The 144,179-nt window shown below is 41.6% G+C and overlaps 1 protein-coding gene across 1 annotated transcript; it reads left to right on the forward strand.

The window, feature by feature from the left end:
- The first annotated feature begins 17,859 nt into the window (after positions 1-17,859).
- TCAIM (T cell activation inhibitor, mitochondrial) lies at positions 17,860-85,315 on the forward strand. The gene is made up of 11 exons (XM_089690697.1): positions 17,860-17,957; positions 33,112-33,182; positions 47,282-47,417; positions 48,173-48,326; positions 58,662-58,908; positions 63,915-64,037; positions 66,842-66,939; positions 67,392-67,483; positions 76,625-76,857; positions 78,957-79,088; positions 79,469-85,315. The coding sequence occupies exons 2-11, from the start codon at positions 33,154-33,156 to the stop codon at positions 79,698-79,700; spliced, it is 1,476 nt and encodes a 491-aa protein (XP_089546823.1). The 5' UTR covers positions 17,860-17,957; positions 33,112-33,153; the 3' UTR covers positions 79,701-85,315.
- The last annotated feature ends 58,864 nt before the right edge of the window (positions 85,316-144,179 follow it).

Here is a 144,179-nt window from a genome sequence, read left to right on the forward strand (position 1 = left end):
ACCAGGCATCCAAATCACACCTTACACATTCCCAGGGAGAAAGTTCATATCTCTGAGGCAAGGTCCTGTGTGATGAACAGCCTCTCTGAGATCTCACCTGATTGTGGTCAGCTATGGCAGGGCTACGTTCAGCCAGTAGTCCAGTCTCTTTTTCTCACCCCATCTCCTTTAAGACTCTCCTATCTCTTCCTATCAGCAGCCTGAAGACTCTCCTCCCCTTCCTTTGTTGCATCAGCTAATCACTGTCCTCCAGTTGATCCAGACCCAGCCAAGATGGCTGCCCCCTGCATTGGAGACACTCCATAGATGAGCATTGCAAAGTGGTCTGAAAGATGGCTGCTGCACTTTTGAATTAAAGAATATTCAATTTAACCCTGCCTATGCTGCAGAAGGATAATACAACAACAAAGAAGTTACACAGCAATTATCAGCTAAAGTGCAGGTTACGTTCCTAAGACAACATTTCAGTTACATCTTGTTACATTTCCCTACTACAAACTATGATATACTGTAGTTTAAGCAGCTGATACCAATAACTTCAGTAATTGTCACCTTCTAAAATGGCTATAGCTTCATTGCTATTGTATCTTTTTATATATATATATATATATATATATATATATATATATATATATATATATATATATAAAAATAAACAAGGAAGTCAAGGGGATAGAAGGTGGAAAAAACATAACTGGAAATGGGAAAGATGGAATGGGAGGAAAAGGTAGAGGAATAGAATATAAGTGATGACAGAGGGAATTGAGGGCACAGGATAGGGAAAGTTTGGAATGGGAATAGGTAGAGGGAACGGGTAAGGGGGGGGGGGGGAGTAATACCTAGGATAGCAGGGAGATGGGCCCTGCCTTACAATTTTAATACTAGGCTGTGGTTGCAGGGCAGGTAAGCAGACAAGGTTTAGTTTTTCATGCCTGACTTGCACGAAGTAAGGACCTCAGCGTACTCTGCCATGTACTGTATAAGTAGGTAACCAAGTAGAACAACTTTCAATGAAATGTTTCTTTGTTTACCTTGATTGTGGAAGAGAGGTCCTCCACAGCTTTAGCCTGGTTGATTCGTACCAACAAGAGTGGGGTGCACCTGTCTGTGCAAAAATGCTGGAATGCAAGATCTCACTGCAGCGCCGATACAAGACATCATGCACCCGCCTCTCCCCTTTGGGGATGAAAAAAAGATCAGGCCATAGTGAATGAATGTGGCACTTTACCATGTGATCCCTGTGACCAATCATGTAAACAAAGACTGCATGATGCAACCAGCATTTTGTTTCCTCTCAAGCTTATCAACTGTGAGAGGAAACACGGTTTACTACAGTGACTGGCACTTTTTTATGCAGTGTCACCGAAGCAGCCAACCAGTGTATGGCCAGAACACAGTATAGTCACACTGCATTGGGATAGCACTGGCTGGTGGCTGTGGTGACACTGTATGCCAGTGCTGCCAGTCAGTTTCCCGGACCACTGGTCACACTAATACAGTGTTGCCATACTAATGCAGCCAGCTAGTATCCCTGATCGCTGCCAGGCCAGTACAGTGTCACTAGATCAGTGCAGTCAGCAACAGTGTTTTTGATCACCCCCACGCCAATGTAAGCCAGAAATAGTGTTCCTGATTGCCACAACATGAATCCCTATTTCACCAGACTTGTATAAGGCAGTAACATTGTTCCTAATAACCGTCACACCAGTGCCATTGTCACCAGACCAGTGTAAGCCAGCAACAGTGTTCCTAATCACAGCCATACAGGTACCAGTGTCACCAGACCTGTAAGCTAGAAAAAGTGTTGCTGACTGCTGTCACAGCCATTGCTGGCTGCACTGGTCTTGTGCCACTGCAACTTGTGTGACAGTGATCAGGACACTGTTGCTGGCTGCAGTGGTATATTTAGGTTTCGTGCTGCCCTAGGCAACACAAAAATTGGCTCCCCCCCCCCATGGAGAGACCCTGACATCAGCCAACACTCCCCTTTCTCATGAAGAGAGCCTGACATTGACCAACAACACCCCAGTCCACCGCCCACTCCCACCTGAGAGAGACTTCCACTACCACCTTCCCCCATACACTGGAAACCCCGTCCAACAGCCCTGGCAAGAGATAAGACACCCACCTTCACAACTCTGTCAGGCTCTGCATACACCATTAAGCAGACCACAGCCTCTCTCAGATCCCACCTGGTCCCTGTGTTGCGTGTGTCCCTTCTTACATCCCTTCTTTCAGGGGACGGTACTGCCCCCCTGAAAAATGCTGCTGCCCCCCTGAAAAATGCCACCCTAGGCAACTGCCTTGTTTGCCTTGTGGTAAATACACCCCTGGCTGGCTGCACTAGTCTGGATCACTGGCACTGGTGTGGCAATGACCAGGAGCAGTGTTGCTGGCTGCACTGGTCTGGTGACACTGCAACAGTGTTCCTGACCATTGCCACATCAGTGCCAGTGACCCAGACTAGCGCAGTTGGCAACAGTGTTCCTAATCTCTGCCACGCATGTCCCAGTGTCACCAGACCAGTGCAGCCAGCAATAGTGTACCTGATCACTTTCCACATAAGTCCCAGTGTCACAGGACCAGTGAAGCCAGCAACAGTTCCTGATCAGTAGCCACACCAGTTCCAGTTTTGCTACACCAGTGTAAGCCAGCAACAGTGTTCCTGCTCATTGCCACACTAGTCCTAGAGTCACCAGACCAGTGTAAACCAGCAACAGTGTTTCTGATTGCCCCCACACCAGTCCCACTGTCAAAAGACCAGTGAAGACAGCAACAGTGTTGCTGAACACTGCCACACCAGACCAGTGTAAGCCAGCAGCAGTATTCCTGATCACTGCCACACCAGTTCCAGTGTCAACAGACCTGTGCAGCCAGCAACAATATTCCTAGTCCCTAGCCACATTAAAGCCAGTGTCACCAGATCCAGTGCAGACATCAACAATGTCTCTGATCATTGCCATATCAGTAGAGTGTCACCAGACATGTGCAGCCGGTCAGAATGTTCCTGGTTGCTAGTGGTGACAGTGCCATGAGAGCCAGTACAGCCATCAACAGTGTCTCTGATCATTGGCATACCAGTACAGTGTCACCAGACCAGTGCAGACAGCAACAGTGTCCCTGATCATTGGCACACCAGTACAGTGTCACCAGACCAGTTCTGTGAGCAACAGTGTCCCTGATCACTACCCTGCCAGTTGCATCCAGCCACAGTGTCCATGATCACCGCCACACCAGTCAGTGTTGCTATATCAGTGGAGCCAGCGACAGTATCTCTGATAACTGCCACACCAGTGGGAGTGTCACCGCATCTGTTCAGCCAGCAGCAATGTTCTTGATCCCTAGCCACATTAGTGCCAACGTCACCAGATCCAGTGCAGACATCAACAGTGTCTCTGATAATTGCCTTATCAGTGTAGTCAACAACAGTGTTCCTGATCACCACCATGTCACTGTCACCAGACCTGTGCAGCCAGCAAGAATGTTACTTATTGCCAGCCATGCCAGTGTCACCAGAGCCAGTGCAGCCATCGGCAGTGTCTTTGATCATTGCCATATCAGTACATTGTCACCAAAGCTAGTGCAGCCAGCAACATTGGCTGTAATCATTGCCCTATCAGTACAGTGTCATCAGACCAATGTAAGCCAGCAACATTGTTCCTGATCACCGCCATACCAGTGCCTGTGTCACTAGACTTGTGTAGCCACCAACAATGTTCCTGATCGCTAGCCACACCAGTGCCAGTGTCATCAGAGCCATTGCAGTCACCATCAGTGTCTCTGATCACTGCCATATCAGGACATTATCATCAGTGCTAGTGCAGTCCGCAACAGTGTACTTGATCAGAGCCATATCAGTGCCAATGTCTCCTCTGCCTGCCACATGTACTGACCCTGGTGTTTCTATTGTCATTGTGCTCCAGGGCCTCTAAAAAGTGATAAGTGGTCAGCCAATTAGATGCCTAATTTATTCCTTTTCATACCTTGAAGGTGTTGCTTAGATTTTGGCCCCCTTTGTGCAACTAGGCTGCAAAAAAGTCTGACATGTTTTATCCTTGCTTTGTGGGTGGAAGAGAGTGTTTTGGGATGTAATTCCAAATATGCCCATGCTGTGTGTGAGAAATACCTTATTGTCAGGGCCGCATGCATGGCTTCTAACCATGGCGGACGTGTAATGCCGGAGCTCCAGTCCCTCTCGGCTCCCTTCGTCCCCCGCCTTGCTTCTTTCAGCTGAAACCCCAGTGGAGGTAATTGCAACAGGGTAATTTCTCTCAACTCTGCATACTGCTGGGCATCCCATGGGCAAGATCGGGTAGCAGAAAAACTCTTCCCCCTCCCTGCTGCTGCCAGAGCTGTGGATCCCACAGCATGGACCCCTTTCTCTCTAGGCCGCAATCCCCAGCCTCACTCAACCTGAACCATCTACTTCCATGGCCCCCACTCCAGCTTCAGCCTTCTTGCTCCCCAGACAAGCGGTACTTACCCCGGTGGTGCTGAATGAAAAATTGCAGGCCCTACTACATCAACTAACCTGCAACATCTTGCTAGAAGTGGGAAAGATCTCTCAAGAGCTCTGGGGAGAAATTGCTCAAAGAGGCGAGTGCACTGATGTGTTAGAGACAAAGTTCGATGACTTGTGGCAGTAAATACAAGCTTTGGAAGAGGAAAACTCTTAGCTTTAAAATACATTGTCTCCCAACTCTAGTTACAGCAGGAAGACCTTGAGAATCGGTAACAGCATCAAAATCTACGCATACGTGGGATTCCAAAATCTGTTGGCGACAACAGCCTACGTCACTATCTCTTGGGGCTCTTTATGAACTTGCTCATGGTATAGTTGACATTGATTGTCGCCTTGACCATGCCCACAGATTCCTGGGCTCTAAACCACTTGCTGGAGTGAGACCCAGAGATGTCATTGTTCTGTTCCATTGCTACAACAGCAAAGAAGTTCTTGAACTAAAATAAAAACTGTCGTGCTCCAAATGTAAGAAGATATGAATTATAAAAAAATGGTGCTAAATTAGTAATAGAATTAATACCCATATTAATGTGCTTAATCCATCATATACCAAAAACCATTATCAATATTAGAATGTAGAATAAAATGATAAAAATTGAATACTCCAAAAAATATATATATAATGAAATTATATATATAAAAAACAAAGACCAAAAAATATAAATAAAAATAGTGATTGTTCCAGAGTCCAATTTTGTGTAATCCAAAACAGTGTTCACTTCGTTAATTTGCGCAAAAGACCTTGATATTATTATGCACTCACCTTAATGGAAGCCTAACATGCAATTAGGCAAAAATAGCTTCATGTCCTAATAGATAAATAGGATATTTCAACTTCACTGTGTTTGCAATTTGAATGGATTATGTAATACAGTGCTTCTTCCACCGGGGTTTCCTAGATGTTGTGATCCCTTAATATGGATTGAAATATATGGATCTCTCCCTCTGTTCTTCCAAGGGTCTATGGATGTACTTCTCCTTCTCTCCTTATTTCTCCACAGTTCAAACACATGAAAAAAGAGAAATATAGTGCCTTATCCTTAAAACACCTTTTAATTTGTAACCAGTTGTCTATGCACTCACATTAGCCACATAGAAAATACGCTTTATAGTTATAATATGGAGCCTCCTCTATGTGTGCTATGCACACTTCCTATACTCGCCGTCTAGTTCCCGAGTGCGTGGCACCAATAGAGCCCCTCCGCTACACGTTGCGCCGAGTCACGTGGCTTCGTCAGGGGGATACAATAACTGCTGTGAAATCCGCGTAACTCAAGAACCGGACTATAAAAAAGGATTAAGGCTATGGAAAGCCCAAAAGGAAGGTTACCTAGCAGATCATGTGTTTTTGTAAACACAAGGCTTTAATAAATATTACACACACAATACACTAAAGAGCATACATTACTTCCCCACTACCACACCAAATAAAAAAAAAAAGACAACATTGTCTTGTCATTACAGGCAGCTGTACAGCCAGCATTCAATAAATAAATAGGTGCAGCGCTAAAAAACACATTAATAATGTCCGTGAGTATATATGTCAAGAAAGTGACACTCTGTGCAGGTCTAGGTGCAAATAAGCTATAGAATCCACAAATAGTGCTCCAAAACGTGTGGTAAAATTACGCACTCACCAGATGCGTAAAGTATATACGCATTAAATGACACTGTAGAGGTCCCCTTTAGGAATTGGATAAGATCCTAATCTGGGATAGTCCTCCCTCTAGGTAAGGTGGTGCTTGTCAGGCGCTCACGGGCAGGTACAGGATCCAGCTGGCCAGAGATCCCTTTAAGGGATGTACGGGTGTAGAAGCATGCTTTAAGGGACTCCCTTCTCTGGATGTTTAAGGCTGACTGGATCAGGAAGGGCTCTATAAATAAATTGCTCCGTGCAGGAGCCCATAAAGAATGCCCATAGTGTAGTAGGTATTTCATCAGAAATTTATTGTTATAAAAGCAAATTTGCAAATCCAAAAAATAGCAAAGTAAAGTGACATCCTGAATGGAAGGAGGACTATCCCGGATTAGGATCTTATCCAATTCCTAAAGGGGACCTCTACAGTGTCATTTACTGCGTATATACTTTACGCATCTGGTGAGTGCGTAATTTTACCACACGTTTTGGAGCACTATTTGTGGATTCTACAGCTTATTTGCACCTAGACCTGCACAGACTGTCACTTTCTTGGCATATATACTCACGGACATTATTAATGTGTTTTTTAGCGCTGCACCTATTTATTTATTGTGTGTTTCTGAAGGTTTTATACTGGTTACCTTTGGTGCTCTAGCTGCTTATTAGAGAGCGCTCGCTTTTCCATTATATTCTACTAGTACAGCCAGCATTCACACACCATGCACAACCACACACCCTATAGATGTCCTAATTACTGGAACCAAAAGGTTAATGGGGCAATAAGGTGGAGTCTATCTAGAAAAAAACACAGATCGAGTAAGGCCGCTGGACAGGAATGATAGAGATGTGTATTGATGAAGTGTCAATATCCATAATGGTAACCACCATAGCCAGTCCAAGTAATTCGGTATGTGGCCACAGGGTGTAATGCTATTTACAATATTACATGCATATCTGATGTTCTCAGCTTGTATATATATTTACAGACCAATTCAGCCAACACAATTGGGATAGAGAGTCCACTATAGAGTGTTTGGTTTACATCAACACAGGTGTTTATACATTCGTCAATACATTAGGACATCTATAGGGTGTGTTGTTGTGCATGGTGTGTAAATGCTGGCTGTGCAGCTGCCTGTGATGACAAGACAACCTTGTCTTTTTATTTTATTTGGTGAGGTGGTGGGTAAGTCATTTATGCTCTTTAGTGTATTGTACTTTTTGATATTTATTAAAGCTTAGTTTTCTCAAAGCCACATAATTTGCTAGGTAACCTTCCTTTTGGGCTTTCCTTAGCCTTAATCCTTTTTTGAAGTCCCCTTGCCCCCCTACCCTTTCCATGGCTGTGGCCCTGGAACCGTGAGACGTTGCTGCCTCTCAGGCTTTAAAGTTATGCCTCTACATTGTTTTGGACCCTACCTGGGTTTGTATTTGTTCTCAATATTTTTTGTTTTTTTTTATATGTTTTTTTTCTCCTGTTGTTTTTTTCTGTGTTGGAGCCTATATCTACACACTTTACATTATTATCTTATATCTAGATGTGCTACTATTTGCCTATAGCTTATGTTCTCATGGCTTTGAGACTTCTTTCATATAATGTGAAAGGTCTGAACTCCATCAAGAAAAGATGGTTGGCGTTAAGAGTTCAAATCCTCAGAGACAAATATAGTCCTGGTCCAGGAGACACATTTCCGTGCTGGAGGATCATTCAGATTTTCTTGTAAACATTTTCCCACTTCATATGTTGCTTCTGACCCTTCTGGGAAAGCTGGAGCGGCAACTCTTCCTTTATTGATCCTCATGGCCGGTTTATTGTCCCAACCTGTGATTATACTATATGTCCTCCTCTTTTACTTTAGTTAATATTTATGCTTCGAATTTAGGTAAAATTAAATTTGTTACCACAGTTTTTGAAACCATAGACCATTCCTCTCAACCCCTCATGGTTATTGGTGGGCATTTTAATTTGATTATGTCCCCCATAGACAGGCAGACGATGTTTCATGGTACACCTCCACAACGTGCACAGGCTCAGGCTACCTCTTTGAGTAAACTAATTCGGGCCCATAGTTTGTTTGACGCCTGGAGACTTAAACATTCTACTCTTAAATAATTTTACCTATTACGCTGCCCCTCAAAATATACTCCAGGTTACACCACTTTTTCAACACCCCTCTTGCCCAACACAGTAGGTTTAAGAATTACTGCTATAACTTGGCCTGACATTTCCTCTATTACTTTAGATCTCACTTTGTCAGGCACGGCATCTAACACCTGTCACTGGCAGCTTAATGGTTTTCTCCTTCAATTATCAGTCACAAGAGAGAAGCTTTCTAAGGAACTGTCTGAGTTTTTCCAACTTAATGAATAGTCTATGTGTGAGAAATCCACACTATGTGGGAGGCCCATAAGGATTTCTTCTGAGGTCAATGTAATTTTGAAGGCTCTCGATTAATAAGTTCCTGCCTGGCCTATAGTAACATGATGGCCAAGCGGGACCTTCGTTGATTCGGGTGGACGTCATATGACACAGCCGATGACTGATCTTTGTCCCAGCCCATTGCCGGTATCATTTGACCGCTGTGACAAATCACAGCAAGTCACATGACAATTGTAAACAAAGGATGGCTAAATTTCATACCATCCTTTGTATATAAATGTGTTGCTAGCTGTGATTGGTCACAGTGGTACAAACTGAGCCAATCATAGCCCATCTGTGTCATGTGATTAGCTGTGGCCAATAACAGCTAATAACAACAAAACAAACTAAATGAATAAATTTAATTCAGTAAAATGCTTGCTTATAGCAATGAAATTCATTGGTAAAGATTTTTACAAAGATCCTGGCCAGTATATTAACCACTTGCTGACCAGCCACTGTAGAAATACGGCGGCAGGTCGGCACGGTTGGGCAAAAGCACATTTTAAAATGCCACCACCCTACCTGCACCGCCGATCCTGGCCGCAGGTGTCAGTCGCCAGGTCACGGCCGATTAGTGGCAATCACTGACAGAGAGCAGGGCTGCAGTAGCTCTGCTTTCTGTCAGTTCCCTGACAGCTCCTGACATGCTGATCAGGAGAGAAGAGTTTATCTCTCCTGATCAGCATGTCCCCGTGCAGTACACATCCCCGCCCCCTAGTAAAACACTCCCCTCACACAGTTAACCATTTCAGTGAATAAAAAAGTTAACCCCTTCCTCCCCAGTGCCCAATACATGTAAATTAGTTGGTTTACATTAAAGTTATAGCATCTACAAATGGTGGTATATACACTGGAATTATAATTTTGTTTATACTAGTAATAGTGGCGATCAGCGACTTATAGAGGTAGTGCGGCGGGAATTCTGATACTGGGTGGGAACTAACTGCCACTGACATCCCAATGATACTAATACAGTGATCAGTGCTAATAACAAGCACTGACACTGTACCAATGACACTGGGCAGGAAGGGGTTAACATCTGGAGCTATCAAAGGGTTAACTGTGTATTGTGCTGTGTTTTACAACATGTACTGTGTGTGTTTTACTAGTGAAACATTCTGCTGTGTATTTCTCTGCTGTGCAGAGAAATACACAGCAGTATGTTGTTGCTGGCAGGAGATAGACCTGTGTTGTTTACACACAAGTCTCTCTCCTGTCAGTGGTATTCAGTGATCACCGGGTGCCTGCAGAGAATCTCTGGATGTGACCCGGTGATTGACATCCATAGCTGCCAATGGCAGCGCAGGTAGGGTGGCATGTACGCACGTGCGCTCCCTACTTGGAAATGCAAATCACATATATATACATGAGTTTGCACAGCCCTGCCATCCTGTAGCAGTATTTCTGCTATAAGGCGGCAGGCAACTGGTTACATACTATTATGCTACACATCTTCACACCATTGCCTCTTGGTCTAGCCAATATGATTCCAATCAATGGTTGGAGATTTAAACAAACTCCCTCTACCCCGCGCATCCATGCTCTGTGGTTTGGTCTCCCTCACTCCATACTGATGCGCATGTGTCTGGCCCCTATGCTTTCCACTATAGCAATATGACGGAAATGTTATCAGAAGTATTCTCACTCCTCACCATGTCCTCCTTTCTCGAATGTCCTTTTTAATCCTGTTCTCCCAGATAGCATGTCCTATAACCACATATTACCATGGACGCAGGCAACCTATTTGAACTTCGCAATTTTGTTCATCCTGTGACTCCATAGACTGCACACTTTTAAAGACTTACGAAAGAAATACCATATTCCTAAACAATTGTTTTATTTTTATCTGTAAATTAAACACTCTTTTTCTTCTATGTTCCGTCCCTTACATTGGATAGGCCCACTAAATTTGAACGTGTGTGCCCAAGGCTCTTCTCAATTGCATTTGATCTCTTGTTATAAAAATCCTTCATGAGGCTGTCCCCTATACAGAAACATGTCACCTTTGTATGCGCAAATGGGCACACTTCAGTGGACAATTACCTTGCTGATCTGGGATAAAATTTGCTTTTAAAATTTCTCCATGTGTGATGCAGAGAGACTACCCTTAAAATATTGATGTTTTGGTATAAAACTCCGGAAATTTACACCATCAGGATCCTACTTTGTCAGCACAGTGTTGGAGATGTGGTCATGAGCTGGGTTCTCATTATCATATTTTTTGGTCATGCTCCCGGATCAAACCCGTCTGGGATGGGGTAATGTCTTTACTCCAGCATCTTTTTATTATGTCTTTTCCATTGGACCCTATCCACTATTTCCTGGGTCTACCCTTCTCTGGTATAATTTTAACGTCTGATCTCTTAAATTCTTATAGCTGCCAATAGAGCCATCCCTCTATGCTGGCTGTCATCTGAACCACCTACTAAGTTCCAATTGTTGAACATCATGGCTGTGGTCTGGAGAATGGAATTCCTACTACTGCTAGCGATACTGTTTTTTACTGTTACAGGCTGAGCTCATCCTATCTCTTGATGGCAACCTTTTACTTCTGGTGTGTACCACTTTCAGTGCCCCTTGCTCTATTTTCCCATTGTTATATATTGCACTATATTTATAATTTATTTATTTATTTTTAATAAATAAATAAATAAATATTTATAATAAACTAATTAATGCCTCTTGTTTTTTTTTGCTTTCTTAATTTTTTTTAAATTAAATGTTATTTTGCTGCAGCAGCAAAAATATTTAGGGCATAATTGCTGTTCTCCCTTCTGCATCACAGGTGCTCCTCTTTCTGCGTCAGCAGTGGTTCCCTTTTTTTTTTTTTTGCTTTCTGAATTTTTTTTTTCCAGCAGCAGCAAAAAAATTTTCTTCATAATTGTTGTTCCTCCTGAGTTGCAAGTTTTCTTCCTTCTGTGTCAACAGTGCTTTTTTTGTTTTTTTTTGGCTTTCTTAATTTTTTTACATTTTACTTTATTTCACTTTTTTTGCAGCAGCATTAAAAATTCTCCATAATTGCTGTACCCACCCTAATTTCTTTATTAAAAAAACTGTTTATAGTTAACCAAACAAAATTATTGCACCCAAGCACCAAATTCCCATCCTACACTCTAAAATAAAAAGTTCCAAAATCCCTGAAAAAAAATCCCAATCATGTCTGAAAGGCCATCAAGGAGCGGCAGATGGAGCCAAAAGAGGGCAAGCTGCCTCTGTATCCACAGTGAAAAGTGGTGGTTGTGGACATGGTGCATGATGTACAGGCAGAGCATGCTTGTTCTTTTTTTCCGGTGCTGGCCATGTTATTGAGACACAACATGCAGAAGAGGTGGTGGAGTGGACAAGCCATCCTCATCCTCCTCATCTTCTGACACCCAGGCTCATACTAGTTTGCCGTCTACCGCAGCTACCAAAGCAGCCTAGGGTTTTTGTTTTTTTTATTTTGGCAAGTCGGTGTCGTCGAGACAACGCTGGATGTCGTGATTGATTACATTGATGGAACCAATTTTTTGGCTTTTTTTTTTTTTTCAAAAAAGTTAAAGGACTTTTTGTTGTTCAAGTAAAGGAATTTTTACGATGGGAACAAGGGAAGGGGCCTTTGTCCCCATTAGAATGGGGACACCGTTCCGTGGCCTGGTAAGCTGCAGGGGGGAGAGGCGCTCGATTTCCTCCCTTTTCCTGCTGTGCCTGTGCTCAGATCAAGGGTCTGGTAGGAATTTAGGGGGGACCCCATGCTTCCCCCCCCCCATTTTTTGGAGGTGGAGTCTCTCTTAAAAGTCCTACCAGGCCTAAAAGAACTGGTATGGCTTTTAGGGGGAACCCATGCATTTTTTAAAAACAAACTTTTACTATGCAGTCCCTCCTAACTTTTCAAGATTAGGGGGGAACCCCATGCGGTTTTTAATTTTTTTTTCATGAAAATATTTTTTTTAAATGTCAGGCATGATATTTAAAGGAATTTTTTTTTTTTTTACTTTAAGCAATGAAAAATGACTGCCACTTTAAAAATGGTACTTTTTGAAAAAAAAAAAAATGTTTTCACTGATTCATGTCCCTCGGGGCAATACCCAAGTCCCCATACCCCTTTTATGGCCAATAACATGCATATAAGACTTGAAAATGGGCAAGTTCGAGTCCCATAGACTTGCTTTGAGTTCGAAGTTTGCAGTGGAATGTTCATTAGGGTTGAACATTTGACCGCGAACCGAACTGAACACTGGGGTGTTCGGCCCATCACTACTAGCATTTGTCTGAGAATGTCCCTAATGAATATCAGGTGAAAGTAGAAATATTTTTATTGCCTGTTCTTTTAACCCCTTGCCACGGAGGGGAGAGAGGATGGGCTGTAATGCCCTCACACACCACACACACACAGCCATAACATTATGACCACAGACAGGTAAATTATACAGGATTTATATAGCGCCAACAATTTGCTCAGCACTTTACAATATAAGGGAGACAATACAGCAACAATACAGTTCAATACAAGAGGGTTAGGAGGACCCTGCTCCTTGGAGCTTACAATCTAAGAGTTAAGTGAATAACGCTGATTATCTCTTTACAATGGCATCTGTAAGTGGGTGGAATATATTAGGCAGCAAGTGAACATGTTGTCCCTGAAGTTGATGTGTTGAAAGCAGAAAACATTGGCAACTGTAAGGATTTGAGCAAATTTGACAAGCGCCAAATTGTAATGGCTAGACAACTGGGTCAGAGCAAGTCCAAAACCGGGATGTTCCCGGTCTGCAGTTATAGTATAGTCCGATCCAATAGACGAGCTACTGTAGCTTAAGTAGCTGAAAAAATTTATGCTGGTTCTGATAGAATGGTGTCACAGTGTATCGCAGTTTGTTGTGTATGGTGCTGCATAGCCACAAACCAGTCAAGGTGCCAATGCTGATCTGTCTTTAGAGCCCAAATCACCTACAATGGGCATGTGAGCATCAGAATTGGACCACGGAGCAATGGAAGAAGGTGGTATGGTCTGATGAATTCAAGAATGGTTTGAGGAGGCCAGAATGTTGGGGGATTGTCCTTCTGTTGGCTGTGTTCCCATGCTAACCTTAATTTCACATACATTTTCTGGGATTGCCAAGCCATCCAATGGCATTGGTTAGACATATTGCACCTACTAATGCCATTTGCACTCCTTGTGCTGTTGCTCTACTACACTAGAAAACTATTAACCTGTCCTGGAAGAGGGCTCTGGTGCCTACACTAGACACTTTTCCTAGTTAGCTTAGTAGTCCATTACTTCAGAAGGAATGCAGTGTCAGGTTTCCACTCGGGAAAAAGTTCTTCCTGTCGAGGTGGTGATGCACAACATTCTGGGTGAGGTTGGGAAGATTCTGGATCTTGAGAAAGACAGGTTGCAGCCAGGGGCCTGGACAAAGGTGTGGAGGAATGTCAGGTCTCCATAGTTGCTGTCTGTCGGTCTCTGGGTGTCTGGCTTTTTTTTTCTGTCCTTTCACATCCCCTAGATTTTTATTAGATCAGATTTTCGGAAAAAGACTGCATACATGGGTTCAGTGTTTAATAGTTTCTTAGCCTGAGGGTGTGTTTAGGTGAACTTAGGGTTTGAGGTGCAGTATAGTGATATTAATAATATTAAAATATGTTATGGTTCGTATATTTAGTTTTGTTTGTTTTTTTCCTGGCAATAACAAAAAGCCATTTCCTGTTTTTGTTTGTTGAAGTAAGCTATTTTCGTTTAATTATATACACTCACCGGCCACTTTATTAGGTACACTTGTTCAACTGATTGGTAACAAAAGTTGTTAATTAGCCAATCACATGACAGCAACGCATTTAGGCATGTAGACGTGGTGAAGAAGTCTGGCTGAAGTTCAAACCGAGCATCAGAATGGGTAACAAAGGGGATTTAAGTGAGTTTGAACGTGGCGTGGTTGTTAGTGCCAGACGGGCTGGTCTGAGTATTTCAAAAACGAATGATCTACTGGGATTTTCATGCACAAGCATCTCTACGGTTTACAGAGAGTGGTCCGAAAAAGAAAAAATATCTGCTGTGCGGCAGTTGTGTGGACAAAAATGCCTTGTTGATGTCAGAGGAGAATGAGTATTCAATTTCAGCTGTGACATTCAGATGGTAGGGTCAGAATGTTTCATAAACAACATGAAAGCATAGATCCATCCTGCCTTGTATCTGCTGGTGGTGGTGTAATGGTGTGGGGGATATTTTCATATGATAAAGTGGCCAGTGAGTGTATATATTTATTCTGTATATATGTTTTTATTATGCTGTTTGTAAGATTTAAAAAAAAACACTTATTTACATTAGCAGCCTTGAAAGCCTTGGTGAATAGAGCTTTCCCCTTCTGCAAAGCCACATATTCTAACAGAGGTGTACCCTTTAAGCTTACCAAGGGTTAGGGTGGGTGGATTAATGCAGGCCACAGAGGGGTCGAAAACCGGCCGTTTAAAAAAAAAAAAAGAAAGAAAAATTGGTCGTTCAATAGGCCGACGTTACCACCAAAAAAAATTTAAAAAAATTGTCCGATTTTCGTCCCGTCTACGGCCGGCATTTAATTCTGTCCCTTGCAGAGAGCTCCGCTATTATAATTGACATGAAAAAGTATAGCGGTTGCAACATTGTATCTATTTGTATCCATTTCGGATACAGATGTTTTTATTCGGATACAAATATTCAGTGTGCTATTGTTGCAACCGCAATACTTTTTCATGTCAAATATAATAGCGGACTGGAATTCTTCTACATTTTTCTTCTTCTTTTTCTTCTTGCAGGTCATGGCTCATGCGTAGATTTTTTATCGGTAAAACGATCGGCCGATTTGCCCATCATTGTCGGCAAAATCGCCCGTTTTGTTTTACCAAATTTGCCAAAACCCTGAAAACCGACCGACCAATTAACCCATTAACGGTGTGAAAATCGGCCGGTTTTTTTTTTGGCCAAAAAATCGGCCTATTTTCGACCCGTCTATGGCCTGCATAACTTCATTCTTACCGCCTCTGACTGATAACTCTGTACTATATTCTGTCCTTGTTGCTGTATTGTTTGACCTGACTGTCTATATGCTATAGCGCACTGCATGTGCCCTTCTACAGAATTTTCTTTGCTTTTCACTCCCTGGAGATGGCATTTGGACTACACTTACGGCCACTTTATTAGGTACACCTGTTCAATTGCTTGGTAACACAAATTGCTAATCAGCCAGTTCAATGCATTTGGGCATCTAGACGTGGTGAAGACGACTTGCTGAAGTTCAAACCAAGCATCAGAATGAGGAAGAAAAGGGATTTAAAGTGGTAGTAAACTGTTTATTTTTTTAATTTTACCTACAGCATATAATAAATCTTACCTGTAGGTAAAATGTATATCTCCTAAACGTGCACCGTTTAGGAGATATTCACTCTTTTTTAAAGCCGACGCATGCGCTCTGAAGGAACGGCATAACCATGCCGCTCCCTCAGCGCTGTGTGTTGTGGCCCAGGACTCCCACGCGCATGTGCAGGCGTGACATCAATGCGGCCCGACCTATCAGATGGCCGGAGCTTGCGAACCCAGAAGGAAGACGGGTGAAGATGGAAACCTCTCCAGCGGTGACCGCCTTCCACTGGAGGGCTTCATTTTAAGGTAAGTTTTACATAATGTGCTAGTGTGCGATGCATACTAGCACATTATAACACTACCTTGCAGGGAACGTTTTTTTTTCTGTGATTTACTATCACCTTAAGTGACTTTGAACATGACATGGTTGTTGGTGCCAGACAGGCTGATCTATCTGATCCTTTGGACAAAGCTGATCACAGACTCGCTGTAAAAGGCCAATCACAGTGGCCCTTTACTATGTGATCAGCTGTGGCCAATCACAGCCGGTCATTTGTAAACAGCCTTTCCAGTTATCGGCAGTGAGGGAAATAATGCCGATAACCAGCAAGGCAGACAGTACATTCTTTACACTGATCATCAGTGCAGTCTCATAAGCGCACATCAGTATAGAAAAAAAAATTACTTATTTGCTAAATTTATAACAAAAAGTGGCTAAATGGTTAGCACTTCCGTCTGGCAGTACTAGGGTTGTTGGTTCGAGTCCCAACCACGGCACCACCTGCCTAAAGTTTGCATGTTCCAACTGTGCCTGCGTGGGTTTCCCCCAGGTACTCTGGTTTCCTCCCACACTCCAAAGACATGCAGGTAGGTTAATTGGTTCCTGTCTAAATTGTCCATAGTATATGTATGTACGAATGTGAGTTAGGGACCTTAGATTGTACACCCCTTGAGGGTTAGGGACTGATATGAATGTACAATATATATGTAAAGTGCTGCGTAAATTGATGGCGCTATATATACCTGTAATAAATAATTGATAAAAGTAAGAAAAACAATTTTTTTATTGTTTGGTCTTTTTTTGTTTAGCAAAAAAATAAAAACCCAGAGCTGATTAAATACCACCAAAAGAAAGCTCTGTATGTCTAAAAAGTTATAAAAATTGAATATGGGCACAGTATTGCATGACCACATATTTGTCGCAAAGTGCGACAGCACTTAAGAGTGGACTGGGCAGGAATAGGGGTGAAAGTGCCTGGTATTAAAGTGGATAAAAGAACTTACAGTATTTTTTTTATTATAAATCACATGGGAGAAGAAAGAGCGGGCTTTGCTCTGTAGTCCTCTGATGCCGGGTAAAGTCCCTGAGGAGGATACCAGCTCATGGACAGCATAGTGGCTAAATGGTTAGCACTTCCACCTGGCAGTACTAGGGTCATTGGTTCAAATCCCAACCATGGCACTACCTGGAGTTTGCATGTACTCCCTGTGCCTGTGTGGGTTTCCTCCAGATACTCTGGTTTCCTCCCACCCTCCAAAGAGGTTAATTGGATCCTGTCTAAATTGGCCCTGATATGTGTATGTATGAATGTAAATTAGGGACCTCAGATTGTACACCCCTTGAGGGTTAGGGACTGATGTGAATGTACAATATATATGTAAAGTGCTGTGTAAATTGACAGCGCTATATAAGTACCTGTAATAAAGTCCCTTTTTTCTTCTATACGATTGCCCTGTGCTTCTAATGACATAAAGGGGTTAATAGCCGGTAGTGGGTTACATAGGATCCTCACAATAACTTGAGTTGGATCGGTGAGGGCAGATTTCCTCGTTCACAGACTGTGTTTCCTATGTAAGCGGATACCTTGATTTGCTTTTATCTAAATAAAGTTTTATAGACACATGTACACAAGGAGGCGTGCTGCGGTGTGCTCCGGGATTGGAGGAGGAGCGGATCACGTGGGCGGGCTGTCAGAGAAGTAGGAAGTCGTGTGTGGGAGATCAGAGAAGAGCAGAGACTGTTATGGATGTGACACAATGGTGTCCGGCTGCAGGAGGACAGAAGGTAATGTGCTACACAGACAAGGGAGGGGGGACTGGCCGCACAGCCGTGCTGGAATACTATAGTCCTGTTTAGCTATGAAATGTGAAGGGGAACACATAACAAGCACGTGGGCTCTCAAATTTGACTCAAATTGTAAACAAAAGTCTATTTTGCATAAGATAATAGAATTTTACTGGTTTTTCTAAAAAAACAAACAAAATCCTCCTCTGTGTTTGCTTTTGAAATGGTCCCCCCATAGGCATCCCCTCCACAGGTACGCTTCCATTCTGGAATACAGCTCTGCCTGCAGAGTTATGAGAGCGCCACACACAGGCAGGGAGAGGGATTATTATTACTACATTAAGAGGACTAATAAGCCTATGTAATAGCTTTGGGCAGGTGACAGGTACTCTTTATGAAGACAGTCTTTTAGACACCCCCCCCCCCTTTTCCTTTTCAAAGCCATTCAAGCACAGATTGTGCTTGATTAGCTGTGTTCTTAGCTGTATAGGCCAGGGAATGACCGTTCTGAAACTGTCATTGCCATGTCTGGCTTCATTAGCCACAGAGGAGATGGAACAGGCCTTACTGTGAAGTAAAGGAAATTGTTTGTTTGGGCCGAATGAACTACTTAAAGGATACATATATCCCAACCATGGCACCACCTGCCTGGAGTTTGCATGTTCTCCCTGTGCCTGCGTGGGTTTTCTCCAGGTACTCCGATTTCCTCCCACACTCCAAAGACATGCTGGTAGGTTAATTGGCTCCTGTCTAAATTGGCCCTAGTATGTGTATGAATGTAAGTTAGGGACCTTAGATTGTACACCCCTTGAGCGTTAGGGACTGATGTAAATGTACAATATATATGGAAAGCGCTGCGTAAATTGACAGCGCTATATAAGTACCTGTAATATGTTACATATTCCACCTGTTCCTAAAGGTACGGGAAGACCATTATCCTGAGAGTCTGCATGAGCCTGAGATTGCACTTGCAATCTGCTGATCATGGGTGCAATGCTCTGCAGGCTTCTTAGAAAAAAATAAATGCACTTTTTTTTACCTGAAAAATGTGAATTTTATTTTTTTTTTTTAAAAGGTTAACTTATCCTTTTAAAGTTTAATCAAACGTAGAGGTAAAGTGTTACCAAACCCAGGGCCCTGCATTCACTATATCATACACAGAGCATGGCAATGCAATTAGTTTAGCAAACTGCTAAATACCTTTTTCTCATCAGCAGTATGAAGCAGTTTTGTGACTTCTATCAGTGGCCGGCCGAGCACTGGTTAAGCTTGTATGAGGAGTTTTCATTCTGCTCTGACTGTCCTATGAGGCTGCATAACCCCTGACCTTCTGTCTGGACTGTGCTGTCGAGCCCTGTGCTGATCACGTGCACCTCCCCCCAAAAAAATTCTAGAAATAAACACTAAACTGAGCATGTGCAGAGTGATTCCTAGAGCTCTGTACTATCAGGAGATGGATTGTAGCTTGTTGGAGGAGTTTTTATTCTCCCCTGATTGTCCTATGAGTTTGCAGGACATCTGACCCTCCTGTCTGGAGCTTGTGCAGAGTGACTCCTAGAGCTCTGTACTATCAGCAAATGGATTGGGGACATTAGAAGGGGAGGATCGGAGAAGACAGTCTTAAACAGCAGAGGATTAACCCCTTAGGTTCCACACGGAGTATAACAAGCATGCTTTACTGCATATACAGACTGATTTTACTGTTGTGGGTTTAATAACACTTTGAGCATTAAAGCGGTATTAAGCCCAAAACCAAAATGTAATACATTGTAGCTTACCAAATATTAGATGTGGTGGCTGCATTTGTTTTATTTTATTTCCCCTCTGTTTTCACCTGGTGATCTGGCAGTAACACACTTCCTGCATTAGAGTGCCCCCAGAAGAAGGAGCACAGGGTCACAACAGACATCAGCATTGTCAGTCTGGCGGAGGGGAGTGTTGGATGCACTAGCAGATTTCAATACAATAATAAATTAAAGCCAAACTCCAGCTCACACATTATACAGTTACATCAGTTTTTTTTTTCTGTTGTGATAAAGGTTTTACATAAATAAAAGCTGATCATTGTAAGTACCCTTGTCCGTGCTAAATGGTTTATCTTATCCCTCTAACTTCTACATCTGCAGAACAGCTTGTTCTGTTAAAAACAGGCAGTAAAACCAGGTAAAAAGAGTCTAAAAAAGAAGACTAATGCAGCCATTACATCTAAGAATTGGTAAGCTGCAATATAATTCTGCAAATGTTTGCTTTTGGGTTTAATACTGCTATAAAGTCTGCTGACACCCAAAGTGTTAAAGAAGTTCTTTGCCCTGTTTGAAAACGTTTAAAAGTCAGCAGCTACAAATACTGAGACAGATACACAATGACAGGAAGGATCAATGAGCTACCAGAGCGCTCTATCACTTTGGTAGTTGATTGAGAACTACAAGCCATTAGCCACAAAGGCTGTTCGTACATGTAGTTCATTCATTCCCCAGCCTCTGTGAATGAAAGGTGCGGTGTGGGTGGAGCCCCACACAGCCGCGTTCTTTTCAAATTGTGACAGTGGGTGCCCATTGTCACAATTAGGGGGATTGGGGAGAGGCTTCATGTTACATGTTCCACCCGAAAAAAAAAAAAAAGTATGGTCAGTTAGGTAGCAGAGGGGGTTGTTAATTTCATTAACAGCAAAGCAGCTGAAATTAACAGGTGCACTAGCTGGGCAACAATGAGACAACCCCCAAAACAGGAATGGTTTTACAGGCGTAGGCCACTGACATTTTTTTCCCATACTCATCTTTTTTGACTGTTTCTCATTAGTTTTGCATTTAACTATGGTCAGTGTCACTACTGTTATCATGATCCTGGACCCTACAATGGTTGCACAGGCAGTCCAACTCCTACAGGATGGCTTATCAGTACACTTCATTGCCAGAAGGTTTGCTATGTCTACTAGCACAGTCTCAAGAGCATGGAGGAGATTCCAGGAGAGCTGGACAGGACCGTAGAAGGTCCTTAACTCCTTGGTGCTGGCGCCTCCCAGCCCTTTAAGGGTTTTAGAAGGCGGTAGGCAGGCGGGGTTTTAGGGTCATGTGACTGCCATGATTTGCTGTCACAGCAGTCGCATGATTGGGAAAGGTCCCGATCACAAGAGGAGACCGGGACCTTTCCGTGAGTACTGGACATGTGTGCTGGGAGCGCGCAGGGCGCGCGCTCTCAGCACATATTTTTTTTTTTTAATTGCACACAAATGTGTGGCCGCTCGGCGTCAAGGCCCAGACTCCGAGAGGCCGCACATTTGTGTGCACTCGGCGTGAAGAGGTTAACCCATCAGCAGGACTGGTATCTGCTCCTTTGTGCAAGGAGGAACAGGATGAGCACTGCCAGAGCCCTACAAAATTACCTCCAATAGGCCACTGGTGTGATTATCTCTGACCAAACAATCAGAAACAGACTTCATGAGGGTGGCCTGAGGGCCCGACATCCTCTAGTGGGCCTTGTGCTTACTGCCTGGCACCATAGAGCTCGATTAGCATTTGCCATTGAACACCAGAATTTTTAAGTCCCCCACTGGTGCCCTGTGCTTTTCACAGATGAGAGCAGGTCACCCTGAGCACATGTGACATACATGACAGGGTCTGGAGAAGCCATGGAGAACGTTATGCTGCCTGTAACATTGTTCAGCATGACCGTGTTAGTGGTGGGTCAGTGATGGTCTGGGGAGGCATATCCATGGAGGGACACACAGACCTCTACAGGCTAGACAATGGCACCCTGACTGCCATTCAGTATCGGGATGAAATCCTAGTACCCATTGTCAGACCATATGCTGGTGCAGTGGGTCCTGGGTTCCTCCTGGTGCACGACAACACCCAGCCTCATGTGGTGGGAGTATGCAGGCAGATCCTGGAGGATGAAGGAATTGGTACCATTGAATGGCCCCCATGCTCGCCTGAACTAAATCTTATAGAACACCTCTGGGATAGCATGTTTCAGTAAATCTGACGCTGCCAGGTTGCACCTCAGACTGTCCAGGAGCTCAGTGATGTCCTGGTCCAGATCTGGGAGGAAATACCCCAGGACACCATCCGTTGTCTCATTAGGAGCATGCCCCAATGTTGTCATGGGGGCCATACAAACTACTGAGTACCATTTTGAGTTGCTGCAATGAAACTTCAGCAAAATGGACTAGCCTGCTGCATCATTTTTTCACTTTGATTTTAAGGTTGTCTTTGAATTCAGTCCTCTGTAGGTTGATAGTTTTCATTTCCATTAAACGATGGGACATCCTTACTTTCCTAACACATTATCCAGTCAATATAGATATCGAGCATGATATTTTTCCCCATTGAGAACTGATGTATTTTGAAAGTGTTCCTTTTAATTTTTTTGAGCAGTGTATACTATGCTCCAACAGTCAACTTATCCTTTTTTAAAAAAATAAACAAGACTTTACAAATGCTTTAGTTTAGAGGTGAGTGTCGTTAGCGATTAAATCTTTTTGTCCTTCATTTCTGAGTAGGAGGTGTTGCTCTGATAAACATTGCAGTGTCCTTGGCCATGGCATATGTTCTGTGTGAGGAAACAAATGTGACAGCAAGGAGCAGAGTTACAGCTGAAGTGTGCATGGCCTTTCTTGAATATAATCTCACATCCCGTGTTATCAGCTGTACTAGAGGGGATTTATTTAGTACATAATGAATGTGTTGAATTGTGACCTGAAAATCAGAATGGGCCAGCTTTGTGTATTTATTTATTGCGTTTCAGGTTAAAGTGTACGTAATGGCAAAATGTTTTTTGTTAGTTTTGAATAGCATGGAGTGGAATTAGAACCCCTGCCAGTTTTTATTGCTGTCTGTGCCCCCATTAGAGAGATTCACTCTCTCTATTAGTCCTGTTTACTATTATTACAGTATCATACTGTATATCAAGTGAAAGAACCCCAAATTTTCCCCAGAACAGTAATAGAGGGGAAATCTTCTAATGGGGATGCAAGTTCTGGTGTCACACCCAGATTTCTTCACTTTAGAGGAGTTAATCTCACTTTCTGTTTTTGGCTATGGGACAGGCAGTGAAGGGAAATCTACCCAGTGGGACACAGATGACCAAAATCAATCTTGCTCTGGTTATAACCCTCCCTTACTCTATCCAAAATGAAAGGGGGAAAAAAAAGTTTTGCCTTTAGCTGACTCCAGACTACACTGTCTAGGGAAGCTGCACTTAGAGAGCAGGAGCCAGCAGCATCGAACACTGTAAACTGCAAATGCTGGGGTAAGAATTAGTTTAGTGGGGAATGCGTATTTTATTGTGCTCAATGTGTTAAGCTAAAAAACACTGAAGGCTCATTACTACATTAAAGATAACTGGTATATACCATACCTTCAAGCTCAAGTCCAGTCTAAAGGAGCAATGTCACAGGATGTCAGGAGGCAACAATGTAAAGCTATATGGTGGTGCAATCTCCTAGTAGATGCATGCACTTTGACCCCAGCGGTTACAAGAATCACCTCAAAACCCCACACTGGAATTTGGGGATTCTTTGAGATCTATCATTAAACAGGCAGCTCTTTGATTAAAATTTCTGGGACAACCAGTCCATGACAAGTTTATCAGTTGTTTGAAATCCAGGCCTTACAATGAATTGATTGATAGGGACATCAGACCCAAGATATGAGGTTTAAATAAGTGGGTCCACCTGCATATTCCCTAAAGAGGTTCTAGTTTGAAACACTGGATTCTAATTTTATGGATGGTACTGTAAATGTAGAAGTGGATTTACTTTTTCCATATGACAAGTCTGCGTTTTTGTTAATATAGAACATGAAAATAAATAAACCATATTAGACTTGTATGTAATTTTGTTCAGGTATATCACGTTTATCTGTAGGTGCTGTTTGATTGAACTAGCATTTGCCTGTTTGAATATTTTAAATAAGTCAACTATTTCATTGGGTGCACTTTTCACATGACTGTATATTCTTTGAGATATCTACTGCCAACATTGCCAAAAATACCCTTTAAGTGCCTGGAATGGTTCAACTGCTTGGTCTCTCATCTTACGCAGTCCTTTGATTCTTATTCTTGCTGTGTGGCTCTTGCACCTAGAAGTCAGTAGTGGAGGCATTGATTTTAAAGGAACTGACCTCTAGCAGTCTCGTGTTAATGTTTCTAGTCTCTGTCCCCTACAGCATGTCTCCAACCACACCTGTGCAGAGATTTCAACCTAGAGCAAAGTTTACCGGATTAATATAGCGTGTAGTGTTCCGTGGCACATAAAATTGGTGTGACTATTTTGACTACAGGGCATGGCTAAATTTAAAATGATATTAAAGGCTTGTTTTTTTTTTTTTGTTTTTTTTTTTAAATAGCAAACATGTCATACTTACCTGCTTTTATGCAATGATTTTACACAGAGCGGCCTCAATCCCCCTCTTCTTGTGTCCCCCGCCGGTGCTCCCGGCTCCTCTCCTTAACAGTGCCCCCAATAGCAAGCAGCATGCTATGGGGGCACTGGTGTGTACTCATTCCCAAGCCCCGTTCTATATGTCCATAAGACACACAGAGCTGTGGCTTGGCCCCTCACTCTCTCCTCATTGGGTGTGATTGACAGCAGCGGGAGCCAATGGCTCCCTCTGATGTGTTTCAATCAGAGAAGCCTGGGACAGCCAAGGCTCCTGTGCACATCACATTGCTGGATCGAGAGGGGGCTCAGGTGAGTATGGGGGAGGGGACATAGAAGGTTTTTCCCTTACGCATGAAGGCAAAAATCCTTCAGCCTTTACAATCACTTTTAGTAAAAGCACTGTCATTTTAAGTTTAAGCATTTTGGATCACATGGCATATAATAACCGAAAGTTATTCGAACAGTGGTGCTTGAAAAGGTGCTTAAAGTTTTCATGTTATTGTATTTATGAGTTGGCGTAACACTGTTATCAGTGCTCCCACACTCAAATCAAATATATACAGTCAGGTCCATAAATATTGGGACATCGACACAATTCTAACATTTTTGGCTCTATACACCACCACAATGGATTTGAAATGAAACGAACAAGATGTGCTTTAACTGCAGACTGTCAGCTTTAATTTGAGGGTATTTATATCCAAATCAGGTGAACGGTGTAGGAATTACAACAGTTTGCATATGTGCCTCCCACTTGTTAAGGGACCAAAAGTAATGGGACAGAATCATAAATCAAACTTTCACTTTTTAATACTTGGTTGCAAATCCTTTGCAATCAATTACAGCCTGAAGTCTAGAACGCATAGACATCACCAGACGCTGGGTTTCATCCCTGGTGATGCTCTGCCAGGCCTCTACTGCAACAGTCTTCAGTTCGTACGGTGGTATCAGAAATATTAAGAGGGGAGGAGGAACCAGAAGAGGATCCTAGGTTCCTTTCTTCCTCACGGGCTGATTCAGGCTCAGACGAGGAGGATGGTGAAGTTTGCTCCTCCAGAGGTTCCAGGTACAAATTGGCCCTTGAGGATGTAGACGACCTCCTTAAGGCGACCTCCTTATCTACAAAAACCTTTGAGATCGAAAAGGAGGACGTATGCCTATCTAAACATGACCTTATGTATCAGGGTCTACATGGTAAAAAGACTAGGGTCTTCCCCGTTCATAGTTCCTGTCAGGGACCTCAGTGTTGGCCACGATCACGCACGAGTCTGCGCATGCGCAGTGTGCCCGGCCGCACTAGCGTGCAAGCATTGGGACCAGGGCACCCGCAATTGCAGCGGTGCATGCGCACTCTCACCAATCAGGGCGCAGGACGCCCTATTTAAAACCGGTCAGGTCTGACTCTCATTGCCGTATGGTCTTCCCTGTGTCCTGAGTTCCTGTATTGAAGATGGTCTTGTTGCCGACCCTGCCTGACCCTGATTTGCTGTCTGTCTCCTGTTCTGATCCCTGGCTTGTCTGACCATTCTCCTGCTTAACCCTGCACGTTCTGATCTCCTGGTACTGACCCCGGCTTGTGACCTGTTTATCCTTCTGCCTACTGATTTTGTACTAAGCTGCCTCCACCATTACTGACCCGGCCTGCCCGACGCTGCTCTTGTTACCTCCTCACATCAGACTCTCACCTGTTCTACACCTCCAGTGGTGCTTCTACCGCAGCTGGGTGAACCCAGTGGCCGTGACCTGGTCTCGGCCTGCTCCAAGTCCATCCCCATCATCAGGGGCCCTGGTGAACAAGCAGGTTGGGACTTAGATTCCACGCCTTGGGGGACTCCAGTCTTTGGAACGCTAGAGGCTACCACCGGTAGGAACCTAACAGTTCCCTGGTTGATACCATTAAGCAGGAGTGGGAGAGCCCTCAAAGGAAACCCTTCTTCCCTTTTTTTTTTTTTTTTTTTTTTTTTTTTTTTTTTTTTTTCTTGGTAATCTTTTAAAAGGAGATTTCCTTTTGAGGATAGCGGATCTCAGCCATAGAACAAGGTTCCAAAGTTAGACGCCCAAGGATCGGGAAAGGGTGCAGGCCCTGCGTGTCCTAATTGGAGACCTGGTAGATCAGCAGGTCCTTACCCGAGTTCCCTGGAACGAGCAGGGCAGGGGATGTCATTCCGATGTGTCTGTAGTGAAAAAGCCCTTGGGCAAGTTTTGCCTTATCCTAAACCTGCGCCCCCTCACTCAGTCTCTAAGTTACAAACACTTCTTCAGGATGGAATCGATCTTCTCTGTAAAACATCCTTTACCCAGGTTGTTTCATGGCTACGCTGGATCTGAGGGATGCGTATTTCCAAATTCAAATGCATCATGCGTGCCAGAAATACCTAAGAATGGGTTCAGAGATCCATCACAGGCAGTGTCGAGCTCTACCTTTTTGATCTGGCCTCAGCGCCAAGACTTTTACGAAGGTGCTTGTGGAGGCCTTCGCTCCCCTAAGAATGAGGTCTGTTACAATCGTTCCCTGTCTGGACGGTCTCCTCTTTGTGGCCAGAGTTATCTATCTGGGGTACAAGATTTCCGCGCTAGAAAGATCTTCCTTCCACGAGAAAAATTTTCTCAGGATAGGTCAGATGCTGGCAAAATTGCAGAGCAATCTATCTGCAACAAAAAGGGATATTATGAGGGCAGTGGGTCTCATGATTTCATGTTTCCCAGCTGTCCCGTGGGCAAGATTCCATCAGCAGCCACTGCAGGCTTTTCTTCTGAAGGTTTGGAATGGGGACAGGTCTACTTTAGATCTGACAGTCCAGCTCCCATCCAGGGTCAAGAGGTCCCTTTTGGTGGTGGTGGAAAGAAATCAATCTGGCCAGGGGTCTGGAGTGGAACTCTCCTTGCCCGGTTATCATTACGACTGATGCCAGCAGTTTTGGTTGGGGAGCCCTTCTAGGCAACAAAGCTGCACAAGGGCCGTGGTCCAGGGAGGAGGCTCAGAGATCCTCAAATTCGAGAGAGCTTTTAGTCCGAGCGTTTGGATGCCTTCCAGACAGATCTGTTAGACTGTCACCTACAGATCCATTCAGACAATATGGCTACAGTGGCATACATCAACAAGTAATGGGGTATGTGAAGCCCCCCTCTTCAAGTAATCGCTGACAGCATTCCATCTTGGGCTGAGAAAAATTTGCTTTTGGTATCTGCCATTCATCTGAAATGGTCATAAAACTCCCTTGCAGACTTCCTAAGTCGGCATCCAGTCAAACACCGATTTAGTCTCTCAGCCACAAAGTATTCTTGGCCATCACTCTCAGGTGGGGCATGCCTTAGGCCGATCTCTTTGCTTCCCAGGTAAACAGGAAAGTCAGCCGGTTCTTCTCCCTAAATCCGCTGAATCAGGTTTTAGGTGTGGATGTTTTGGCAAGCGTGTGTGAGTTTCCTCCGGTGAGGCTGATCCCAGCAGTCCTACAGAAATTTCTGTTAGAAAAAACAAACCTCGTTCTGACTGAAGAGGACATGGTTTTCTCTGCTATGGAGCCTGGCCTCGGCTTCCCTGTTCTCCCTTCCAGAGAGGGAAGATCTGATCTCTCAGGTTCCCATGCTGCACCCTCAAGTCAGAATCTTGAGGTTGGCTGTTTGGCTTCTGAAGAACAACGCCTGAAAGCTCACGGGTTTTCTGACAGAGTTATAAAGACTTTAGTGAACTGCTGCAAACCAGTCACCAGATCTATCTATGCTAAGGTCTGGAGAAAATTCAACTCCTGGTTGCTAGGTAAGGGGCAGGGCCCTCTGAATATCCCAGCAGTGTTAGATTTCTTTCAGGAGGGGGCAGATCAGGGCCTTTCGGTTAGCAACTTTAAAGGTGCAGGCCTCAGCCCTCAGTGTTTTTCTTCAGATCTCCCTCCAGCAGGATCCCTTTTTATAACAAATTTTTTCAAGGCCCTTTCCAAGTCCAGGCCGGCGGCAGTCGGGTCTTGTCCAATTTGGGATCTGTCTTTTGGTACTAAAAGCCTTGGTCTGCAGAAGACTTCAATTTAAATTTTTTTGACTCTAAAAACTTTTTTTTTTTTTCAAAGCAATCGCGTCAGCCCATAGGGTGAGTGAATTACAGGCGCTTGCTATTAGGGAGCCCTTTTTGGCTGTTTTTTGAGGATAGAATTGTGCTCAACAGAGATCTGGGATTTCTCCCCCAGGATTTCCTCCTCCTTTTTTAATAGGTCTCGGGATAAAGTTTTGCCAACCTTCTGTTCTGCTCCTGTAAGCAGGGAGGAGGAAAGTTTAAGTTTATTGGATGTTAGGAGCCTTTGGTCTATCTTAGTAGATCCAGAGAATTTAGGAATTCAGATTGTCTTTCTGTTCTTTTTGCAGGAGCATGGAAGGGTTCCAAGGTGTCAAGTCCACCATAGCTAGATGGATTAGGATGGCTATCACAGAATCGTATAGTTTATTAGAAATTCCCCCCCCCCATTTGTTAATACACACTCAACCAGATCCTTGCCAGTGTCCTGGGCAGAGAGAGCTGGTGCCTTGCCAAAACACATCTGTAAGGCGGCCACCTGGCCCAGCTTTTCCACCTACTTGAAGCCGTATCACCTGGATCTCCTTTCTAGCGAGGATCAGGCATTTGGGCGCAAAGCCCTCCAGGCAGTATCCCCGCTCTAGTGAGTAGGTTCTTGATTATCGTCTCAAGGAAGCTGTCCTGCAAGATTTTTGGAGAAAACTAGAGTTAGACTTACCGGTAACTCCTTTTTCTACGAGTCTTCCAGGACAGCCGAGATTTCCCACCCTCAGATTGTACGGTAATGTATATTTATTCTTAAATGGTATGTCTTTTAGTGTCTTCCTATGGTTCTTGAGTAAAACTGAAGAGGGAGCCTGGAGGTCCACCTTTAAAGTACTGTGCTTGCGTGTTTCCCCTCCCGGAGGGAGGCGCTTTACGTCTTAAGGAGGCTGTCCTGGAAGACTCTTAGAAAAGGAGTTACCGGTAAGTCTAACTCTGGTTTTCTAATACCACTGGCCACAGTCTGTCCCCCCCTAAAGTGTGAAGGACAAAAAACTGGCCCTTTTTGTTTAGAAAGTTTGGAGCCCCCTGGCCTATATTCTTTTCTCAGTCACAATACTTTTGTCCCATAATTGGTTCATTCCAAGCTGACTTCTAAACTACTGACATACACTATAATGGCATCCCAGTCTTTGGCCATAGGGTTCAATATTGAGTTGGCTCATGCTTTGCAGCTATAATAGCTTCAACTCTTCTGGGAAGGCTGTCCACAAGGTTTAGGAGTGTGTCTATGGGAATGTTTGACCATTCTTCCAGAAGCGCATTTGTGAAGCCAGGCACTGATGTCGGACAAGAAGACCTGGCTTGCAGTCTCCGCTCTAATTCATCCCAAAGGTATTCTATCGGGTGGAGGTCCAGACTCTGTGCAGGCCAGTCAAGTTTCCCCCCCACCCCCCTCCATGTCTTTATGGACTGTGCTTTGTGCACTGGTGCGCAGTCATGTTGGAACAGGAAAGGGCCATCCCCAAACTGTTCCCACAAAATTCGGAGCATGAAGTTGTCCAAAATGTCTTGGTATGCTGATGCCTTAAGAATTTCCTTCACTGGAACTAAGGGGCCAAGTCCAACCCCTGAAAAACAACCCCACACCATAATCCCCCTCCACAAAACTTTACACTTGGCACAATGCACTCAGGCAAGTACCATTCTCCTGAGATTGCCAGACAGAGGACCGTGTTTTGTCGCTCCAGAGAACACGTCTCCACTGCTCTAGAGTCCAGTGGTGGCATGCTTTACACTACTGCATCCTACGGTTTGCATTGCACTTTGTGATGTAAGGCTTGGAAGCAGCTTCTTGGCCATGGAAACCCATTCCATGAAGCTCTGTATGCACTGTTGTGCTAATCTTGAAGGCCACACAAAGTTTGGAGGTCTTTAGCTATTGACTGTGCAGACAGTAGGTGACTTCTGCGCTGACCCTGCTCTGTCATGTTACGTGGCCTACCACTGACCGTGGACTGTTTAGTAGCAAGAAGATGTCACCGATGGACACATTGCACAGGTGAAAACCTATCATGGTACCGCGTTTTGAATGCACTTGAGCTCCTGAGAGCAACCCTTTTTTTCACAAATGTTTGTAGAAGCAGTCTGCATGCCTAGGTGCTTGATTTTATACACCTTTTGGCCATGGAGGTGATTGGAACACCTAAATACAATGATTTGGAGGGATGTCCCAATACTTTTATCAATATAGTGTATATAAATGTAGTTTCTAATGGAGCAATCAATTTACCATCAGAGCTTGTATTGTTCATCCCCTAACTCACATGCCCAATCACTTGCTGAAGGACTCAGATTCAGGTGCTGCAGGCTGTCTGGGGCTAAAGCTGTAGGTGTTGCAGTCTGTGGTGCTCTAAAGAGTTTGGAGGCTCAGGCACTGCGTATTGGAGCCTGGACTGCTTGGAGCTGAAGCTGTTGCTTACCCAGCTCACTCAGCAATGAGGCTATTGAGTTCAGCACAGCAAATTGTACTTACTTACAGCAGTGTCACATAATTGCATGGGAGTACCTCAATTTCTATTTCTCACATGCTGAGAGGACCACTTGCACTGTAGTAACCTACCCTGTTAATCAGTTCAAGAATTACACAAATACTTAATTGCCAAGTTGTTGGAAGTTTACTCGCAGTACTTAAGGGGGAACTGCACTGCATCTGAGCACCAGCAAACCAAAAATGCCATATAAATCACTTTTAGTATTCAAAGCAAACACCTCCATCCATCCATGTTTTGTATGCTTTTATTTTGCTGAGAAATCATTTTGAAAAACACCCCCTGGCATTTCTGGCAGTGGCCATATTGAGTAAGGGCAGATGATTCATGTAGAATAGGGACATTGGACAAAGGGAAGGATCAGAGAAGACCGGATCAAACATCTTTTTTACACAATGCAGAGGTTTAACCCCTTAAGTTCCACAGTGAGTATATAACCAGCATGCTTTACTACATGTACAGACTGATTTTACTGTTGTGGGTTTAGTAACACTTTAAACTCTATGCAGGCAGAGTGTTTCCTTATTGATGCATTTAAAAAGAATGGATGCTTTCAATTGGTGTTTATACCCCTAAAGGCTAACTCAAGCTAGCTCCTTTTTTTTTTTTTTTTTTTTTTTTTTTTTTTTTTTTTTTTTTGAGCCTGTGTAGCAAATATGCCTATATAGAAAGGGGCCGTTTATCACTGAGAAAGGAAAGTACATATAGTAATAAATCCCATCCTCACTCTACTGTAAATGTTTTTTTTCCTGTTGCATTGTGTCCCTTTTTGGAGTGTTCTATAGCCATATAGTTCATGTCCAGATGAAAAGATACATACCACCTATAGGGAGACTGGTGGCAATAAAAACTCAACCGTGGCTCTATAGACTTTTTTTTTTTTTTTTTTTAATTTAAATTTCCTAACAGCGATCACATTGTCGTGTATTGTTTTGGTGTGTGTGTATATATGTGTGTATGTGTGTGTATATATATATATATATATATATATATATTATTTTTTTTTTTTTTTTTTTTTTTTTTTGCCAGTGTTCGCTTACTAACTGATAGTGATACTGCATATAAAGTGTTCTGTAATTTTGTCCTGTTTAAAATTACACTAAAATCATGATTCTGATACAAAGTTATTTACAAATAAAAAAAAGTTTACATACTATTGGTTAATAAAATAGAAACAAAAAAATTGGCAGAAAAATTAATAATTGAATGGATAAGGAGAAAAGGGAGTAGCAAAACATGTTATTAAATTGAAAAAAACTTCTTACTTGTCAGGTTGTTTTAACTGACTTCATCTGCAGATCAAAGTTTATCCCTTTTGATCTGCAGATGAAAGAACACAATAGACACAAAAGTAACAATATGGTATGTTGTATCTTTCTAAACTAGTGTTAGTTATAAACACTGTCAGACTGCTCCCTTCCTTCCTTCTTTTTTTTGTTTTTGTTTTTTTCTTGCAGCTAAAGCTACCTACCTTCTTTGTGTAAACAGCAATGCGGCTTGGATTAATCAGAGCTGAATTGCTGTGAACTGGGATGGGGAAGCAGGGCAGAAAGACTGGATGTACTACACAATAATGACCTTCCCTTTTTTTTTTTTTTTTTGCCCATGTATAGCACGCCCAAAGTCTGTAACTAGTTAAAGAGCCTGTCACTAGTGTGTAAAAGAAAAAAAAAAGGGGTGGATACTTGCCCTTATCTTACCCCTATATTTACCTCTTCCTGCCAATCTCCATGGTCTTGGCGGGAGATGCTGGCAATAAAAAAAAAAAAAAAAAAAATCAGCATCCAACACTACCCAGAGGGTCAAATTCCTGGTCCCCTTCTATGTGTTTTGGTTCCATCTGCTGTGGCCTGCCCTCTGCTGGGTTACAGTTGTGACATGGAACTGGCTGCTTTAACCACAATGTGTGACTTGGGACCTGGCATCCAAATTTGAAACAAAAATGCTCATGATCTTTTAAAATCTCACCACACACAATTTTGTAGATTGAGATATTTGGTTTTGTCACATTGCCCTGTTAAAACTCAGCCTGAAAAAGGAGAGATTCTCTGTGTGAGTTTTACAGCTGACGTTCTCCTTTATCCCCAGGAAAGTTATTTTGTACTGGGTTTTCTGCCTTGGTTTCAGCAGTGCTGAAGAATTGTCACCCACTGCAGTGAGTTGTATAGTGCTACTGAGTACAATGAGCTCCTGTGTCTTCAAATGCTTGCTCACATTTTCTGTTTTTCTTTTAAGGTTCTTTGATTTCTGCATGCTGAGTTACACTGTGAAAGTGACATGTTTGGTGGTTGCAAAGCCACAAAGAGGTAAGAACTCAAAGCTGACCTCAATCATTCATATTTCATACAGACCTGTCTTGAAAATCACATAGAGTGACACATTGCTGACCTGAAGGTGACTGCAGAAATAAACCGTGTTAAGAATACAGCGAGTGCATAGTTATCTCTAAATATACGATTACATTATCTTGTTGCTTCATTTTAGAGCGAATTCTCATGGAAAAAATGGAAACTCGTGCACGCAAAAGCAGTTACCCATGTCACTGTTGCTCAAAGCTGAACTTTAGGCAGATAAAATGGAGCTCGTTCATGACGATGTAGGCTAATTAAAATTGACTGTGTTTTTAAAAGCCGCTAGTATAAATACCTCAGCATGGCTTGATATAAGCCCCTTGCAATCCTCTGTATTGTAGAACTCAGACTGGGAAAGGGAAAAGTGGCAAAATGAGCTAATCAGTTGTACTGGAGTACCCATGTGCCAACAGGTTAGCATGCTGATAGGACAGTGACGGTAAACCTTTTTGAGTGCCCAAACTGCAACACAAAACCAACTTTATTTATTTCAAAGTGTCAACACTGCAATTAAACCTGAATACTGATGTTTTAGTTTATAAAAAAACAACTCAGACAGTTGTCCAAACGAATTAACATTTTTTTTGTCTTAAAAGAAAAACAATAACGGAGCTTTCAATGATAGTTTTTTTTTTTTTAATAAAAAAACATCATCTCTACATGTGCATGTATTTTTCCAAATTACTCTGTCCAGGCCTCTTGGAGTGATTTTTCCACTATCTGTTTTCAGTTTTTTTTTTTTTTTTTGCTGTGCAAATTTGTTTGGTGGTCAATATTTTGAAGTCTAGGAAAACACAAAAATAAAAAAATGATTTAATAACCCCACTAATTTAACATGTCTGAAAATGTTCTCAAAATATGGCTATATACAAGTGCGTATGAGAGCAACTTGCATTTTTGTAGACAGATATAGGCATAGCCATAGTCCAGCGTCCTGTGGAACAACACTGCGCTGTGCCTGGGTAAGAAGTTATTATTTTTATACAGGATTTATCTAGTGCTAACAGTTTGCGCAGCGCATTACAAAATGAAATCCTCATGGATACCGCTGTGCCACAGGTGACACTGGTCTGCTGGGTCTGGAAGCTGGCTGTGTGTGTGAAGGATCCAGAAGAGAGGGCTGGAACACTCAGGAGGCAGGTGTCAGGCACGATGACGTCATTGGACGAGTTGCGATGGCTGCCAGGGGGTAACGATCCGCTCGAGTACCCACAGAGAGGGCTCTGCGTGCCAGCTGTGGCACGCGTGCCATAGGTTCGCCATCACTCTGATAGGAGGAGAAAGAGTGACAGAAATGTGAGCTTATCAGTCTGGAGCTTTTCCTTTTACTGCCCAATCACAAGCAGGGGAGGGACAAGACCCGGTGGTATTTCTGAACTGCAGTAGAGAAAATGTCTCCTAGCTGTACTGTCTAGCAAGATGGTGACAATTTCAGGAGGTAATGGACATAAATACAGTTCAACTTGACTAAAGTATATGCAAACCCCACCTTGTAAAACAACCCATTCAGTTTAAAAAAATAAAGGCAAAAAAAATTTTTATAAATACCCTTTTTCCCCTTTTTTATATAAGTGATCACATAGCTTACATTTTCAGCTGTGTAAGGAGCTTAGAGAGCTGAAGGAGGAGAAACAGCAGTACACTTCTCTTCCCAGTGCAGGGAGGGGTGTAATGACAAGTCTGATCATTGGAGGAGAGCACAGTGAGTTCCCAGCATAGCCAGCCACCACTGACCATGCTGTTCTTTCACGCCTAATGTGGTCAGTTTTTAAATAGGAAAACAGGAACACCAGGGATTTCACAGAAGGGAAGCAATACAAAGAGAACAGGATACATTTTTTCATGCAAGTACATGGTACAGCTGGCACATACCAGGAATATGAAATGTTGGGTTTACATATTCTTTAATCCAACCAGTTAAGAGCAGTGATTACTATTGAGAACCATTTTGTTTTATGTTGTTACAATATCATATTTGTCTTGTTGATGCTGCTGCAAATGCATATCTGTAATACAAACTCTGTCATCAGATATCTGAGGAACTCTGGGATGGAGAAAATCCACCTTTCTGCTAATAAATAATGGTCAGAGTAGAACAACAGAGCTGCATGGGTTTCTGAGGCTAGACCTGCCTTTTTTATAGCAAAAAAAGCCAAGAAGTTTAGAAAGCCACCAATCAGCTGATTTTTTAAAGCCATGAGGGATATTAATTTGGGGTTTATTTACTAAAACTGGAGAGTGCAAAATCGGGTGCAGCTGTGCATGGTGGCCAATCAGCTTTTAACTTCAGCTTTGACAAAAAAAACTTGGAAGCTGACTGGTGTCTATGCAGATCTGCATCAAATTTTGCACTCTCCAGTTTTAGTAAATCAACCCAATAATATTTAGTATAACTCTACCAGTGCAAGATGTTTTGACTTCTTTCTAGATGGAAGCAAAAAATATATATTTTAATAACTTAACCCCTGTTGGGGCTCATTTATACCTGTTTGCTGTTGGAAGAGCAATCCACATTCAAATCGCTCTTAAAGGAACAGTTTTTTTAAAACAAGAAAAATGTCATTTACCTGCTCTGTGCAAAACCATCCTCTCTCGGGTCCCCTGCTGATGCTCCTGACCCTTCCCCCTGCTTTGTGCTGTGTCTATAAGACACAAACACACACAGCACTGCTCAGCCTCACCCTCCATTCGCACCTCACTGACTTCTGCTGTTTTCTAAGCCAATGAGGGGAGAGAGACCCAGGAGAGCCTTTGCTCCCGTGCACATCACTGTATTGAGATCAAGCTCAGGTAAGTATTGGGGTGGCTGTGGTGGGAGCAGCACACAGAAGGTGGTTTGGTTTTTTTTTTTTTTTTTTCCCTTCATGCATAGAATGCATGAAGTTAAAAACCTGCAGCCTTTACAGCCACTTTGAGAGAGCAATAGTTAGGTAGTGAGAATGTGTTGGATCGCCTCCTCACCACTTGTTTTAACCCTCCTAAATACAAGACAATCAGTTGCGGCGTGGTCCCATTTGGATGAATGAGTTGTGCTCACCGACTGTGACAGTGGGTATAATTCCTGCTGCTGCCTCTCTAGCAAAATGAGGAGTGGTTGAGGGAAGATGGGGTGTTATGCTCCCCCCCGATAACAAGTGTAAACAAGTCTTTTTAATCATTGGTGAAACAATGTTCACTTCTCCTTGTAGAATGCAACAGGAGGGGCACTGAAGCCTTTTTTGCAGTACTGTACAAATAGCAAATTTTGGGAAATGTTGTGCCTTGTTAGTGGCCAGTCATAATGTCGGTCTTAGTGATGGACCAGTAGCAAGGGGAAGGAGGAAAAATGGGTAAGTCAAGTGTGCTTTTAGTTTCTGAAGTTGCTATTTGCCTATCGGTGTCCCCATGACCTCAGGGACCCTAACGGCTATATAAAACATGTGAGCACAGTGCTCAGCATAAATAAGTACACCCCTCTTTGAAAAGTAAGATTTTAATAAATATCTCAATGAACACAAGAACAATTTCAGAAACTTTGACAAAACTGAGTTTTATAGAACATTTGTTTAGCTCATTACATGACAGTAAGGTTAATACTATAACTTAGATGACAAAATCTTTAGTTTTACTCAAATTAGTTGATGGAAGGATTAATACACCCCCCACAACAAAAACTACATCTAGTATTTGATATGACCTCCTTGGTTTGTAAGGACAGCACCAGGGTGGATAAAAATCGATGATTTAAAGAAAAAAAATCTGATTTTTTTTTTTTTACGTTTTTATCCAATTTCATTTTAATAAAATGCTTTTGGAGTAAAAATCTAAGATACATTAATAATTTAGTTTATTCATCATGACATAGAGCTTGGTTATTTAGCATGAGGCTGTATATTCTGCAATATTTAAATTTTTTGATAAACTCATTCAATGAATCCAAGCTCTGCAAGCTGAGATATCATGCACTGCTTTGATGCATTCACACAATTTCACAGTAACCATGAAATAAAAGAATTTGAGTCGTTCTCTAACTGTATGTGATTAACCTATTAACCTAAAATCGGTTCTGATATAGCTGTTTTACTAACCTGGCAGCTTATTATTCTAAAAAGGAAACCTTCACTTGGTTTGCAAATATTAAAGATTCTAACTACCAGCAAGAATGAGTTGGGATTCCTTACATTTAACCACTTGCCTACCGGGCACTTATACCCCCTTTGTGCCCAGGCCAGTTTGTTGTCAGCGCTGTTGCACTTTGACCGACAATTGCGCAGTCATGCAACGTTGTACCTGTATGACATTTTCATAATTTTTTACACACAAATCGAGCTTTCTTTTGGTGGTATTTACTCTCCACTGGGTGTTATTTTTTTGCGCTATAACCAAAACGAGAACAAAAAATTAGGGGAAAAAAAATTTCCTTTTGTTTACAAAATTTTGCAAACAGGTAATTTTTCTCCTTCACTGATGTGCGTTGATTAGGTGGCACTGCTGGGCAGCACTGATATGCAACAATGATGGGCACTGCTGGGCACAGATCATCAGTGCCAGTCCGTCCTCTGGCAATTGCCGGTTATCGGCAGTACTTTCCTCACACTGTCACACCCGATAACCGGCAACTGCATTTACTGGTGATCTGCTGTGTCATTGCGCAAAGCTGATCGCATGGTAAAAGGCCACTGTGATTGGCCTTTTACCACATCATGTGATCAGCTGTGTCTGTAGGATACAACAATCAAGGAGATTGCTGAGTGCGTGTGTGCATTCTGGGAGGACGTCATGGCGCTCCCTCCCAGGACTGGACAAGTGCGCTGTAGCCATCATTCAGCATTAGCACAGTTGGCAAGTAGTTAAAGAGCACCTGTCATTTTTAGATCCATCACGGCAGCGCTTGTTAGTGGGCATCCACTCACCTGCTGCAGCCACGTCCCTCAACTTGTGTCACTGCCACATCACCAGCCGTCCCATTAAAGTGAATGGGACTGTTGGTCAGTCAACAGTGGGTCAGAGATGATCGTTGCTCTTTAAAGATTATGATTTAAATCAAGACTTTTCACTAGTGATTTAAATCCACTTGATCTAAATCAAATCCACCTTGGACAGCACCAAGTCTTCTAGGCATGGAATGAACAAGTTGGTGACATACTGCAACATCTATTTTTTTCCATTTTTCAAGAACGACCTCTCTTAGAGTCTGGATGCTGGATGGAGAGTGCTGATCAACTTGTTTCTTCAGGATTCCCCATAGATTTTCGATTGGGTTCAGATTGGGAGACATACTTGGCCACTGAATCACTTTCACCCTGTTTTTCTTCAGAAATGCAACAGTGACCTTATGTGTGTTTGTTTTGGATCATTGTCATATTGGAAAAGTGCACGATGACCACGGGTATGGAGTGATGATAGCATCTTGTAAACTGTAGTCACCCTTGAGTAGATCTTCCCCTTTTTTTTTTTTTTTTTGTTTTTTTTCTCTCTTCACACATTGAGAAATGTGACTTTCAACATTTTTTTGCAGGTGATTAATAAAGGACTACTATTGTAATTAGATTTCCAGTGCTGTCCTGGCTACATCACCACTCCATCTCTTCTTGATCACACAGGAAATGCAGGCAGTAGTGGGGTCCGGAGGCTTCTGCTGCTGTCCTTCAAAGTTCTGTGAGGTGGTTTTGTTTGTGTGTGTGTGTGTGTGTGTGTGTGTGTGTGTGTGTGTATGGACGCACACAGCCTGGCTTGAAAGCACACCTGCACGGGTGCCCCCATATCACATGGCTTTCTAAGGGGACACCTGTAAGAAGGAGGCAGAGAGAGAATCAGTAGGGAACTTCAGAGGAGTTAAGGGACCATACTGTGCAATACCATTGCGTAGAGCAGGTAAGTATAGCTCCTTTTTTATGTTAAAAATCCTTTACAATCACTTCAACTGCATTGCTTGGAGGCTGCGAACATTATATTAAATCTATTTACAAAAACAGCTGTGAGCACTATTTCCATGTAAATCAGATACTATAGGTAGGCAGCTAGGATCTGTTGCTGTCGGATATGGACCATACCTCTTTGGCTTTGTTTGTTTATTTCTAATCTTGCTTAATCAGAAAAGTATACTATACTGTTAATAACTGAATAACTTCAGTTCATTACAAATATTTAAAAATAAGACTCTAATGAAGAATGTTGAAATCGTGCAAATCAAACATATTAGTCAGCAGAGGTTCTAAGAACAATAATGGCTAGTATTGTGTACTTTGCAATACTTTGGGGGAGGGTTCAGATTTTGTTCTCCGCAACCCTATTATAGAACGTGTAGCCAAGGGTAATGATTTTACTTTCTTGCTTTGTGGTCATAAAGGCTGCAAGAACAGATCTGAATGAGGGGGAGGTTATAATATGTGGCCCCTGAAGTACCAGTTAAGCAGCACGGTCTTGTACAATTATGTTACAGTAGTAACCTAAAGTGGTTATAAACCTCAGACATGAAACAAAGCGTATACCTCTGTAGTGTGCACTTGTCTCAACTAAGGGCGGCAAGTGTCATTTTTGACAAGTTTTACTGACACCAAGAGAAAAATGGTGACAGGGAAGGACCTCCAGAAGACTGATAGCCTCGGCTCTGTTCCTGTGAGCTGTGTGTAGGAGGGTTTGTCACTCCAATCCACTCTCACTGAGCTCTAAAGAGTATAATTTCAGTTCTCCATCTCCTTCCCTTTTTTTTGTTTTTTTTTTTGTTTTTTTTTTTTTTGTTTTGAACACTCAACAAGCTTAATAAATTCAGCACTTTGAACAGATGTAGAGGAGAGAACTGCAAATAGACACATATATAAACTTATATAGGATGATTTGTTTCATCTCTGTGGATCCCCTGAGGCCAGTCACTTCACTGGGTATAGGTAAGCGTTTACAACCATTTTAATGTACTTGTCTGCTGTAGAACCAGATGGCAATTTGAGGCAGCGCTACTGTAAGTTGCAATACCTTAGACTATTCATGAGACTAATATTTTTATTATTCATTGTAGAATGGACAAAGTAAACATCCCACTATTTTTGTGACTTGGCAGACCGGTACTGCTGCCTTTCAATCTGATGAGCTTGCCCTCCCCACTTTTTCCCATCCTGGGGAAAACCTATTTTCTACACCGCCTTCAGAATAAAATATTTCCATACTCTGGCAAGAGAATAAATGGTGTACAAAATACTTTCTAAGACTTTCATTATGTCCTCTACCCAAATGGCACAGGACCATGGGTTCTCGTCTTTAGGCACTCTGTGAATACTACAAGTTCCCCCTTTCTTAGGATCCTTTCCAGCCCTGGCAAAGTTCTCACGTGCCTTAAATCAATTTGAATCAGAATATTGAATAGCTGAAACAATTCTGCAGACTTTCTCCCTATACCACAAATTTGCTTTTTAAAGTGGTAGTAAAGTTTTTTTTTTTTTTTTTTCCACTTGTACCTGCAGGTAAGGCTTAGGAGACATTTGCTTGCAAAGGAGCACTGTCACATGTGCTCTGAAGGAACGGCATGCCTGTGCTTTTCCTTCAGAGCTGTGTGCCATAAAAATTACTCCCACGTGCATGCGCGGGAGTGACATCACGGCTCAGCCATTCAATTCGCTGGAGCCCACGAACCTGGAAGAAGGACTGGGTGAAGATGGAAGCCCTGTCAGCGGTGATAGTGTGCCACCAGAGGGCTTCCTTTTTAAGGGAAGTTTCACATAATGTTCTAGTATGCATATTGGCACATCATGCCATTGTCTTGTCTTTCAGGTTTTTTTTTTTTTTTATTTTTATTTTAAAGGTGGTGGTTTACTACTGCTTTAAGGAAGCTTCACAAACCAATTTTTACTTTTTCTGGAGCAGTGGGAGAAGTACCTTGGTATAATTTTCTCACCGATTTAAATTAAAGATACTTATGTCATCCAAATCCTCTATAAACAATAAATACCAGGAATCTGGCTATAAGATTGTCTGTCTGTCTGTGTCTGCCATTGGTATTGTGCCCCAACAGTACTCCATGCTATTTACCCTGCCTCTCCAACAACATGCTAGAGATGTGGACAAGAACCAAGAGATTTGCCACACATTTTCTGGTCTCACAGGTCCCTGTAAGACTTTTGAATACAAGTACATGACATAACCCAAACATTCACAGATGGGACAGTCCCAAAAACACCATTTTTTTTTTCTCCTACATTACTACTCAATACCTGTACCTGCCATAAATAAATAAATAAAAAACAAAGTGCTTAGATTCTGGGTAAATGCAGCCAGTCCATTAAATTCGGCACTGTGGAAGCTCTCTTCACCCCAGACAATCCAGCAGTGGAATAAAGGGTTTGAAGATATTTGACTAATGGAAATAATAATAAACAACTTTATTCTATATAGTTACTTTTTAAAGGTAGATTCTCAAAGCACTTTATAAAGAAAACCCAAGAAATGCAAAGATTGTCTAAAGGAAAAACAATGTTTTCAGATTTGATTTAAATTAATTTAAGCAAGATGACTCTCTGATGTTCTTTTGGAAGTGAATTCCAGAGTTTTGGAGCATAGCAGGAGAAGGTTTTGTCTCCTGTCAAGTGTAGGTGATTAGGAGGGGGGACACATAAGACTAGAATTTAAAAGTGCAGACGTTACAAGGGGGGGGACAGATAATGAGGTGCCATGCCATGAAGAACCTTATGGGTGAGCAAGAGCTTCTTTAAAGTCTATGCAAAACCTGACTGGTAGTCATTTCTCTTTCTCTTCCTTGCCCTTCCACTCAACAACCCCCAAGCCTCATGTAATACACCTTCTACCCTTCCTCAACCCTCCCTGTCTATGTCTCCCTTGTTTGCTCTGATGGACATATACCAATATCACCTGGCACTGAAATTCAATATGTCTATACCTCAGCCTACTTAAGCCTTGGACTTTATAGGATTCAACAAGAGTACAAAAGCGAAAATTTAGGAGATCGTTAGATATTATCAGGCATGAAAACAATAGTTTTACATAGGGGTTGATTTTCTAAAACTGAAGAGTGCAAAATCTAGTGCAACTGTGCATGGTAACCAGTCAGTTTCTAACTTCAGCTTGTTCAGTTTAAGCTGTGACAAAAAAACCTGGAAGCTGATTGGTTTCTATGCAGAGCTGAACCAGATTTTGCACACTCCAGTGTAAGTAAACCCCTTAGTCTCACTGGAAGGACAAAGCATAGAATATTATTATTATTATTATTATTATTATTATACAGTATTTATAAAGCGCCAATAGTTCACTCAGCGCTGTACATTACAAAGGGGGACAGAACATGTGACAGAACAATACCAATACAATGCAAAACATGAGGGGATCGAGGGCCCTGCTCTTTCGAGCTTACAATCTAGAAGGGATGGGATAGTGGTACAGGAGGAGATAGCTGTGGGGGATGGAGTAGTAGGAAGAGTGGAGGAGGTCAGCAAGTTAGCAGGGGGTGAGGTAGGCTTCCCTGAAGAGATGGGTTTTCAGGGTGCGCCTAAAGGAGAGGAGAGTAGGTGATAATCTGATGGGTTGGGGCAGGGAGTTCCAGAGGATGGGTGACACCCTGGAAAAGTCCTGGAGGCGGGCATGGAAGGAGGAGACCAGGGAACTAGAGAGAAGGAGGTCTTGTGAGGAGCGGAGTGTGCGTGCTGGGCGGTACTTGGATATTAGGTCAGTGATGTAGTTCGGGGCAGTATGGTGGACAGCTTTGTACGTTAGCGTTAGGATTTTAAATTTGATCCGTTGCGCAATCGGAAGCCAGTGGAGGGATTGGCAGAGGGGGGTGGCGGAAATGGAGCGGTTGGAAAGGTGAATGAGTCTGGCAGCCGTATTCAGGATCGACTGAAGCGGGGATAGCCAGCGGCGAGGCAGGCCAGTGAGGAGGGAGTTGCAGTAGTCGAGTCGTGATATGATGAGGGAGTGGATGAGCTGTTTAGTGGTTTCTGGGGTTAGGAACGTGCGGATTTTGGCGATGTTGCGGAGGTGGAGTCTGCACGAGTTTGTTAAAGATTGGACTTGGGGCTGGAAGGATAGGTTGGAGTCCAGAATGACACCAAATACTCTGGCCTGCAGAGCGGGTTTGATATTGGCGTTGTTGGATGTGATGTAGAAGTCAATGGGGGGTGGGGTTCGGGCTGGGGGGAAGACAAGGAGCTCGGTTTTGGAGAGATTCAGTTTAAGGAAGTGGAGCGACATCCAATCTGATATGTCGCTCAGTAGGTGTGTGATTTGGGCAGAGACCGAGGGGGTGAGGTGGGGGGTTGAGAGATAGATTTGTGTGTTGTCGGCATAGAGGTGGTAGTTGAAGCCGTGAGAGTGTATGAGTTGGCCAAGGGAGGAGGTGTAGATGGAGAAGAGAAGGGGCCCAAGGACAGAGCCTTGAGGGACCCCAACAGAGAGGGGGAGTGAGGGGGAGGTGGTAGCATTATAGGTAATGCTGAAAGAGCGTTGTGACAGGTAGGATGAGAGCCAGGAGAGAGCAGAATCTCTGAGGCCGAGGGAGTGTAGTATTTTGAGGAGGAGGGGGTGGTCAACTGTGTCGAAGGCCGCAGAGAGGTCAAGGAGTAGGAGCACTGAATAGTGGCCATTAGCTTTGGCGGTTAGAAGGTCGTTGGAGAGTTTGAGTAAGGCGGTTTCGGTGGAGTGTAGGGGGCGGAAGCCAGACTGTAGGGGATCAAGGAGGTTGTTGTCATTGAGGTGAGAGCATAGGCGGGTGTAGACGAGGCGCTCGAGGAGTTTAGATGTAAGTGGGAGCAGGGAGATGGGTCTGAGGTTGTTCGGGTCATTGGGGTCCAGGGAGGGCTTTTTAAGTATGGGGGTGATGTGTGCATGCTTCAGTGGGGAGGGGAAAGTGCCGGAGGAGAGGGAGAGATTAAAGATGTGGGTGAGGGAGCGTAGGATGGAGGGGGAGGGAGGTCGTAGGAATTGTGAGGGGATAGGGTCGAGGGGGCAGGTGGTGAGGCGGGCATCAGAGAGGATCTTGGAGACTTCCTCGATGGTAGTAAGGTCAAAGGTGTGGAGTGTTGGGGGAGCTTCAGTATGAGGAATGTAGGGTGGGGTGGGAGTGGAGGTCAGAGCAGTGGTGGGGCCGTGGGAGAGGGGTGATGAGGGGGTAGCTGAGTGAGGGGGAACGGGGTTGGAGGGAGTTTGAGCAGTGACGAAGTCCCTGCGGGTAATGTCGAGGGGGAGGGGGGATGATGGGGTAGCTGTGTGAGAGGGGACGGGTTGAGAGGGCGTGTGAGTTGCGGCAATGTCCTTGCGAATTGTGTCAATCTTGTTTTTGAAGTGATTGGCAATCTCAAGGGCGGTGAGTGAGGTGCTGGGTGGAGGTGGGGGTGGAGAGAGTAGAGAGTTGAAGGTGGAGAAGAGTCGGCGAGGATTGGAGGAGAGGGTCTTGATAAGGGTCAGGAAGTAGGCTTGTTTGGCTGCGTGGAGGGAGGAGGTGTAGGTGCGGAAGGCAGATTTGTAGCAGGTGAAAGCTTGTTGGGATTTTGTTTTGCGCCATAGTCGCTCCAGGGCACGACTGTGTCGTTTGAGGGTTTTGGTGTGATCAGTCTGCCAGGGCTGGAGCGGTCGGAGTCTGATGTTGCGTGTGGTTAAAGGCGCTAGTGAGTCAAGGGCTGCTGACAGCGCGTTGTTGTAGGCAGTCATAGCCAAGTCGGGGCAGGACAGGGGGAGGATGCGGTCGTGGAGTTGATCAGCTGCAGAGTGGAGGGGGGCAGGGTTAAGGTTGCGGAGGTTACGGCTGGTAGTAGTGTGACATTTGGAGGGGTAGGCGTTGGAGGACGAGGAGATGGAGAAGGTGATCAGGTTGTGGTCAGAGAGAGGGAAGGGGGTGTTAGTGAGGTTGTGGGGAGCGCAGCGGTTGGAGAAGACAAGATCAAGGATATTACCGTCAGAGTGGGTGGTGGATTGTATGCACTGTGCAAGTGCAAAGGAGGAGGTTAAGTGGAGGAGACGGGCTGTGTCCGGGTTGTCAAGGTTGACAGGGATGTTGAAATCCCCAAGAATGATGGTGGGTAGCTCAGAGGAGAGGAAGAAGGGTAGCCAGGAGGAGAAGTCTTCCAGGAAGCGGGGTATGGATCCAGGAGGCCGGTATATCACAGCAATCTTCAGGGGGGTTGGGGAGAATAGTCGGACGCAGTGTGCCTCGAAGGAGGAGAAGGATAGGGAGGGGGGGTTTGGGAGGACTCGGAAGGTGCTCTGGTTATATTGGTTGAACTATCATACCCTGACAATTAGAACGATGAATTACAGCTAAGTTATTATTCAGTCCATCCTGCAAACACAATAGCGTAACAGACTATTGTAAAAGAGCTTGTGAAATCTAATTTCAAATTAAATGAGAAACAAATAACATTGGTAAGCATGAGAGGGTGCAAACTGCGGATAAGGGGGGTTTAAGATCCAATTCCCTAGATAGATCCCTAGAAAATAAAGGATAGAAGGTCCTCAAGTGAGGCGGAAGAGGGGAAGAAAAGAAATGTGGGAGGGTAATTTTAACAAGAAGAATAAGAACAATGCTCAAGTTCACACTGCCCTCACTCCACACGGAGCCATCAATGGTTTGCCTTCTTCAGAAAATAAGAACATATGCTAATGCCTCCATGTCTTGTGAAAGGCCTCTTGCGTGTCCTTTTGTGAGTGTCAGTTCTTCTAGTCCCCTAATGAGGACTCTCATTTGAAAAACAAATATTTCTGCTAATATTCTGGCTCTTTTTCGCCCAAATCTTCTGAAGCCATAATTCCACCTCCATCTTATACCAGACCTATTTTGATGTTTGATGTACCAAATGTGCCATATATTGTTTTCTGATATGTTCATATCTACATCATAATGAAAGTTATACATAAAGAAAGCAAAAAAATTAAAGAAGCCATGCTAAAGCTATTTTGGCTGTAATTCTCCTATGGATCACACGGGTGCAGTTAGTTCTGCACTCCTGTGATCTGTTTTCAGCCGACAGCGAGCTAAACCCTGCTGTTGGCTGATGTCACTTAGCCGATCCTGGCTCTGAAAAGATTCCGACTTTACAGTCGGAATCCACCCAGCTACATGGACTGGCAGCTGGCTCAGCCTCTAAGCATGCCGATGGGAGCCTGAGCCAGCCCCTCCCACCCCCTCCACAGCACAGTGCTGGAGGGGAAGAGCAGAGAGCTGGTGACATGAGTCACCAGCTCTCTGCTCAGAGCAGAGGGGGAGAATTGAGTGATCATCTGTGTTTAATCCCTCAGTTCTTGGGGTAGAGCCGGCAGGAAACAGCTGCAGCTGGGATCAGTTCTGCAGCCATCTAGGTGAAATCGAGTGTCTTTGTAATTTTCTGTGCACTGCATTAAGATCTCATCAGTCTAAGCAATGCTGTTCAGTGAATTACAGAACACATTCCACCTATGTAATGCGGAGAAGGAAAGCAGCCTAGGGTGACAGTGCTGCTCACCTATATATGCAGTACAATTAGCATTGTCACCATGGCATAACAAGTGTGCTATTGGCAGAATCAACATCGAAGGACTGGTAAGCTGCAATGGTTGGGTTTAAATCCGCTTTAAATGGCTTCTTAAAGCAGAATGTTACCTATAACAGCTTGATAAAAAAAAATAATGGTCTTTAACATGGAACATACGTTCTGCAATAATTATTCTACCAAAATAAGTGTGTTGTAAATTGCATCTAGCATTGTTCCTGTTTCTTCTTGCTGGAGGCTGCCATTTTGTTGAAGCCTAGAGCCCCCCTGAGCAGCAGTAAATCTTTAGGCTGTGAGCAGATTGGCCTCTAGTGGCTCTAATTTTCGGGACAATGCCAAAAATAGAGCAACTGAGAGTGTGCAGAGCAGGGTGAGACGGTGGACTACTACATTTTAATCAGTGTGTAGGCACCTATTTTTAATGTTTTACATAGCTATACCTGCAAAAAGGGCCAGCCTGAGGTGATCTAGCAAGACTTAATTTTCTGACTAAAGCCCCACTTTAAAGGAGAACCCCCAAAAAATATACTTACCAGGAGGCAAATAGTAGCTAAGCATCTTAATAGTATCCATATACTGTGTGTTTGTTTGATTTCTATTCTTCTCTTTCAGGCTGTGTTGGGGAAAGGTGCTTTACGCATATCTACTCCAGGCCAGGAACCTCTCAGGTGCAGATGCAGTCAATGCCCTAAGACCTTTCTATTTTGCTGTGCATCCTGATTTCTTTGGTCAGCATCCAAGAGAGAGAGTAAGTAAACCGGCATCCACTCTCCCCACACTTTGAATATTGTACACTGATTAGGCATACACTATTGAATGGAACCATGTGGTTCAACTGTTGGCTGCTTGTTACTGCCGCTGTGCTGTCTACCTTTTTTGCTTCATTGGTAAACCTAGCTTGGTATGCACATGGGACATGGACCAAATAGATCACTTGATTATACAGAAGGACATTGTTCTATCTTATCGGATGCTCATGGATATGACCTGTGCCCCATGAGTATGTGACAATCAACAAGATGTTGCATCTGTAGATTTCTTTATCTACTGTATATTCAACATAATATGTAATATCGTATGGACATACATTTCTGATAGAATATCCCTTCTTTTATAAATTATGTTCTTGCATTGAAATTGTAAATAAAAAATGCATGGCTTTTAGACATCTTTTGGATCATTTAGAATGATAACATTGTGATACCTCAAATTCTTTGTATTGATTGCTTTGGTTTAGTGATAATATAGGTTGCAATATGTAGACAGGCAAACTGAGGAATCCATGTCTTTTGAATCTAACTAGTGCAGCTAATCATTCACAATAAAAAAAAAATAAATAAAAAAAAAGCCCTCAAATGAAAAACCTGTAAAACAATGCTCACAAGATATTAAGTATATGGACCCAACAGGATGAGCAAGACAAAATTTCATTGTAGTAATGATGGCTATAAATGTAAATACTGAAGATGGTTTTTCAATCATTATTGTCTTTATTATTTCAAGGAGGTCAATGAAAACTCCCTAAAAAGGTTAAATGGATACCTGGAGAATCTTCAGAAGCCTGGACATCATTCACACAAGCCAGCCCAGCTCACATTTTATGTTCGAGAAACTGAGCAGACTTCTGAGAATGACCAAGAATCCTCCAAAATTCAAGGTTAATGCACCCCATTTTTCTGTCTGTAATTGCTTAATGTACACCAGTGAAAATATATCTCAAATGTTTACACCCAAATATAGAAATATACTTTTCAAACCATATCTTGCCTGAGTCATCTGTTTAGATTTTGGTGTAAAATACATAATAAATTCACATTGCTTCTTTTTGCTGTAATACAGTCACCCTGTGTATTCTCTGCTAGGTGTCATGGTCTGGGGTCAGGCTTGGAGACCATTGGCTGTAGCAGTAAAGAGGTTCAGAGGTAGTCAGCTGGAAATGTACAAGCAGATCCCACTAGCAGATGATGTGGGCTCACCTGAGGTTCAGGATCTAAGCACCAACTGGTATTCGCCAAAGCTCCTGATGGTGGAGATGGGTTTTACTGCATGTTATCACCAGGGCACAGCCCTCAGGAGGTGAGCAAGCTGGGGTCAGGTAGCAGATATAGCAGGTAGGGATCAAGCAGAAGCGTAGTCAGTAAACAAGTTAGGTTAGTAACCGGTAAAAGCTGTATGGGGTGAGACAGAAGTATAGTCCAAGGAATCAGGCAGTGAGCTTTCCAGCATCCCTTTGTTGTACAGCAAAAACAGCCAGACACTGCAGAGGTTGTAGGTCCTGACACCAGGATTCTTAGTGCTATTGCACAGTAGTAGACAGCAGCCATATTTTCATAACAATACATAAAATACTATCCAAACATACTATATATAATATAAATATACTAAAAACTTAAATAGAAGTGATGAATAAAAAATGATAGTAATAATATATGAAATAATAAAATGTACCATACATGTTAAACATGCATAATTAGGCAGTTCATAAAATAAATAACAGGTGATCCACTAGTTGTAGCCATATACCAAGAGAAGCTGTGTCAGGGACAAGTGATAAAAATGCGCACTCACCGGACGTGCTATAATCAAGCGTATGTAATCAATATCCACTCGGATCCCTTAGGAAGGTGGAGAAGGTGAGCATCCATCTAGAGGTAAGTAATCCTGGTATTCTGTCTCGGTGGTATACGGTGAAGGCTTCCAGGTCCAGAGATCCCCTTAAGGCTGAATGGGTGCATGTACTGGATACAGAGCTCCCTCCCTCTGGTGGTGGTGGTTAATGGTGAGATGTCCTGGAAATCAATTAGCTCCAATGGGAGCCAAAAACGGTGCCCATAGTGTATTAAGGTTAAAGACTTTATTTCAAAAAGATGCAGTATAAAACAGGGTAGTAAACACTCCCAGTGTGTCAATGATAGATGCAGAGTAGTACTGACACCTTAGTAAAGATGGCTGCCGGGCCTCCTCGTTGCTCCGGGCGGCTGTGACGTCACGCTCTGTTGGCTCCTCCTAAGGCGTTTCGTGCAATGGACATCATCAGAGGGGGGCCAACCAGGTTGGCACATTGGGAGTGTTTACTACCCTGTTTTATACTGCATCTTTTTGAAATAAAGTCTTTAACCTTACTACACTATGGGCACTGTTTCTGGCTCCCATTGGAGCTAAATGATTTCAAGGACATCTCACCATTAACCACCACCACCAAAGGGAGGGAGCTCTGTATCCAGTACATGCACCCATTCAGCCTTAAGGGGATCTCTGGACCTGGAAGCCTTCACCGTATACCACTGAGACAGAATACCAGGATTACTTACCTCTAGATGGATGCTCACCTTCTCCACCTTCCTAAGGGATCCGAGTGGCTATTACATGCGCTTGAATATAGCGCGTCCGGTGAGTGCGCATTTTTATCACTTGTCCCTGGCACAGCTTCTCCTGGTATACGGCTACACCTAGTGGATCACCTGTTATTTATTTTATGAACTGCTTAATTATGCATGTTTAACATGTATGGGACATTTTATTATTTCATATATTACTATTTTTTATTCATCAACGTTATCTAGCGCTGCACTTCTATTTAAGTTTTCATGTTTTAAGGTTTGCTGAGATTACCTTGAGTGCATTAGTTGCTGGTTTTGGAGTGCTCACTTTCTATTTATTTAATATAAATCTACTGTGTGTGTATGTACAGTGAGGAACAGAAGTATTTGAACACTCTGCGATTTTGGAAGTTCTAGCACTTAGAAATCATGGAGGGGTCTGAAATTCACATTGTAGGTGCATTCCCACTCTGAGAGACAGAATTTAAAAAAAAAAAAAATTCAGGAAATCACATTCTATGATTTTTTTTTTTTTTTTTTTAAAGAATTTATTTGTCTTGCACTGCTGAACATAAGTATTTGAACACCTAAGAAACAGCAAGAATTCTGGCTCTCAAAGACCTGTTACTGTGCCTTTTTAAAAGTCCACCTCTACTCCACTCATTAATCTAACTTAGTAACACCTGTCTGAGCTCTTTAAAGACACCTGTCCACCCCACAGTCAGTCAGACGCCAACTACTACCATGGGCAAGACCAAAGAGCTGTCAAAAGACACCAGAGACAAAATTGTGGACCTCCACAAGGCTGGAAAGGGCTACAGGGCAATTGCGAAGCAGCTTGGTGAAAATAGATCAACTGTTGGAGCAATTGTTAGAAAATGGAAGAGGCTAAAGACGACTGTCAGTCTCCCTCGGACTGGGGCTCCATGCAAGATCTCACCTCGTGGGGTATCACTGATAAGAAAGGTGAGGAATCAGCGCAGAACTAACAAGGGAGGAGCTGGTCAATGACATGAAGAGAGCAGGGACCACAGTTTAAAAGGTCAGTGTCGGTAGAACACTACGCCGTCATGGTTTCAAATCATGCATTGCATGGAAGGTTCCCCTGCTCAAGTCATCACATGTCCAGGCCCGTCTGAAGTTTGCCAATGACCATCTGGATGATCCAGAGGAGGCATGGGAGAACATCATGTGGTCAGATGAGACCAAAGTAGAACTTTTAGGTCTAAACTTCACTCGTCGTGTTTGGAGGAAAAAGGATGGGTTGCATCCCAAGAACACCATCCCTACTGTGAAGCATGGGGGTGGTAACATCATGCTTTGGGGGTGCTTTTCTGCGAAGGGGACAGGACGACTGCACTGTATTAAGGAGAGGATGAATGGGGCCATTTATTGTGAGATTTTGAGCAACAACCTCCTTCCCTCAGTCAGAGCATTGAAGATGGGTCGTGGCTGGGTCTTCCAACATGACAACGACCCGAAGCACACAGCTAGGATACAAGTATAACACAGAGGGGTGCAGCGCTCCTAAAATCTATAACACAGGAAAAGCTTATAAGCAAATGACATAGTAAAGTGACCATGTGCAAATAAAAAAAAATATATATATATATATATATATATATATATATATATATATATATGCCACTAATTCGTGGCTAATAGTGCTGGAAATTGTGAAATCCAATATAAAAGTTCATAAAGAGGGTGATGATGAGATCCCAAATGATCTAAGGATGTCCTATGACAGAGACCGTGGGTCAGGTGATATAAAGTAATATGATTGCGCACTCACGAGATACGCAAATCAAACGTGCATTGATCGTAGAAATCACAGGTCATCCAATATCATCGGATGACCTGTGATTTCTACGATCAATGCGCATTTGATTTGCGTATCTGGTGAGTGCGCAATCATATTACTTTATATCACCTGACTCACGGTCTCAGTCATAGGACATCCTTAGATCATTTGGGATCTCATCATCACCCTCTTTATGAACTTTTATATTGGATTTCACAATTTCCAGCACTATTAGCCACGAATTGGTGACCTATATATATGTATATATTTTTATTTGCACATGGTCACTTTACTATGTCATTTGCTTATAAGCTTTTCCTGTGTTATAGATTTTAGGAGCGTTGCACCCCTCTGTGTTATACTTGTGTCCTTTGAAAGGTCTTTTATATGGGGCCTTTTGGTGTACAGCTGCTGTTAGTGTTGATTCTATTTAGCGCTCACTTATTTCTCCTGTATTCACACAGCCAGGATAACCAAGGAGTGGCTCCGTAAGAAGCATATCAATGTTCTGGAGTGGCCTAGCCAGTCTCCAGACCTAAATCCAATAGAACATCTTTGGAGGGAGCTGAAACTCTGTGTTGCTCAGCGACAGCCCCGAATCCTGACAGATCTAGAGGAGATCTGTGTGGAGAAGTGGGCCAAAATCCCTGTTGCAGTGTGTGCAAACCTGGTCAAGAACTACAGGAAATGTTTGACATCTGTAATTGCAAACAAAGACTTCTGTACCAAATATTAACACTGATTTTCTCAGGTGTTCAAATACTTATGTTCAGCAGTGCAAGACAAATCAATTCTTTAAAAATCATACAATGTGATTTCCTGAATTTTTTTTTTTTTTTTTTTTTTTTATTTCTGTCTCTCAGAGTGGGAATGCACATACAATGTGAATTTCAGACCCCTCCATGATTTCTAAGTGAGAGAACTTGCAAAATTGCAGGGTCTTCAAATACTTCTGTTCCTCGTGTGTGTGTGTGTGTGTGTGTGTGTGTGTATTTAACAAAATGGAAAGTAAATGAATGGAAGAGAAATCCAAATCAAATCAAAATTTGGTGTAACCACCCTTTGCCTTCAACACCGCATCAATTCTTCTAGGTACACTTGCGCACAGTTTTTGATGGAACTGGGCAGGTTGTTCCAGACATCTTGGAGAACTAACCACAGATCGTCTGAGGATGTAGGCTGCCTCAGATCCTTTTCTCTCTTCATGTAATCCCAAACAGACTCAATGATGTTGATCAGGGCTCTGTGGGGGCCAAACCATCACTTCCAGGATTCCTTGTTCTTTACGCTGAAGATAGTTCTTAATGACATTGGCTGTATGTTTGGGGTCATTGTCCTGCTGCAGAATAAATTTGAGGCCAATCACATGCCTACCTGATGGTATGGCATGATGGATAAGTATCTGCCTGTGTCTCTCAGCATTGAGGACGCCATTGATCCTAACCAGACCTCCTACTGGGGCTCAAAGCACCTGTGCTGTGTAAGTGTGTGACTATCATCATGATTATCACATTTGGCTGCTCCCTGCTATGGAACTGTAAATAGGCACAGGTCAGGGCATAGGAAAGTGTGTGTGCTGTCATGTCATGAGACAGTACTTGTCATGTGACTTTTGCCTGAGTCTCAGAGCCAGGGATCCCTCTGTCTGCACTGCTGGGCTGGCTGCTGAGTGGACCTGTAGAATGATGGCTTCATGTTTCAGCCAGCTGCCTTCAGCCTGCCAGTGCTCTTAATCTGCCTGATTCCCTCAGCAATTACATGCTGAAGGAGTCAGGCAGTGTGAAAGGCAAGTCGAATCACTGTGCCAGACCAGCAGCAAGGGACTTACTGCATCCCAGCACAGAATTGTGTGTGTTTGTGTGTGTGATGTCTGCTGCTATCTACAATGCCCTGGCCACCTCTACTCTGTCTCCGGAAGTAAACAGATGGGTCGCTAACGCCCCCCCCCTTACTCAGCCCAGCAGGGAGAATGATTGCCCAAGTCTCTGGCGGGCTGACATGACAGATCCTACATGAAGTCTAAAGCTGACAGCCAGGCCCTCTTGCAAGATGATACCCCCTTATCGGCAGCCCTGGACCTACCTGCCGAGTTCCCTCAAAATCTGTGTGCAAGTGTACCTAGAAGAATTGATGCTGCTTAGGAGCCAAAGCCCTCTTAAAATACACTGCTTAAAAAAATTAAAGTAATGCTTTTTAATCAGAGTATAGCATCAAATCAAACTCCTGGGATATTGATCTGGTCAGTTAAGTAGCAGAGGGGCTGTTAATCAGTTTCAGCTGCTTTTGGTGTTAATGAAATTAACAGGCGTACTAGATGGGCAACAATGAGACAACCCCCAAAACAGGAATGGTTTTACAGGTGGAGGCCACTAACCTATTTTTTTCCCCCTACTCCTCTTTTCTGGCTGTTTTTCACTATTGTTATTTTGGCTAGGGTCAGTGTCACTACTGGTAGCATGAGGCAATACCTGGACCCTACAGAGGTTGCACAGGCAGTCCAACTTCTCCAGGATGGCACATCAATACGTGCCATTGTCAGAAGGTTTGCTGTGTCTCCCAGCGCAGTCTCAAGACCATAGAGGAGATTCCAGGAGACAGGCCAGTTAATCTAGGAGAGATGAACAGGCCATAGAAAGTCCTTAACCCATCAGCAGGACTGGTATCTGCTCCTTTTTGTGCAAGGAGGAACAGGGTGAGCACTGCCAGAGCCCTACAAAATGACCTCCAGCAGGCCACTGGTGTGAATGTCTGACCAAACAATTAGAATCAGACTTCATGAGGGTGGCCTGAGGGCCTTGCGTCTTTTAGTGGGCCCTGTGCTCACTGCCCAGCACCATAGAGCTTGATTGGCATGTGACAGACGTGAAAGGTCTGGAGAAGCCATGGAAAACAATTATGCTGCCTGAACTATCGTTCAGCATGACCATTTTGGTGGTGGGTCAGTGATGGTCTGGGGAGGCATATCTATGGAGGGACGCACAGATCTCTACAGGCTAGACCATGGCACCCTGACTGCCATTGGGTATCGGGCTGAAATCCTTGGAGCCATTGTAAGACCCTACGCTGGTGCAGTGGGTCCTGGGTTCCTCCTGATGCATGACAATGCCCAGCCTCATGTGGAGAGAGTATGCAGGCAGTTCCTGGAGGATGAAAGCATTGATACCATTGAATGGCCCCCATGCTCGCCTGACCTAAATCCAATAAAACACTTCTAGGATATCCTGTTTCGGTCCATCTGACACCGCCAGGTTGCACTTCAGACTGTCCAGGAGCTCAGTAATGCCCTGGCCCAGATCTGGGAGGAAATACCCCAGGACACCATGGGGTTTATTTACTAAACCTGGTTGACTCAGAATCTTGTCCACTTCTGCATAAAAACCAATCAGCTTCCAGGTTTTATTGCTGAAGCTTAACTGAACATGCTAAGGTTAGAAGCTGATTGGCTACCATGCACAGGTGCCCAAGATTCTGAGTCAACCAGGTTTAGTAAATAAACCCCCATCTGTCATCTCATTAGGAGCATGCCCCGACGTTGTGAGGCATGCATGCAAGCACGTGGGGGCCATACAAACTACAGAGTACTATTTTGAGTTGCTGCAATGAAATTTCAGCAAAATGGACTAGCCTGCTGCATAATTTTTTCACTTTGATTTTCGGGGTGTCTTTGAATTCATTTCTCTGTAGGTTGATAATTTTCATTTCCATTAACCGATGGGACATCCTTAACCCCTTCCCGCCGGCGCCTCCTGGCCCTTTAAGAGTTTGACGCCGGAAGACGGGGCGTGGTTTAGGGATCATGTGACCGCCGTGACGTGTCATCACAGCGGTCACATGATCGGGAAAGGTCCCGATCGAAAGAGCAGACCGGGACCTTTCCGTGAGTACCGGACATGTGTGCTGGGAGCGCGCAGGGCGCGCACTCTCAGCACATATGTTTTTTCTTACTTGAACGCAATTGTGCAGCCGTTCGTCGTCTAGGCCCATGCGCTGGGAGGCCGCATATTTGTGTGCGGCCGGCGTAAAGGGGTTAAGTTTCTAATACGTTACCTAGTACATATCAGTATAGATATCCAGCATGATATTTTTCCTCACTGATATCTGATGTGTTTTCAAAGTGTTCCTTTTAATTTTTTTGAGCAGTGTATATTAAAGTGGTTGTAGAGACAGAAGGTTTTTACCTTCATGCATTCTGTGCATGAAGGTAAAAAACCTTCTGTGTGCAGCTTCCCCCAGCCCCCCAATACTCCATCTGATCCCCCTGTTGTCAATTATAGCCAGTGAGGGGGGGACAGGCCCGAACCGTGCTTTGCTGTATTTTATGGATGCAGAGAACGGGCTCGAGAGCAATCACATACGAGTGCCCCCATGCCGTGCTGTGGGGGTACTGCTCAGGGGGGAGGAGCCAGAAGTGCCGGCAGGGGACCCGAAAAGGAGGATTGTGGTTGCTCTCTGCAAAACCACTGCACAGACCAGGTAAGTGTGAAATTAAAAAAAAAAAATCCTTTTAATATCACTTTAACTAGAATCATTTTAATATACCCCCCCCCCCCCTTCCCCCATCCAAAAGTGCATGTGGCACTTCCTGTAAATTGTAATTGTTAGCCTGAAAATGGACATAACTTTGTTAGACAGGCAGGGCCTGATGTAACCATTCACCCAGGTGTGTCTGTCAGTCTGCATCTGTCCATTTCAGTCTACCTTTGTTTGATATCTTCCCATCTGTGTAATTGTTCCTTTTTGAGTGCTGTAAAAAAGTAGTGTTTTCTGCTGCAAGTCATCAATGGAATCCAATAGTGTGTGTGTGTGATATTTTCTGGCACCAAATTAATCATTAGGAGCTATCTGAAACCATGTTGCATATAGTCTAAACAGTTTTTATTTTTGAGTTAACCTTTGATATCATAAATGTATTTATTTTATTTTTTTTTATGTATTTTTGATTACTTTAGTTTGCTACATGATTTCTTTATGTTCTCTTAATTTGTAGTCTTGAAAAAAAAGTATCAGTTACACCAAATGTGAATTTTATCTTATTTCATTTAATTGATTTCAAGATTGATTGTTATGTATTAATATGTTTTGGGGTTTTTTTGGGGGGGGGGGGTTCCTAAAAGTTTATTGTACAATTACTTATCAGACACAAGTTTTCTTAATATATCACTTCTGTTCTGGAGATTTAGAATGCCTTCTCTCTTTTTTTTTTTTTTTTTTTTTTTTTTTTTTTTTTCTTTCAAAAAACTGGCAGGCTTCTAATCTCCCCTGCTCTATCCATAAAGAAGAAAATATTTCTGCAAGTATGGAAAACCTGAAATTCAGAGTGCAGCTAGCTTCCTGTTTAAGCTGAAATCTTTTGACTCTGCTGCAGTAAAATTCCAGGCAGTGTTTGCAGCCCAGTCTGAGCTTTTCCCTGAGGGGACTATAGAATACATCCACTTCTCATCTCCATAATATAAGAAGGCGGTGCTCTTTAGACCAGGGGAGAATGAGGCAGTGTTGTCCGTTGACTACAGAAAGTCATTGGACTTCGGCCGTTGCATATTCATTCTACAGAATGACTAAAGCTGAAGTACAGTGTTGAATGTTGGCGAATTCAACTCCATATTTATATATAACTCCATATTTGCATTCCTCCACTTTAACAGAATGAAACACTGCCATTACTCTATAGTTTCAATTTTATTAAACACAATCAGTGAGAATAATGCTTTGTATATGTTATTTACTGCAAATGTTCTGTACAAAAATATAGATAATAAAGGGAAACATTTGTAGGACAAGAAACACATCAGCATATGGCTCATTAGGTTCGTGTTTTCATCCTAAACAACTGATCATAAATGTCAGAATCAGAAAATGTATTGTCATTTTACAATAACAATCATAAAATGAAACACAGTTGTAGCTGGTGGTACAAGAGCCAGTACGTCTATACTACCAACCAGACGGCAGCAATGTATACAGACCATTACTAGGATGTGAAGTATCTTCCAATATATTAATCACTATCTGAAGACACCTCCCCTCCCCCAGTTCATTAATATTTAGTAGACTAACTCCTGCAATAGTCTTCTGTGCAGTTTTTATCACCCTCTGCAAGGCATTTCTGTCATGGACTGTGCATGATCCTTGCCACAAAGAAATGTGATCCAGCTTTATAGAGGCTAAAAAGGACCCGGTCTGAAAAGACTTCCCTCCATAGTTTCCCGCAAAAGTACTGTCTCTGATGAGCCTTGCCCACCAGATGGGATATATGCCCTGTCCATGACAGGTCCCCCCTAATTATTATACCCAGGATGCGGAACTTCTATAGCCTCTCAACCTCCATTCCATTAATCACCAGCGACTCATAACTAACCTCCGTACTTTCCTAAAATCAGTTCTCATTTGTCTTTGTTACATTTAACTTTAAGTTGTTCTCTCTGCACCATCCAACTACATTTTCAACATCCTGGCAATATGCAGACTCCTTGCCACCTCTTATTTTCCCCATTAACGTGGTGTTGTCTGCAAATTTTAACTCGGAGGCCCCCTCGAAGTGAGAAACGCGATCAGAAGTGTATAAAGTAAACAGAAAAGGGCTTTGCACACATCCCTGTGGCACCCCTGTACTAAGGGACAGCATTGATGAGTAACAATTACCAACTTTTATCCGCTGCTGCCTATCAGCCAGGAAATCCAAAATCCAGTTACAAATCATTGCGCTCAAGCCCAAAAAGGTCAGCTTAGCAACAAGCTTTGCTGACAAAATCATAATTCATGCTGAACTAAAATCAATAAAGAGCATGCGGGCATTGCTATTCTTATTTTCCAAATGAGACAAACGTGCCTATATGACTAAAAAAGCATTTTCTTTTGTTGGTTTTGTCAGGATTCCGAACGGTCAGCTTCACTTTAGATAGCAGAGACCTGCTTAGCACGGTATTGGGTATTCTCAGTTCCTGCAGCTTGTCCACAGACCATGTCCAAAGTTCGGTTAAAGGTACAGCCTCTCCAAAGAAAGGAGCGACCACATTTTACAGACCGATCAAGTGGGACAAGAGCTATTATGCCTTCACTGGATTCAAGGACCCAGAGGAAGAACTGGAACAAGCACAGAGAGCAGAAATAACTATTATGCAAGTAACATCCAAAGCAATATTAGTAATGTTTCTTTGATTCTTGTGGGTGTTGCCCCTTATCAAAGGGACTAAGGGAACAGTTTTTGTATCGTGTGTTAACTACTCAGTTGCCAATATTAAAGCTAACCTTTCAGCTTGTATAAACTACTGACATTTCACAATATACAACAATAAAATATAAAAAAAAGCTGTACCTTATTATCATTAAAAACAGTTTTTGAGCTTCGATGAAGTAACGCTGCCTATACCTAAAGTGTTACTAAACCCAGGACCCTACATTCACTCTATCTGGTCTTCCACAGTGCACAGAACATGGAAAAGCAATTATTGTAGTAAACATAAACTGATAATTACCTTTTCTCATCAGCAGTATATAGCACTCTTGTGACTTCTATCAGTGTATGGCTGAGCAAGGGTGAAAGCTTGTAGGAGGAGTTTTTATTCTCCCCTGATTGTCCTATGAGTTTGCATGACATCTGACCCTCCTGTCTGGAGCTTGTGCAGAGTGACTTCTAGAGCTCTGTACTATCAGCAAATGGATTGGGGACATTAGAAGGGGAGGATCGGAGAAGACAGTCTTAAACAGCCTTTTTACATAATGCGGAGGATTAACCCCTTAGGTTCCACAGTGAATATAACAAGCATGCTTTACTGCATATACAGACTGATTTTACTGTTGCTGGTTTAGTAACACTTTAAAGCAGAACTCTGGGCAAAAACTTTTTTTTACATGTTCTTACTGCTGATTTCCTACCTGAATATGTCATCCATCTTCTGGTTCACTCATTAGTTGCTCTAAAATGGCCTATTCATTTTCAAATCAAACTGTTCATTCTTTTTGGTTTCCTGTCTGTAAGACTGGTGGCTGCTATGCCTCCTTTTCCCCCAGCCACTGGTCTTGAGACATCCCCTCTGTAGTTTTTTCTTCAGGAAGAAGTGATGTAATTCAGCCCCAATTGCAGTGATGGGTGAATACAGACTCTCAGGCACATTCAACATGTACCTGCCCACACTTCCTGTGGTTGATGGGAACTGTAGTTTCCTTTTACTGCAGAGAGAAAGGAGAGGATATGATGTAATCCATGCTGTACCAAACCTAGTATCAGAAAATGAATAGGTTTGATTCAAGACATTTTTCTTTATAAAAATGGATGAAAGAAATCATCTAATCTGCAGTTCTTGTTCTGGGTCATTGAATCACTAAATAGGGAAATTGGAGAACCATAATGCCAGCCAAAGAATTAGCCTTTATAAAAGGAGTCTGGGTTATCAGCACACTTAGGTCCATATATATTTGGACACAGGCACAGTTTTAGTTTTTTTTTAGGTATTTACCAAAGCATATTCAAGCTATATTTATATAATGGATATGGGCTGAAAGTGAAAACTCTCAGGTTTAATTTGGAGGAAGGTTTTAGGAATTACAGCTCTTAAGAGTAGCCACCCCCCCCTTTTTCAAGGAAACAAAAGTAATTGGACAAATAGATCAAAAGCTGTTTCATGGCCAGGTGTGGGCTACTCCTTCGTTATTTCTTCATCAATTAAGCAGCTAAAAGGTCTGGAGTTGATTCTAAGTGTGGTATTTGCATTTTGAATCTATTGCTGTGAACCTACACCAAGTGTTCAAAGGAGAAGTCCATGCAAGTGAAACAGGTCATTGTAAGGCTTCAAAAACAAAGCAAATCCATCAGAGAACAGAAACATTAGGAGTGGCCAGATCAACAGTTTGGTACATGCTGTGGAAAAAGAACGCACTGGTGAGCTCAGCAACATAAAAATGGCATGGACGTCCACGGAAGACAACAGTGGTGGATGATCGCAGGATCCTCCGTGGTAAAGAAAAACCCATTCACAACATCCAGACAAGTGAAGGACACTCTCCAGGAGGTGGGCTTATCATTGTCAAAGTCTACAATCAAGAGAAGACTTAACAAGAGCAAATACAGAGGGTTCACCACAAGGTGCAAACCATTCATAAGCCTGAAGAATAGAAAATCCAGATTAGACTTTGCCAAAAAACAGCCAGACCAGTTCTGGAAAAGCATTCTTTGGACAGATGAAACTAAAATTAATCTGTACCAGTATGAAGGGAAGAAAAGTTGTGGAGAAGGCTTGGAACAGCTCATGATCCAAAGCATGCAACATAATTTGTAAAACATGGTGGAGGCAGTGTGATGGCATGGGCATGCATGGCTTCCAATGGCACTGGGTCATTGGTGTGTATTGATGATGTGACCGAAGACAGAAGCAGCCAGATGAATTCTGCAGTGTTTAGAGAGATACTGTCAGTCCAGATTCAGCCAAATGCAGCAAAGTTGATTAGACGGCACTTCACAGTACAGATGGACAATGATCCAAAACACACTGCAAAAGCAACCCAGAAGCTTTTAAAGGAAAAGAAGTGGAATATTCTGCAGTGGCCAAGTCAATTACAGTTGCAAGAAAAAGTATGTGAACCCCTTGGGATTACGTGGAGTTTTGCATGAATTGGGCATAAAATGTGCTCTGAACGTCATCTAAGTCACAACAATAGAAAAACACAGTCTGCTGAGCATAATACTACACAAACATTAGATGTTGCCATGGTTTAATTGCACATAACATGTAAACATTCACAGTGCAGGGAGGAAAAAGTATGTGAACCTTTGGACTTAATAACTGGTTGACCCTCCTTTGGCAGCAATAACCTCAACCAAACGTTTCCTGTAGTTGCAGATCAGACCTGCACAACGATCTGGAGTAATTTTGGACCACTCCTTTTCACAAAACTGTTTCAGTGTAGCAATATTCTTGGGATGTCTGGTGTGAATCGCTCTCTTAAGGTCATGCCACAGCATTTCAATCGGGTTGAGGTCAGGACTCTGACTGGGCCACTCCAGAAGGCGTATTCTGTGCTGTTGCAGCCATTGTTTTGTTGAATTACTTGTATGCTTTGGGTCATTGTCCTGTTGCATCACCCATCCTCTGCGGAGCTTCAGTTGGCGGACAGATGGTCGTACGTTTTCCTGCAAAATGTCTTGATAAACTCTGGAATTCATTTTCCCATCAATGACAACAATCCGTCCAGGCCCTGAGGCAGCAAAGCAGCCCCAAACCATGATGCTCCCTCCGCCATGTTTTACAGTGGGGATGAGGTTTTGATGTTGGTGTGCTGTGCCTTTTTTTTCTCCACACATAGTGTTGTGTGTTCTTCCCAAACAACTCAATCTTGCTTTCATCTGTCCACAGTATATTTTGCCAGTAGTGCTGTGGAACATCCAGGTGCTCTTTTGCAAACTTCAAACGTACTGCAATATTCTTTTTGGACAGCAATGGCTTCCTCCGTGGTGTCCTCTCTTGTACTCCATTCTTGTTTAATGTTTTCCTTATTGTAAATGTGTCAACAAAAATGTTAGCATGTGCCAGAGATTTCTGTAGGTCTTTAGCTGACACTCTGGGATTCTTCTTTACCTCATGCAGCATTCTGCGCTGTGCTCTTGCAGTCATTTTTACAGGAAGACCATGCCTAGGGAGAGTAGCAACAGTGCTAAACTTTCTCCAATTGTAGACAGTCTGTCTTACCGTGGACACATGAACATCCAGGCTTTTGGAGATACTTTTGTAACCCTTTCCAGCTTCATGCAAGTCAACAATTCTTGATCGTAGGTCTTCTGAGAGCTCTTTTCTGTGAGGCATGGTTCACATCAGACAGTGCTTCTTGAAACCAGTAAACCCAAAACAGGTGTGTGTTTTTTAAGGGCAGGACAGCTGTCAGCAACACATCCAATATCATCACACTGATTGGAGTCAAGGTTGGCTCACTCCTGGCTCCAATTAGCTCTGGGAGAAGTCATTAATCTAGGGCCTCACATACTTTTTCCTCCCTGCACTGTGAATGTTTACATGTTATGTGCAATTAAACCATGGCAACATCTAATGTTTGTGTAGTATTATGTTCAGCAGACTGTGTTCTTCTATTGTAGTGACTTAGATGACGTTCAGAGCACATTTTATGCCCAATTCATGCAAAACTCCACGTAATCCCAAGGGGTTCACATACTTTTTCTTGCAACTGTACCTTATCTCTACCCAATTGAATATGCATTATACTTGCTGAAGGCAAAACTAAAGGAACTAAAGGCAGAAAGACCAACAATCAAAGAACTGAAGACAGCTGCAGTTAGAGCCTGGCAAAGCATCAGAAAGGAGGAAACCCAGTCTTTATTATTATTATTATACAGGATTTATATAGCACCGACAGTTTGCTCAGCGCTTTACATTATGGAGGCAGACAGTACAGTAACAATACGGTTCAATACATGAGGGATTAGAGAGCCCTGCTCCTTGGAGCTTACAATCTAGGAGAATCTTTGGTAATGTCCATGGGTTCCAGACTTCAGGCAGTAATTGCCAGTAAGGGATTCTCAACAAAATATTAAAAATGAACATTTTATTTATGATTATATTCATTTGTCCAATTACATTTGCCCTTGAAAATGGCAGGGCAGGCAAGTTGCAGTTCCTAAAATTTGTACTTGATATCTATGTTCAACCCCTTGAATTAAAGCTTAAAGTCTGCACTTCAGATTCATTTGGATTGTTTCATTTTAATTTATTCTTGTGGCATACAGAGCCAAAAGTATGAAAATCGTTCCTGTGTCCAAATATATATGGACCTAACTGTATACTTCTGTTTATGATTTTTTTCTCTTTAAAAACAGTCATGAATTGCCATTATTCAAATAAATACATTTCACTACGTATTGCTTTGTAAGCAATAATCAAATTACTCTCATCATTCAATGCCATGTAAGATCCTATTGTTAATGCATGTGTAGGTCTTTCTTACAGTATAGTTTGAAACTCGGGTCTATAGTTGTGTCTGCTTAATTTAAGCTAGCACATTTCCCAGTTTATTTTATAGTTTTATTCCTAATGTTCTTCATGAATCTAACTCTGATTTTTTTTTTTTTTTCAGTTTTATCGGCTCTCAAGTTAATTTTTTTTTTTTTTTTTTCTTTTAGTCCATGGTTAGAAAGTAACCAAGGAGTAGCCCTAAAGAAGCTGCAAGACAGTATTCCTCTAAGAGAAGAACTAGAACGTTTAAAGAAAGATTTGTCCGACCAACTTCAGTTGTCTGATGTCCGGTAGGATATTGTGCACCAAGAATTGTTGGCAATATTTATGTAATAAATGATTGTCATAAACTAGGTGATTAGGATGATTGCTTAGTAAGGGGGGAAACACTCTTGCTGTGTTTTATAATTTGGATGCATGATATACGTAATCTAAATATCGCTAGATACACACCAATTATTGAATACAATTGCAAGACTTTATGTCCACTTAAAACATCCATACCCAGAAATACACTCTTGTAAAAACATACTAATTAAAATTATTATTCAAAACCTGTTCTCCACCATAGGGAAATTGACCTGAAAAATCTGGCACTGCGCAGCTGTATGAAAAACACTTGTGTTAATAAAATGTCAAAACTACAGACTTCCAGACTGGTGCCATACATCCATTCCCTTGGTAAAAAGGTTGCATCTGTATTGAAACTTATAGGACCTATCCAAAACATATTACAATGCTTTGAACTCAGGAAGCTTTGATTTGAAAGTTTTAACTCAATGTGCTTTGGTACATTACCATTTGTGCATATGCTGATAGTGTACTCTTCACTGCAAACTGCTGCTTGGCAGCACAAGACCAGAGAAGGGGTACTAATAGAGCTCAAAGGTCAAATCTTGCTACTATTAATTAGATGTGTATATTATGCATATACAGTGCATCCAGAAAGTATTCACAGCGCTTAACTTTTGCCACATTTTGTTATGTTACAGCCTTATTCCAAAATGGATTAAATTAATTTTTTTCCTCAATATTCTACAAACAATACCCCATAATGACAACGTGAAAGAAGTTTGTTTTGAAATCTTTGCAATTTATTAAAAATAAAAAACGAAAAAAAACACATGTACAGAAGTATTCACAGCATTTGCTCATTACTTTGTTGAAGCACCTTTAGCACCAATTACAGCCTCAAGTCATTTTGAGTATGATGTTGCAAGCTTGGCACACCTACTTTTGGGCAATTTCTCCCATTCTTCTTTGCAGTACCTCTCAAGCTCCATCAGGTTGGATGGGGGGCGTCTGTGCACAGCCATTTTCAGATCTCTCCAGAGATGTTCAATCTGGTTCAAGTCTGCGCCCTCCAGGACATTCACAGAGTTGGCCCATAGCCACTCCTTTGTTATGTGGGCTGTGTGCTTAGGGTCATTAGACTGGGGTGACGGTTCATCTTTCAACAGGACAAGGACCAGAGCGCTCTGGAACAGGTTTTCATCAAGGATGTCTCTGTACATTGCTGCATTCATCTTTCCTTTGATCCTGACTAGTCTCCCAATTCCTGCTGCTGAAAAACATCCCCACAGCATGATCTGCCACCACCATGCTTCACTGTAGGGATGATATTGGCCAGGTGGTGAGCGGTGCCTGGTTTCCTCCAGACATGATGCTTGGTATTCAGGCCAAAGAGTTCAATCTTTGTTTCATCAGACCAGAGAGTTTTGTTTCTCATGGTCTGAGAGTCCCTCAGGTGCCTTTTGGCAAACTCCAGGTGGGCTGCCATTTGCCTTTTACTGAGGAGTGGCTTCCGTCTGGCCACTCTACCATACAGGCCTGATTGGTGGAGTGCTGCAGAAATGGTTGTTCTTCTTGAAGGTTCTCCTTTCTCCACAGAGAAAAGCTGTCACTCTTTCAGAGTGACCATCGGGTGCTTGGTTAGCTCCCTGGCTAAGGCCCTTCTCCCTCGATCGCTCATTTTGGCCAGACGGCCCACTCTAGGAAGATTCCTGGTGGTTCCAAACTTACCCTTCCCCAGATCTGTGCCTTGATACAATCCTGTCTCGGAGGTCTACAGAAAATTCCTTGGATTCATGGCTTGCTTGTGCTCTGACATGCACTGTTAACTGTGGGACCTTATATAGACAGGTTTAAACCTTTCCTGATCATGTCCAATCAACTGAATTTCCCACAGGTGGACTCCAATCAAGCTGCGGAAACATTTCAAGGATGATCAGTGGGAACAGGATGCACCATAGCTCAATATTGAGTGTCATGGCAAAGCTTGTGAATACTTATATACATGTGTGTTGTTTTTTTTTTTTTTAATAAATTGCAAATATTTCATAACAAACTTCTTTCACATTGTCATTATGGGGTATTGTTTGTAGAATGTTGAGGGAAAAAATTAATTTAATCCATTTTGGAATAAGGCTGTAACATAGCATAATGTGGCAAAAGTTAAAGCGGAGCTCCACTTAAAATGGGAAGTTCCGCTTTAAGCCTTTGTCCCCTGCTCCCCACTAAGAATTGGCACCTTTGAGGGGGGGGGAGGGGGTACCCGAATTTTACAGGTACCATCTCCCACTTCTCCTGCAATTGCCTAGGCCCCCCTCCACGTAGTCTTGTGGGACATTTGACAGGTCCCAGAAGACTACGGGGCCATTCACAAAGCGCAGCGCTTCTCGCGCAAGTGCAGTGGGCACCCGGCTGTGAAGCTGTGAGCTGTCTCAGCCGGGTGCCCACACTGAAGATGCCGGCACCAGGGAGAAGAGACGACCGATGAAACCAGCAGTGGTGAGGACATCGCAGGATCGTGGGACAGGTAAGTGGCTGAATTTTAAAAGTCAGCAGCTACACTATTTGTAGCTGCTGACTTTTATTTTTTTTTTTTTTTCAGCTTTAAACGCTGTGAATACTTTATGGATGCACTGTAATCCAGAAGAGGTAACTGTACAGAAATGTCTGTTGATTATCAAATTGTATTTTATTAGATTTGATATTTAGTTTTGTATTTATTGGGGGGGGGGTGTTATTTATTTATATGCTAAATTTTATAAGTTGGCTTCATGGATCTAAATTGTGTTTCTACTCTTTACAGATGGCAGAGAAGTTGGGGTATTGCTCACCGTTGTGGGCAACTTCATAGCCTAAGCCGACTAACTCAACAAAGCAGTGAGTCTTTAAAGATGGCCAAGGGTAAATATTCCATCACACCACATCTTGTGGTATTGCTGAAGCTTTACATTCCTTTGCAGTTTTGGTTGACCTATAATCTGGTTATTGTTTTTGAATTGTTTTATATGGGAGAATTTTGGTTTTGGTGATTTTTGTTGAACTGGCAGCAGGGAGTTAATGACGTAATATGCAGGGTTTTTTTTCTCCCGCTCTGCACTCTCTTGTGCTTGCTCTCTTGCTCTCTCTCTCTCTCTCTCTCTCTCTCTCTCTCTTTTGCTTTCTCTCTGTCTCGCTCTCTGTGTGTGTGTGTGTCTCTCTCTCTCTTTTGCACAGGCACCGAGAGTTAGTGGAAACCTTGTGTGTTTTCAGTTATATCTCGTGTATGTGCCTCTTCATCTTGTTAAATTATGTTTTACTTTTTTTTTTTTACTTGTCTTGCTGTAGCTATTGCATGATCATATTTTTCTGCTTAGGACGCGTAGTGATATTTACAGATCGAACAGGCATGAGTGCAGCAGGACATGTACTGCTTGGGACCACAGATGTCCATCACCACTGGACCAAGGTAAACAACAATCATTCTTTATTCAGCACTTGCCCATGGCACAGGTAATAGATTATTCCTTGAGAAACTGTTTTATTAATAATTGTCATATATGCATGCAACATTTATTGGGAGAAACACTGGAAGGTTAAGCCATCCATACATGAACAGACTTTTCAGTGTTGCCAGCAAATGAAAATTAACTCATACAATACTCACATGTACAAATGCTTGGATGTGTTGCATCACTTGTAATATTTGGGTAATGTGTGGCCCACTTGCTAAAAGCCACAAGGCCCTAGTGTAGAATTTGAACTACTTTTCAAACATAAGCCTGCCAGAGACTTAGAGAAGAAAAGGGGGATGTGAAGGAAAGAGAAATGTACATGTATTATATATAGATTTTAATGCTGTTGCACCTCTCAAAGTAGTTTGGGGTACAATGAACTCTGTAGCATCTAGATTCTGTTACTGAATGTCTTGTGATCCTTGGGTACATCTTGTTAAAAGGCATACAATAAGGAGATTCTAAGTCTTAATTCACACAATGTCCATTATTGCTTGCCTGCCCAGCCTTTCCTTTACTAACCTTAATTTGATGCAGCATTCCTTCTGTGTGTTCTGATATGGTCACCAAATCATTCTAATGACCTGGCCTTCCTGAGCAGGATGAAAGAGAAACTGCTTTAAGTAGCTCTCGAGCAAAAGCTAGCATGGTAGATGCCGGATGTTTGCATTGTGCTGCTGAAACATTTTAGTGTTTGATTTATATCCATATTGTAGGCAAAAGTTTAGTTTTATAGCATACAGGAGACTTTAGTAATAATGTTCTGTCTGTGCTTCTCTTCAAAGAATGTTCAATATGTTTTCAATTCCCTAGGGCATGGGAAAAACAGTCTGTTTGTCCATCAGGATATTTATCAATTAAATAAACTGATGTCTTTGTCTTTGCTGGTTTATTCAGATGGTTTTTTTAACATGTAGTAAGGAAATGCATCAACTCTGCCACACAGCAAAGCAATGCAAAACAGGAGGAATGAGACAGACTGTGTGCCAAATATACTTTAAGATTCCAGCTTGATTCATACATTCTCCCTTCTGCTCCTCAAAAATAGCACTGCATGGTCATGTTTTAGAAGCAAAGAACTAAGGCAAGTGCAGTGATAAATAGATCACAGATCTAAGCCGAACTCTTCAGAGACCATAAATATAAACTGCTGCAAATCTTTTGCTAAATCCTGCTGAAAATCCTTTGCATTGCAGGGCCAGATCTAGCCTGTCTGAATGGGGGGGGGCACACATTAATTTTATCCTTGTGGCTAGATGTTTCGCAGTGGTTGGGCTAGGCTTCAGTGCCTTATTATAGGGTCCCCCTTGCTGATGCCACTGGTCCTGGGGGGCAAGGCAAAATTTGGGGGGCCCCCCGCAGAACACACTGCAGCACCCCCACTAGACCTGGCCCTCAATCAAATGGATGACCCACGATACACCAAAATGTCCAAAAAACTGAATTGCACCATATTTTGCAGCAAGATGCACCACAAGGCATGGTAATGTGCTGCTGTGTGTTGCATTGCAATCCACTGTGTAGTGCGTTGGGGTGCTATTGAAAAGGAATGACAACAGTGTGAATGGATCCTGACAGCTGGTAGTTCCAGCTTTTATGCAAACCAGGACCTGTAGCCACTGAGTCCTGATGTTGCTTTAAAACAGCAATGGTACCAATAGCTGCTATCCCCATGCCATTTTAAAATTACCCCTGCATCTCAAGTGGTTAAAGCAAAGGTATGCTTTTGAACATTTCCAGTAAAATCCTTTCCTTGTCATAGACAACTGGGTTTTTTTGCAGCTAAATTCAAGTGATTGGACGCTGGCAAATCAGAGCTGTAAGAACCCCCATAAAACCACTCTCACTCCTAGCAATCAAATTTTTTTAGCAAAAAAGAAAAGGATCCACAGCCAAGGGAGGGTCCATTAATGTACTCACAAGAAAAAGATTTCACAGGTAAGTCAAAAATTGTTTTCTTTCTTATATTGTACAGGACACAGGCAGTCATAGGTGACTGGGAAGTCCAATAGCTATAGAAATCAAAGAGTGGGCAACTAAAAAAAAAAAAAAAAAAAAAAAAAAAAAAAGCAGGTCCACACAACCAAAGTTCAAGAACCCTAACATCTAACCATAATCAGTAGCACCTTCCGACTGAAGCTGACATCAGCATAGGCTTGAACATCCACATAGTAAATATGCAGGTGTGTGAACAAGTGGCAACCTAGCACTTCTATGAAACAGCTGCCTGGTGCTGAAAAGCCAAAGAGGCACCCGCAGATATGGTGCCTTAACAGGAAAGGGAAGAACGCTATTTCTCAATGAATAGGCTTGAACAATGATTTTCTTTATCCACCTGACACAGATGAAATGAGAAACGGGAAAAGCCCCTGCGACAACCTTCAGAAGAAAAGAAGGCAATCTGATTGCTGATAGAAAGCCATAGCCAAGAGGTAAACCCTTACACCACGAACCATATCCAAACAGTGGAGCTCGTTTTGGAGCAGGACAGAAAAAACAAAGGGTGGTGTGCTGGCTTAGATGGAAAGAGACCACCAAGGCAAAAGTGAAGCCTGAGGCCTTGAAACAACCTTATTCCTAAGCCACTACAGGAATGGTTCCTTACATAAAAAGGTTAAAAGGTGCAAAACTAAGTGCAACAAGGAGAAAAACCTTGTGCGTAAAGTCAGCCAAGGGAATTTACTTCATAGATTTGCAAGGTGGCCCTAAAGGGATGATAAAAACCAGGTTAGGATCATATGGAGTCACCAGAGAACAACCTAGGGGCACTAGCATTCACCAAGTAGTGAAAGGCCAGTGGTCACTAGATGATGTCTTTTGAGGTTGCTCAAGGCCAAATGCAGATCCAGACTGGACGAGAGCAAGGCCAGTTTGGTGTAGAACCTAGACGGTAGAAAGTCCACATCCCTACCACACCTTGCGACAGAGGTCTACAAAAAACACCCTGGGTGGAGGGGGCCTCTTCCCCAAGTCCAGCTGTTATCAGCTGAGGAAATCTGCCTGCCAACATTTCATGCCAGGAATATGTTTGGCAGTCAAAGCCAGGGTGTGCTGTTTTGCCCAATCCAGAATCATTTAAGCCTCTTTTGAGCAGCATGGCTACTGGTTCTCCCTTGATAGTTGATGTAGGCCACAGCTATGGCATTGTGTGATTGAACTCTCATTGGGAAACCCAAAACTGAATAGTTAAAAACTGAGGAGACTATGAATGCCCCCAAGTTCCAGAATGTTGAGTGAAAATTTGGAATCCTTCTATATCAAGGTTCCCTCTACCATCAACATCTTGGGTATAGCCTACCTTCAGATAACAAAGGCATGGGGCAGTCCAGAGACTAAATCAGGTTGTCCCACACAACCTGAATGCTTAGTCACAGCAACCTGGAGAGAAACTAGGCACAACCTCAAAAGAGGGTATTATTGGCTCCAGTATCATGTCTTCTTGATTGAAGAGTTCAGACTAGAGAGTGAAGGGGACAGAATTTGTTCTGGAGGAAGAGAGACTGAAACCTAGTTCGTGTCAAAGGCCAACCTGTATAATCTAGGCAGTGAGTTCAATTTGACGCAGATTTTTAAAAGTTGAGGACCTATCCAAAACCCTGCAGAATCTACATTGTCTGTTGCGTGTTGGCATAAAGTGCCTGGTCTGAACAGCCTTGTAACAGCAGGTCATCCAGATAATGTGGCCACCCCATCAGAGCTAGGAGATGGGCTAGCACTTTCATGTATCCATGGGGCCAATGGCAGACCACATGGTAGAGCAAAAACTAAAAATGCCGATCTCCTGCCATAAAACACAAAAAGCGCTGGTGTGAGAGAAGATGGGGGGAAATCTAAATAGGCATCTGGGATGTCCCTGAAAACAATGAGATTCCCTTGTTGAAGGGAGGCAAAATCCAACTTAGCCTATTCATTTTAAAACTTCTGAACCCAATGGAAGATGTTTCAAGATATTCGATTCCGAATGAGGAGGATGCCACCCTTGACCTTAGGAACCATAAACTGGTTGAAGTAGAAACCCTGAAAGCCCTTTTTCTAGGGGAGAGGGACAAAACGAACCCCAATTCAAACAGTTTCTGCTGTGCAGCATAAAGATTCCTCTCTCATTAAAGGTGAAAGGACAGATTAGGAAGGTATCTGAGTGCTAGAGGAAAACAAAACTCCAAACTGTACTCTTTGGAGACAGCATTTTTTGAACCCGCAGGTCCAGAATATCCTGAACCCAGAGGGTCACAAAGACAGACAAACATTACTTAAAGAAGTGAGGGTGCCCTGTCACTGCAAGGGAAGCTTGTGCCAGTCTTAAAGCAGTAATAAACTGCATTTAAAAAAAAAAAAAGGAAAAAAACCCTGCAAGGTAAAGGCATAAAGTGCTAGTATTTATTGCATACTAGCACATTATGAAGGACTTACCTTTGAAAGAAGCCCTCCAGTGGAGCCTTGTCACAGCTCCCTGGGGCTTCACCCAGTCTTCCTTCTGGGTTTGCGAGCCCTGGCCAGCTGGCTGGCCAAGCCGCAATTACGGCACTCAAACGCGTGCCCTGGAGTTACATAGTCTGGCTGAAAAAAGACAAACGTCCATCCAGTTCAACCATAGGAAAAAAAAAAAAGTTATAATCCTATACCCACAGTTGATCCAGAGGAAGGTAAAAAAAAACCAGCAAAGCACGATCCAATTTGCTTCTGCTGGGAAAAAAATTCCTTCCTGATCCCCCGAGAGGCAATCGGATATTCCCTGGATCAATTTACCTATAATTGTTAGTATCCAGTTATATTCTGTGTATCTAAGAAACAATCCAGGCCTTTTTTGAAGAAATCCACTGATCTGGCCAGAACCAACTCTTGAGGGAGTCCATTCCACATTTTCACAGCTCTCACTGTGAAGAAACCTTTCCGTGTTTTGGAGATTAAATTTATTTTCCTCCAGACGTAAAGAGTGCCCCCTTGTCCTCTGTGATGACCTTAGGGTGAATAACTCTACACCGAGTTCACTATATGAACCACTGATGTATTTATACATGTTGATCATATCCCGCCTTAATCTCCTCTTCTTAAGAGCGAATAAATTCAGTTCCTCTAATCTTTCCTCATAGCTGAGCTCCTCCATGCCTCTTATCAGTTTAGTTGCCCTTCTCTGTACTTTCTCCAGTTCCCCAATGTTTTTTTTATGAATTGGTGCCCAATGCTGAATTGCATATTCCAGATGAGTTCTTACTAATGATTTGTACCGGGGTAATATATCTCCCTCTCTCTCTGGAGTCTATACATCTTTTAATACAAGAGAGGATTTTGCTCGCTTTGGAAACCACAGCTTGGCATTGCATGCCATTATTAAGCTTGTGATCTACCAGAACCCCCAGATACTTCTCCACCATTGATTCCCCCAGTTGTACCCCCCCCCCCCCCCCAGTATGTATGATGCATGCATATTCTTAGCCCCCAAGTGCATGACCTTACATTTATCAACATTAAACTTCATTTGCCACATAGTTGCCCAATTAAACAGTACATTGAGGTCAGCTTGTAAGTTGGAGACACCCTGTAAGAACTTTATTCTACTGCACAGCTTGGTGTCATCTGCAAATACTGAAATGGGAATTTTAACTCAGACCCTATATCGTTTATAAATGTATTTAAAAAGTAAGGGTCCCAACACTGAACCGTGGGGTACACCACTGACAACCCTAGACCATTCAGAGTATGAATTGTTAACCACTACTCTTTGAATACGATCTTTTAGCCAGTTTTCTATCCATTTACATACAGATTTTTCCAAGCCAGTAGACTTTACCTTACACATTAGCCGTGTGTGGGGAACTGTGTCAAACGCTTTTGCAAAATCCAAGTATACCACGTCCACCGCCACCCCTCTGTCCAAGGTTTTGCTCGCCCCCTCATGAAAAGAAATCAGATGTGTTTGACAACTTCTGTCTTTCATGAATCCATGCTGTCGCTTAAAATATTTATTTCCAGCAAGAACTCATCTATTTGGTCTTTTATTAAATTCTCCAGTATCTTCCCAACTTTAGAAGTTAAACGAACTGGTCTATAATTATTGGTAAAGATTTTGACCCCTTTTTAAATATTGGCACCACGTTGGCCTTACGCCAATTCAGTGGTACTATGCCAGTCATTAAAGAGCCCCTAAAAATTAGAAACAATGGCTTTGAAATAACAGAGCTTAATTCTTTAAGGACCTGTGGGTGTATGTCATCCGGTCCAGGTGCTTTTATTCACCTTTATACTGTCTAAATATTTTTGGATCATATCAATTATGAGCCAATGTGGATCATCTGGAGCTGTGTCAATACCATGCCCATTATGGACAAGAGCTCCCCCATACTCCTTTGTATACACAGAGCTGAAGAAGGTATTAAATAAATTTGCCTTCTCTTTGTCCCCAGTCACCCACTCTAGATTATTTTGTAAATGGCCTACATGCTCGGACCGAACCTTTTTGCTATTAATTTATTTGAAGAATTTTGGGGGGTTTGTCCTGCTATCTTTTGCAATCTGTCGTTCATTTTCAATTTTTGCGGCCTTTATTTCCTTTTTGCATATTCTGTTATATTCTTTGTAATGTTTAAACAATGATTTTGTTCCTTCATTTTTATATTGAATAAAAGCTCTTTTCTTATTATCTATAGCAATTTTAACTTTGGCCGTAAGCCACATAGGTTTGATTTTTAGCCTTTTAAACTTGTTGCCCATGGGAATATATTTTGCAGTGTGTTCACATACAGTCTTTTTGAAGAACCCCCATTTCTGTGTTGTGTTCATCAATGCCAATATTCCCTTCCAGTCTAAGTTTTGGAGAGCAGCTCTCAGCCTTGGAAAATTAGTTCTCTTGAAATTGAGCATTTTTATTTTTCCCGTATGTGCTTGCTGTTTACAGCTAACAATAAATGAAACCATGTTATGGTCACTTCTACCCAGATGTTCTTTTATATGGACAGTCATAATAAGCTCTGCATGGTTTGAGATTACCAGGTCCAGCAGAGCATCATTCCTAGTAGGGGCCTCTATGAACTGTACCATAAAATTGTCCTGTAGTAGGTTTAAAAACTTTTGCCCTTTAACTGTTCCTGCAGTACCATTACTCCAGTCAATTTCTGGGTAGTTAAAATCCCCCCATTATTATCACTGTCCCAGCCCTTGCAGCCCTTTCTTGGAGCCCTTGGAGTCTCAGGCCATGGCACAGTGCTCTGAAGGAATGGCAAGGGTATGCTGTTCTTTCAGAGCACATGCGCCAAATATCAAAAAGGGCTAATATCTGCTAAACGGTTCACATTTAGTAGATAGTAATTTTACCTACAGGTAAGATTATAATAAAGCTTACCTGTAGGTAAAATGAATAAGAGACTAAGAGTTTACTACCACTTTAGCCTGCTTAGGAGTCCCAGATTAGTAGCGAACTGACCGCCGGACTTGGACATAGAGGTGAAAGCCTGGGAGGGGCAAAAGAACTCTGAGACTCTTCTGACGTTGAAGATTTGCCTGCTGAAGCTTCACCTTCTTTGGCCAGGCAAAGTAAACTCCTGCCACCTGTGACCTCTAAGTAAGTCCAAGTACCCTCCATAGAGATTTTCCCCTGCCAAGGTCTGTTCCTAGCACTGTTCAGTACTCAAATCATAGAATCCTCTGCATCTGGATGAACAGTCACAAAAAAGGCCCAAAAAAGGAAGAAAATGCTGAAAAGTGCACACAACTCACTGTAGAACAGGAAAAGCTAATGGCTGTGTGACTAAGGCACCAAAGGATGCCGAATAACAGAATAATGGAATAATGGTATGCAAGTGGGATACTACCAACATGGGTCTGCTCACAGATCCACCAGAGGGCAGACGCTGATTAGGTAATCTATGCCAGGATCTCCATAGGATACTAGGTAACGGTAAACTAGTGAGACTTTACCAACAAGGGGTACTCGCAGATCCTCTGCAGAATGAGAGGTGTCCATGGCTGTAATTGACATTGCAGGCTAGCCCTGCATCCCCCATTGGGCTGAGTCTGGGTATGGTCCCAATGCCGTGCCTAGAGTACCAATCTGGAAGCTGTGCTATTAGTCTGCGTGGCTGGTGCACAGCTGGTACTGGAAGCAAACTCGCTGTCCATCCATGTCTCCATTCTTCATTTTGTTAAGGAATCATTTAAAAAAAAAACCCAGCCTAGCAATCTTGAATAATGCAGATGATTCATGTAGCATATACTGTCTGGAATCCATCTGCTTGTAGGTCAGGCATGTAGGCAGGAGGATGTGTTTAGTTGAGAAAGCCCCTCCTCCCCTGCTCATGAAGACCCATGGGATGTATAACGTCATTGTTGTCTAGGCCAGAAACCAGGAGGCAACTGAAGAAAAGTTTTAAACACGTAAATATAATCTACATTCCTGTCTGTTTACCAATGCTAGCAGCATAAGGATTTAAAGTAGTTAATGTTGATTGAGAAAGTTTAGTTCCACTTGAAGGTAGCTGCACATAACTCAGTCTAAGACTGTTTGTGTTCTGTACTGTACTGCAAGAAACAGATTTTACCAGTAAGTCAAAAATCCTATTTTGCTTTTATTTACAGTCTAATTTGAAATGCATACCTTTTTCTTTGACCACTTGAGTCGCAGGTGCTGGGATAGCAGCTATTTGTACCAGTGTAGATTTTAAAGCAATATCGGAGCTCATTGGCTGCAGGTCCTGGTTTGTTTAAATACTGAAACCATCAGCTGTCAGGGACCATTTTCAGTCATTTTCAATAGCACCTCAATGCACTAAGAGAAGTACAATGCAACGCATGGTAGTACACTACCATGCATTATGGTGCACTGTGCTGCAAAATAATATGCATTTACATTTTTTTTTTAGATGTTTTGGTGTGTTGGCAGCCTATCCATTAGAATCTCACCTGTGTATCAGTGTTCAGGTTAATGCCCATTTCTGACACAATAAGTTATACATAATAATCAAGGTAACAATGGAAATAACAAATTGTTGAAACCTTTTGGTGTTTTTGAAAACTTTTTTTTGCACTTGCTACCTATATCTCTCTGGTTTGAACTTTGCACATGAAAGTGACATGTTACATTTTATTCTCTCTTTTATAATAAGCTCTTCGAAAGTATACCCAGCTACTACCTCCTTCAAAGAAAGGTACTGCAGCTACAGGACCGAGTCAGCCATCTGTTAGGAGGTATAGAAATTGTGCACATTGAAGAGCTGCAACCACTGCTATCCATGGAGGAATATTACTCAGCCCTAGATGCCTTCTCTAACAAGCTGCTGAAAAGAAGAGTCCCTATCCATCCTCGCAGTCTACGAGGCCTGCAGATGATTCTGGAAAAGTGAGTGCTTTTCATTTTCCTGGGTGCGCATACAGATGACATGACCTTATTGAGGGTATAAAACAGGAAAAAGAGAACACTACCTTCAGCAATACAATAGTTTTATATATAATTGTGTAAGAATAACATCTGTGTTGGGTGTATGTTCTAATTTGAAAGGATTCAGTCCAGAACCACTTACCATTTTAACACTATTGTTTTACCATTTGACCTTTTTTTTTTTTTTTTTTCATAAACTCCTACCTAAGAGAAACTTAGGTTTTGGGTTTCACCTGGCCAACCTGTCAATTTTTTTTTTTTTTTTACCACCACACAACTGTTGTGTTGAACAGTGTTCATCCAACAACATTGTCTGTCTTTATTTATGATTCCACAAATTAAAAAATTATACTTTGTATTTATGACAGTCTTGCAAATATTGACTGTAATCTGTTTGATTTCTACATCTCCCAGCATTTTCAGTCCAGAGGAGAGTGACTGACCCCCAAATAAATGATATCATTATGATCGTGCCATAGAATATAGTTTAATTTTTGTCAGTCAGTTATTGAAATTACTTTAGGTTTTTCTGGGTCACTTACTAAAGAAGATGGCCACCCAAATACCACAAATGCCAGAAATACCAATCCAGAAGTGAGTGCCCCCCAAATAAATTCTACTATCACACAGTCCTGAGTATGTAGTTTGTTGAAGTTTACTGCCCACTACCATGCCACATGTCTCTTCTTTCCTGGATGCCCAGCCCACATAGCTAACCAGCGCGATCTCCAACACTGCTCAGGGCTCGTCTGTGCGTGCTGATATTTATGTAGTTAGTTTAGAGGGTACTGATGTGGGGAGGTCAAGTGGTCCAGTATCAATCCTTATATGTATGTCTGTGTCTAGCTGTGCAGGCACAGCAGAAGAGGCAACAGCTCTCAATCTTAAAACATTTTCTGAAGTTGCTGTGGTCATTGATGGCAGTGACATAGCTGGGGCCTTGTGGTTGGAAAGCTTGGAGCACAGAGGCAAGCAAAGAGAATGACCAATGAAAGCCCTATGTTAGGTGCTTTTATATTATTTTTGGGCCGCATACTCTGGGCCCACCTTAGGATCTTCCATTTGCCTGGCATGTCAGTTTGCCTCACTCCTATAGATCCTGTGCTAAGGGTAGCAGTTCCCTTTTTCAGTGGGTGGCAGAATTGTATTCTGCACAACAATGTGAAATATTGCACCTTCCAAGGAAAAATGGAAGAATTTTCAGTACTGCACATAACAGTTGCCCTCACTTGTTCTGAGGTAGCTCCTACTATAGAAGTTTTGGGTTGGTTGACACTTATTTTCCATGCTCACTAAACACAAACGCATAACCCAATGTACTTTGTATGATAAGGGTGTGATTGTAGGTAGCATACGTGCACGATTGCTGTCTGAAGTCATCTTCAGCTAGTTTTCAGAACTTTGTGACTGTAAAATAAAGTGAATTTAAAGCCTGAATTTTTTTACCTTTTATGCATCCTCTGCATTAAGGTAATAAACCTTCTGTGTGCTGCTCTTCCCCCAGTCTCCCCATACTTACCTGAGCGTGATCTTGATCCAGCACTGTGCCCAAAAGTAACATCTCTCTCTACTCTCTCTCCTCAATAACATGTTTGTTATTTAAATTTTTTTTTAAATCTGCCTTTAGTAACACTTTAAGCATTAAGAATATATTTAATAATCTGGAGCAAGTATGCCATAAGTGAAGTGAGAAGTGGTTTGCTTTCTTTCTCCTGGCCTGTGTTGAAGGAAAAGTGCTGAAATCAGTGTGTCCAGAAATGTTTTATATTTGAAGTCATATAGGACAAAGTTCAACGTGTTTTAGGGGTTTGCTCCATCACGGCTTATTAAAGATTGAAGTATTTATAATCAAAATCTGGAAGACCGAATGGAGTCGATCCAGGTGCTGGTTTAAAATCAGTGTTTAATGTCAAACAAGTGATTGGAGCCGTCCTGCTCTCCAGTCTGTTCTCCAGACAGACTACATATTCAGAAGGAACTCCGCAATAGTAGCTTCCATATATTTGATCTTTCTGTCTTTGATGTATGTTACTATTACACATTATTTTCCCAAATTACAGTGATCGTTTTGTGCCACGGTTACATGAGATGGGACACTTCAGCATACCATCTGTATTTGATCCTGCATCCCTGCAATGGTTTCTTCTGACACATGCACAGAAAGCAAGAGACAACCTGAAAAGGAAAGAGGAGTAAGTGTTCCCTATGAAGTTCTATAGCTTAGATGTGTTCGTCTTGGCAACTGAGAGCTTTTAGAGTTAATCACAATATATCTCTAAGGTTCATTTCCCCACACAAATTCTGCTAGAAAACACATCCAAGATATTATGGATCATGAAGTAGAAGGGGATCTGATATGTTGCTATAGACAACAAAGACAAAAAGAGTTTAAAATAAAACACAACCTCATTTAATATAGATGTGCAATGTTTTGTGATTTGCTTTGTATTTGCTCATTTGTATTCAAGGTGAAATTGTGCTTCCTTGTGTAATGTAGATAAATGTTTGTTTTTTCCACTCTTCCATAATGTGATCTAGGTGTCTGAATTAAGATTTTTTTTTTCCTATTTAGGTTAAAAATTGTAGAACAGGAGCTAACCAAAGCTTGCAAGGAAAGAGCTTCTCTGAGCAGACTATATAAGGAGCCCAGTGTATCCAGCAAACAAATGATTGATTGTTGTCGACGACTGATTGAGGAACCATTGCCTAGTCTGGATGGCATGCACCTCTGTGTCTCCCATTTCTACTCAATTCTGCAAGATGGAGACTTGTGTATACCGTGGAACTGGAAAAGCAAATCATAGTACATTACCTCAGTAACTACAGCAATCACATAAACGTACACGTATGCATAGATCTGTAAATATCTAGACCCAACTATATATTTTCTATGCATTTTTGAGTAGAGCAGATATACCATCCAGTAAGTTTTACTGGACTACAAATACTGGACTAGTGAGAATGGTTGGTTGCATTACAACCTTTACGTACAAAACAAGGAGAATATTAGCCACGATCTGAAGGCATCTTTGGGAGTTATAATTGTTATCTATGATAACGGACACAATTCTGGACAGTACTGTATTCGCCTATTTGGGAACAAATAGTTTGAGTCATGAATAAAGGGGCTGAGCAGGTTGGGGTGTATTTATATTGCTAGCCATACATAGATCGAAATGTGGCCTGTTCAGCAGGGATGGACGAATTTCAATCCATGTATGGGCAGGTTGATTGTACAGCAGTTGATCTACCAATTAACGTCTGGGCAACCAGCCTGTTGGAAAAATTTCTGCATGATTAGCACTACTGGCTTTGACGGATGGGAAGTCTCAGTGGGAATGGTTCGATTATCCACATTGTGTGTGTGTGTGTGTGTGTGCAATGGGTCTTTTTTTTTCTTTCAATTTGATGGTTGAACAAAAAAAAAATACTAATTAATGGACTGCCTATGTGTCCCTAAATGTTTCACTTCAAAAATGGGAGATTTCTGCTCTTTAATCCTTGAATCTGAACTGTATGGGTGATTTAGCAAGGTTTTTGGATGACTGTGACATATTATGATAATTGGGTTTCTTGTGAAAGTGGGAAAGTTGGCTGCAGAAAGCTATGGGAGACCAAATAAACAACACTGTTATTCATCAATGCAATGCTGGATTTGTCAAGGAGCCAGTGATGCAGAGGTACTGTAGATGTATCAAGCCATACTATTATGACAAAGCATATTCTTCTTGGCTAAGGCTGGCCATAGATTGATTAAATCTCGGACTGTTTAGCAGGGTCTGGCCAAGATTCGATCCATGTATCAGCAGGCTGGCTGTGTTGAAGTCAGTACATCGATCGACTTCAGTACAACCATCTTGTCAGATTTTTTGTATACAGTCAGTGCTGGCGGGGGAGCCGCCAGGGAGCCTTCCTAACACAATAGTGCTGTGGGAGTGGGAATCGAGCAGTTTTCTTTCCTTCCATTTGTGGTGGAAAGAAAGAAAATTGTATCATCTGTGGTTTGCCTTAATCTCATGTTTTTGTTTTGTACATGACTGTTTGCCATTCCACTTTTGCTTTAACAATGAGGCAAGCATACACTGAGCTAGATGAAACAATGAATCCCAGACAACTGACCCCTTGTGAAAAAAAAAAAATACATTACTTGGGCATTAAGAGTGCTTTTTAGTTAGTTCCCAATTGACACAACCTACATGTACCTCAATGTTCTCTATTGGCTTCCTCCATAGATAAGGTAGAAGAGTGAGTCACCTTAGGATAGGTAGTGTTATATTGGCAAGACTACAAGCAGACCCATTCACATCAGATGCAGTGGGATGCATTTTTGATTGCACTCCAACTACATACAGTCCAAACTCTAGGTTATCCTATTAGTTCACACCAGTGCAGTGAAAAAAAATACACTACAGCACAATGCACAAAAAAGCATAAAGAAAAAAAAAAAGAATTGACCTCAAAGGAAATGCACCGCAAAATTAAAAATTTAAATCGCATAAATGTCAAATGAACGTTACTCCGCTTGCAAAAACGCACACTAAATGCAGTTTTTGATTTGAATGGGCCCTTAAAGAATAAAAGCCAGAAAAAAGAAAAATAAGCAGCCATCACTTCTAAGAACTGGTAAGCTGCAATATATCAATTTTTTGTTTTGAAGTTGATGTATGCTTTACTACAGAAGTTGGACAATGGCTAAAATCTAACGGTATGAAGTCATGATTACGGTACATCCTTTTTTAGTTGACGTGTCATTAAATGTTTTGTTTTTTTTTTGCTAAGTACTGTTAGACTGTAACATGTCTTCCAATTTAAGCTATGTCTATCAAAGAGACTTTAATGCAGAGGCAGATGTATCTAGCCATACAGTGGGGTTGTTTTACTAAAGGCAAATAGATTGTTTCCTTTCCAAAGAAATGTCTCCCAGAGCTTAGTTTAACCCGAGCCAAACGTACCTTTCTTCCAACAGTCCTTGTTCCTCTCTGGCAGCAGCAGATGACATCACTCCTGCACATGTGCAGTCATTCCAGTACCAAGGCGGAATGTAAAATTAGCTGTGCTTGTGCAGCTTAGTCTACATTCAAAGAAGACTGCAAGCAGGCAGGTAGGTTTCTTTTTTTGGGGAAGCGACATTGCTTGTCTTTTCTGCAATAAGGAGCCTGCCTGCTCGCAGATTTTGACAGCAGGACTTTAGCTTCGCTTGAACAAGGAGAAGTTCTGCTGACATCCATCTTCCAATTATGTGCAAACAAAAGTTCTGGGGGTTTTTTTCCCCATTCTCCTTCCACATGATTGGGTTTCCTTTGCAAAGTGAAAATTCCCTTGAAAATATAACAGTCTCTGTCTTTAGTAAAATAATCTCAGTGTGTTACAATGGGTGTCTCATGTTTTACTGTCATCAATATACTGTGTTTTCTTAACAATCAGCATTTAAGTGATTTTTAATTACATTAACTCAAGTGGAGCATTATAACTCTTGGAAATTAAACAGATAATACAGCATCCACCTAAAGACCTTAGATGGTGGCCTGGTAGATCTACCTTAGCAGAACATTGCACTGGATCCCAAGCCAAGGTTAAAATATCTCTAGGCAAAAGTATTTATTTTAGTGTTCTGGTTTTCGTTTTTGCTTTACAGTTGTGTTACACTTAAAGCAGATTGTTGTGGTTTTGGATTTAAAAAGTATTTTTGCACAAAACATAGATTAATCTATTTATTAATGGTAGGGTCAGAAGAGCACTTTATGTAGAAAAGCACTATATCCAAAGGACAAACTGTACAGCTTACTTCTACACACCTCTTTAAATGTGTCTAATCATTATCTAAAGGGTTTGATTTTTAAATGTCCATTTTTTTTTTTTTAATTCAGTCTCTGTATAGTAATATGGACTCCTTTACCCCATAAATCCTCAGACATGGTACATTAAGAGTGTGTATTGGAGGAGCAGAAATACCATATCTCACCAGCAGGTAAAATCGGAAAACTTGGCTTCTGGTCCTCCATGAGCTCTGGCTGTATGGTAAAAGAGGATACCTCTGTGTTAACAGAGTGGTCCAGGGCAGTTGTGAATACATTTTTAAATAGAAATGGAAATCCCAAGTAATGCTCATATTCAGAATTCTTTTTCTTTTTTTTTTTTTAATGTTAAAGTGTATATTTTTGTAATTCAGCTCCGCAGATTTGGTAGGTCATCAATGTCTTTAAGAAAGGTGCCATCATTTTTTAGGGAGCTGAATCTGGAAGACTGAACATGTTTGAAATCTGTATGATGACAATTGTAGCACAGCTCTATGGAGCCATGCAAGGGTGTATATTTAAAAGGCACCATTTCTTCCCTCAGATACATTGCTACATAATGCCCATCATGCCTAATTAGTAGAACTCACTGTATTACAATGTTCATTTGTAATGGTTGTGTTTTGTTTGATTGTTTAAGTGTTTAATATAAATCTGAGTTGTAATCTTGTCAATTTAGTGTTATAACAAATTCTGAGTCACTGTATTGAGTATATCCTTAGTTCTTGCAGAGTTAGTCCATAGGAGTCACATTTGACCATTTAAGTTCCACATGCGGCAACGAGTATAGAGGTCAGTGTATTGTACTTTGTCTTGTATGTAGACTTTATTTTGAGGCCATACATTTGAAACCATAAGAAAAACACCACTGCTAAAATAAATGTTCATTTTTAAGAGAAATGTAGCATCAAGTTATATCCCACCAACAGAACTACAGGTTAAAAGGATTTTTTTTAACCTTTATCTATGCTTTAAATATACATATTTGCACTGTTTCACTTTCTAAAATATAGGGCAGTTCTTTTCAGCTACCCTTGTGGTTCACACACCCCTGCTATGCTGGTTTATAAAGAAGTTTATTCATGGTATCGCAAGCTCTGTCCTCTCCAAATGCTGCACACAAAGGGCTCACAGCTCCTATCACATGTTATTACTAGGTGAGGAGAATGCCACAAGTCAGGGAATTATAAACTCACATTTTTACTAATGGTTGCAATGCCTTATTATACAATAGTTAACCTAGTTATTTACCTTGATATCAAATATATAATTGTATAAATGACCCTTGCTCTAACTCTGGTTGGGTAGTTTTATCAAATGTTACAAATTCCACACCTTTATAATTACATTTTGTAACTCTGTTGATTTTGATGTGCACCCTTGAGAAAAGTGAGGTGTGGGTGTTTATTCTGAGCTCCATCTCCAATAAAGGTGGTAGTTATTGACTTGTTAGGACAAGCTGCAATGGTTCATTGCAGCAGTTTACAATCAGGTTCTAGTCTTTTAGCTGTTAGGAAACATGAGGCTGTATGTACCGTCACAACTGTTTCCACCAGGCCACTTAGGCTTAGACAATCCCATGCACAATTCTTTGAGGGAATGGCTTCTCACCAATAAACACTTAATTTTCTTTTCATTAGGCAGACTTCCTGTTTATTGGTATAATTTTCAGTAATGGTCTTAAAGTCACGACAAAAACACTCCTCTTTGTGGTATAGCACAACCAACGCATAGCCATATATCAAAGATGTTTCTGTGGATACCATACTGTGGAATGATAAAACATTGAATACATGGGGGCCGCATAAAGTCTATATATTCATGGAGTCCTGAAGACCACACAAACTAGGTCTGGATGTGTATTTGTATTGACTACCTTTTTGGGTAGCATAAATGTACATATATGTTCATTCATGTAAGTGAAGAAGGAATATATATACCTGCAGTCATGGGTGGTCTTTCTCCTGAAAAAATATATATGTACCTTTTTAGATGGCCTGCTTGACCCTAAGAAAATTGTGTGACCCTTAATGTGAAATTTCTAGTTGAAAGTATTAAAGCTAAACTCCAGGCCAACAAGAAAGTGTATTCCTAAATCTAATCCCAATTCATGTAAGAAATGTTTTGTACTGTTGTATCTGAATGGCTACTTTTATGGTCAGCAACAAAGTACTTCTAAACAATTCTCCTCAGCTGTGATTCTTTTGGTTAGGACCAGTAAACTTCCAGAATGGTCACCTTCACTGCCCATTGTGTGAGGGCTTTTTGGCCCCTCCAGTTTATGCCTTATGAGCTTCCTTAGAAGTGCTCATAGGACTGCCCAAAAGTGCATTCCATAAAAAGGAGAATTGATAAGAGGCTTCTAGGGGGTGTAATTCATTGATGGGCAGCTATCTTACCAGGATACGCTATATATCACTGCCAGATCTGCCCTGTAGAGGAGGCAGGTGATCACTTGAATACTTTTTTTGACTTGCTTGGAGTTTAGACTTTAACTAAAGCTATGAATATTGTTGTTTTGCTACTTCAATTTTTAATTTAATAAAATATATTTTGCTTAAATATGCATATTATTATATTACTAAAGTGTTGTGTAAATAAAATAAAACTTAATATTTGACAGAGCAATGTGTTTCTTTATACATGTGTTGAGTATTTTTATTGATTTCTAAAAGGCATTCCAAATAAAAACAGTGATCTGCAATCAAACTGCTTTTGTAAAGCTGGGCACACACTTCACAATCTGATTGTACAAAAATTCTACAATCTGCTTGAACCTTGAGAAACTCTCAAGACGGCCATAGACTGTTAGATTCGAACCATGTATGGGCAGGCTGAATGTACCCAAGTTAACAGATTTAATATGTGATTATCGCTAGCAGCTGTTATAGTCCCTAGCAATAATCACTCTCTTCTCTTGGGGACAGCTTCCCCCGGACCTCACTGGGAGAACACAATGGCTCGGCCATGGTTACAGGAATGAAATTTGCACCATCTATGGCCTGCTTTAGGGCCTAATCTATGCACCCAGTTTGCATCCAAGCAGATAAGCTTTTTTGTTTGTAAAAATATGAGATTGTACAGTCCGACCTGGATAACCTCACAAAACATCAATTTAAACGTTTGATACATGTGTTGACAACAACCAAACAAAACTATAGAAAAGACTGGCTGTGTGCCTCGTGAGACTTCATTGGACATTCTTCAATGCAAAACTGACTGCCAAATGGCAAATAAACAAATCTGAGATCTGTGGGTTTCACACTTCATACCAGCAGACTTTGACCATTGCATGATTGATCTGGTATGGTAATATAATTTCCCCTTTGGGCCTGATATAACTTACCTTGGTTCCAAGACACTTATTCCTTCTCTTTCCTTCTCTATTACTTTCTTCCTTTTTGATTCAATTATGGTTCTCATAGACATTTCTTATGATCTTCACTGTTGTCCCCCCAAGGTAACCCCATTATAACCCGTCAGGTTTTTTGGGTCGATTTCCCTTCACTTCATGTAAGAAGTAATTGGAAACCCATCCAAACTGCCACCAGAGCTAGTGTCCTCTTTGGATGATTTCCCCTCTACTCCTGCGACAACTCAAAATTTGAGGTTTTTCTCTCCCTTTTCACTTTCAATGATAACAGTAAACAGAACAGATAGAGGGGTGAATTTCCCTAACGGGGGCACAGACAGAGATAAAACATGGCAGACATTCTAATCCCTCTCCACTGCTTCCAAAACCGAAACAAAGGTTTTCCTTAAGTTCAATTTGACTGCTAGTTTGGTGCGAATTCACAGTGCGATCTCTGTGTCAGGTGCAATACTGATGTAAATTGTTCAGGTTCAATTCAGATGCGATTCTAATTAGCCTCCCATTGACTTCAATGCAAAATAGCCACCCATTGACTTTAATGCAAAATCACCTCCCATTGACTGCAATGCAAAATCTCCTCCCATTGACTCCAGACACCTGGATTCGCAAAGATGTGAACACAGGATTACGATTTCAATCCAGTCCCCATTGGAGATGGAATTTGCACCGCATTGGTCTAAACTCACATAGGACCCTTTATTAACCCAATCAGAATAGGTGTGAATGGCCTTCATTGAAAACAATGTTTTTTCAGACATACTAATCTATGCCTTTCGTATCGGATCAAATATGCATAGAATTTGCATCAGTGTGAACCAGGCGTAAAGTAGAATTAAAATGATAAATATTTTGACCCCACTACTCTTCCTTCCTTATGTGAAAATCCAGTCTTGCCCTTCTGAAGTCCTGCATGTGTATAGATCCGTATATATTTGTGTGTGTGTGTGTGTGTGTGTGTATGTGTGTATGTATGTATGTATGTATATATATATATATATATATATATATATATATATATATATATATATATATATATATATATATATATATACTTTTTTTTTTTTTTTTTTTTTTACAGTAGCTCACAGAAGTGAGTACGCCCCTCACATTTTTGTAAATATTTTATTATCTTCTCATGTAACACAAAAAATTATAAAAGCTACAATTTCTGGGGAAATTGTGTGAAGTGTTCTTGCCTCCACGACCCAGACCTACATTTTGATGCATAGTATGCCTCTGAAATATTAAAAATGAAGGCACAGTCGCAGTTTAGAAATTGCCCTTCAAATCTGAGGTGGCTAGAGTGGAGTTTCAATGAATGTCAATGGGCGGCGTGAGTTGCAAACAAATGGTCATATTGTGGAAACTATCAGGACTATGGCTTAGCCGTGGACATTGTTAGTGGCAGCAGGGATAGCTGAACGTTTTGATATAAGATTTGTGTAGGTGGGCTTGAAAATGAGGGAGTGATGGCAGTTTAGAAATCATGTCGTGATTTTTCAGCCCACACTCTAGCTTTTGTCAGCTCCCACTCTAGTTTTGAACATTCTGCTACTCATTCCTATGGGACCAATTTCACCACAAAAACGCTGATATTTCGTGAACCATGTGGCGAAACGTTCCACAAAGTAATAGCACACCAATCGGGAACAATCTGCACGTTTCGGTATATTACTGTCTATGTAGTGTAAAAACTGTGGGAGGAGTTAGTGTGGTAAATTTGGCTATAATAATAAGAATATATATGTGAGATAACAGTAAGTGGTCTTGCCATGCAAGAACACTTAATGACACATTGCTACATTGTAAAGTAATGAGTGTACAGCTTGTATAACAGTGTAAATTTGCTGTCCCCTCAAAATAACTCAACACACAGCCATTAATGCCCTGGGGGCACTGCTCGAGGAGGAGGAGCCAGGAGCACAGGAGGGGACCCAAAAAGAAGAGGATCAGGGCTGCCCTGTGCAAAATCACTGCACAGAGCAGGTAAGTATAGACATGTATGGTATTTTAGAAAACACAAAACAAGCTTTAGTCACTTTAAAAGTAAGATGTATGTGTGAAGGAGGAAGTACTTATACTTCTAAAACATTCACTGTCTTTATAAGGCACCTTCACCAACATGTTTGCAGGGTAGGTATGGCAACATCTGTTCTCTAATTGGAAAACTTGCTTACTGTAAAATTCTTTCTATTCAAAATTGGAGAATGTTAAATTGACTGCCCAATTCCCAATTTTTTTTTTTGCCAAACAGGGACTCTATTTGTACTGTATCTTCGAATGCAATTTCAGTAGTAGAAGCTTGTAGCGTGATTGCCATTAATTAATGCAAAAAGTTTGTCATTTAAGTAATACCTTTAATTGACAATCAAAAGTCATTAAAGATGCAAGTTTTCCAGACTCCTCAAATCATTCTTGGTCTTTATGCAATAAGAATTATGTAAACCCCCGGTCACATCAAAGCCGATTTTGAAATCGTGTGACTTACAGTGATTTAAAAATCTGATGACCTGCTGATTTCATTTGCAATTTGCAAGACATCTGACACAGATGTCTATGCACATCGCACCAAACGTAGTGCATGTACTACTTTAGAAATCAGTGCGATTCTTACCGAGTCAGAACCGCACCAATATGACTGCTCTAATAGCGGACAATAGGGTGCAACTTGGCATACGATTTGCAAGTCACCTGGCATGCAAATCGCATGCCAAGTCACACCCGATGTTACCGGGGTGTTAAGCCTGAGAAACATCTAAGGGATCCTGAAAGCTTGCATCTTCAATAACTTGTGTTAGCCAATAAAAGGTATCACTTAAGACAAACTTTCTGTACTAATGCAAATGCTGAGATGGAGAAAATTGTGCTGAACTTGTATCTATACAGTGGGGCAAAAAAGTATTTAGTCAGCCACCAATTGTGCAAGTTCTCCCACTTAAAAAGGTGAGAGGCCTGTAATTGGCATCATAGGTAGACCTCAACTATGAGAGACAAAATGAGAAAAAAAAATCCAGACAATCACATTGGCTGATTTGGAAAAAAATTATTTGCAAATTATGGTGGAAAATAAGTATTTGGTCAATATCAAAAGTTTATCTCAATACTTTGTTATATATCCTTTGTTGGCAATGACAGAGGTCAAACGTTTCCTGTAAGTCTTCACAAGGTTGGCACACACTGTTGCTGGTATGTTGGCCCGTTCCTCTATGCAGATCTGCTCTAGAGCAGTGATGTTTTGGAGCTGTCGCTGGGCAACACGGACTTTCAACTCCCTCCAAAGGTTTTCTATGGGGTTGAGATCTGGAGACTGGCTAGGCCACTCCAGGACCTTGAAATGCTTCTTACGAAGCCACTCCTTCGTTGCCCGGGTGGTATGTTTGGGATCATTGTCATGTTGGAAGACCCAGCCACGTTTCATCTTCAATGCCCTTGCTGATGGAAGGAGGTTTGCACTCAAAATCTCATGATACATGGCCTCATTCATTCTGCCCTGTACATGGATCAGTCGTCCTGGTCCCTTTTGCAGAGAAACAGCCCCAAAGCATGATGTTGCCACCCCCATGCTTCACAGTAGGTATGGCGTTCTTTGGATGCAACTCAGCATTTTCTCTCCAAAACACAACTAGTTGTGTTTCTACCAAACAGTTCTATTTTGGTTTCATCTGACCATATGACATTTTCCCAATCCTCTTCTGGATCATCCAAATGCTCTCTAGCAAACTTCAAATGGGCCCGGACATGTACTGGCTTAAGCAGGGGGACACATCTGGCACTGCAGGATCTGAGTCCCTGGCGGCATAGTGTGTTACTGATGGTAGCCTTTGTTACGTTGGTCCCAGCTCTCTGCAGGTCATTCACTAGGTCCCCCCGTGTGGTGCTGGGATTTTTGCTCACCGTTCTTGTGATCATTTTGACCCCACGGGGTGAGATCTTGCGTGGAGCCCCAGATCGAGGGAGATGATCAGTGGTCTTGTATGTCTTCCATTTTCTAATTATTGCTCCCACAGTTGATTTGTTCACACCAAGCTGCTTGCCTATTGCAGATTCAGTCTTCCCAGCCTAGTGCAGGTCTACAATTTTGTTTCTGGTGTCCTTCGACAGCTCTTTGATCTTCACCATAGTGGAGTTTGGAGTGTTACTGTTTGAGGTTGTGGACAGGTGTCTTTTATACTGATAACAAGTTCAAACAGGTGCCATTGATACAGGTAATGAGTGCAGGACAGAGGAGCCTCTTAAAGAAGAAGGTACAGGTCTGTGAGAGCCAGAAATCTTGCTTGTTTGTAGGTGACCAAATACTTATTTTCCACCATAATTTGCAAATAAATTCTTTCCAAATCAGCCAATGTGATTGTCTGGATTTTTTTTCTTATTTTGTCTCTCATAGTTGAGGTCTACCTATGATGCCAATTACAGGCCTCTCTCATCTTTTTAAGTGGGAGAACTTGCACAATTGGTTGACTAAATATTTTGTTGCCCCACTGTATATCAGCGATTATCCAGATTCATTGTGATCTTGTGTGGTTCTGTATCAGTGATTTCATAAGGCTGTAAATCCATTAAGCTGAGCAGATCAGAGAAATCTGGTTTTAAATGATCACAATTATACAAATTTATATCCTTTGACAACTAAACCTGGATATACATGGTTAGGATTCCCCCATCCTCTTAAGCGAGATGGATGACGGAATCCTTGCTGTGACTCTCCCCTGTCAGAATACACTGATCACAGCTGCAGCCATTGATCAACAGAACTTTTCCATTATGGCCGTTCAACTTTTAACGAACAGGGAGGGCCACACACAAAATTTGGCTAGACCAGGGGTGGGCAAAACTTTTTGACTTGAGGGCCGCAATGGGTTCATATATTGGACCCGGGGGCCAGACCAAGAGTAGATGAATGATGTGTATGTGTCATCCATAGTAAGTATAGTAATATTCCCCCATAGTAAGCATAGTAATTAATCCCCCATATAGTAATTCATCCCCCATAGAGTAATACATCCCCCATATAGTAATTCATCCCCCATAGTAATTCATCCCCCCTATAGTAATTCATCCCCCCTATAGTAATTCATCCCCCACATAGTAATTCATCCCCCACATAGTAATTCATCCCCCACATAGTAATTCATCCCCCCTATAGTAATTCATCCCCCATAGTAATTCATCCCCCATATAGTAATTCATCCCCCATAGTAATTCATACAGTAATTGCTCCGCGCGTTCCTCTCGCCGTGTTCCCGCGCCGTTCCGGTGTAGCATGAAAATCTGTCTCCTATGAGGATCTGTCCCCCTCGACGTATCTGCGCATGTGCCAGTTTCAGGCATTAGCAGCCGATTGGCGATCTCCGGCATATGCGCAGATACGTCGAGGGGGACAGATCCTCATAGGAGACAGATTTTCATGCTACACCGGTCTTCAGGGCGGACTGTGAGAGGAGCCTAGCGGAAGCCTAGCTCCGCGGGCCGGATTAAAAGGTCCGCCGGGCCGTAGTTTGCCCATTGCTGGGCTAGACCCTGATGAATCAGACCAATTTCAATCCATCTGTACCCACCTTAAGATTTTCCTGCACCAACACGGTTTGTGAATCCATTCTCATATCTCCAAATGCTGTCCATATTCTAGCTGTTTTAACATGTTACACAAATTCAAGTGTCTCTGGATTAACACGATTAACTATTTAATCTTTCAATTTAATTATGATTGGGACGGTTTCAGGTTTTTCCTCATTGCTTTTTTTTTAATATAACTTTTTTCTTTTTGTTTTTAAAATCCTACAATTAAAGCTGATCTCCATGTTTCCTGTGACTTTAAATAGCGTGTTTGGAACCATGCAGGTCCAAATGGACTATTTCCTTTACAAAGTTTTGCAGGGTCTGTAAGCACTGTATCTACTGCATGTAGTTTCAACTACATACAGTACACAGTGTTGGATTCTGGCTGTGAGACTCAGCAGTTAGCTCTGAGGAAGGGAGTGCTGCTCCAGAAACAAGTCGGCTCCTTTAGCCAGAAGGTTCCAGGATGGGACCCCATCGCTTTAGACTGAAACATTATGATATATGATAGATTTCAGCTGGTGTCTTGGCTTTCCATGCCTTTTTGCACCTCCCTTTCTTCATGTGTGTAATACTTTTACCCTGTGTCATTCCATTTTATTATACATAACTCTGAACTTAGTTGTTTTGGTTTCTTTGCATGTATGGATTGCATGGGTTGTTACTGACATGTGTTGAGATCTTGATGTTAATAGCACCTTTAGAAATATGTTTACTGAGAAAAATGGTGACGTGTTCAATACTTATTTTGCCCGTTGTATATTCCAAAAATATGGGGGTGAGTAAAATATGCCTCTTTATATGACGTTATACTGCACAGTGCTAAGTTTTTGCATGGATCCCTATTAACACTGTCAATGTACTGGTTGAAGAAATTCATCCTTTCTATTTGTTCTGCTGACCATAGCCACTGGTACAGATAGGGGAGTTGTTTACCAAAACTGGAGAGTGCAAAATCTGGTTCCACTCTGCAAAGAAACCAATCAGATTTCAGGTTTTATTTCCAAAACCTAATTGAACAAGTTAGAAGCTGACTGGCTAGCATGCACAGCTGCACCAGATTCTGAGTGCTCCAATTTTAGTAAATCTCTCTAAGAGTTACAGGAAATGCTAAATTTTACAGTTGTTGATAGAACAAAGGGGAAATCTTTCAATGGGTATGCCTGTTCCGGTGACAACTGGACTCCCCTCACTTAGGAGAGATTTCCTCCTAACTCCTGTTGTGTATCAGAGGTCTTGGAGGGCACCATGGTGGCTTAGTAGTTAGTAACTCCGCCTAGCAGCAGTTGATTTGTTGGTTCAAATCCCAACCACAGCACTACCTGCCTGGAGTTTGCATGCTGTCCCTGTGCATGCATGAGTTTTCTATGGCTGCTTCCCAAATTCCAAAGACATACTGGTAGGTTAATTGGATTCTATCCAAATTGGCCCTAGTATGAATGTGAGGTAGGGACCAGGGGGGAGACTGACCATTCGGACACTCGGGCACTGCCCAGGGTCAGTAGGGGGCCCCATGAGATGCCCCTGGTACCTTTCATAGGCTTTTTTGGGAATGGTTTGAGTGTGGGCGAGGACACCGGGGCTCCATGATCCTCTATGGTCTGGGGGTCCCATGAGTTGTCAGTCAGCCCCTGGTAGGGACCTTAGATTGTAAGCTCTTTGAGGGCAGGGACTGATATGAATGTACAATATATATGTAAACAGCTGTGTAAATTGACAGCGCTATATAAATAACTTTCATAAATGTAACATTTTTGGTTTGGTGATGTGAACCCTATCTACAGTGAAATATGTTCTACAAAATGCTATCTATATTTAACAAAGCCTCAAACATTCTGCTAAGCTGCTGAAATGGAATGAATGATGAGACACCTGAACCAGATGTCAGATTTTAAACACTTGTTTATAAGAGATTGAACACCTTGTTCACAACTGTTTCATTCACAATATGTTAAAACAGCCACACAGAGGCTGTGAACAAGGAGTTAAATCTCTTGCTGACAAGTCAACAGAATGAAACTTCCAGCCCTAGGCTAAGATATCTGTAGAGCTGGCAGTGAAGAAGAGATTGTAGTATTACATGATGGGAACTGTGCTTGATAAAAATGTAAGAATGGCTGTGATATGTCCTGTGCTGCCTTGGGGCTTGTTTCCACCAGATGGGTTGTCATGCACTTTAAAGTGTGTTGGAAAAAATGTCCTTCATGCTATATTTTAGGCACGTTTACCTGTTCTCTGCCATTCAAGACAATTCAAACAAAGAATTTGAAAAAACACAACAGAAGATTTTATATTTAGGTTCACTGTACACCTGTATGATCTTTACATGATGGATAGCTGAACACAAAGATTTTCTTGCAAAAAAAAATGAAATGCAACATGGGTCAATGCATGGTATGCAATGTATGTTAAAGCAGTAGTAAAGGCCAAAAAAAAATTATTGTTGGGCACTTGGGTGGTTTTAAGTTATAATGTGCTAGCATGCATCGCATACTAGCACATTATGACAGACTTACCTTAAAACAAAGCCCTCCAGCAGCATGCTGTCAGCGCTTCCATCTTCACCTGGTCTTCCTTCCGAGTTCATAGGCTCTGGCTGTTTGAATGGCTGGGCAGTGATGATGTCACTCCCATGTATGCGCATGGGAGTCATAGCACAACGCTCTCAGTGGACTTCATTCTACAGTGTGCCATCCATTCAGAGCGCAGTGCTCATGCACCTTTGACATCACCGGCTACCACAGATGTGAACATCTAAACGGTGCACATTTAGGAAGTATTCCTTCTATCTACAGGTAAGCTTTACTTTAGGCTTACCTGTAGGTACAAGTCATAAAGCGAAGTTTACTACCACTTTAACACATGTTTTGGTGGGAAAGAGGTGCGGGAAACGGCAAGACTGTGAATGACCTGATAGTGTATTAACAATTTAGTGAAATTGTTTTCCTTTTTTTCATTATTACAAATAATAGATTATAGAGTGAAATTCTCTCCCAAGGACAAGTTCAAATTCAGGAAGGAATTTGTGTCCCCCTCTGGAGCACTTGGATCATGCTTTATTCGGTTTTTTTGCCTTTTTCTGGATTAACTGTGAGTAAAGAAATTCTGTACTGTATATGGATGTTTTTTATTTATTTTTCTTTTTTTCTATGGGTTGAACTAGATGGACTTTTTTCTGTTTTGTCTTTTTGTCTTGTCTTTTTTCTGTTTCAATATGTTGTATGTTCAGAAAAATCATAATAAGATCATTGTTAGCCCACACGGGTGGAGCTAAACAGTCATGCGTGAAAACAAGCACATGTAGGCATCAAGAATGATTAAAACAGCAAAATTCCAATCTAAATTAAGGAGAACCAGGAAGATGTTAGAGTAAATATTCTAATCATCGCTAGGCTGTCTTCTAAGGGATAACAGTCTCCAATACTAAGTCATCTATGGAAGGAAGGAGACAACTAGGGGTGAGAGATTGTTAGAAATTGAAAAGGTGAGAGGAAAGGTCAAGAGAGTAAGAATGTACCATGGACTCGGAACAGGCACAGGCGACACTTATAAACGACCATAGCTAGTCAGAGGCAACGCTGGACTCCGGGGCGGGGGGGAACTTTATGGATATAGAGTTTGCCAACAGCAATAATATTGAAGCAAGAGACACATTTACCCCTATTGATATGGAGACAGTTGATGGGTCACCCTTATCTTCAGGACCTGTTACCCATAAAACGGTCCCCCTGAAACTGTTGTTTGAGGCTGACCATTGTGAGACCATCAGCTTTCAGCTGATTACATCACCCAAGTTTCCCATCATCCTGGGCATTCCTTGGTTCTCCACTCACAATCCTTCCATCAACTGGGGAGCACGAACTATAGATTTTACGTCCTCCCACTGTGAAAAACATTGCAAAAAACCTTGCCGACCAAGTTAATCACCGACCAAGGAAGCGCAAGGTGATATAGTGGCTACCCAGTCATATGACAACTTGCCCACACATTACCATGAGTTCTGGGACGTCTGTGACAAGAAGAATGCAGATTTATTACCCCCTCATCGCCCATATGATTGCCCCATTGAGCTGCTCCCAGGGGCAGAAATACCTTTTGGCCGCCTCTTCAATCTGTCGGAACCTGAATTAAAAGTACTCAGGGTGTGGATCGATGAGAATTTGGAGAAGGGCTTTATTAGACACTCAACTTCTCCAGCGGGGGCAGCCCTGTTCTTCATTGAAAAGAAAGACTCCACCTTGCGTCCATGCATTGACTACAGAGACATGAATAAAATGACTATTAAAAACCGCTATCCATTACCTTTGATCTCTGGAATGTTGGAAAGACTTCGCACTGCCAAGATCTTTACCAAGCTTGATCTACGAGGGGCATATAACCTTGTCCGCATTCGTCAAGGAGACGAATGGAAGACTGCCTTCAGAACTAGGTATGGGCATTTTGAGTCCTTGGTGATGCCGTTTGGACTTTGCAATGCCCCTGCAACATTTCAACACTTTGTCAACAATGTTTTTCGTGATCTGTTGGACCAATTTGTGATTGCCTATCTAGATGATATCCTTATCTTTTCCAATAATTGGGAGGAGCACCGCAAACATGTTTGCACAGTCTTTGAAAGATTAAGGAAGAATAGACTCTACATTAAATTGGAAAAATGTGAGTTTGAACAAACCCAGATCCAGTTCTTAGGCTATATCATTTCTCCAGAGGGCGTGAGCATGGATCCCGAAAAAATCAAAGCAGTGGTAGATTGGTCAGCACCTGGAAATGTTAAGGAACTTCAACGTTTCGTTGGGTTTGCCAACTTTTGCAGAAAATTTATGCAGAAAATGCAGAAACTTTTCTAAAGTGATAGCTCCAATCACACAGCTTACAAAGAAAGGGGTACCCTTTGTGTGGACCTCTGAGGCACAAGCTGCATTTGAAAAACTAAAAACTCTTTTCCCTTCTGCACCAATTTTGTTACATCCGGATCCTGAACTACCCTTTACAGTGGAAGTGGATGCCTCCAATTCTGCCGTGGGAGCGATCCTGTCTCAGCGAAGTGGTGAAAAGATGCAGCTTCATCCTTGTGCCTTCTTCTCCCGTTTTGATGTCCTCAGCCAAAGAAATTACGACATTGGGAATAAAGAGCTACTGGCAATTAAGGAAGCCTTTTCTGAATGGAGGCATCTGCTAGAAGGGGCTAATCATCCTGTAACTGTTCTCACGGACCATAAAAATCTGGAATTTATTCGTTCGGCCAAGAGATTGTCTTCTAGACAAGCTCGTTGGTCTCTATTCTTTTCCAGATTTAATTTTGTTATATCATATCGACTGGGATCGAGGCATGGTAAGGCCAATGCCTTATCAAGGATGCTGTCCGAGCCTCCCCTGGAGGGCAACTCCGAATGTTCCATCCTAACACAAAAGAACTTCCTAGGGGCCACAAGTGCAAAGACATTCTTGAGTCTTCTCAAAGAGGGGTATGAGAATGACCCACTTCTCAATGATCCTCCTAGGGACATGAACCTTGTGTAGAAAAATGGCTTTTGGATTCAAGGACATCATATTTATGTACCTGAATCTGTTCGGGTGGAAGCTGTCAAGTTGGTTCATGATTCCAAACTTGCTGGGCATTTTGGAGTTACTAAGACCGAAGAACTGTTGTCACGTTCCTTTTGGTGGCCGGGGTACAAGAAGGATGTCAAATGCTATGTGGCCTCATGCTTGACCTGTGCACGCAATAAAACTACCCGAGCCTCTCCTTTGGGGTTGCTTCAGCCACTCCCTGTTCCATCGAGACCACGGGGGTCTATTTCTATGGATTTTGTGGTAGATTTACCTCCCTCAAAAGAAATGACCACCATTTTGGTGGTGGTTGACCGTCTCACAAAGATGGCCCATTTTGTTCCAGTGAAGGGGGTGCCCACTGCTGAACAGACTGCAGAACTAATGGTTCGAGAAGTATTTGAACTGCATGGAATCCCTGATGATGTGGTGTCTGACAGAGGTGTGCAGTTTACGTCGAAATTTTGGAAAAGCTTTTGCTCAGCCTTGGGTGTTACAATCAATCTGTCCTCTGCTTTTCATCCCCAGTCTAATGGTCAGACTGAGAGAACTAATCAAACAATGGAGCAGTATCTTCGATGCTTTGTCGCTTATCTTCAGGATGACTGGGTGGACTGTCTTCCCACTGCAGAGTTTGCATACAACAATTCTAAACATAGTTCCACCTCTCAAAGTCCCTTTTACTTAAACAACGGTTATCATCCAGTTTTTATTCCTGGTCTCCCTATCACCACTCCAATTCCTGCTGTTACCAACAGACTAACTACATTGCAGGAGATTCAGGAGAAATTGATTGAGACTTTGAGGGAAGCTCAGGAATATTACAAAAAGGCTGCTGACAGACACCGGAGAGCACTTCCTACGTTTCATGTGGGTGACAAAGTTTGGTTATCAACAAAGAATCTGAAGGTGCATGTGCCATCTGCTAAGTTGGGTCAAAAGTTTGTTGGTCCTTTTCAGATTTCTGCTCAGATCAACCCAGTTACCTTTTGCTTAAAACTTCCTGACAGTATGAAGATTCACCCGGTTTTTCATGTATCGCTTTTCAAACCATTTCATGAAAATCCTTTCTCTGGAAGAATTCTTCCACCTCCTCCACCTGTTGAGGTACAGGGTGAAAAAGAATATGTGGTGGAGAAGATTCTTGATTCTAGGATGTTTAGAGGAAAGTTGCAATATCTGGTCCAATGGGAAGGATATGGGCTAGAGGAAAATTCTTGGGAGCCTGAGGAAAATGTTCATGCTCCTAGACTAACAAGAGAATACCACCAGAGGTTTCCCCACAAGCCTGGTCCTAAGACGTCCAGGGGACGTCCTGTGAGGAGGGGAGTACTGTCAGAGCCTGGAATCGAACCTGGGCCTTCTGCAGTGAGAGACAGTGTTTCTTCTCACTGAGCCACCTGGAATGCTGGACAGCTCCCTTGACAATTCTTTGGATTCTGCCTTTGCCCTGTTTTATCTTGAACCTTGAACTCCTTGCTCTTCCCATGAACTTCCTATAAAAGCCATGTCTCTGCACTTCCTGGTTGCCAGATTATTGTGCCTTACCAGCCAATATCCCGCTTACTCTTCCTGCTGCTGTCTTCATCTACGTTACCGACCTTTGGCTTGCTACTGACTACGATTCTGCCTCATCCTATCTACTACAATTGGTGACCGACCCTTGGCTTGTGACTGACTCCGCTTCTGTTTGATCCCTGAACTGTTTGATCCGCTTTGGTTTCCTGCCTACTCATTCCCTGGTGGGGTGATCCTGAGATCTGCGACCTGGCATTCACACGCAGCCAAATCCATCTCCACCATTAGGAGCTCTGGGGAAGACTGGTGGATGCTTAGACCCCGCACCTCAGGTGAGCCTGCGTTATTCCCAGGGTGGGCCGCTGGTGTACCAATCCTGCTGGTTTCAGGTAAGCCTTACAACTGCTGTAGCAACTGGTCTCTGAACCTGACCCAGATCGTGACACTGGCCTACATACTACTGAATCTTTTAATTTAATTTCTTCAATTTCCAAAAAATTCTGACAAATAATTACAACTTAAACTCATTATGCTTCTTACTAAGTACCTTGGACTGTCTACTTTCCAAAAAAGGGGTAATTTGGAGGGTGTTCGTGCTGTCCTGACATTTGGGGGATATTTTTACCTTCCTGGCATTTGGGGAGGTATATGTAATGTCCTGACATTTGGGGGGAATTTTTAATGTTCTGGCATTTTAGGATCCCAAGAAATGAGATTGGCTGTCAGTACATCAGGACTGATCAATTTTGAAAAATATATACCCCATTGTTTGGAGGTGGCACGCGACAGCATCAAGGACGGCACCCAAGGGGAGTCCTGGGAAACCCACCTCCCAAACAATAAAGTTGGCCAGTGGCTGCATACAGAAGAAGCAGCGCGACTGCTGCCCACCCACCTCTATTCCCGCTGGTGTCTGTTCCTGAATTGCTCTCTCAACTCTGAAGCTGTGTCAAGTCAGATTGTCCAGGCTGCTTGTTCTCACTTTGAAAGGGTGATTATATTCAGTATTTTTCCTCAGCCTAAAAGAGTGGTACAGCACTCTTTTAGCCTGAGCAAAAACAAAAAATATTGCATGAGTGGGTATAGCCCATCCCATGAGACAAGTGGTTAATTGGACAGCAAACAAGGCTTGTATCAAACTTTAGTAAATTAAAATGGTATTTATTCAATTTTAGCAAATAATTTGCGATGTAACCATATTAAGGTACCGTGCAGTGCTCAATAACCACAACTTTCATGTGAAGATACAAGACTCAATTAAAACCAATGTCAATTAAGGACGTCCGGACGTCAAATATAGTATATATATATCATTTTGTGGAAGCCCGACCCACTTTGGGTATGCTGAGGCCATCAATTGTTGATATAAATTACAGCTCCACAAATTCTATATGCATACACATAAACACCCCAAGGCCCATACACAGTATCAGGTGGGTGCATGGATGGTAATGATACATTAAATAGATCCCTCTAGAAGGATAACTGTAGGGATAAGATGACAGGTCCATGAATCAAGGATGGGATTCTATGCTTGAAAATGAGGAATATTGGATATGTCAACTTGTAATATAATGGGACAAGAACGTTGACCAAGTCCATGGATAGGGCACTCAGATCAGTGAAGGGGATCCCCACTGACCATATCAACAAAAAGAGGTGTATAGTCCCAGATTTGCTGCAGAGAGTGATTAGCTCATAGGTAGCAATATGTATCAGTCATGGCAATATGAATGTCCACACACATCTATCCCGTGTCGATATGTGTTTCGCCAATAAGTTGAATGCAGACAGAATGGACCACCTCTTCATCAGTTAACCCTCATGAAGATCTGATAAGTTCAATATACAGTATTTTTAAGTTATGCATGGATCATGGAGAAGTGTCTCATTGCATAAGCTTTCACCATCAGCTCGGTACAGCAGTGGCTCATGGTTGCATCAAGTTTTATATACAGTATGGCGGCATGTATATTGCCATGCGTGTGGTGCTAGAAGATGAGCATCCAATTCAGCCTTAACCCCTCAAGGGAATCTAAAAGGCCATGTATTTTAGCGTTAATTCCCTTACGGACCATAAGGTGATATCCCGCCATTTCAGACAATCATCATCTACCAGATGGTATAATGGTGGGTCTGCACTATTGCACTTGAAAATCCTTGATAGTAACGGGGTGCTTTTTTATAGGTGTGTAGAACAGTCTTACCGATGAACAGCCGCCCCCATTGCAGTGATGTCCAGATTGTGATGTATCGACCATCCCTTCATCAATATCAAACCACCGTCCTCATGGTCAGGCCAGCGGGTGTGAAAATGCTCAGTTACTCCTTTTAAATGATAGTTTGTCCCACCCTTTTCACACATTTATTATTCTCTTAAAGAGGACATTGTATTTTTAATACCTGACCAGGTAGGTAATTAAATATCAGTCACATCTAACTCATGAACAAAACTGTCAACTGATTATACTTTTTAAGTCCAACGATTATTTAAAGTATACATACTACGTACACCATTCATTTACTGTTCATATTTTGGAGACATATTCTAATAGCAAATCTCATTTTCAAAGAAAAGGAGAAATTATATACAGCTTATTCTTTCAAAAATACCTAAAGATTCAGTCCGGTATTAAGGCCAAGTGGGGCCAATGATTTCTATAGATCCACCATTTTTTCTTTTTAAGCAACACTGTGTTGAAATCGCCTCCTCTTTGAGATAATTTTAGGGCAAAAATGCCCTTAATCTTAATCCCTTCTGGGCTACCGTAATGGAATTTCTTAAAATGTTTAACAAGTGGTTTTTCCTGATTCTTAGGGTTCTTATCTTTAATTTCTCGTAGATGTTCCCCTATCCTCACTTTTAATTGTCTCTTGGTCTTGCCAATATAGATTTTGTTACAAGGACAGGTGATCATGTAGATCACCCTAGTTGTAGTGCAATTTATCAAATCCCTGATTTGGAAGGTATTTTCACTTGTTGAATCTTGGAAGGTATTAGTTCGGTCCACATATTGACAGATTTGACACTTCCCACACGTGTACATTCCTCTTGTCTTCTTGTCTTGGGATAATCAGAAAACCAGTCACATGACGGTGTCTTTATAAATTCAGAGTGGATCAAAATATCTCCAAGGTTCTGTGCTCTTCTGGCCACCATTTGGGGGGACTGTCCCACAATGGTGCAATGTGCAATTAGTGCCTAATCGTGTGAGTGCCAACACACTTTTCCACTCCAGCTGCAGTGCCTCCTCACCTCCTTTCTGCGACCCCTAAGGGCCAGAAAGCCTTCAGGATCACCCTGGATCCTCAACAATCCCGGCTGGTAAATCTCCTTCCCAGGCTGTTTTCCTATTCAGCCTCCTCCAAACTTTCTCCTCTGTGACCTTTAGGGCCCTCTAAGCGGATATTCTGTGAAATCTCACTCACATATTAGTGAGCAAAAAAGAGATCCTCCATTGTGTAGTAAATCAAGCTTGCAGTTCTTTTATTTGAATTAAGAAGTAACTCACATTTTAATACAGCCTCTTTCCTCTCCTCTGTATGGGTAAACTGCATTTATGTGGAACTTCCTAGGAGTTTTCAAGATGGCGTCCCGTACCGGAAGTGCGTCACTTCAAAACCAGAAGCTGCGTATCGGCGTACCTACGCATTAAGTCACGTGGTCTCGTGACTTCCTCGGAGTATTGCCATGGAGACGCAGCTTGTTCTGATATAGCAGGGCGGGTGTATACCACGCCTCCTCATTCGCATAAATTAATTACCGCAGCCATTTTCCCAGAGCCCAATACCGAGAACTTTTTTGAAAGCCCACATTCATATGCATAGTAAAATACAAATTTAGATCATGATTCTGCAGCTATACTAGGAAATAAATAATAACTAATATAATACTTTATTAATTAGTAAATAGTAAAAATAAATAAAATAAAAATATAAAATAAGAATATATAATAAATAATAATAAACATTAAATAATTAAAAAAGGAAGTAAAATAAAAATTAAAAAAATGGAAAAAAATTTGGAAAAAAATATGTTAAAAAATCCAAATATGGGGAAAAATGCCAAACCACTCCAGGATCAAATGCTTTGTTCAATATAGTACTCATAAATATAAAAAAAATATATAAAAAATAAAAAAATAAAAAATTTTAAATTTATACCCACCCCAAATGAAGATAGAAAAAAATGATATATATACAGTTGCAAGAAAAAGTATATGAACCCCTTAGGATTACGTGGAGTTTTGCATGAATTGGGCATAAAATGTGCTCTGAACGTTATCTAAGTCACAACAATAGAAGAACACAGTCTGTTGAACATAATACTACACAAACATTAGATGTTGCCATGGTTTAATTGCACATAACATGGCAAGGGGTTCACATACTTTTTCTTGCAACTGTATTTCCCCCACTTATGGCTTCCTCCATGACTTTTCCATCAAGATCAATAATTCAACTATCGGTTCCTCCTCACATGCCAGGGTAGTAGGTGTAATCCTAGATTCTGACCTATCCTTTCAACCCCAAGTCTAATTGCTGCAAAAACCTTGTAGACTTCACCTCCCTAATTTCTCTAAAATGTACTCCTATTTAACTAATGAAACCACCAAGCTACTCATGCATTCCTTGTTATCTCTCACTTTGACTATTGCACTCTTCCCCTCCATAGGCTATCCCCTCTTTAGTCTCTCATAAATGCTACTTCCAGACTCATTTACCTAACCAACCACCATGGCTTTTTTTCAGTGAGAATGCATGGGAACACGGTTCACGCACCTCCAACACTGAATGTATGTAATGGCAAGGGATGCTACGGGATCTGTTGTTGCTGGGGGATTTTTTGTTGAGGAAGGGGTCTATTGTTGCTGGGGAGGGTCAATTGTTGCTGGGAGTGATCTACTTTTGAGGGAGGGGTCTATTATTGCTGGTTGCTGGGGGGTCTATTAATGCCAGGAGATCTATTGTTGCTACTGGGGGTCTCCTGTTCCTGGGGTGAATCTGTTGTTGCTAGGGGGTGATTTGTTGCAGAGGGTCTATTGTTGCTGGAGGGATATGTTGATGGGGAGCATCTATTGTTGCTGGGGTGGGCTATTTTTGCTGGTTGCAGGGAATCTATTTTACTGCTTTTCTTATTTTCTTTAACACATTCTATACAAACTACATAGCACCATAAAATGATGGTTGGCTCTATATTCTCTAAAAGGGAGGTGGATAGAAGGTGGAACCAAGGGACAGTGCTTGGAGGTGGATAGGGGGCAGAGACAAAGGATGACTGGGAAGAGGGGAGTACCTGTACCTATTCTCTGAGAAAACCTCTGTGTCTGCCTGCTAATCCCTCCAGTGGCTTCCAATTACCCAGCGAAATAAATTCAAAATACTAACAACAATATACATTGCCAGTCACAACTCTGTCCTAAGCTATATCACCAATCTTGTCTCATTATATCCACCCAACGCGTCCTCTCCGCTCCTCTCAAGACGTTCTGCTCTCAAGCTCCCTTGTCTCCTCCTCCCATGCTCATCTGCTGTGCAAACCTTTGGCGCTATACAAATCCTGTATAATAGTAAAAACTAGAAAAGGTACAATTTCTGGGGAAATTGTGTGAAGTGTTCTTGCAGCCAACCCTAACCAAATGATTGATGAAATGTAAGCAGTGCACATGGCAAGCCTGATAGAGGGAGAAATGCATTTCAACTTTTATTTTACAGGTCACACAGCTGCCTGGTGACTCATCTTTGGTTGCTATGGCAACTCAGTCAGTCACAGGAAGGTGAGAAGGGCTTTTCTAAACAAACTGCTCCAACTTGCCAAATTCACTGGCGATTGCCATCACCCCTACAGGAGACGTGTTATTACACGAAGCGCGTCTAGGAGGAGCCTCTGCACGCCTTGACGTCACGCCACCGGATCAGGAGGTCCGGTGGCCATCATTTTTATCCACTGGTCAGTGTATTCAAGAGCTCATTCACATTATATTTGTATAGGTTACTATCACCCTGTACGTTTACTGTTTACCATAATGATTTATACCCAAATAAATACATTTTACAATACTACACCATGAGTGTTTTCATCTCTATTACCTGGCACTGAGCCTCCACATCTCAGCCCAGCATTTTAGGAGTCTACCCAGGCTGGAGGATTTGGGATATAGGTCCACACCATCATCTCTGGCAGCCGTCACCTCATTAACCACCAGAGGATACCTTTATCATCAGGCTGTACCTTCACGGGACCTCCGGCTACATGGAATTTCTATGTGCACATTAAATTGCACTTCCGGTGAGTGGGCAATTTTTCTACACCTTCATGTTATGATGCTGGAATATACCCATTTGGATTGAAGTCATATATACTCCATCACTGGAATATACTTATTTGGACTGATATCATATTACCTCGGACTGTTTATCATTCAGTTTATAGGACCTTTTCTACTTTTTGTCATATTTATGACAGTGTGTTTTATCTGTATAGCGCTACACACCCCATTTTTATGTTCTATTCCTAGAAAGGCTTTGTGGTTCCTTTTTGTGCATTAGCAGCTTTATATGGTGCGCTCGCTAACTCACACATTTATACTGGCATCCATTTTGAATAATGCCTCCATTTCTAGATGTGTGAACAGTTAGCTTCGCTTGTAACTCCTCTCTCGTTTCTGAGAAAAGTTTCTATTTCACTGTGAACAGAACTACCTTATATGGTATCCCTCAGCTATTTGCAGTTTCTGTTCTTCATGGAACTATATTGATAAGAGTGGAATGTTTCATTGGTCGTCTTAAGGCTGGCCATACATTATACAACTTTCTTGAGATTTTTGGTTTAGATTTACCAAAAACCATATAATAGGAGGTCAAACCTAACAACACTTTCAATTGTATCCAATTAGGCAGGCTCTTGCACTACATAGTTGAAGTTAAATCTAAAGGAAATTGGGCAAAAATTGGACAGAAAATTGTAGTGTATGGCCAGCCTAAGATTAAGCAACACCCACTGAGTTCTGTATAACAGTTCTTGTCATGCATTAAACTTTCAGAGATTTAGCTTGCACACTGGATCTTTTATTTCTCCTGGACCTGGTGGGAAAATAATCGTGGACATTATGGGCTACAGACAGACTGATATCTTTGCAGGCACCAAGAGCAATCATAGGCTGGCCATACATTATACAATTTTCTTTAAAATGTTGCTTTAGATTTATCAAAAACCATATAATCTGAGGTCAAACCTAAACAACACTTTCAGTTGTATCCAATTAGGCAGGCCCTTGCATTACATAGTTCAAGGTAAATCTAAAGGAAATTAGACAGAAAATTGTAAGAAAATTGTATAGTGCACTATACAATTTGCTGTCCAATTTCTGGCCAAATTACTTTAGATTTACCTTCAACTATGTAGTGCAAAGGCCTGCCTAATTGGATACAATTGAAAGTGTTGTTTAGGTTTGACCTCATATTATATGGTTTTTGGTAAATCTAAATCACAAATCTCAAGAAAATTGTATACTGTATGGCCAGTCTAAATCTTAGAAATACCAGAGCTGAGATAGCAGCAACAGAAGTTAATGATCCAGGTCTGGCTGTTTAGCTCCATTTGCACCAAATGACCAGGTGATGGCACTGCCGAGCTACAGAATATCGAGATGTTTAACTAATCCATTAGTAAAGAAAATTTAGAGGCCGATTGATTTTTAATGTCCGCTGTGCCGAAAATATAAGTTGCTAATTTTAACAGGTTTCACCAGATGCTTTGCTTCACTAACACCTGTGCTTGAGAAACATTATGAAATTAAAGTAGTATTAAACCCCAAAACAAAAATGTAATATATTACAGTTTACCAATACTTAAATGTGGTGGCTGCATTTGTTTTTTTTTTTTGTTTTGCTTTGTTTTTTAAGTCTTTTTCATCTATTTTAACCTTGTGAACCAGCCAGTAATACACTTCTTGTTTCGAGTGGCTCCATTCTGCATGGTTGAGCAACAGAGACACCTTTGGACAGCAGCATCGTCAGTCTGGGGAGAGGGTAGTGTTAGATGCACTAGCAGATTTCGATAAACTTGACTAAGTTAAAGCCGAACACTAGCTAATACTTTCAAGAAAGTTTCAGCAGTTTTTTTTCCTCTTAGGATAGTCCTTTTGACTATTGTAAGCACCCCTGTCATTGTGAAATGGTTTGTCTCAACACTCTAACTGCCACTTTTGCTGGACAGTTTGGTCTGTTAAAGGATGTTAAAAAATATTAGATTTACTGGCTGGATCACCAGGTGAAAATGAAAGAAAAAAAGCCTAAAGGAAGAAAACTAATACAAGAATTAGTAAGCTGAAATATATTTAATTTTCACTTTTGAGTTTAGAAATGCTTTAAATCCTTTGGCATGTCATACTTATAGCACATCTCCATAATGTAAGGGTGAAAGACAGTCATGGGTTCAATACACAAAGTTTTAACACAAGTATGAATAACTTTTTATTTTAGCCATGTGACTGTATCTTTCTCATCTCACTGGACCTGGCTAGAAATAACTGTCATTGTTTTTAAATAACTGTCATAATCCTGTTTTGTTAGTTTTGGAAATTGAAACTAATACATTAAAAACTGCATTCTATATATTTTACAATTGTCCTGGTGGTGTGTGTAATAAACATGTATACTTGAAATATACTGAATCTGTTAAGAGAATATTGCAGTGTGCTTGATAAAAGTACAAATATATGTTTTCCTACCTATAATTCAACCTTTCAGCAAACATTAATCAACAATGAAAAAATATTTTTGCATTATGTTATGTCCACAGGTCCTCCTTTTTTTAATCCATTTAGTAACGATAAAATGATTAGTAGGTTATACAAGTATAAAACGCATGAACATATTATTTTCAAAGAATTGTTTAGATAACATGAATGCAGTCTGTCTGTATAAGGCAAAGGCATGTGCTGTGTCTTGTATCAGAGTTTGTTCCACTAATATAATAAATTAGAATGCTACAGATTAGTCTTCTTTTATAATGACTGTATAGCATGCAATGCACACCACTCCACAAGCCAACACTGAGATGCTGCTACTGCCTGTTCCTTGTCTGTAGGCAGGAAAATCGCAGGGGGTAATTCATTTGTGTACACTAATTGTTCACAGCCTACAATTAACCTTTAGTGAATAGCCATCCCCAAGAGCTTTCTATGGACATTATCATTCGGAAAATGGAATTCTTAGCAATGTTAATTAATAAATAGCTTGGCTGTTCGCTAATGTTTCCCCTTACCATGCAAAGGGCTGCTTCATCTAAGGCACAGTTTTCTACTTTGAAATTGATTCTGATAACATTTTTGCAAGATATTTACAAGTAGTGGCCACACACCATGCAATCTGATTATACAATCTCCTTAATGCAGGTCATAGACGGGTCGTTTATCGGCCAATTTTTGAAAAATCGGCCGATATTCACGCCGTTAGTGGGGCAATGCCGTCGTACGTTTTTCGTGGATCTTCTCGTTTCTTTCGTAGACATTGGTGGCAGCATTGGCAACAACCGATTTTTTGTTTATCGGCTGACAATTTGGCCGATAAACGGCCCGTCTATGGCCAGCCTAAGGCAGGCCATAGATTATACCATTTTCTATTCTTCAGGCCTCATTCACACCTGAGTGTTTTGTAACTTGTAGCTCCAAGCCCAGAAAAGCTCAAGAAGCAAAAACCCATTGTATTCAATAGCACTTGTTCACATCTGAGTGTCATGTCGCTTGTAGCTGAATACCTGTCACTCCAAAAAGAACATAAGCTACTTTTCAGGCAGAATTAAATGTTTTTGGCCCCATAGACTTCAATAGGAACTCTTGAAAATGTTGGATTTGAGCATTTTTTTCCAGGCATTTTTAGCCTATATTAAAGAATATGTAAACTGCCTGGAGTTTGCATGTTCTCCCTGTGCCTGCATAGGTTTCCCCCGGGCGCGCTGGTTTCCTCCCACACTCCAAAGACATGCTGGTAGGTTAATTGGCTCTTGTCTAAATTGTCCCAAGTATGCGAAGGGATGAATGTGAGTTAGTGACCTTATATTTTGTGCTCTTTGAGGGTGAGGGGCTGATGTGAAGGTACAATATATATATGTAAAGTGCTGCGTAAATTGACAGGCTTTACAAGTACCTGTAATAAATAAAAAATAAATGTAAACTCTCACTTTGTAAAACAATATATTCAGTTTAAAATAAAAATGAAAGGTAAAACATTTGTGTATAGATCTAAAAACATTATAGATACCTTTTTTCCCTTTTTAAAAGCGATCACACTCCTTCTGTTCTCAGCTGCATAAAAAGCTAGAGGAGGAGAAACAGTATACACTGATCTTCCCAGTGAATGGGTGGGGGGTTTGAGCACAAGCCTGATCATTGGGCTAGCTCCCAGCACAGCCATTAAACTGACCATGCTCTGCTCTCCTGCCAAGTGTGATAGGAAAGCAGAAGGACTGGCAAGAACACCAGGGATTTCACACAAAGGAAGCAATACAAAGAGAACAGGATACTTTTTCATACAAGTACATGATACAGCAGACATATATCATCAATATGAAATGTTGGGTTTACATATTCTTTAACTGATCTCCTCCGCCTGTTTATTTTTGCTAAAACAAAAAGCCTGAAGCTTGAATACGCATGTAAAATGTCTGTAAATTCATTTCTAAAAACATCTGTATACACTTGCAAAAATGTACAAAAAACCTGAAATAAAATCTTCTGAAAATCATTCTGCTCAAGGGGTGAATGCAACCTAAACCATGGACTGAAGGAAAGAAAAATGCTCGATTCTCCCATCAACATAATGTTGATTGGGGAAACCTTCTCATTGCGCTATTGTACTACAGTGGGAGGTTTCCCCTCTGTCACAATACAATGATCACTGCTGGTGGCTATAGGCGTCAGCATTGATCGTACAAAAACAAAAAAACAGGCTGGTTGTACTGAAGTTGATGGATAGACACTATTAGATTACTCTAGTAAATATTTGTACAAAAATGTGTACAAAAATTCTCAGCACATTTGATAGCTTGACAAATGTTGGTCAAATAGTTCAAATGTTGCTTGCTTTTAACATAAGATCCATCTTGTGCTTTTCAATGTTCTTGTTATTCTCAAAAACAAATATAGATTTGACCCCACTATGAAACTGAAAATCAAATTGTTATTAAAATGAAATATTCCGTACAAAACTCTGCTAGTGTATACCCAACTTTAGGCAGGCAATACATTATGCAATTTTCTTTTCTTCAACCACAAGCTGAAAGAAAGAAAATTGCTCTATTCCTCCATCAACACAGTCAGCCTTGATGGGGGAATCCCTCCTGCTGCACTGTTGCATTCTGACAGTGGGACGGTTCCAAGCCTTCAAAATACAGTGATCACTGCTGGTGGATATGGCTGCCGACAGAGATCAAACAAATACAAACCCGACAGGCTAGTTGTACTGATGTTGATCACTAGATTGACTTCAGTACAACCAGCCTTCCCACAGATGGATTGAAATGTGTCTGGTTCCCGCTGAACCAGCTGAATTTCAATCCTTCCATGGCCGGCTTTAGTCATATGAACAAATAGTTGTTTAAAAGGGTGCATTGTCCTCTTTTTTTTATCCGTGTCTCTCCTTTTTTGTTTGTAAAGTCACTAGTAGAATATTGTTTGAAACATTTAATTTTTGAGTACCTTTGTTAGTTTCCTAATGATTAGTGGGGTTCATTTTCAACTAAAGTGCCGAAAAACTTGAAGGAGCAGGATGGAAAATGTTTCTTGAATTAACAAATTTCTAATATTTTGTTCGTATTAAAGTTTGTTTGAAAGTCTATTAGTGTATGGTCAGCTTAAGACTCTGATTTCCAAAGGCTGGTTTATTCAAGAGCACTGCCTGTTTTTCCTTCTCTCACACATTGCCTTTTTAATCTCTAGCATCCCTTTGAAGGTGTCATATTTGAAAAATGTAAGCTGTATGATATTTAGACAATAGTTCTAAATGAGATAAGAAAACTGTCACTAAACATTTACCAGCTCATGCAGTACAGATGTGCAAACTGATAGCAGATTTTGGATGGTTTTTATAAATGTGGAAAATGCCTACTTTGCAGAATTTGTATAAAAGAAAATTGAAAAAAATACACCGTTCCAGCCCAGAGCCACAGGCGATTCATACAGCATACAAAAGTTCATCATGTGCAGTAGCTCACATGTCACCGATATTTTAGAGTGTACATGTGGCTTACAGTACCTTGGAAGAACTAAGAATTAGAGGGGACATATCATGAATATTAAGAAAGGATTCCGCCACCATAGCCTTACTGACCATTTTCGTAGGCACCACAATAGCGACCCAACAAATTCAGGTTCTGTGAAATAGATAGGACTGAAAAACATTGGTGGGGTACCAATATGAGGAAATCCATCTCACAAAACGAAAACCAAGTGGATTTACCAGTTGGATATAATGGTACCCACAGGTCTAAATGTTGAAACTGATGTACCGGTAAGTTGTTTTTCAACAAATTTTTCAGTTCCAACTATCTGCAATATTCTTTGGGGTTATGCATTTATTTAGTGTATGATATTTATACTGTAGAACCATATACTGGGTAGATGTAGAGAGCCATGGGAGTCATAAATCTCTCTCTCTAGATATATATTGTTTTATACATCTTTTTATATATTTATATATATATATATATATATATATATATATATATATAAAAAGTTTTAATATAGAATTTATACAAAAATTTGTATTACATTTTGCGTATTTTACATTTATGGACTTTCATAATTTTGGCATAATTAATATAGTGTGCCCCTCAAAAATTATAGTTTAAGCAAGATCCTATAGGTGGGGCGATATTAGGTAATATAGTGGATAAGAGATGTAAATCAATATATGTTGTTTAGTAATTGATTATTATTAGGTATTTTAACAGAACGGTAATGTATTAGAAAGCATATAATTGTTTATATAATTTTATTTGTAATAATTTGAGGTTTTTAAATATGAATTATAGGTTGGGTATAGCAATATGGTGAACGCTCTCATTTCAATTCCAATGTGAACGAATATATACTCAAATGGATTCCAATATGGCAGAAAGAAGAAGTGGAAATGAGATCATAGGTTGGATGTATTGGGAGGAAATAAGTAGTGGGAGAGGTCAGTGACATAAAATATGAACGAATCACCGATGTCACTAGCTTTTGAAGTTGCCCTGTGGTAGGGAATGAAATGCACTAGGCAGGCAACTTCCAGTTATAAAGGGTGGGTAAGTTAGCGCAAACAGATCAGGTGAGCAGCTAACATACAGGGTAAACCTCAATACCTTGGAATAAAAACTATGAATGGGGTATGTAGCGCTAGAGAACAGATGACAATAACAAAAGCTTATGCAAGGTGGCGTTTTGGATTTGAAAGCCAGAGGGGGCCTGGATAGCGGTGTACCTGTGACCCAGATGTTCGGATATGACCAGAGGGTGCCCAGGCTATTGACCAGACCATGATGCCCGGTTGCTGTTGAATTGCATACAATGCTCATATTGTGTGTACTTGTGGTAAGCGCACAACCTCACTATTTTCTCTTATCTCACCGAATGTGATCTGGAGCAACATTGGATCATCTCCTTTTTGCTTCTGACCGTTCTATATGAATCATTTTATGAACTACTGTATGGTTACTTCATATTGTAACAGTCCCCGTGCTTGTCATCTGTTCTCTAGCGCTACATACCCCATTCATAGGCAACTTCCAGTGACATCACATCTGGTCATGGAACACACACCACCGCAGTGTTTTCGCTCTGGCATTTTATGCCTTTTTCAGTAGACTTTTGTTAGTGCAATTGGTTTTTATGTTTTTACAATAAATATACTGAATTAAGCTGTGTAGACCTTTTATAAACCATAAATATATACTTTTGAACCCTACTGTTCATCAGAGGAATGGTGGAGAACAGAGCCCAGGACTAAGACATTTCCATTTGTGTGCATCTTGACTCTTAATGCTTTGCTTAAGAGTCAACACCTGTTGGCGAGTGGGGGAACAGAGGAGGGGAGCACAGCAGGTGCAGTCCTGCACTTTATTTTGAGGACTGCACCTACTCTTCACTTTATTTTGATTGGACTGTTAAACAAAAGTATTTATAGTATATGATGTTTATTAGACTTTTGGTAGAGGGCAGCGCTGTTAATACACTATATTGCCAAAAGTATTGGGACACCTACCTTTACACGCGCATGAATTTTAATGGAGGTGGCTCACCCTTTGCAGCTATAACAGCTTCAGTTCTTCTGAGAAGGATGTCCACAAGGTTTAGGAGTGTGTCTATGGGAATGTTTGACCATTCTTCCAGAAGCACATTTGTGGTGTCAGGCACTGATGTCGGATGAGAAGGCCTGGCTCGCAGTCTCCGCTCTAATTCATCCCAGTGGTGTTCTATCAGGTTGAGGTCAGGACTGTGCAGGCCAGTCAAGTTCCTCCACCCCAAACTCGCTCATCCATGTCTTTATGGACCTTGCTTTGTGCACTGGTGTGCAGTCATGTTGGAACAGGAAGGGGTCATCCCGAAACTGTTCTCACAAAGTAGGAAGCATGAAATTGTCTAAAATGTTTTGGTATGCTGACGCCTTAAGAATTCCCTTCACTGGAACTAAGGGGCCAAGCCCAACCCCTGAAAAACAACCCCACACAATAATCCCCCCTCCACCAATCTTTACACTTGGCACAATGCAGTCAGGGAAGTACCGTTCTCCTGGCAACTGACAAACCCATCCAATTCCCAGACAAAGAAGCGTTATTGGTCACTCCACGGAACACATCTCCACTGCTCTAGAGTCTAGTGGTGGAGCTTTACACCACTGCATCCGACGCTCGCAGTGCACTTGGTGATGTAAGGCTTGGATGCAGCTGCTCGGGCATCTATTGAATCTGTAGACAGTTGCCGACTTCTGTGCACTGTGCGCTTCAGCATGCGCTGACCCCGCTGTCATTTTACGTGGCCTACCACTTGGTGGCTGAGTTGCTGTTATTCCCAGTTGCTTCCACTTTGTCATAGTACCACTAACAGTTAACCATGGAATTTAGTAGCAAGGAAATTTCATAGATGGACTTGGTGACAACCTATCACGGTACCATGCTTGAATTCACTGAGCTCCTGAGAGGGACCTATTCTTTCACAAATGTTTGTAGAAGCAGTCTGCATGCCTAGGTGCATAATTTTATACACCTGTGGCCATAAAGGTGATTGGAACACCTGATTCCAATGATTTGGGGGGATGTCCCAATACTTTTAGCAATATAGTGTATGTGTTTTCAAATTGATAGATTTTGTAAACATTTGAAGTCTGGAATGCTCTCCTACAATCAAGGCAGGGAAAAGCTGGTCATACGTGTATAACATTTCATCTGATTCCTACTGAACTGGCCAAAATTAAATCCATGGGGGCCCTGTTGGAACATGCTGGCTTGCCACAAGTCAATTTTTCAATCAATTTTTGTCAAAGAAGCCAGGCAAAAAATTCTTGTCTGAACAAAACCTGCATCCAATCAGATGCTGGCACTGTTTGGGGATTCTGACAGGCACAGATAATAGCTGTCATAATACAATAGTCAGCACTGATTCATCTATTCCTGCTGTTTAGCAGGCCATAAATCCTGCAATTCTCTTTCATTCCACCATAGGTGGAAGGAAAGAAAATCACTTGATTCCCCCATCAACATAGTCGTTGTTGGGGGAATCCCTCATGCAGTGCTATTGTGCTCTGCCAGCAGGGAGCCTTCCCTGCTAGCAGAACATAATAACCACTGCTTACAGGCTGGTTGTACTGAAAAAGGTAATAAAGTCCACTTTTTAACTTGTACCAACAGGTAAGTCTATAATAAGGCTTTCCTGTAGGTACAGTGAATGTCTTCTAAACGTCTGATGTTTAGCAGATATTGACATGGTGATGTCACTGGTGCATAGGCACTGCACTCTGAATTAACAGCACACTGAGTAGTCATTTCAGAGCGCTGTGCCAAGGCTGTGATTCCTGTGTGCATGCGCAGGAGTGATGTCATCATGACCTGGCCATTCAAACAAGCGAAGAGTGCAAACTTGGAAGGAAAACCGAGTAAAAAATAGAAGAGCCAATAGCGCACCACTGCAGGGCTTCATTTTAAGGTAAATTTGTCATAAAGTGCTAGTATTTGGTGCATACTAGCACATGGCCTAAACCACCCGAGGCCCCCTTTTTTTTACATTTCAGGAGTTTACTACCGCTTGAAGCTGATTGATGGCTCAACTTTAGTATAACCAGCCTGCCCATAGATAGACTGAATTTCAGTCAGTCCCTACTGAACTGGCCAAGATTTAATCTGGAAGAACAGTCTGGATAAAAGCGCACAGATGTGTCCCAAAGGAAATAAGTGAATGGTATATGTCAACTGTGATTGGTGGGGAAAAAACTCACTGCTGCCATGGTAAAAACACATCGGTTTGTGGGAAGTATGAACAGGAGCCAGGCGCTGTGTAGTTTTGTGATAAAAGTAATACACCTTATATGGAGGTGTGCCTTTAATAATTAATATGGTAAAAAATAAATAACCAGCCTGTGGCTTTAAGAAGCCAGGTTCCAAGATGGACGGCCCGTCCGCTCAGAGGGAAGCAGTGGAGTAGAATACCTGTCAGTGCAGGGACCACGTGTACCCAATGTCCCAGCGTCCTGGATGACGTCACCACGATGGGGGAAGACGGAGGGGGGGAACTCTTGCTGGAGCCGCAGCTTTAGAAGGAAGACTTGATAAAGCGCATGTGCGCAAAACATGTTGTCCCGGCAACCGGCCTTTTCCTTCTAAAGCTGCGGCTTCAGCAAGAGTTCCCCCCTCCGTCTCCTCACATCGTGGTGACGTCATCCAGGACGCTGGGACATCGGGTACACGTGGTCCCTGCACTGACAGGTATTCTACTCCACTGCTTCCCTCTGAGTCCATCTTGGAACCTGGCTTCTTAAAGCCACAGGCTGGTTATTTATTTTTTACCATATGAATTATTAAAGGCACACCTCCATATAAGGTGTATTACTTTTATCACAAAACTACACCGCACCTGGCTCCTGTTCATACTTCCCAAGATTTAATCTCACTATGGCCACTTGAAGATTGCTTTCCCTAATGAAGAGAGCACATCTGTAGTCAAGCTCACTTTTGTGTTGGTCTAAACTTATCTGTTAAGTGAGGTGTCTGAAGAGTTGTAATCAGAGGGGTACAATGGTTTTATTAGAGCTCGGCTTTATACAGTTTCTATATTATAGTAAAACCCAATCATTTTGGGAGAAACAGGTAAAATATTATTTTTTAAATTTAGCATTCTTATATTTATTCCTAGCAAGGAACCTAATTAATTGCCTGGCTACATTTTTAACAAAAAAGAGTATTGCAGTTTTTATATATATTTAAAAAGATAGACGCTGTCTTGAGCTCATTAAAACAAACTGATATTCCTTGCATTGCTCAACTAAAAGAATATCATAATGATTGGTGGTGGGCAAAAGCTAATTGTTGAAGTTCAAACTGTAAATGCTACAAAGCTAATTTTTACATCATTTTAAAAGAGACAATGGCAAACATGCTTCAGTGAGCTGGGATAATGAATGTGTAAATATCACTCCTGTCTGTGCCTTGTCTCCCCTATGCACTGCCTGTCCTTTTCCAGTTCAGTAACTTAGCACTGTCTGATTGCCGCAATATATCATATTGAATTTAAATTTGTTTATGTGACTTTTTATAGATCTAGTGTGCTAAAACTATAGTTCTTGAAAGAGTGTAAAAAATATGTGTAGAACCCCATAGCAGTCACCCTGGAACAGGAAAACCATTTCTGCAGATCTCAGTCCCGTGAAGACTGAGATTGAGCTCTGCAGTCACTGTATCTCATGACACGGCAAATAAATTGGCAACTTCAGTCACAGAGGCATCAGCGAAGCGGCACCAAAAATTTGCCCTCTTTGAAGCTAAGTAAGCTCTGACATGATTCCATATTACTAGCAGCGCACACAGTGAATGATGAAAGTGAGGCTTCCCACCTGTTAGCTAGGTGTCTTATCACACAGCGGAAGCAAAAGAATGTTACATCACTTCTACTTTTAATGTGAAACATGTCATCACTTTCACATCAACAAGTCATGTAGTGTTTCCATTTTTTTTGTCTAACCCCTGTACAATATCTCTCAGAGTAGGGCCAGTTATGAGTGACAGTCAATTAAAGCGATTGAAAAGTTAAAATGTTTTTTACCTTAATGCATTCCCTACATTAGGGTAATAAACACCCAGCGAACTGCCCCCCAGCCCCCTTCCACAAATACCTACCTGAGTCCATGATCCAGCACTGTCCCCTCTGCAGTGCCACTGCTCCCTCTTCAAAAGTCTGTGAGAGCAGCAGGAGCCATTTATGTCCCATTAGGGAAACTTCCCTTCACTTCCTGTTCTATAGCCACAACAAGAAGTGAGAGGAAATTTCACCAAAGTGAGGGAATCCTAGGGTATCTAATTCCCTCCACACTATCCAAATTAAAAAACAAGTGTTGCCTTTAGTTACACTTTAACTTTTATCATTCCAGGTTTGCCTTCCTTTCCACAATCTCTGAATTCACAGGTTGTCAGTTAGCATGAAATTTGGGCCTGCCTACAACTGAAACACTGTTAACTCCCTACCCATAAAAGACCATTTATTAGATCTCAGTCTTCCCAATGAGACACAGAGCGCTTTATAAGACACCAACAATGCTGCATGTGAGACAGACTCCTGTTAAAGGGCAAGGCGCATATTGACCTAGTGTAACAGGTCAAACCTGAGCAGCCCGTTTGGAAGGTGGCAGAAGCACTTTTTGTGGTGGTGGTTTGTCTCAAATATTTGCACCGGTGGATGTTCTTTCACTTATTTGGATTCTAATTAAGGTATTAGAAGAAATTAGTGAAATATTATATATATATATATATATATATATATATCTTTTATCTCACTGTGAATTGTTTTTCTACACTCATTTTGTGTTATATGAATGTTTTGCACAATAGTAGATGTTAATGAAGTTTTTCAGTCACATATATTAACTTTATGTGGATATTTATTTATTTATGTCAAGTACTTATATAGCTCTGTCAATTTACGCAGCGCTTTAAATGTATATTGTACATTCACATCAGTCCCTAACCCTCAAGGGGTGTACAATCTAAGGTCCCTAACTCACATTCATACATACACATACTATGGCCAATTTAGACAGGAACCAATTAACCTACCAGCATGTCTTTGGAATGTTGGAGGAAACCCACGCAGGCACAGGGAGAACATACAAACTCCAGGCAGGTGTTGTCATGGTTGGGATTTGAACCAACAACCCTAGTACTGCCAGGTGGAAGTGTTAACCATTTAGCCACTGTGCTGCCCATATAATGCATTTATATGATCAGTTTTATGTAGTCACATGATTTCATCTCAGTAGTAGGGTTTTTTGATATTAATATATTTCTTTGTTGTGGGAACACATGGCAACAGCTGCTGCAATCAGTTTTTGTTTCTTCTTTGCCTTACTTTTTTTGTGGTTGCTCGGGAGTTTTTGATTTAGTAAAAAAAAAGGGTTTGTCTTCAGTTCTACTTTAACCCCGCACTATTATCAGGACACAATATTCTTGCACTATAGTTTGTTATACTCGCATAAAACAGAATTTTGAGTTTCTAATTGCTTTTGGGGTAGAGTGTGGCAAACTAGCTGGTTGTCTATAAGCTACATATTGGTTGAGACCAGCTTCTTCTGCTACAGACTCCAAAATGTATGAAGCATTATGTTTTCTTCCAAAAGATACATTCAGCAAAGGCCTAGGTATGAAACTTTTCTATTAACACATATGAAACAGAGATTGAGTGTAGCCTGGAGATTTTTTAATAATTCCAATGCTTATTAGGTTCTAAATTAGGGGAAGCTTTTCTTCACACTCCTTCTTCTATAAACCTGTATCAGTTTAGTTTAAATCCCCAGCCAGCACATTAAAGGGATTAGTAGCTGCTTTTAATTATGCAGGTTTATAACACTTACAGTAAAACACAAAGTGATTCCCGTACAAATTTATGGCATTTCTCAGAGGCTCGTCATACACCTATCAATCTGCTCAGTGCCACAGTTTGCAATATGTAACCAGAAGCAAAAAGAACACAAAGCAGATGGAAGTCACAAAGTGACACATAATAAAAGCAGCGTCTAGATTTACAATGTGATTGTTTAAATTTCCAGGTAGAAGGCTGATAGTCTTCCTTCAGGTCTGATTCACATGCTCATGGTCTTGGTGACTCAGTGTGACTCATCACATGTACTGGAATACAAGCTCCCTGCTATTTGTCTCCTTCATGCTCTGAAATTGTTGGCAGGAGGCTTTCTTAGTGATTGAGAGAATGACATCTTGGTCTCATCAGCTAATCACTCTAATGAGATCTGTACTTTAATTAGTTATCTCACTAGCCAGATGACATTACTGCAGTACTGCTCGCAGATCTGCTCTCAGCAGGAATTTTGTCAAAAAGAATGATTCATTGTATTCAGATTATTGTTTAAACTGACTGTCTAATGATGTTTTTGGTAATACTCAGAACACTCCCGATCTGCTTGCATCTACCTGATGCTGTGGAGTGCCCTCAAATTAAATCTTCAACCAGTGACCCTAGAAAAATATACCAGATCTACCTGATTCTGAGGAGTGCCCTCAAATTAAATCTTCAACCAGTCACCCTAGAAAAATATACCAGATCTACCTGATTCTGAGGACTGCCCTCAAATTAAATCTTCAACCAGTGACCCTAGGAAAATATACCAGATCTACCTGAATCTGAGGAGTGCCCTCAAATTAAATGTTCAAGCAGTAATCCTAGGAAAATATAGCAGATCTACCTAATGCTGCAGAGTGCCCTCAAATTAAATCTTCAACCAGTGACCCTAGGAAAATATAACAGATGTACCTGATGCTGAGGAGTATCCTCAAATTAAATCTTCAACCAGTGACCCTAGGAAAATATAGCAGATCTACCCGATGCTGAGGAGTGCCCTCAAATGAAATCTTCAACCAGCGACCCTAGGAAAATATACCAGATCTACCTGATGCTGTGGAGTGCCCTCAAATTAAATCTTCAACCAGTGACCCTAGAAAAATATACCAGATCTACCTGATTCTGAGGAGTGCCCTCAAATTAAATCTTCAAGCAGTAACCCTAGGAAAATATACCAGATCTACCTGATTCTGAGGAGTGCCCTCAAATGAAATCTTCAACCAGTGACCCTAGGAAAATATAACAGATGTACCTGATGCTGAGGAGTGCCCTAGAATTAAGTCTGATTATTTTGGGTTCTTCAGCAAAGTACCATAAAATGCCAGATCTACCTGAATTTGAGTGCTTTCAACTTAAATCGGAATATTTTGGGTTCTTCACCAGAGTTAAATAAAATAGGAGGTATCAACCACTAAACTCAGGAAAATGCACCAGAGCTACATTATGCTAATGAGTGCCTTCAAATTAAATCTGATTATTGTGGGTTCTTCACCAGAGAACAATTAAAATGGGAGACTTCAATCACTAAACCTAGGAAAATGCACCATTCTACTGTACCTGATGCTAATTAGTGCCTACAAATCAAATCTGATTATTTTGGGTTCTTCACCAAAGAACAATAACACTGTTCAACAGGTAAAAAGTTTTGGGCATAAAATTAGCTAATCTTACATAATTTTGGGGTGCTGAAAACGAAAATGACTCTAAAAAATGTTGATTGGCTCTAGTTTCCATGATATATTCACCCATCTAATGACGTAAGCCATTCAAAATTATGATGCAACGTCAGCTGCATATTGCGCAATTGATACTGGTGACCAATAGAAAATTGCATGTATACTGAGATGATGCAATATTAGCCTTTAATTGCATCACTTCACTGCATAAAAGCTGCAGTATCTGTAGCTGATTGTAGTTCGACAGCGTCTTTACATTTCGTTTTATGCTTATATAGGCTACTCAGTAAACCTCGAACTTGTGTGAATAAAGCAGATAATTTCTGCTATATCTGCGGTGAAATAACTTTTATCTCACAAAAAAGGAGGATAACAGGAATGATTAAGAAAGCCTACAACTTGTATTTTGGCTGCAAGATAGGAGACCAGGTCAAGAGCTGGGCACCACATATATGCTGCAATTCTTGTGGGACGGCACTGGAGCAATGGTTGAATGGAAAAAAGGCATCTATGCCTTTCGCTGTGCCAATGATTTGGAGAGAGCCAACAGATCATGTTAGTAATTGTTACTTTTGTATGGTGCCTCCAATTTTAAAAGGGCTAAATAAGAAGAAAAAGTTATCTGTGCACTATCCAAATATTCCATCGGCAATACGTCCAGTTCCTCATGGAGAGGGGCTACCAATTCCTAAAGCACCAGAATCCTTCATGGTTGAGTCAAGTGAGGAAGAACCTGAAGCGTGTAGTCACGTGCAGTTGTAAGAGATAGCCCTTTCCTCGAATACAAGAGAAAAGCCAAGAGAGGCAAAACCGACACAAACTGAAGACAAAACTAGTGCGAATCCTAAGTATTAAAATGATTCAACTTAGCTTATGGCTATAATTTTTCTTGGTAATCCTATGCAATATATTATGCCATTTAGGCTTTGTTATGTAGTCAATATCACTTGCTTTATATTTGTGGAAAGACATCTATCTATATAATTATTGTGCATTATGTAGTCATTACGCCTATAGTAGAAAACTTTCCGTTTACAGAAAAACTAGAGCCAATTGACAAATTTCATTGTTATATTTGAACTCAGAATGTGAAATTCATTAAGAAATGGATCCTTTTGTTTCCAAAACTGGCAAAAAATAAAAATGTGTTGAACAGTGTAATATAGGAGACCTCAACCTATGACCCAAGGAAAATGTACCAGATCTACTTGATGCTAAGAACTGCCTTCAAATTAAATCTGATTATTTTGGATTATTCACCAAAGTATAGTTAAATAGGAGACTTCAACCAAAGACCCTAAGAAAATGCACCTGATCTACCTGCACCAAGCAAATGAGGTCAGTGAGCCAAAACGTCTACTGTCCACTGGTGATATTCTTGTTAACACAGTGGCCATAACATTGTTTACAAACTTAATGGATGGTCATGCAAAGCCCTACTATGCAAAAATTGCAGTAGTTCGTTTGGGAGATCCCACCAACATTATCTGGATAAATAAATGTTGATTGCAATGTGTGATTAATGTCCTTTAGCAGAACAAATATATATACACTGTTTTACCCCACCAATCCGCCATCATTACAGCCATCAGATTGGTCATAGCTTTGTCTCTATACCAAATGACAAATGAGTGAAATGATGTTGTTTTTTGGTGTAACTAACAGAGGTAAAAAGAATGCAATTGTGGCAATACTTGAAAGCTTTATTTAGGACATCTGATCCCCTATATTTGCAAGTAGTGTAATCACAATACATCCTATATAGAACAGGGACGGACTGACCATTTGGAAACTCGGGCACTGCCCGAGGGCCCGGGGTTAGTAGGGGGCCCCATGAGATGCCCCTGGTACCTTTTTCATAGGCTTTTTTGAGTTTGGGCAAGGACACAGGGGCCCCATGATCCCTTATTGCCTGGGGGCCCCATGAGTTGGCAGTCCACCCCTGATACAGAATAAAACCGCACTAACAAAATAAAAACAGCATTTTGATTTCCTTCACATCCCTTTTGCCTTAATAAAACCATTTTGTAGGTAAATAACAAAAATGTATTTTTATGTATAAAACATAAGCAAAGCCTTTAGTAGTAATTATTATTATTATATTATTATACAGGATTTATATAGTGCCAACAGTTTGCACAGCGCTTTACAATATAAAGGGAGACAGTACAGCAACAATACAGTTCAATACAAGAGGGATAGGAGGGCCCTGCTCCTTGGAGTTTACAATCTAGGAGGGAGGGGCTAGTGGTACAAAAGGTAATAACTGTGGGGGATGAAGTGGTAGGAGGAATAGAAGATTCCATTATTAGCTGAAGGCAGGATAGGCTTCCCTGAAGAGAGAGGTTTTCAGAGATCGCCTAAAAGTGAGTAGAGCCGGCGATAATCTAATAAATTGGGGTAGAGAGTTCCAGAGGATGGGGGAGGCTCTGGAGAAGTCCTGGAGATGAGCATGGAAGGAGGGGACAAGGAATCTAGAGAGTAGGAGGTCGTGCGAGGAGCAGAGAATACAGTTTGGGTGATATTTGGAGACAAGCTTGGTGATGTAATTGGGGGCAGAGTTAAAAATGGTTTTATATGTTATTGTTAATGTTTTGAACTTTATTCGTTGGGCGACGGGAAGCCAGTGGAGGGATTGGCAGAGAGGGGTGGCAGATACGGAACGGTTAGTAAGGTGGATGAGTCTGGCAGCAGCATTTAAAATAGACTGAAGAGGGGATAGTAATAATATTTAGAATCTGTTTTGATATATGAACATGCTCAGGGTCAGGGAGGTTTTTAAATGCAAAATGTTGCATTTTTGGTTCAATAGAGACACTGCCGAAAAGGTGTGTAGTGTGTTTTTGATGCATTTTGCATTTTTAATCGGACCAGCAAAAAGTTGGGCAAAAAAAAAAAGTATAAAAAAACGAGAAAGGCTTTAAAAAATGCAGGAAAAGTGTGTGCAAAATGCACCGCAGAAAGGGATCAAATGCAAACTACATTGATGTGAAACAAGCCATTGCCGAGTAATATACTGCTGCTATACCATGCCATTGCAGAGTAATATACTGCTACCATGCTGTGCCATTGCCAAGTAATATACTGCTGCTATACCGTGCCATTGCCAAGTAATATACTGCTGCTATACCGTGCCATTGCCAAGTAATATACTGCTGCTATACCGTGCCATTGCCAAGTAATATACTGCTGCCATATGTGACATTGCAGAGTAATATGCTGCTCCCATACTGTGCCATTACTGAGTAATATACTGCTACCATGCTGTGCCATTGCCGAGTAATATACTTCTACCATGCTGTGCCATTGCTGAGTAATATACTGCTTCCATGCTGTGCCATTGCCCAGTAATACACTCCTATCATATGTGCCATTGCCGAGTAATATACTGCTACCATGCTGTGCTATTGCTGAGTAATATACTGCTTCCATGCTGTGCCATTGCTGAGTAATATACTGCTTCCATGCTGTGCCATTGCTGAGTAATATACTGCTTCCATGCTGTGCCATTGCCCAGTAATACACTCCTATCATATGTGCCATTGCCGAGTAATATACTACTACCATGCTGTGCTATTGCTGAGTAATATACTGCTTCCATGCTGTGCCATTGCTGAGTAATATACTGCTTCCATGCTGTGCCATTGCTGAGTAATATACTGCTTCCATGCTGTGCCATTGCCGAGTAATACACTCCTATCATATGTGCCATTGCCGAGTAATATACTGCTACCATGCTGTGCCATTGCCGAGTAATATACTGCTACCATGCTGTGCCATTGCGGAGTAATATACTGCTACCATGCTGTGCCATTGCTGAGTAATATACTGCTTCCATGCTGTGCCATTGCCCAGTAATACACTCCTATCATATGTGCCATTGCCGAGTAATATACTGCTACCATGCTGTGCCATTGCTGAGTAATATACTGCTACCATGCTGTGCCATTGCCCAGTAATATACTGCTTCCATACTTTGCCATTACTGAGTAATATACTGCTACCATGCTGTGCCATTGCTGAGTAATATACCGCTTCCATACTATGCCATTGCCGAGTAATATACCGCTTCCATACTATGCCATTGCCAAGTAATATACTGCTAGCATACTGTGCTTGCTAAGTGTATATTACAACTGTGTGAACATCCTGCAGTTTGTTACTTGAATACCTGTGCCTATAGTTACTACCTGCAATTACCTCTGTAACCCCCATTAGTACTCCTGCCTCTGGAGCCCATGAGAGTGGGCCAGATCTCGGTAAGTGCTGCCTCCACCAGTAGGATGTGTCCACATCATGTAGGCAGTGAAGTGGACGCCCAAAGAAGAACACCAGGAAGTAAAAAAAAGAAGAGGGAGGGATTGTCATGTGACAGTAGCTTGAGGTAAGTAAAATGGGCATTTAAATAGTTTTTTTTTTCATATGCATGTTCTCCCTGTGCCTGCATGGGTTTCCTCTGGCTATTCCGGTTTCCTCCCGCACTCCAAAGACATGCTGGTAGGTTAATTGGCTCCTGTCTAAATTGGCCCTAGTATGTGTATGTATGAATGTGAGTTTGGGACCTTAGACTGTAAGCTCCTTGAGGACAGAGATTGTACATTCACAACGTACAAGAATGTGTAAAGAGCTGTGTGAATTGACGGACCTATATATGTACTTGTAATAATAATAATCAGGACTTTTTTTCAGCGGGAACACGGGGGAACGCAGTTCCAGCACATCCAGAACTAAATGTATGTAATGGCAAGGGGTGCGGTAGGACCTATTGTTGCTGGCTGCTGGGAGATCTATTGTCACTGAAGGGGATCTATTTCCGTGTGGTGGTTTATTGTTACTGGGGAGGTCTATTGTTGCTGGTGGGGGATCTATTGTTGCTGGGATTCAACTGTTGCTGGAAGGGATCTACTGTTGAGGGAGAGGTCTATTGTTGCTGGCTAATGGAGAATCTATTGATGCTGGAAGATCTGTTGTAGCTGCTGGGGTCTATTGTTGCAAGGGAGGTATTTTGTTTTGTTTGTTCTGTCCATTGTTGCTGGGGGAATCTGTTGTTGCTGGGGGGTCTATTATTGCTGGCTGCAATGGATCTATCTTTCTACTTTTCCTGTTAACATTAATAAATTTCATACAAATTATTCAGAACCACAAAATGATACTTGGCTCTGTATTCTCTTAAAGGAGCAATGTTGGGAGGTGAGTAGGGGGAGTTCCTGCACCTATTTTTTGAGAAAAAAGCCCTAATAATAATAATAATGACACCAGCAGTTGGTTAGAGAGAGAGGGGTGGGAGGGGGGGATGGAAATATCCTGGAGTTGGGCTTTTAGAACATACGACTTCTGCATGTTGAAATATGAAAATGCTAAGCTTTAAGTCTCTTTGCTTACACATATATCCATAAATTATAAGCGTGACATACTAAATAAATGATAGCAACATATAAAATGAATGTTCCATACCAATAACAGCATAAAAAATTCAACATTATCTCCTAAGAAGATTTATTCAGCTTGGTAACCGCATAACAAGGACTCATTAAAGCTAGCCAGGAATTGCACTTGATTAATAACTTAAACAATAAAGTTTGATCTCCATTCTGTACTTCCTAAGGTGACCGCTGAAGAAAATCACACTGCAGCTGAAAGGATTGCCACAGGTTCCTCCAGACACAGCCATGCTTGGATATTTTATTATTAATGGCCAGTCACATAGGAGAAGAAAGAGCGGGCTTTGCTCTGTAGTCCTCTGATGCTGGGTAAAGTCACTGAGGAGGATACCAGCTCATGGGCAGCACAGTGGCTAAATGGTTAGCACTTTCACCTGGCAGTACTAGGGTCATTGGTTCAAATCCCAACTACGGCACTACCTGCCTGGAGTTTGCATGTTCTCCCTGTGCCTGCGTGGGTTTCCTCCGGGTACTCTGGTTTCCTCTAACACTCCAAAGACATACTGGTAGGTTAATTAGCTTCTGTCTAAATTGTCCCTAGTATGTGTATGTATGAATGTAAGTTAGGGACCTTAGATTGTACACCCCTTGAGGGTTAGGGACTGATGTGAATGTACAATATGTGTAAAGTGCTGCGTAAATTGACGGCGCTATATAAGTACCTGAAATAAATAAATAAATGCATGGACAATGAACATTTGTTACAGCAACTGTGTAATAATTAATGTGCAATTAGCATGCAAAAGTATAACCAGAAATCTTTGGGCCTATTTGGCAGTTTTCGTCCCAGGTTATTACGCTTTCACAACTGCAAGCACCTCTTTGCAAGCTAATTATAATGTAATATTAAAATTAAAGGCAACACTTTTTTTTGGGATAGAATGGAGAGTGGTTAGAACAGTTGTCAGGAGTTTATTGCTGTCTGTGCCCCCCTGTTAGGTAGATTCACTCTTCCAGTGTGTCTTGTTTATCGTTTTCACCGAGAATGAAAGTTTAACAAAATCACGGATTTTGGGTTGTCACCAGAACAGGAATTAAGGTGAAATCTGCCAATGGAGACACTAGTTCTGGTGACTCTAGAGACCAGCAGGAGTTTACACACTTTGGAGGGATTTCTTCTCACTTCCTGTTTTGGCTATGGGCCAGGAAGTGAAGGAAAATATCAACAAATAGGCACAGATGGCATAAAAAAATGACCAGGGTTATAAGCCTCCTTTGGTCTATACAAAAAGAAAAATAGTTTTGCCTTTAGTTCTACTTTAAGACCCTGTTCACTCATAGTACGGAGATCTGTGTTGTACCACACTAGAAGAACACAGGACACCGCTAGGACACATGGAAAACCGTTATCTGTGTCCTATTCACACAGCAACACACCCCAGAGGTGCAGTGAAGTGAGCTGCATTTTATCACAGCGTGCTGGACAAGATTGAATGCCACTGTACAGCAGTGCAACACTCTGCGCTGTTATACAGTGTCGTGAATGAAGTGTCACTTTTGTGCATGTCACAAAAAAGTTTGTACAAAAAAAAGAAAAAAAAGGGAGCTATGTGATGCACTGAAATGCACACCACAGCGCCCCCTATGACCGGCTTACTGCACTTGAACAGACAGCTGCCTGGCACTAATCGGCTGGGTTTTTGTGTGGAGGAGCTGTCTTTTGTTGTGTGAACTCAGACCTCACATTTGTCACAGAACTGAGAGGTTTAAGGAGTATTTGTTAAACAGGCAAAGATATGGTAATTGCTTCAAGTTTATTATGCAAGTTGCATACTTGAAATTAAGAGAACCACCTGATTCCCCCATCAACACAGTCAGTGTTAATGGGGGAATCCCTCCTGCAGTGATATTGTGTCCTGTTAGCGGGGAGCCTTCCCTGCAGGCAGAACATAATGATCACTGTCAGCTGTTATAGCCGCCGGCAGTAATCTCATGCAAAAAAGAAAGACAGGCTGGTTGATCGATGGATTGATTTCAGTACAACCAGCCTGCCCATAGATGGATCAAATCTCGTCTAGTCACTGCAGCCAGACATTGAGCAATCAGAGGGTTGAGAAAAACCACTGACAGGGGTGCTTGCAATGATCAGCTTTTATTTATTTGTGTAAAACCGTTATTCCAAAAGGGACAAAACTGTTACTGTAACTTCTTAAAGTGGTTCTAAAGCGTAAACATATTTTACCTTAATGTATTCCCTGCATTAATGTAAAAAATGTTTAGGTATCAGTATGGCCCCCTTACCCTCCCTTATACCTACCTGAGTCCTCACTCGAACCAGCGCTGTGTCCGTCTGCAGCGGCTCTCTGTCTTCTCTCCCTCACTTGGCTCCCAGTGCTGTCAGTCAATTCCTGAGAGGAGAGAGAGAGAGAGGGGGGGGGCAGGGCTGAGTCGAATTGTGTGTCAATGGACACACAAAGCACAGCTCGGAATCGAGCCCACACGAGTGCCCCCATAGCAAGCAACATGCTATGAGGGCAGTCGCAGAAGAGGAAAAGACAGAAGAGCCAGCAGAGCACCCGGGAAGAGAAATATTGGAGCTGCTCTGTGCTCTGTACTATTCTGTACTATTCTAAGTACAACATGTTTGTTATTTTTTTTTTCTTAATTTCCTTTACAGTCACTTTAAAAAGTGTAAGCTGAAGTTTGGCTTCAGTTTGTTAGTGTATCTAAACCTGGCCATAGATTGATCAAAACTTGGTTCTTCAGGGACTGCCTGAATTTCGATCTATCTATGGCCGTTTATAGTCGACTTAATGAATGACTCCTCCTGAATGGGACTGCTGTTACTCCTGGTTCACATATCTGCGGCCGTGCGGGCCGCATTTTGCGTGGGCACGAAAGCCCATTTCTTTGAATGGACTCCTGCACCTCAGGACACACAGGGAAGAAGTCCCTACCCTTCTTCGGAAAACACAGCCCTCACGGGAACCGAGGTTCCCAGTACGGTTGCGATTTCCAGTGCGGGTGGCGTGCCATTAGAATTATTGGCACCTGCCTGGGGGTCCGCATTCCTCTGTGCGGGTGGTGCAGCTGCACGGATTTTTGTGCGGATCCGCAGTGGCATTACCTGCACAGATGTGAACCTAGCCTAAAGTTTTGATTTGATTGACTGATCAGTGTATTCTCACAGAGAGGAGTCCTGCTGTCACAATGCAGTAGAAGCTGGAAGGATTGCCTTCATTCACCTCACTTGTGTGGAAGGGGGAATCCACTTATTTTTTTATATCAACTTGAAAAATGGTTATCTGCAAATACCTCTGGTTGTCTATGGCCAGCTGTAATCTGATAGTACATCTAACAGTCCCTTCCCCCCAGACTGACAATGGTGTGCACCACCCCCTCCGCCCATTCAAAGGGGGGGGCTGTTATATATATATATATATATATATTATTTTTTAAGTGTTTTTTAATATTGGACTTATCCTCACTGAATTTGATTCACTGCATTTTTTTCTTTACAAATATGACAGTAAATATTAAATGCAGTAATTGGCTGGAGGGTGTAATGTAAGTTTGGATAACTAAATAGTACATTTAAAAGAGCCCATAAAGCAGACCATAAATGGTACAATGGGTACGGTTCTATACAGTGGCTAAATGATTAGCACTTCCGCCTGGCAGTACTTGTGTTGTTGGTTTGAATCCCAGCCATAGCACCACCTGCCTGGAGTTTGCATGTTCTCTCTCTGCCTGCGTGGGTTTCCTCCGGGTACTCCAGTTTCCTCAGACACTCCAAAGACATGCTGGTAGGTTAATTGGATCCTGTCTAAATTGGCCCTAATATGTGTGTATGTATGAATGAATGTAAGTTAGGGACCTTAGAATGTACACCCCCTGGGGGTTAGGGACTGATGTGAATGTACAATATATATATGTGTAAAGTGCTGCGTAAATTGATGGCGCTATATAAGTCCCTGAAATAAATAAAATAAAGAGATTGTAACTTCTATTGATGGGAAGTTGAGAAGATGTGCAATTTTAGGAAAGCATTTTCTTCTCATGCAGCGTTACACTGCAATGCACATGGGTTTAAAGAATCTCATGAAAGGGTGCTCCCAGTTTCAAGTATTCCCTGCAACAATCCGGATGTTTCCAATTTAGAGGGCATGGAATGCTTCCTGTCTCATCCTTCTTCCTCCAAGCGACTGAAGGATTAAAGTGCAATATTACTCTTTCATTACTTTCAGGGCAAAATAGCAGCAAATCCCAGGGATTCAATGGCTGGTATGGGGACTGGCAGATGTCTGCCTATAACATTAAAATAAGGCAGACTTGTTCTCTTGAGAAGATGGTATAATATTCATTTGTTTCCTGCTGCAATGTTTCATTTGAATCATTTGACATTTTATTTTATAACACTTCATTAGCTTGGAAAAAAGCTTTATTTCTTACTTATTTATTGGTGACCATATATTACCAGAAAGTGAGGAAAAATCTCTAGATGGGGCATAGAAAGCAAAAACAAAAAAATGTACTTCTATCTGTGTCCCTGAAGTTGTTTTCTTAATTCCTGTCTGGGTGACACCATTGTCACTGGGACAAGAAGTGAGGGAAATCTCCCCAATGAGGCCGTAGACATCATTTTTTCATAGGTTCTAAGAAGCTTTAATTTTAGTTATTCTTTAATTACATAACCCTTATTAAAATATATTTTTATAAATTATTTTAAGTGCTAAATATTATGGTATCACAGATTTTCTGCCAACGTGTTCTGTAATGCAGATGTCACTTACTGTTCTTTCTGTAGAGCAGTTGATAAATACAATATAGAAAGACATTTAGCAATCCTACACTGCACCATCACCAAGGGTGTGGTGGTCAACTGGGGCCCAAAAGGTTCGGACCGAAACAACTGGCCAGTTGTCTCTGGTAAAGCTCAGGAATAGAAAATAGTGAGGCTGGAGAGCCTTTATAGTGCAGTAAATTGTTTAAAAAAAAAAAAAAAAGTGAAATGACTCAAGGTGTGGTTCCACATTAGGATAAAAGAAAATAAAAAATGACTTACATCTGTTGAGGTTGCAGTCACCCCTAGGGGTGAGAACACACAACCTTCCAAGTGCACGGGTGGAGAAAACTACTGCACTACTTTGATGCAACTGTGATGCTACTTGACTGCCGGAGAGTGTAAAGTCGCATCAAGGTCGCATTACACGAACAGAACTGTCATACTTTCCTATTACTTTCATATTAACCAAAAACAAATGCAAAAGGCATCAAAAACACATGTTCCAAGATGCAAAACACACCACAAAACAGGCCGGAAAAAGGCATCAACCGCATCCTGCATAGATCTGAACCTAGCCTCAAGGCTAGCCATACAAACTTTGATCTCTCTTGTTCAAACCATGAGTCCAAAAAGAGAAATACAACAGTTTGTGGGCAGCACAATGGCTAAATGGTTAGCACTGCCACCTGGCAGTACTAGGGTTGTTGGTTTGAATCCAAACCACGGTACCACCTGCCTGGAGTTTGCATGTTCTCCCTGTGCCTGTGTGGGTTTCCTCTGGGTACTCCAGTTTCCTCCAACACTCCAAATTTTGGTAGGTTAATTGGCTCCTGTCTAAATTGTAAAAAAGTATATGTATGAATGTGTAAATTATATGTAAAACACTGCGTAAATTAATGGCGCTATATAAGTACCTGAAATAAATAATAATAAATAGATTACTCTATCCACTATAAATGGATGTAGAAATGTGACCTGCTAGCTATTGTATTCAGCAACCTGCAGTTGCCTGAATACCCAAACAGTGGCTGCATCTGATAGGACACAGTCACAGGTTAGATGATAAATAGCACAGTCAATTTCCATATCAAATTTTATCAAGCCGGGTGGTGTTGCCAGGGACACTCATGGCTCAAGTTTTGACTGATTCAGCTTTAAGATTTATTATTTAATTGTCAGATTTAAGCCTTCTATGATGAATTTAGGATTTTCCTACCATTTACCTTCAATTCACAAACATGCAATCTAATACAAAAATGGTAAAATGCACATTTTACTTCACGCTATTGTGACACACAATGTGTGTTGCCATTCATTTGGGTTGCCATTCATTTAAATTGGCAACCCAAGGCACTTGTAAAGTAGCTGCCAATGTAATGTGCTGAATGTCGGGTTTTTTTGGTGTGTTAATGTGTACTGCCTGTCCATTCAAAATTAAGAAGCTGCAAAAAGGCATAAAAACGTGTACTTATGAGCATGCCCTATTGCAATGCTTTCTACATGCACAGTTCATATAGGCAGTGGTTAGCATTCTTGCTGTACTGGGCCCTGAATTTCATTTCAAACAAAAGTCCTATTTGAATGCATGCTATTCCTCTGTTTACATGGGCTCATTCCTGGAGCTCAGGTTTCCTCTCACACCCAAAAAAAATACTGGTAAGTTAATTAGTGTCTAACCAAACAGGTCCGAGTGTGTCATAAGGAATTTCAATTGTAAACTCCTTCAGGGGTAGATCTTGTTGTGAATGGTTCTGTGAAGTAATAGCCTAGTTTTTATGTCAGTGCAAAAATAAACGCAGGCTGTCATGCTGTTGTCTGAGATAAGAGCCATGTCTTAGTTTGTGTGTCTTTGGACATATGAAGCGTTAAACTGTTATTAAACACACAACAATAAAATCAGTCTGTATATGCAGTAAAGCATGCTTGTTATACTCACCATGGAACCTAAGGGGTTAATCCTCTCCATTGTGTAAAAAGGCTGTTTGATCCTGTCTTCTCTGATCCTCCCCTTCTTCCAGTGCCTCCCTCTTATCTTCTGATAAGACATATTGTGTGGAGTCACTTTGCACATGCTCAGTTTGGTGTGTATTGCTAGAGAGGTTTGTTTTTTTTTTCCTTGGGAGAGGGAATGTAATTAAGATAGGGCTAATTAGCACTGTCCAGACAGAGGTCAGGGGTCCTGCATCCTCCTAGAGCAGAATTAAAACTCCTACAAGCTTTAAAGCGGAGTTCCAGTCATTTTTGTGTTTATTAAAGGTCAGTAGCTACAAAAACTGTAGCTGCTGACTTTTAATAAACACACACTCACCTGTCCCAGGGTCCAGCGATGCGCTCAACCGCACTGTCCCTTCTCTCTCTCTTCTTTCCCAGGCGCTGGCATCTCAACTGTGGGCACCAGGCTGTGACAGCTTGCGGCTCCACAGCCGGGTGCTTACTGCGCATGAACGAGTCACACTGCGCATCCTGATTGGTCTGGCAGTCTTTTGGGACCTGTGGGAGGAAGGAGGGAGGCCGAATAGAAGTGGAAGTGGAAGCGGGTACCTTTCAAAACCAGCTATCCGCTCCCCCCCACAAAAAGTGCCAAATATAGTAGTGGAGGCGGGGAGGAGGAAAAAAAAAAGCAGAGCTTCCACTTTTGGGTCGAACTCTGCTTTAACATGTGCTTGGCTAGACACTGATAGAAGTCACAAGACTGCTCTAACTGCTGATAAGAAAAGGTATTTAGCAGTTTTTATTTACTGCATTAATTGCATTTCCATGATCTGTGTACTGTGGGGGACCAGATATAGTGAATGCAGGGTCCTGGGTTTAGTAACACTGTGAGCTGGCCATACATGGATCAAAATGCGGGTGGTTCAGTATGGACTGAACAAATTTTGATCCTTGTATGGACAGGCTGGTTGTACTCAAGACCAGGGGCGGACTGACCATTTGGAAACTCGGGCACTGCCCGAGGGCCCGGGGTCAGTAGAGGGCCCCATGAGATACCCCTGGTACCTTTTTCATAGGCTTTTTGAGTTTGGGCAAGGACACAGGGCCCCCTGATCCCCTATTGCCTGGGGGCCCCATGAGTTGTCAGTCCGCCCCTGCTCAAGACTGGTGTATGGCCAACCTTAGGCCCCGTACACACGGACTGAATATCAGGTGGTACGGCAGCCAGTTCTAGAAAAGCAGGACATTTGTCTGGCTTCTGTCGGATTTTAAGCCAATGGCTGAGAGCACTGACCGGTGTGTTCTGGCATGGGGGGCAGTCTCCCTGTCAGAACACATCAGCACAGCGGAGGAGATCGCTGCACTAATACCGCTTCTGTTAGTATAGCGATCTGTCAGGTTTTTTTTTTTCATTAAGCACGCTGGGTTGAACGAAAAATAAAAACTGATAGTGTTTTGGTACTTGGTTTATTGAATGATGTACAGATAATGCTGAGCTGCTAGTGACATATACCATTCTATTTATTTAATTGTATTTTTTAAAGAAACCTAAGGATGTAAGGTGACTGCCATTGCTGACCTCCCTTCGGTGATCACCCAATTGGAATATATACTAATTCTAATCCATAGGCTTTGGTACCTTGTACAACCACCCAATTCAGGAATTCTGACTTTCCTGATCTCTATACTTGTTCTTTGTCAGTGACTCAGAAACTACTGAAGCCAGACAGTATAGGTTTCCTAATTTTAACCTTCCTATAATCTTTGACATAATCCAATTAATGTGTGCTGCTACACAGGACAATGAATCAGTGTTAAGGGGGATTTACAGAAAGAAATGATTTCATTTGTGCCGCTCGGTGTAGTAACATAGTGCGATCCCCACCTTCCAAAGACCCCCAGCAAACAACAGAAGAGTGCCGTTTGTGTTACATTATTGGGCTCCCTGGTTTAGTTCCCATCAGGGCTGTTTCCATATGGCCTATGTGTATTTTTTGCCCTAAACACAGAAAATGCTATAACAGTATGTGGTGTGTGCTTGTATGACCATTGTTAGATATTCAATGAGGAACAGTAATATGCATTATTTTGGCAGGAATTTATGCATGGTCACAAAGCTATACCGGATTTCACCAGCTGATGGTGCTGCAGATAACATTTGTAAATTGTAGATTTTTTTTTGTTTTTGTTTTCCTGAAAGACATTAATATAGGAATGTAAATATTAGTGTTATTATAATAGCAGTGATATTTGTGACGACGGCTGTTTTTGCATACCCAGCTATATAACTGTATTTTTTAAATGGTTCTTTAAAATATACACAATTGCATACCAGCCTGCTTTTAATGTTTGCTGCCTATTATAGAGGAGATTTCTTTTTTACTCTATTTCCGTGTGACCCAATTCTAGTACAGGTCCCCTCTGGCACAACATCCTAGAAAAGCTTTGCTGTACGTAAATGCTATTCTAAGATGTTCTGTTTAGCAACGTCACATGCTATTATTAGTTAACATGTGTAGCTCAGACATATGAACCCACAGCAAATGTATGCCTATTACGGTATCTTCCTCTCTCTTATATCACTCACGTAGTACATTCAATACGAAAGTCCAAAAATACAGAACTATCCTGCCAGCTTCTGCTCAATAAAGTCAAATCAACGGTTGTAGCCTAAAACAGTATTTGGCAAGGGAAACCTCAGTCCAGCGGCATGTAAAAGAAAATTAAAAAAAAAAAGCCATGTGTTTTGAAGAAGCAAACCCTGTTAATAACGCTCTGATGTCTGCACAACCTGTAATAGGATCTTAGATCTAGGAAATGAAATGTTCACTATGAGGACATAAATAGGCTTGACACATGCTGTAAACTCTGTAGTCACCTAATTGACATAAAGAGATACTAAATATAAAGGTACCACAATTCAAAGCTTGCTCTAAAGCTCTGTGGTGTGGCAGGTTTAGTTTAATCCCTTCCCTGCTTTAGCTTCATTGGATTTCTACTGTAGACCAGAACAAATTACGGTTTCAACTACATGGATTTTGTACTTAAAGTGTTATTAAAACCATAAATGTAAAAACCATGTTCCAGACCTCAGCATTTACCATTGCTGATGTGCGTTTTTCTTTTTTGAGCATTTCTTTGCATTCCATCCCTCCGAATGTTCTTCTCTCTGTGTTCGATTTTTAGGTGGCTCCATTTCCTTACAGGGACCCATAGGACCACCTTTAGGTGCAAACCTCTGATCCACAGAAAGACATAGCCTACCCTGCATCCCTCCTCCGTGTGCTGTCCTTTCTGATGGTTTCTGAAGGTTTGAGGCGTCATCCAAAGATAGATAAGGTGTACAATTGAATACCTCAGCACCACATCCCAAAAAAGTCTTTAAGCCCTGGTTCATACTGATGCAGTGCGGAATTCGCAGCGTTTTCAGTACGAATTCCACACCGCATCAGAATCGCACCCTGTTCATGCGAACCGCTCCAGGTGTTAACAACACCCTGAAAGCGGTATGCAAAACGTGGTGTGATGGGCAGAATTGGATCGCATAGGTGTGAGTACCTATGCGATCCGATTCTAGTGCGAACCAAAAAAAGGGTCCTGCACGTTTTTGATGCGGGTGCGGTGCGATTAGAGCCATACATAATGTATGGCTACAATCGCACCGCACACAAATCGCATGTGATTTATACAGGAATGCAGTGCGATTCCTGTGCAAACCACATGCTATCTACCTCGCCGCACATATGTGAACCCAGGCTGAAGGTGCTAGCAAATCCATTCTCAGGAAAGACTACATATAGACATCAATAGTCAGGACTGCCAGGTGCCTCCCATTTGTTCCATCATCACCTTTCCCCTCTTGCACTTGCTCCTCTGGGGCTTCATCATCATACTGAAATATTCCCATGGTTTGGAGATATTTCTCAATATATTTTTTTTCTTCTGCACCCCTTGAATCCCTGAAGAAGCTCACTCCATGAAACGCATCGAGACAAAGCTCCTTCCTTTATTTCTTGTTTATTTGGATATTCTGTAACATATTCATGCTGTTCAATTTAACAAAGGAAAGTGTATAGTATTGCTGTTTTGTTTGACCATTGACACTATCATACTTGTTGCAATGTTTTTACCCCGATTCTTTTAACAATGCTGCAGCCGCTGCCTGCTGCCTCCCCCTTCCTGTGACAGAAGTATGGGGAGAAGTTCCCTGTACTAGCTGTCACTTTTTAAAAACAGCTTTCCCAAGCAGGGCTCTGCCCACATGGCCCCATCATTTATTCACAGTGTTCTGTGAATGAATGAACTACAAGTCCAGACAGCCTTAGTGGCTGTCTGCTTGTAGTTCTCAATGAACTACCATGGCGCTGTGGAGCACTATGGTAGATAGAGTCTTCCTGTCAGTATATCTTCTTGCCCGTATGAGATGCAGGAGACCTGCATGGCACTAGCAATCTGCTGATCGCTGGTGCAATGCTTTACACCTGCAAAAAAATGTGCATTTATTATTTTTGGTCAAAAGGTGATCTTAAGTCCCATTTACCGTTTTCTTTGTTTGTTATATAAGGCTTGAGACATGTTCAGGGTGCGCACTTACACAACCAGAAGTTCATGAAAGTGGTGCTTTGGGACCTAGCGCCTAGAGTCCTTTATTTGTTTAGGTGTGTGAATGATTTTACAAATTGGTTTTAATTAAAGATAATCCCAATGTTATAGTGACATTTAAATAGTTTGCTTGGACCAAGCTGGTGCAATTGAACTAATACCTTCACTATTAGATGTGCCTGCTGTGTGTGCTGTATAAAGTGTATGTAGCCTTAGCTACATACAGGGGGTTATTCACTAAAACTGGGGAGTGCAAAATCTGGTGCCCCTCCCCACAGAAAGCATCAGCTTCCAGGTTTTATTTCCAGTCTAGGCCAATTTTCAGCTTTCAGTGCTATCACACTTTGAATGACAATTGCGCGGTCATGCAACCCTGTACGCATATGAATTTTTTAGCATTTTTTGAGACAGATAAAACTTTATGGCATTTATGTTTTTCTTATAAAATTTTGCAAATAAATAATCTTTCTTCATAAATATTGGCCAAAATGTATTCAGCTAGCTTTTTAATGAAGAAACAATAAATAACCCAAATTAGTTTATAACCAAAAGTTATAATTTTTCAAAAACTTTATTTACATTTTAATTTTTGTTATATTATTATTTGTTTTGTTTTTTTTGTTTTTTTTAACATACTGTCACCCTAGCAGTACAGTGTCACCATAGTGAAACTGTACTACTTGCGGGGGGTGATAAAGATTTTATTTTTTTTTACACTTATTGCTTTTACACCCATAAAGGCTGTAAAAGCAATCATTTCTCCTTCTCTCTGGCTGCATTCTTGCAGCCATTGAGAAATACTGTGAGAGCTGTGATTGGTCATTCACAGATTTCACTAGTAGTAAGCAATGATGTCAGAAGTAACATCTTGCTCACTACTATTCATGTGATCACTGACTGGCCAATCAGTGATCACATGATCGGGACCTCACACAGAGGGCACCGAACCGCGTTGCCGCACACTCCCAGGGAGCACCCACAGGCAGGGAAGGGGGAGGACGTTTATAAATGGCCACCCACTCCTGCACTGCTCCTGTCCGGCCCATGTACATAATTAAGTGGTTAATTGAACAAGCTGAAGTTAGAAGCTGATTGGCTACCATGCACAGCTGCACCAGAACCTGTGTGCTCCAGTTTTAATAAATCTCCCCATAGTATACAACGTTATGTTCCCAAAGTTGGGACGGAGATAGGATGGAGAACAAAATCAAGTCAGGCTAAGGGCTGCTCAGCCATGAGCAGGGAGCTTTGTATTCCATGAATGAGTGCAAAGTTTCATGAATGGCTGAGTTAAGGGTCATGACATCATCCACCCGCCTCTCCACCTCAGCCAATCAGAGGAAGCTTTGTATTCATTCTTAGAATACATATTTCTCTGTGAATGGCTGAACAGCACTGAGTCCAATACATTTTTTAGTTCCCATCTTGCTACCAGAACGCAGCGCGGTATACTGTATATATCTGAGGCTACATACAGTTCATACAGTGCTCACAGCATGCACATCTATTAGTGAAGGTAATAGTTCTTTACAAGCTTAGTCCAATCATCTATTTAAACTTTACAAATAAATGGAGATAAGCTTTAAAAACCTTGTTTCTGTAAATAGTATATATATATATGTATGTACAAATATACAGCTATAACTGCTCATTATATATACTGGCTTTGGATTAGTGCATTTTATACCTGCCAACAGCTTCATTTTATAAGTGACATAGTCACATTAAGGGCCCATTCACTCCTGTCCTGTGTATTGTGTTCAGATACATTTCACAAGGTAGCTTATTCAAATTAATGGGCTTTCAACACATCAGAGCAGACACAGAAAACCAAACATGCATCTTTTTTTCTGATGCAGCCCACCACAATTCATGGTAGTTTGCTATCATGCGGTGTGGTATACTGCTACTCATGTGCATCAGAAATGCATTGGATTATTGTGTTAGGGTGCTGTTGGCAATTAAAGGAGTTCTATGGTCACAACACCTTTGTAATAACAATACAAACAAGAAGTATTTTTAATGGTCCAGTATAAGCTTACTTGAAAAATGTCCTTTCATATTGGAAGGACTGCCTGTCTGCTGGCCATCTCTTTCCACAACTTCCTGGATTCCTTGCACACTTGCTCAACCTGTGGCCCTGCAGCTGTTGCAGAACTACTATGAGGCATTGCAAGGCTGACTGTTACAAGCAGGGCTCCCAAAGGCAGAGGCATTTTTGGACATGTAGTTCCGCGACAGCTGGAGGGCCACAGGTTGAGCACCCATGCGTGACAGCTTTGCCTCTGCTATTTACTTTGATTTCTTAGGACTGCATATCCCATGGTACCTTGCTGTCTGCAAGCAGTGACTCCGCCTCCTAAAACTCCTCCTCTCAGCACCAATCTACATCAGAAGGCAGGCTCTGTGAAATGTGTGACACAGCAATGCCTACTCACAGGGCATAGTGACTACGTGTCACAGAATTCAATGAAGTAAATGTGTGAGATCTAAACAAAGTAAGTGTACAAACTTCAAGATCATTTAATAGGCTAGAAATAATTAAAATTGAATGTGATGTTAAGGGCATGTAAGAAAATAAAAAACAAATATGTCATACTTACCTGCTCTGTGCAGTGCTTTTGGATAGAGTAGCCCCGATCCTCCTCTTTTCGAGTCCCCTGCTGACACTCCTGCCCCCTCCCTCCTGCCGAGTGCCTCCACAGCAAGCAGCTTGCTTTGGGGGGCACCCAAGCAGGCTCACTCCTGAGCTGCTGCTCCACATGTCCATTCACACACAAAGCCGAAACTTGACCCTGCCCCTTCTCTCTCCTCTTTGGCTCACTTGGTGTGATTGACAGCAGAGGGAGCTAATGGCTCCCGCTGATGTCTCAGCCAATGAAGAGGGAGAGTCCCTGGAGAGCCGAGACTCTTGTGCACATCGCTGGATTGTGATGGGGCCCAGGTAAGTATTAAGGGGGCTGCTGCAAACGGAAGATTTTTTTTTTACCTTCATGCATAAAATGCATGAAGATCAAAAACCTTGAGCCTTTACAAACGCTTTATTGTGAAAATGAATATTTGATCTTACTTTTTTTTACCATAGATATGCTTTAAGGCACTGAACACAACACAAGTTCCCACAACACAACATACTAGAGAGGTGTAAATGGGCCCTGAAGGTACACTACAGTCTGTATTGCAAACTATGCCTTGAGATGCATTCAGAGAGTATACCTGTTCAGGGGTTTCATTTGTTATCCAAGCACAACTGTAAGTCTGTCCCACTCCTGTATTGTTGAAAATCTGGTGTCTAAGAATGCCCGCTTATGATACAGGAGACTTATTCTCAAAAAAATTCTACAGGCTGTGATAGCTTTAATATAACTTTTATATACAAAAAATAGAAAATTCAATAATATTGCATTTATGAAGTAATTTAAAGTGTTACTAAACCCAGGACCCTGCATTCCCTATATCTGGTCTCCCACAGTGCACAGAACATGGAAATGCAATTATTTTAGTAAATATAAACTGCTAAATACCTTTTCTCATCAGCAGAATATAGGAGTCTTGTGACTTCTATCAGTGTCCAGCAAAGCACTGGTTAAAGCTTGTAGGAGGAGTTTTCATTCTCCCCTGACTGTCCTATGAGGCTGCAGAACCCTTGACCCTCTGTTCGGACAGCGCTGATTGGCCTTGTGCTGATCACATGCACTTTCCCAAGAAAGAAAAAAAAACTCTTTAGCAATACACACCAAACTGAGCATGTGCATCTTGTCCTCAAGGCTCAGTTCTATCAGAAGATGGATTGGGAACATCCTTTTTACATAATGCAGAGGATTAACCCCTTAGGTTCCACAGTGAGTATAACAAGCATGCTTTATTGCATTTACAGACTGATTTTATTGTTGTGGGTTTGGTAACACTTTGGTTAAGTTGCAAACAGTAATATATTTCAATAATACATTTTGCAAATAGTGCATAAGAATATAAATAGTGCATGCACTATGTTGCATGACTAGATGCAGTTGTATGTTTGGACACTGTAGTGACATTAGCAACTTAACGTCTGAGATTTGTCAAGCTTGGCAGTTACATTGTAAAATGATTCCAAATCAAGCATGTGTTTCTAGCTGATCACAGGAGGAAGTGATTTTGTGGTCTGTTTGTATGGATATGCCAGTGACATATGGATGCCAAAACATTTTCTGAAATACTAAAACATGTTTTAGAGTATTCTTCACATAAAAAAGAACAATGCCCTGTGCCCTATGTTCTAGTGCATACACTGTAAACATATAACTACAAATGTTTCCTATCCTATTTGATCATTTTATTAGATTGATGTTATCAAATACAACATAAATCCGCCTTCATCATTCCAATCACTTTAAATGCCAAAGGCTTACTGTAAATAAAAAATATTGTTTCAGAATCATTTTGCTTTGAAAACTATCCACATTTTTAAACCCCAACCAAAAAAATCAATGGTATTGAAAAATGATCAGTGGTATTAGAAAAGTAACACTAATAAAAAAATCCTCAGACCAGGTCTATGTTCCTAAAAATGAAAAAAAATCAGTTGTTATAATGAAGAATAGTTATATTAATCAGGAGGAGAGGTCAGTATACAAGTATCAATGAACCCCCAAAAAAATAAACCAGACTTTAACTACAAACCCCTTAAATAAGAATTCTGAGCCAAATTTTTTTTCTTCCATGCAGTGCTCATTTTTGTCTTAGGGATTTCAGTGCAGAGATATACTTACCTAATCTGCCGATCCTCCGAGCGCAAGACCAGTTCCCGCTGCTCCTGCCCCCCACCGCTAGCGGTCTTGTGAATGGAGAGCTCCACACCCATAGACCAGCCCGTGGACGTGAAGATGACATGAACAGTCCACTGCTGGAGAATCAGTTAACAGGTGCTGACAATATAGAAATCACACCAGCAACCAGTTGTGAACCAATGGTGAAAAATTGACTTGGAGAAGAGAGAGCAGCAAATAATTGTCTGAGGATTTTAGAACAAAAATTGTGAAAAAGCATGGACATTTTCAAGTTTACAAGTCCATCCCCAGAGATCTTAATGTTCCAGTGTTCAACATTGTCAATAAAGTGAAAAATTGATTGCAAAGATTGCAACGAAGGATTGTTCAAATGGTGGATGAAGAACCTCAATCAACTTCCAGACAAACTGAAGCTGACCTTCAGGCACAGGGTACAACTATGTCAGCTCACACTATACATTGCCATCTGAATAAAAAGGGACGCTATGGTAGGAGACCCAGGAGGACCCCACTGCTGAAACAGAAACATAAAAAAGACAGATTGGAGTTTGCCAAAACTTACCTAAGGAAACCAAAATCCTTTTTGGCGAATGTGCTGTTGATAGACTAAACCAAATTACAGCTTTTGGTACAGCCCATCATTATGCTGTTTTCAGAAAATGAAACGGGGGCTTTCAAGAAAAGAATACAGTCCCTACAATCAAACATGGTGGAGGCTCACTGATGTTTTGGGGTTGCTTTGCTGCTTCAGGCACTAGATGTTTTGACCGTGTGCATGGCATTATGAAATCTGAAGGCTACCAAAGAATTCTGGGGTGCAATGTAGGGCCCAGTGTCAGAATTGTGGGTCTCCGTCAAAGGTCATGGGTCTTACAGCAGGAAATGACCCAAAGCACACATCAAAAAGCACCCAGAAATGGTTTAAGACAAAGTGCTGGAGAGTACTAAACTGGCCAGCAATGAGTCCAGATCTCAATCCCATAGATCACCCATGGAGAGATCTCAAAAGAACAGTTAGGAAAAGGAACCCTTCCAGCCTGAGACACCTGGAGCAGTTGGCTTAAGAAGATTGGTCCAAACTTCTAGTAGAGAGGTGTAAGAAACTCATTGATGGTTACAGAAAGCCATTGATTTCAGTTATTTTTTCCAAGGAGTGTTCTAAATTGAAGGTGCCAATAATTTTGTCTAGTCCATTTTTGGGGTTTTGCGTGAAATGTGTCTGGATTTGTTTTCTCATTTTGTCTCTCATAGTTGAGGTCTACCTATGATGCCAATTAAAGGCCTCTCTCATCTTTGTAAGTGGGAGAACTTGCACAATTGGTGGCTGACTAAATACTTTTTTGCCCCACTGTACATGACAACAAGGAGAGGCAGCGATGATGGTCCAGAGACAGTGCCTAACTGTATTAAAAAGTATCAATAACTGTCAGATTTGATCAGAGGTTTGTAAATAATAATTTCATTCAACACTTGGATTGGTACATACAGTCATGGCCGAAATTGTTGGCACCCTTGATATTTTTCCTGAAAATCAAGTATTTCACACAAAAAAGGTATTGCATTAACACATGTTTTGCTATACACATGTTTATTCCCTTTGTATGTATTGGAACAAATATAAAACAGAGGCAGAAAAGCAAATATGACATAATGTCACACAAAACCCCAAAAATGGGCTGGACAAAAGTATTGGCACCCTTAACTTAATATTTGGTTGCACACCCTTTGGAAAACATAACTGAAATCAGTCGCTTCCTATAACCATCAATAAGCTTCTGACACCTCTCACCCGGAATTTTGGACCACTCTTCCTTTGCAAACAGCTCCAGGTCTCTCTTATTGGAAGGACACCTTTTCCCAACAGCAATTTTAAGATCTCTCCACAGGTGTTCAATGGGATTTAGATCTGGGCTCATTGCTGGCCACTTCAGAACTCTCCAGCGCTTCTTTGCCATCCATTTCTGAGTGCTTTTTGACGTATGTTTGGGGTCATTGTCCTGCTGGAAGACCCAGGATCTTGGACGCAAACCCAGCTTTCTGACACTGGGCCCTACAGTGCGACCCAAAATCCTTTGGTAATCCTCAGATTTCATGATGCCTTGCACACAGTCAAGGCACCCAGTGCCAGAGGCAGCAAAACAACCCCAAAACATCATTGAACCTCCACCATATTTTACCGTAGGTACTGTGTTTTGTTCTTTGTAGGCCTCATTCCGTTTTCGGTAAACAGTAGAATGATGTGCTTTACCGAA

Source organism: Staurois parvus, unplaced genomic scaffold, assembly GCF_062004578.1.
Source record: "Staurois parvus isolate SC_StPar_1 unplaced genomic scaffold, SC_StPar_1.0 ptg000021l, whole genome shotgun sequence".
Classification (NCBI taxonomy): Eukaryota; Metazoa; Chordata; class Amphibia; order Anura; family Ranidae; genus Staurois; species Staurois parvus.

What these genes read in the sequence shown, in the direction of transcription:
- TCAIM (XM_089690697.1), top strand. Translation starts at nt 33,154, where the DNA reads ATGTTTGGTGGTTGCAAAGCCACAAAGAG. An exon ending in GGTTGCAAAGCCACAAAGAG is followed by an intron (nt 33,183 to 47,281) that starts GTAAGAACTCAA and finishes CTTCTCTTTCAG; the next exon opens with GCTGTGTTGGGGAAAGGTGC. An exon ending in AGAGCAGAAATAACTATTAT is followed by an intron (nt 58,909 to 63,914) that starts GCAAGTAACATC and finishes TTTTTCTTTTAG; the next exon opens with TCCATGGTTAGAAAGTAACC.